Source organism: Diceros bicornis, chromosome 2 (assembly GCF_020826845.1).
Source record: "Diceros bicornis minor isolate mBicDic1 chromosome 2, mDicBic1.mat.cur, whole genome shotgun sequence".
Taxonomy (NCBI): Eukaryota; Metazoa; Chordata; class Mammalia; order Perissodactyla; family Rhinocerotidae; genus Diceros; species Diceros bicornis.
In genome coordinates this window covers 53338561-53441815 of record NC_080741.1, presented here as the reverse complement: position 1 = coordinate 53441815, position 103255 = coordinate 53338561, and the positions used below count along the sequence as shown (strand labels likewise).

Here is a 103255-nt window from a genome sequence, read left to right as displayed (position 1 = left end):
ATGGAAATTTGTAAGTCAAGGCAATGAGCAAGTTTCCTGTAACTCATGGGAATAATCTGATGAGATAGAACTGTCATATCTGAATGGAAGAGATAGTTGTCCCCCTTATTTCCTTTTGCTGTCAGTGGGATGTTGACAATGGCAAGGAGGGATGTTGGTGAGATCCCGGGTGGCAGTGACTTCTCGGTCCACTCAGCCCAAATACCTGCAAGGTGAAGGTCTGTGGCCCATCAGTTAGCCCTCAGACACACTGGTAGCCTCCTGCCTCAAGCTTTAACTTGTGCCCCTTCCTGGCAACAGAGTCATGGGTTAATGTCAACCTGTCATGCCTCTAAAGGGAAATATATCAAGGCACAAATCCAAGTTGTATCTTCGCCTAGCAGTGTAGGCATGTGGGCTGCAGCCCAGAGTCCCTGGTTGGATGCTGCTCTAGGAGCCTAGAGGGAGCAGCAGCCAGCTGGCAGCCCACTCTGCCCACCAGACTGCAATTCACTGGCCTTTTGCAGCCAGGCCAACATAGATGGTTTGGGAAACTTCCCATCGGCCAGAGCAGCCACCTTGTAGGGTGTGGGACTGGCTTTTAGAAGTTTCACACACTTCCAGCTTGGCATGGAGAGCCCTCTGTTTGACCCTGTGAAGCATTGACAGCTCTGGAGGGCTTTGCTCTTGGTGAGGGCCTTCTCATCTGACTGCTATCAGCACCTTAGGCTCCTTGGTGGGTGAGTGAGTTGGTTTAATTTGATTTCTCTTTTCATGGCGTTTATTAGAAGTCAGACCTATGTGAGCAAATCATGGCCTCCTTCTGTCCTCCCAGTGCGGGCGTTTCATCAGTGATGTTATGATTCCCAGAAACACATTTTTGAAATGAAAGGGAAGACGATGTATTTACATTGTAAAATGGTTTACAATAAAGTTTGACATCTTATTACAGTTTTTACAAAAGAAACCATTACTTTTGTGGTTCTTGGTTGTGTGTTCTCTGGAGTTGAAACAGCTTAGTGGGGTCAAGAAAATTTCCCCAGTAAGTTAGAAGGTTCTCCCCAGGAAACAGAGTGAGAAAGAACCTTACATCGCCTCATGGCAGGTGTAGGAGCCAGAATCTCTGGAAGAAAACCAGACATATTCTGCCATTTCCACTTCCCTGCTAAGGTGAGTAAAAGCTCCTCTCCCTCCTGCTGAGGAGCCAGTGGTGCTGGGGAGATGGAGCGTGAGGAGTGAACACACCACATCCTGTCCCTGAGGCCATGGGGCTGGAAGGCAGGTGCCTCCTCTAGCAGATCCAGCTGAGGGGGTCATGCCAAAGCACCCCGGAGCTGGCAGCAGGGCACTCACAGACCCAGCCTGCCCTCAGTGCCTCCTGACCCCTGTTTGGAGTCCTGGGTTTGTGCCCATGGCTGTCCAGAGGCATTCCTCATGTCAGCACTTGTCTCAGATGGAGTCTGGCAGTCCTCGCAGTGGCCTCCTGGGGCCAGGACCGGGCGGGAGGGATCGGGGTGGGGTTTGAGGGATGACAGCAGTGGAGTGGCATTCCGGGTAACCAAATGTCAGGGCCTGGTTGGGTTCCGTCTGCCTGGAGCCTTCAAGGACAAAAATAATCTCCATCACAAACTGACAAGGAGCTTTGCTACGTCTGATCCAGCGGGGCGGGCCCTGACATCCTACCCGCATCCACTCCCCGCACCCACGCTAGGCTGGGAGTCCTGTGTGTGGGGGTATGAGGAGCTCGCATAGGGGAACTAAGTGACCTTCAGGGGAACCCTTGGGCCTGTCCATCTCTCCACACCTCAGTCGCTGGAATGGGCTTCACTCTCACTCACCCTCTCTCAGCAACCTAAACGTCCTCAGACCAGGCACCCTCCGGCAGCCTCATCTCAGTCAAAGGCTCTGTGCAGTTTCCCGCCTTCAGCTCACCAGTGCCCTCACCACAAAGCCTAGTTTCCTCAGTTCCTTCCTGGGTGCTTTATCCCCTGCCTTCTTTGTCCCTTTGCTAAATTTGCTCTGGGAGCAGACAGAGGATGGGGGCATCAGCAAAAGCACAGATGGAGCGCCTCCCCAGGCTTCCCTCCCCTGGCCGCACGTTCTCCACCTGTGAGCCAGGGTAGCCGCTGTGCCCTGAGTCCACTGTGAGGGCCCCGTGAGCTCGCCTTGAGTGGATGCTCCTCAGCATCAGACACAGGGAGCTTCTGCCCCACTGCCGTGCAGGGGCGGAAAGTCTCTTTCCTCTGGAATCCAGAGGAGGGGTGAAAGAGAGAGAAAAACAAGCTCAGAGCGGTCCAACCTGGCTCAGGGCCCTCCTTTTCCTCAAGGACACTCTCTACACTGGGAAGGACTGTCGCAGATGGACAGCTCAGACTGCCACAAACACATTCCAGGACCTACATTCGTAAACGCACAAGTGGCTGCCAGTCCCAGCCCCTCCTGCCTGCAAACAGCAGCTGTTCCCGAGGATAAGGATCTTCCCAGCTGTCTGCTTTCACCAGGGCTGCAGCCCCCCAGGCAGCCATGCTCAGCGAGCCCCTACCATCTCCAAGAATAAACTCTGAAGCCAGTGGCTGTGTGGACCTGAATCATCGGGGAGCCTGTCAGAGGAGGGGGAGTGACTTCCCAGGACAGGCACGCGGACTATATAAGCTCTAGAGGGCTGGGCACTGCTCAGATCTCTTCCACCAGCTACTGCCAGCCAGAGAGGCGCCTTCAGAGCCGCTCTCCCACAGTACCCACCATGTCCCAGGTAGGAGGGCCCAGCACAGGCCGTGTTGGTACCAAGGTGGGTGGAGTGGAGAACTGGACACTGGCATCTCTGGCGGCTGTGTCTTGAGCTGAGCTCCAGGCATAAACACAGGAGCTCTGGGAGGCCAGGGCTCAGGGAGGATACCCCCAGGCCCCAGCTTACCCTGAGGAATCCCTGTTTAGCTTGGGTTTGGTGGTATTCCATGGTTAGGAGGAGTGGAGAAAATGCATGTGGTACTTTGAGATCTCTGCACATGTCTTTGTGTGTAAGGGAGCTGCTTATATGACTTGGTGTGTGGAGTTTCGTACATTTGTAGCCGTGCGTATGTGTTTACGTGTGAGGCTGGATGTATAGGTGTATAACTTTATGCCCGGGTATCTCCCCAGCAGGGTATGTCTCTGTGCAGGCGTGTAGTGTGTTGCACCAGGAGCCCAGCCCAGGCTCGGGGGCCAGAGAGTCCTAGCACCTGCCCCCAGTGCTTAGGAAGGAATAAGGCCTCAGACTCACAGGCACCTGGGGCTGAGAGGTAGGGTCTGGATGTCTCCAACACTGGAGGGACAGGCAGACCAGCCTGCTAAGAGGAGGGTTGTCCTTGCTGCCTGCTCCATGGGTGGGTGCTGACCTTGGACTTTGACTTCATGGGGACCTGATTTCTCTGCCCCACTCCCACCCCAAAACACACATGGTAAATACTGGAAATTTTGGGGGAGACAGGCAATCCCTAAGGGACCCCCTGCCACCCAGTGAGCAGGTCTTGGAATTCACCAGAGACCTTGGAATTCAGCCTCAAAGCCAATCCCTTTCCCGTTTGCCCATTGTGCCCAGGCCTGAATGTGGCCAGACAGACACACAGTGTGAGGCTACAGCAGCTGCAGGCCCAGAGCTCCCAGTCTGTGGCAGAAAGGCAGAGAGACTGGTGGGCAGGGGAGTGGAGTATAGTTGGGAAGGCTTCCTGGAAGAGGAGTGGGGCCTTGAATTGGCTTGAGTTCAGTGAGCAGGGAAGAGGGATCTCAGGGCCAAGGCACATAGGTGGGAAAGAGGTCTGAACCTCAAGGCCTCAGGGTGTAACATGAGGCTCTGGACTCTCCAAGGCTGGCGCTCAGGAAGCCCCCATCAAGAAGAAGCGCCCCCCTGTGAAGGAGGAGGACCTGAAGGGGGCCCGAGGGAACCTGGCCAAGAACCAGGAGATCAAGTCCAAGACTTACCAGGTTATGCGGGAGTGTGGTAAGTGTTCTAGGGGTGGTGGGGACAGGGGGCGAGGGGTGCAGATGTGTCAGTAGGAGGGGGGCAGGGTGGGAGGGTCCCATGGGTCCTCAGTTCTAAGAGTCCAGAGCTCCTAGGCTCATGGGGGTGCTCCGCACAAAAGGGGCCTTCCCTCCCTAGGAAGCCAGGCTGGGCTCCAGACCACGCCTCTCCCCACAGAGCAAGCAGGCTCGGCCGCCCCGTCGGTGTTCAGCCGCGCCCGGACTGGCACTGAGACCGTCTTTGAGAAGCCCAAAGCCGGGCCCGCCAAGAGTGTCTTTGGCTGAGAAGCGCACGCCACTCCCCTCGCCACCGCCAACACCTAGACGCAGGAGCCTTTCTCAAGAACTTTTTTTATGCCAGAACCCACCTTCTCACCTGCCACCTCTGGGACTGCCACCCCTTTCCTACAGCCCTGGCCCCTCAGCCCCAGGGATTCTGCACCAGCACCTGGGAAACACCAATAAAGAGGATGCCCACGTGGCCCCAACATTTGGAGGGTGTTGGTTGGTCGCTGGTCATGGCCGCTAAGAGTGTGTGTTGGGGGGGAGGTTAGGTGGGGCATGGGGCATGTTCTGTACCCTTCGCAGCTTTCGGGAGGGTCCCAGGAGATAATGCAGATGCTATTATGGCTACTGCCACATACTAGAAAGAGCCTTGGATGTGGAGACCTGGCACTGACCTTCTGTGAGACTTCAAACCTCTCCACGTTTGCTGAGGCTCAGTTTCCCCTTGTATATGACAAGGGAGTTGAGCTGGAGCCTATTGCATAAAACAGACCACAGTGACACTGCTCAGAGTGAAGCAAGTGGTGGCCTGGGGCTCACCCCGCCCCTGCCTTCCACAGAAGCCATCGAGAACCACAAGGCTCTGCGGGACCCAGAAACTTCAAAGCCCCTCTACCCCCCTGCACCCTTGTTTATACTGCCTCCTTGCCAGCTCTTGTCCCCTCAAAGACAGACAGACAGGTCGAGGCTCCTCTCTGGCCAGCAGCAGTCGGCTTCCTGAGCCATTTTCCCCTCTCCCAAACTCGGAGTGAGCCTCCCCAGCCCTGCCTGAGCCATGGGAACACTAGGTTCTTGGCTCATGTGCAATTCTTTCCTCTTCAGGCCTCAATGTCCACTGTGTGCATAGACTTGTCAGCTTCAGGGCACTACAGAGGCCTGTCTGGTTATGACAGGAAGACCGTGAACAGTCCAGGGTGGACTGGCAGGGCCTGCCTCAGGGCTGATGCCCCTCCTGTCCCCTGGGCAGGTGGAGCTGACTGCTCGGAGACTTGCCCACATTCCTGGCCACCCTGGGCTCCTTATATAGCTATTTCCAAGCTAGGCCTGTACTCTATGCCCCAAGGGAGCAGACCTTCTGTGGGGACAGGGCCTGGGCCTGCTCACTGGACTCCTTGGGGAGGCTCTTCCCCCACATTGCTGAAGGGGTGTGACTCTTCTCCCCACCCCCCGCTCTCCATGTAACCCAATCATAGCCAGAGCCAAAGAGTGAGCAATCTAGATGCACACAGAGATGAGGCTTCTGGCTGTAGTCGTGCTGTGGAACAGGCACATTTACTTGCAGCTGCAGACACAGCTCCAAAGTCTATGATGCCCTTCCCCTGGGACCCGATGCTACTGGCATTGACGGAGGCAGGGCTAATGGAGGAGACCCTTTCCCAGCCCTCTGCAAGCCGGTCACTGCCCCAGGGCCCCAAGTAGGCCCACAAGATGGCTACCCCATCTTCCATCCCCAGGGCTACTGTCACCGAGTGCTTCCCCAACCCAAGATTTGGCACCTGACCACACTTTCCTGAAGCATCTTTACCCCCTCTATGGCCACAGACTCAGGAGCTGGCCTTTCCCGAGCCACCAAGGACACAAGAACCAGCTGCGTCCGGATCCCCCAATATTTGTTCACTTTATTGCTATTTGTTGTAAAAGCAGCATTTCAACTTTATTAAAGGAAAATTGGAAAAAGTCAGTAATCCTACCCCAGGCCCTTGGGCTGCCCTCCCCTGGGTCCGGGCTCGTGACAACGGCACTGCCTTGACATGCTGATGGATCAGCCTCTGCCCTTTCTCATTCAGGCTGTGATTCACAGGCTGCTGTGGCACGACCGGCCTCCGCGTCGGCCACCTGAGTGGGCACGGCATGGCACAGAATCACCCCCTTCAGGAGCTCTGTGCTTTCTCTTCTGTTGCATGCTTTCCTCTCAATCAGTTCCCCACAGCGAGACCTCTGGGCCACAAGGTGTGGGCGTCTTTATGGCTCTTGGTTTGTCTCATTTTGGGAGCCTTGCTAGAGTTGAATCAAGAGCCCTGGCTAGGTTCATGTGGATCAGGAGAGAGAAGGGGCTCCTGGGCCCAGCCCCTCTCACCCCAGAAATAAGGTGTATCCATCCTGCATTGGCCCCAACAGATCTTACCCCACTCAGACCCCCAGGGGCTGCTCAGTGCCTTAAGGCCCCACTGCCCAGTCACACTGGCCTGGCCTCAGGCACCCTTCCTCCAGGAAGCTGCCCCAGCCCTCGTCTTCCCAGCCATCCCTCTGTTTCCCCCAGACTGGGCTTATGGAGAGTGGCCTGGGTCACTGTTGTGTCCCCCTGCTCTAGGGAGCTTGTTGGTGAACGACTGGTGTGAGGGGTGGTGGTGGCCTGGGAAGGTTCTGGACCTTTCAGAAGGGATGCCAATACCCAACTCCCACCTGAGCATGCCTTTCCTCAGTACATGTTCCTGTCCCCAGCCAAGGTCCACAGGACATTTGCAGTTTGCCTGTTTACTGAGGCCACTTCAGTTTTTGGCTTGTAGATCCCAGTTTCCCAGAACCTGCCCCCACAGGGGCGGGGCAGTGAGCAAGTTACTAATTCACTCCCCACTTCCTTGCAAGTTCAGAAGCAGCCTGCCACTCACTGGATCCAAAATGAAGACCCCTCTCCACACCTACAGCATCGTGCTGGTCCTGCTCTCGCTGCCGGCTGTCCTCCAGGCCACCACTGCCCGAAAGGTAGCAGGTGTCCATGGGGGCCTGTGTGTATGCACCTGAGTGTGAGTGGTGTGAGCTGGTGAACGAGTGGAGGAGACCCTCTGTGTGTGCAAGCATGTAAGTACAAGTGAGCACAGATCAGTGTGTGTTTAAAGAAATGGTGCTGACCATCCACCCGGTACCACCCTGAGGGTCTTATGGATATTCTCACACTTAATAGAAGGGGCGATCCTATTATTCCCATCTGGCAGGTGAGGAAATGCAGCTCAGCAAGTGGCCGCTCAAGGCTGGCAGTGGGTGGGTGGGTGAGAATGGACTTCACAAGCCCAGCGCCACCTCTCCCTGACCGAGTGACCCTGAGGAAGTTACTTATGCTTTCTCTCTCTCAGTTTCTGCATCTGTAAGACAAGGCAATAACAGAACCTATTTGAAGGTTTATTGTGAAGATGAAGCATAATACCTATCAAGTGCTTAGTATAGTCGTGCGTCGCTTAACGGTGGGACACGTTCTGAGAAATGTGTAATTAGGCAGTTTTGCCATGCGAACATCATCGAGTGTACTTACACAAACCTAGATGGTGTAGGCCACTACACACCTAGACTCCATTATGTCTTATGGAACCATCGTCATATATGCAGTCCATCGTTGACCGAAGTGTCGTTATGCGGCACATGACTGTACAGTGCCTGGCACAGAGCAGATGCTCACATGTGTGAACAAGCCACTGGGCCAGTCACGTGCCTCTATGCTAAACTGCCTGTGCTGCTGAACAGAGCTGGTATGTACGTGTGCCATGTGCGAGCAGGCAAGAGGTGTGTAAGGCTCTGCATGTGTCCTTCCTTGAGGACTGCAGTCCTTGGGGCGAAGAGCACATGCCTGGGGGAGAGCCCTGGGGGGAGGGAGGCAACTGGGGAGGGTCCACGGCTGCAGGGAAAGGGGGCCGAGGAAGATTCCCAGCTTTTAGTGATTGGACCGTTACGTTCAAATTCTCCCAGCTCCCAAAGGCCCCTTGTGGAAGACTGGCAGGAGCTGTTTTCCCTAATTTCTGTGGAGGCCAAGGTTGCCAGAAATCAAAGGACTTGTTCGCTGCCCTTTCACTGGGCGGAGCTAAGACTGCACACAAGCTTCCTGACCCTGCCAGGGCCCTCTGTGCTCACCTCTGCTCCAAGGATAAGTGACAGTCCCCTCCCAGACACACTAGGGCTTCTGCAGGGCACTATGGACCCCACATAGCAAGACTGTATGGTGGGGAATGAAGCACACAGCTGCCTTAAGAGGTGAGACAAAGGTTCGCATATGAAATGCCTCATGGGCTTTAGCCTGAGGCCCAGTCAATGGCTCAGTTAGGGTTGGGGGGCCAGGGATTGGTCTGGGACCTAGGTCAGGGCCCACTCTTGAAGAGTGTTGCCCCAAGCTAGGGTGGCATTAAGACAATCCCACCTCCTCCTCCTTCGCTGGTCCAGAATGACATCGACATCTATAGCTTCACTGTGGACTCCAAGGTCTCATCCCGATTTGCCCACACGGTCGTCACCAGCCGGGTAGTCAACAAGGCTGATACTGTGCAGGAGGCCACCTTCCAGATGGAGCTGCCCAAGAAAGCCTTCATCACCAACTTCTCTATGTAGGTGCCTTCCTGCCCTCCTTCTCATCCCCCCTCCCCAACCCAGAACCGTGACATCATCCGTCCTGTGCCCCATCAGGAAGAGAGGCCCTCTTCTTGATGTGAGGTATGCAAGGATGTATGCCTTAGGTGTGTATGCTCCACCTGTAGGCAATACAGGAACTACACGCGTTCTCAGAGACATTTCCATCTCTCCATCTTTCCCTATGTCCCTCCCTCCCTCCCTCCATCCCACCCTCCGTCCATCACTCCCTCCATCTGTCCATCCCTCCATCCATCAACCCATTATCCCTCAGTGCTGCCCAGGTGGCAGATGGAGAACAATGATGCCTTTGTGTCTTTGCTTTTGAGTAGGACAGACTTGGGACACTCTGAGGCCAGGCCCAGGCAGGAGGGAGTCACCAGAAGGCAGATTCCAGCTCAGAATACAGAAAACTTCCTAACCCCTGGCTGCCCCACAATGGAGTGATGCCTTGAGGAGGGGGACCTCCTTGTCACAGGAAGTTCTAAGCCACGCTAGTCCCCAAAAGGGATACTGCAGAGAGCGTTTCTACTCTGGATCAGAAGCCTCATTGGGAGGCCTCTGGGGTCTCTGCGGACTCTGAACTGGTGACCATCCTCCCCTTGTCCTCTGCTATCCTCCCCCACCCTTCCTGACTCAGTTTTGCAATGTTTACTAAATGCAAGAGAACTCTCTGTCTGTTCCTGGCCCGCAGGAGAGGCAGTGATTGAGGACACTCCAGACCAGAGGCAGGCTGATCCCAGAAACTCAGGGAGGGCAATAGGTGGAGCAGAGAGCGAGTGTCTCTCAGGCAGGGTCCCCAGTGTACCCTGGGACCTCTGAAAAACTGCAGTGGGGGCGAGGTCCCTGTGGTTGGCTCTTCCCTCTCTCCCTGCCACCCTCCCCCCACCACCAGCCTCTACTTTTCCTAACGCCGGAGCCAGGGCCTGTGCTGCCAACTTGCAGTATGAGCTTCACAGGCTGCACCCAGCCTCCCACATGGGTGCTAGGCCAGCAGGCTGCCAGGTTCTGGGCCCATCGCATCTGCTGGGAGCCCAAGACTGGCACCCCTCTCAGGGGTGCATAGAATAGGGAAGCAGGGGGCAGGGTGCCCTGCTCTCTGACCTGGCCAGGAGCTCCCAGTGGGCATCTGGGAGGAGGAGCCCTGCAGCCCATGCACCAGCGCCATCCCTAGCCCAGAGTTAAAGTATGACCAGGAAGGTCAGGAAGGTGGGGAGGAAGGACACTCGGTCCTGAGGTCTGGACCTCCCTACCCACCCCTCGACACTCCCACCCTTTCAGGCCACCCCCAGATCAGGCTCATGTTTGCCTGCCATGCCATACTCATCCCACAAGGAGGTTCTGGAGTAGTCATTTTCCTTCCAGACAAACAGCCTGGGAAGTTCTCTTTCAGTCCCAAAGAATGGCCACTAGGATTGTGTCCCACTCCTAGGAGTCCTGCCCACCAATTATCCAAAACCTGCTTCCCCAGAGGCCACCCTCCCTGCAGAGTGCCCTGCACTGTGTTGGTAGGAAGAGGAGGTAGCCACAGGGGGAGAGGGGTCAGAGCCTTTCAGCCCTATGTCTTCCACTGGCCTGGGAACCGGCACCTCCCTCCGCCTCAGTCTGCCTCGCATAGCTGGACACGGGGCTGGGCACAGGCAGGCCTCAGAAAGCTTTCGCTGGTGACTGGGCGGTTCCTCTGGGAACAGTCGGTGAAGGGAAGGGGCAACTGAAATGTGAGGCCAGACTGGAAGGGAGAAGAGGGGCTGAAACAGCTCAGCCCTGCCTCCTCTGCAACCTCCCTCCCCTGTCTGTTCAGTAAAATGTTTATTAACTAAAAAAATGTTTACTAACACTGTACATGCCTCAGGATAGCTGTAGGCTGGACATACCTTGCAGAGGCCCCCTGACCTCACCCTGGGTGCTGCACAGTCTTATACACAATAGGTGCATAATAAACTGAGGTGGGCTCAGGTAAGGATAGGAGTCACTCTGTCAAGAAGCACACCAAGTCCTAGAGAGGCTCACTGGAGGAGGTGAGATTGGAGCGGGCCACCCCCATCCAGCTCTCCACAACCCCCATCCTCCTGCCCCAGGATCATCAATGGTGTGACGTACCCAGGGAACATCAAGGAGAAGGCTACAGCCCAGGAACAGTACAGCGCAGCCGTGGCCAGGGGAGAGAGCGCCGGCCTTGTCAAGTGAGCCGGAGGGGTTGTTGGAGGACCTGGTGGGGGTCAGGCAGAGGCTGCCCCTGCCTTCAGCCCTTGAGCCCTGCTCCCCAGTCTGCAGTGGCCATACCCCACCTGGCCTGGAGGGGCAGACCCGATACCTTCCTCCCCCAGGGCCACTGGGAGAAAGATGGAGCAGTTCCAGGTATCTGTCAATGTGGCTCCCGCAGCCAAGGTCACCTTTGAGCTGGTGTATGAGGAGCTGCTCAAGCGGCAGCTGGGAGTGTATGAGCTGCTGCTGAAAGTTCGGCCCCAGCAGCTGGTCAAGCACCTGCAGGTACCTGCTGCTGCCTCCTCCCAGGAGGCCTCCTGGATGACCCCTGTTCTGCTGAGGGTGGCCCCACTTTCCCCTCTGCCTCCTGTGAGGCCTAGCCTCGGCTCCTGGCTGACCCAGTGACCCACTTCTTGCCTCCAGATGGACATTCACATTTTCGAGCCTCAGGGCATCAGGTTCCTGGAGACAGAGAGCACCTTCATGACCAACGAACTGGCAAATGCCCTCACCGTCTCGCAGAACATGACCAAGGTGGGCCTGCTGTGGTCGGTGGGGGAGGGTACCAAGGGGCCTGTCTTCAGGCCAGCCCTATAAGCCTGGATTTCCAGGAAGTGAGACAATTGGGCAGAATCTCTCAGCTGGCGGGACTTCTGAGGCCTCTGTGTCCCTGCTGTCATTTGGCAGATGGGGAGGGGAAGGCCTAGAGAGGGATGGTGGGTGCTAGTTTGAACCCTGAGACTGGAGGAGAAGGACTTGGAGAGGAGACTGATGTGAGGGTCCCAGAACCAGGTGGGAGGAGAAGATGGCTGGATCGCACACATCCTGAGCCCAACCTCCACTTGCGCAGCTCCGGGAGCAGGGGACTCACTCTCACACCCCCTCCCCTGTGTGGAGGCAGTCTATGCGACAGCTCAGCCTGAGAGAGAGGTCCCTGGAATTTGACCCAGGGCTACATCCTGGAATTCTCACTTCAGACCACGGGTGAGGGGTGTTGTTGGCATGGCCTGCCTGCTCCTTCCAACCTCAGCCCGGTGGTTTCTCCAGGCTCACATCCGGTTCAAGCCAACGCTCTCCCAGCAGCAGAAGTCTCCGGAGCAGCAAGACACAGTTCTGGACGGCACCTTCATCGTCCGCTATGATGTGAACCGGACCGTCTCTGGGGGCTCCATTCAGGTGTGTGGGCTCCAGGCAAGACCGGGGCAACCAGGAAATCCATCTACCCTCAAGAGCCTGAGCCTGAGTGTTCTAGAAGAAAAGGCAAAATAACTGCCCCTACTTATTAGTGTGCACCAGGGGCAGCATAGACAGAAAACAATTCCCTTTCGGAGGCAAAAAAGGTTTGCCTCTGCCGAAGAGCTGCCCTGCAGGGTTTTCCTTGTTACCTTCGCTGCCAGGAGGCTCACAGCTCAGTTTTATGCTCATATGCAGTAGCTTCTTTCACATAGTTTCTGGCATCATTGTGTTCCCCTTTACTCTTTTGATGGACCTTATTTTTGGAGTCTTCACTGTTTTGCTGAATCTCAGGTTTTTTATGTCTGAACATTTTAGCCTCAAATACTAAAACAAATAGGAGGTAAAGTGGGGTAGAGTCTTAGTGGGCCATGCGTGAGCAGGGAAGGCAAGAGAGGGGCTGGATTGAGCCCTAAAAGATGGCAAGAATTTGGGGAGGTTAGCAGTGGGACAGAGATGGAAGGGCCAGAATGGAGACAGCATAGGAACCCGAGGATTCAGGATTAGGAGGCTGGTTGGGGGCAGGCCAGGGCTGCAGTTCTCATCACCTGGGTTCGTCTCACTCTGGTCACAGATTGAGAATGGCTACTTTGTGCACTACTTTGCCCCCGAGGGCCTGCCCACAATACCCAAGAATGTGATCTTTGTCATTGACAAGAGTGGCTCCATGATGGGCAGGAAAATCCAGCAGGTGGGTCCCATGGGCTTGGACGGGACCCTGAAAGCTCCCAGACACCTCACACCATCAGCTCTGGTCCAGCAAGCAGAGCATCCCTTCTCCGTCTTCCTGGGTAGGGGGGTCCCAGAGGTCGTGGTTGGTCAGAGTATGGGGCAGGTGCTACCCCTAGAGCATTCACCATGACCCCACTCCAGATGCAAGCCCCGGGAGGGCCAGCCCGAGAACACGTGAGACCCCAAGGAGGCCCCACTAAGATACCCACCTTGTCTCCCTTCCTCCTCACCAGACCCAGGAAGCCCTAATTAAGATCCTGGACGACCTCAGCCCCAAAGACCAGTTCAACCTTGTCTGCTTCAGCGGGGAAACAACCCAGTGGAAGCCATCGCTGGTGCTGGCCTCGGCTGAGAACGTGAAGGAGGCCAAGAACTACGCTGCTGTCATCAAGGCCCAGGGAGGTGAGCGCCTGGGCAGCCCTGCAGGGTGGGGCTTCCGGGGCACCGAGCGCGGCCCAGGGCATCTGGCTGGGAGCCACCCTGAGAGTGTGCGCCCCACAGCGACCGACATCAACGCTGCGACACTGAGGGCTGTGCAGCTGCTGACGAGAGCCAACCAGCAGGAGCTGCTGCCCGCAGGGAGCGTCTCCCTCATCATCCTGCTCACCGACGGCGACCCCACTGTGGGTGAGGCACTGCCAGCAACTCCAGGGCACACTGCCCAAGGGGAGCCGCTGGGGCTCCACCCTGGCTTGCTGTGGGACCCAGGGAAGGGAGGGGGTCTCTGAGGCCCCTCTGGCTCTGAGATTCCAGAAATATCCATTGAGCAAATCACTGTTTTCTCATCTACTTCCCAAACCGCTGGGTCCAGGGGAGACCAACCCTGCGAGCATCCAGAAGAACGTGAAGGCAGCCATAGGCGGCCAGTACAGCCTCTTCTGCCTGGGCTTCGGCTTCGACGTCAGCTACGCCTTCTTGGAGAAGCTGGCACTGGACAACGGTGGCCTGGCTCGGCGCATCTATGAGGACTCAGACTCTGCCCTGCAGCTCCAGGTGCCTGCATACCCCTGGTGGACAGCCTGAGTGAAGGTCAGCACAGAGAGGTGGGTAGACCCCAGCCGGCCCTCGTGACACCCCCCACCCTACAGGACTTCTACCAGGAAGTGGCCAACCCACTGCTGATGAGGGTGGCCTTCGAGTACCCGAGCAATGCCGTGGAGGAGGTGACACAGGACAACTTCCGGCTGCTCTTCAAGGGCTCCGAGATGGTAGTGGCCGGGAAGCTCCGGGACCAGAGCCCTGATGTGCTCTCAGCCAAAGTCAGCGGGAAGGTGGTGAGTGTGGCCAGCCATCCTGGAGATGAAGGGCAGCTGGGGCAGGCAGTCAGAGGGGCTGGGTTCAAACCCTAGCCCTGACAGGCTCTAGCCGGTTGACCTTGAGCGAGTCGCAAAGTGCCCTCTGCCACTTGTGCATCCCCACTGCGTGGGCTCGTGGTGGAGATTCAATGAGATAACATCCTGATTCTCCTGAGCACCTGCGTGTGCTGTCTCGGGTAGGCACTCGGTGGTCAGGCTGGGCTGCTGCTGTTCCTGAGGGCACCAGGGGCTGGCACCCCTCCCATCCTCACACCAGCCCTCTGAGGTTCAGTCGGCAGGGAGGGTGGTTCCCATTTGACAGATGAGCAGTCTGAGGCCCGGGTAGAGCAGGCAGCTTGCCCTGGGCCCTGCTGCAGCTGGGTCAAGAGCTCAGCTCACCACGTGGTACCCTGCCCTTGCCCATCCTTCCCTGCCTCTGTGCCACGAGAGGCCCTCTCATTCCAGAAACAGAAACTGAGCACCTGCTCTACACCAGGAGAGGTCCTTCTCTAGGGAGGTTCTCACGGGAGAGACAGCATGGGTAAATCGTCACGTAAACAAGGAGCTACAGGCTGGGATGTCCCTGACAGGATAAACCCAGGGACTCAGGAGAACAGCACTGGGAGCCCCAACCTGGCCTGGGGATCAGGGAAGGCTTCCTGGAGGAGGCTCAGCTGAGACTTAGGGATGAGTAGGAGGTGGCAGAGGCCAGATGGTGGAGTGATGGAGGAATGTTCCAGGCTTGCATGGCTGGCGGACAGCACGTATGGGGAGAATGGCAGGGCAGCCAGGCAGGCAGGTATGGGGGGTCCAGGGCCTCGTCTCAGAAGAAGTAGCCAAGTGTCATGATGGGCAGTGCGTGCCTTGTGCCAGCCTGCCCCGCTTTAAACCCAGCTCTGCCACCTCCCAGAGGTGACACCTGAGGCAAGTCACTTAACCTCCCTGTACCTTAGTTTCCTCCTATGTGAAACTGAGAATAAATCACCTTATCAACCTGTAAGGCTGCTGTGGGGGTTAAGGTCTGGCTCTGTGTAAATGCACTGTACACAATAGATGCTGATCTTCTCCTGGAGGCCAAGGATTCCCAAAGGGCAGAACCCAACGTGACTCGGGGTAGTTCACAAATATCTCTTTGTTTTAGCAGTTATGTATTTATTTTAATGTTCTGAAAAATATAACTCGGACCCCAGACCTAAGATTTCACAGGTATTGCTTGGGACAAGGCCAAGTAAAGAATCTATTTAAAGTGCAATTAAGGAAAACCATCAGACAAATAGCTATACGTGTGGAGAGAGCAAAATGCATGCAGGTGGCCTGCACGTGACAAAGCCTCAGGTGGCCCGGCTCTGGGTGGGAGACAGAGGAGGGTGGTTCCAGCAGGGGTGGTGGGATTGGATCCACACTGAGCAGGTCTTTGGCTGCCCTGGGGAGCTATGGTGAGAGAGCTGGGGTTCCTCTCTCCCCAGACCCCATTTCCCAGGCTGCGGGCCAAGTCAGCCTGAGAGCAGAAGGCCCCTCCCTGGGGAAGGAAGTGGCAGTCCACCCAGAGCTTGGGCGCATGCCTAGCTGTCACCATCCCACAGTATTCAGTCCCAGCAAAGGGCACCAGCTTGGGCAAGAGACAGCTTGCTGGGGTGGACGGGGCTCCAAGCCCCATCAGGGCCATGACGCTTGAGTTTTCTTCCCAGCTCTGCCACTGACTGCTAGGGAAGGCTCTTCCCTCTCTGTCCCGAGTCTCCATCTTTGGGGTGAGGGTAGGCTGTGTCTGGGACCCTTTCTGCTCCACACTGTACTTGTGCATCCCTCCTGCTGCTGTTTCTACCCCGGCCTGGGGTTCAGAACCCATCTTCGTTCCTTCCTCCCTGAGGGTCGGTCTGCCTGGGGTCCCCGGCTCTGCGCCTGACCTGCTGCCCCTGGGATAGTTTCCTACCTTTTATCTCCTCCTCCTTCTCATCCTTGGAGGCTCTGTCACTGAGCCCCTCGCAGCCCTAAACTCCCTCCCCGCCCCCCACTCTACTCAAAGAAGGGCAGTCCTCGCAGCCAATGCATGAGACCTGCCCCAGCTCCAACCAGGTTTCTCGTGGAAGTGCTCCAAGCTCCAGGTCAGGTGCTGCTGTCAGACCCTCACTGCTCCTGCCCTGGCTGGGCCCCTCTTTCCAGCACTTGCAGAACATCACCTTCCAAATGGAATCCAGCGTGGCCCAGAAGGAGGAGGAGTTCCGGAGCCCCAAGTACATCTTCCACAGCTTCATAGAGAGACTCTGGGCGTACCTGACCATCCAGCAATTGCTGGAGCAAATGTGAGTGGCCCGTACCCTCGAGGGCCTGCTGGGGTGGCCACACGTGGCCTCAGCGCCTCCCCAAGCTCTTCACTGGTGGGGTGGGCACAGCTGGCATGGGGCCATCTCCTAGGCATGGAGAGAGGGGGTCGTGGTATTGTGTCTGAGATCCAGACTCTCCCAGTGGAAACCCCCTGGAAGGGTCTGGAATGGTGGGAGAATCTGACTAGGCATCCAGGGACCTGCTGAGCCTCTATGTCCTCAACCTGCAGAGTGTCTGCATCAGATGCTGAAAAGCAGGCCCTCGAGACCCAAGCTCTAAACCTGTCACTCAAGTACAGCTTTGTCACCCCCCTCACGTCCATGGTGGTCACCAAACCTGAAGGTCAAGAACAGTCTCAAGTTGCTGAGAAGCCCCTGGAAAATGGTGGGTGTGAGGTGGGATCCCAGCCTCCTTGGCAGCAGAGTTTTGACCCAGCATTCTCCCCAGCCCCTCCACATCCCAACCAAGAGTCCATCCCTGCCACCCACAGACTCCCAGGAGCCCCAGGAGACTCATCCCATTTCATTGATGAGGAAACTGAAGCCAGGTCTCCTGACCCCCGTGTTCACTACCCATATGTAGTGCTGGGGGTGGGAAGCAAGGTTAGATCTAAGCCCTTCCAATTTATCAGATACCCTGACAGTGTCTCTCTCTCTCTCTCTTTCTCTTTTTGTTTTATCCAGAAAACAGACACAGGAACGTCCACCCAGGTAAGGGCCTAATACCCTCAAAGGCTGGCCTGAGTGACAGTTGGCTGACACGGCCTAGGACACCAGCCCCACGAGTTCGCTGGCCAGGGCCTCTCCAGCTCAGCCCGGCTGCCAGGAGCGAGCATCGTCTGCCCAAGCACACTGGTGCATTTAGTCACCTGTTCATTCAGATAATGAATGAATTGGCTGCCACTCAGGCCCTGTCCTAGGCACTGGGGACACAGTCCCCATCCAGCTGGGGGCCCCAGAACGGTGCATCCAAGAAGCAAACCCAGGTGTCTCTGATTTCCAGGTCACACTGCCTTCAAAACTCATTCCGTGGGAGACAGAATGTCCAGAATAACAGGTAGCAAAGGAGGAGAGGGGAGGGGGAGGGGAGATTGACAGAACCTTGACCCTGGCCACAGTCTGGGCTCTGCCCTGGCTGAGGGGGAGTGACTTGCTTGGCTCACCTGGCTGGTGGCATGGCTGGGACTCAAGTTCAGATGTGACTGATTAGGAGGAAGTTATACAGACCCTGTCCTTACTGAAAGAAGAGGCTTGGGAGGACAAGGTAGTGTGAGGGTCACTGCCGGGTGGGGGGCCTGATGTCCCAATGGGGAGGAGCTCAAGGAGGCTCCATTATTCCAGCCTCGAATTTCTCCCAGCTGTGGTGGGAGAGGCTCCCAGGGTGGCAGTGTTGGGAGGGGAGCTGTCTGAGAGAAGACTGCATGTCTTCTCTCATGGAAAATCAACTTTTCCAAAGCCGGGACTTTCCAGAAGCTACCCAGCTTCCCACGGAGATTTGGACAACCCGGACCTCTTCATCCTCCTCATCGTTCTTTCCCACCCCACCATGGTATGCTGCTACCAGACGTGTTAGGTAAGCTGCTTTCTGACCCTCTAGAGCCTAGTTTCCCCAAAGTAATAATCAAAACTACCCGCAGAGTTGGATGAAATAAAGCACCAAGCACAGGGCTGGGCAGACCAGAGAGGGTTGCTGTGGGGCACGACATTAAGTGATGTGTCCTTCCTTTTCACTGAATTGGGTTCATTACCCTCTGGAGGCTGTCTCAGATGGAACCTTCTGGAAAGGGAAGGTTTCCTCCATTCCCAAAGCCCACAGTGGTCCCTTGAACTGTTTGCGATCTCTAAATCTGGACTCAGACACAGCCGCAGAGCCAGGCTGGACCCTGTCTCCTCAGCCTTTTCCCTAATACCATGCTCTTCAGTTTGAAAGTCTCTTTGCAAAGGCTCTTCTAGGTTGGGTGTATGTGTGGCAGGGGTTGTGGGGCTGGAGTCTGGTGGGTGGCAGGTGGCAGTGATGGCTGGAAGGCGAGCTGATTGCTCTGAATCCTGACTGCCTTCTCCCTTTCTGTTTCTGGCTGTTCCTGCACTAACTCTGGCTTCGGTGCCACCAGCACCCTCAGTTCCTGATCAAGTGTTTCATGGCGTGGATTTAAGAATCAAAGGTGCCCCCCCAGGCCAAAAGCCCTGCAGTAGACTCTGGCCCTATAGCAGGGAGACCCTGGGAGAGGATAGCCCCCGGAATCTCTATGAACCTGTCACATGGGTTTCTCAATGTTGAAGCGGACAGAGGGCCTTGGCCACATCCATGCACTGCTCCATCCCTCACCCCACCCCTCACACAGCCCCCTCGCCAGGAAGGGGCTGCCTAAACCCAGACTCTTTTTCTTTCAGAAACAACTACCACGACAGCCCAGTCCCCAGGTAAGTTGCCAGCCCTCCTTAGCCCCCCTCCCAGTTCTTACACCCTAGCCTGCTTCACCTGCCCCAGGAATCACCCCTGCTGTCCCAGCCCACATCCAGGCTCCTCCTGTCATCCTGCCGCTACCTGGGCAGAGCGTGGACCAGCTCTGCGTGGACATCAAGCGCTCTCAGGGGCTGATGAACCTGCTCTCAGACCCTGACCAAGGTGAGAGGTGCACACCCAGTCATCCACCCCTCTCACCCCCAGCTTACCACTCTGGAGACACAATGGGACACCTGCCCATGGAGACACGCGGGCAGACCTTGTGCTGTGCGGGCCTGTCCCAGGTCATGGCACGGTCACGCCCCCAAGCACTGACACTTGCACTCATGTATCCACTCCACAGACCTCCCACTGGGCAACATGTATGCAGGTTGGGGTGGCTTGGCACTCCAGGGTGACCAGATGTGGGCTTGCCCCCAAGCACTGCCACACTTCAGGGGTGGGGAGACAGACCTTGGCACAGATAAGCACAGTGGCCTGTAGTCAGTGCCCAGCGTGACATGGAGATGAGCCCAGAGGAGCTGTCTGAGGGTCAGGGAAGGCTACACAGGGTCATACAGGTGTGACTGGGCCTTGGCAGATGAGTGGAGATCCACTAGGCAGAGGAAGAGGTAGGCGGAAGCACAGAGCCCTGAAAGATGCTGGTGGGACTTCAGAGGGTGTGGAGGAGGTAGGTGTATTGGCCAGACCTGTCCTCCAATCCCCAGAAGGATCTTCCTGGTTGAGCTGAGGTGTCAGGTCAGACTTGGGGACGCACAGCACTCAGGGATGCTCACACACACACCCACAGAGCCACTCAGAGTCAATGAACATCTATGGCTCCCTCGTTCCTCCCAGATCCACACGGTCTCCCACTGCATCACACCAGGCCCGGAGTCTGTTTGCTCCCTGAGGATGGGGACCACCGATTTTCCATCTTACTCTTGACCTTGGCATCTAGATCAGGGCCAGACATACTACAGGGGCCTGATTAACGTTTACTGACTTCAGACAAGACCTCTCTTCTCAGAGGGCTCATCTGAAGATGGCCGTCACTGCAGATTCGGGGGCCCTTCCATATAAAACCAAGGGATGAGTGGAAAGATTGTGGGAACCAGGCCCCAGTGTGAGGGAATGCTGGGGAAGGGGGATTGAGGATGTGAATTGGTGAAGAATGCTTCTGGGGGAGGTAATCAGGGAGGAGCTGCTGCTCAGGCCGGTGCCCAGCTGAGGCCACAGCTTTGACGTCTCTGCTCCTGGCCCTTGCAGGGGTTGAGGTGACTGGCCAGTATGAGACAGAGAAGGCCCAGTTCTCATGGATCGAGGTGACCTTCAAGAACCCCCAGCTGCAGGTCCACGCATCCCCTGAGCATGTGGTAGTGACTCGGAACCGAAGAAACTCTGTGTACAAGTGGAAGGAAACGCTGTTCTCAGTGATGCCCGGGTAAGCCCCAGGCTGGGTACCAGCAGTAACCTCTCAGCCTGCATCAGCTGGTGACGGCGCTGACAGGTGACTTGAGGCCACGGGCCTGGGGGTGGAGTGGGTGTGCATGAGTCTTCTGCAGTGGGCTGCACCCACAGGAGGGACACAGATACAGAGAGCCCTGCACCATGGCCCTCCTGCTCTGGAGGGCACCAAGGGGACCCTGGGGACCTGGCTGCCCTCACACCTAATCCAGGTCACCACCCTATGCAGGAAACAGTGTGTTCTGGAGCTAGCTCTGCTGCTAATCCTGTGTGACCCTGGGCAGGCCGCTTAGCCCCTCTGAGCCTCAGTTTCCTCACTCATAGCTAGGGATAATCATCACAGCCCTGAATCAGAGGGCTGAGGGGCAGATCCAGTGAAAGAATGTGGTCGGAGAGCACTTTTCCCATTAGACAGTGTGGTGCCCGTTGGGCACATGGGAGGGCAGCGCTCTCTACTTGGTGAGGTAAGGATGACAATAATGAGAGCTGGAGAGCACTGTCTGCCATGGAAGGTTGGGAATGTTGCCCTCAGCATACTCTTGAAGCTCTGATAAGAGACAAGTCCATCTGGCATCAAATGCCGGGCAGCTGGTGGGTAATGGAGGTAGATGGCGACCTCTTCTGGGTGGGGCTGCCCCACCGTAGAGCCTTCCAGAGGCAGCTGTCCGGCTCTGGAAGTCACGAGGGGCCTGGGAGAGAGGCTGAGGACTCTGGCACTCCCTGAGCAGTGCCCTCTGAGCCCCCAGCCTGTGCCAAGCATGGAGAGCCTGTCTGTTCCGTCTCACTGAGCCCCTCAGCAGAGATGGGTCCACACAAGTGAGTGCATGCCTAGCAATCCGAGGACTTACCCAAAATCTCTCAGTGTCATAAAAGATCCTAAAGTTTCCTGTTATCTGATAAAGGCACGAAGATGCCTTGGATATACACACTAGAAGATGGAATCAAGTCTTCCTATTGACTGTAGTGATGCAAAGTCCACGTACTTTCATGAGCTACAGAAGATTTACATAAAGAAAAACAGACCACGTCTTTTACATCGAATCAAGGACAGTGTATGTTTAGGGCATTTAAAATAACCTCAGAGTAACAGCAGGGTCTTATTCAACATGCTTGGGGCCAGCCCGGTAGCGCAAGCGGTTAAGTGCGTGCGCTCCGCTGCGGTAGCCCGGGGTCCGCCAGTTCAGATCCCGGGCGCGCACCGACGCACCGCTTGGCAAGCCATGCTGTGGCGGTGTCCCATATAAAGTAGAGGAAGATGGGCACGGATGTTAGCCCAGGGCCAGTCTTCCTCAGCAAAAAAGAGGAGGATTGGCATTGGCTGTTAGCTCAGGGCTGGTCTTCCTCACACACACACACACACAAAAAAACATGCATGAAGGTGCCTAATATTCCTAAGAAAACCAAAAAGGTAAGAATTTCAGAGATTATTTTAAGTAAAAAAGGAGGGGATGGAATGAGAAGGGACTTGCCCTTCTTGGCTTTAAGACACACAATTCACCACTAATCATCAAAAGAATGTGGCACTGGCCTCAAAACAAAAGGGACCGAGTGAAGGTATCAGAGCCTCTCAATCTAGAAAATTCATTCCTGAGAAACCAAATCCAAGAAAACCAGAGGGAAAGGAACATTATTTCATCTTATAAATAATGCTGGGATCGCCAGACATCATCAAGTTACCATTGGTCCCAGTTTACCAACAAGGAAACCGAAGCCCGGAAGATTTAGGGACTCCCCACCCAGGACCTCACTAGGAGTTCCTGAGGACAAGAGGGCAGCCCCCGCCATTCCCACCACAGCTGCTGGGGTCCCATGCAGGCCTCCCTTCCTGCTCAGAATGCTGGGTCTCCCCACAGCCTCAAGATGACCATGGATAAGGCAGGGCTCCTGATGCTAAGCAGCCCAGACAAAGTGACCATCGGCCTGCTGTCCTGGGACGGCCCTGGGAAGGGGCTCCGGCTCCTTCTGCGAGACACTAACCGCTTCTCCAGCCATGTCGGTGGGACTCTTGGTACGCTGCCCATGGCCTGGGCTCAAGGCCTCCTCAGAAACCACCTCTGCCTGTGAATAGGCAGTGCCCCTCACCTCTGTGTGTCTCCCAGCCTCCCTCTGTCTTTATCCTTCGCTGACCTGCCCTTTGTACCCCAGGCCAGTTTTACCAGGACGTGCTCTGGGGGCCCCCAGCAGCGGCGGATGACAGCAAGCGCACACTGAGGGTTCAGGGGCATGACCTCTCTGCCACCAGGTGACTCGGCACAAGCAGGCCACTGAGCCTAGCCAGGGGTGGGGTCCGGGAGGCTGGGAGCTGGACAATGGGGGCCCCTACTCCTCTGTCCTTGATCAGGGACTAGGAAGAGTCAGGTTGATGCCTTAAGCATGGCTGACCCAGCTCTCAATGACCCCACAAAGGACCATCAACTCAGACTCACAGAAAATACACCAGCCCAGAGAGCCCTAGGGTGGGTTGGGGGCTGTAGGAAACTCCCCTTGAATTCTCAGAGCCCTGGACCCTGGAGACCACACACAACTAGGTCCCCTTGGGTGACCAGGCCTTGGCCTGTGCTGGAGGGAATTCGAAGAGGCCTGGAGACTCTCCACCCTCCATGTTCCTATCCCTAGTTGTCTGTCTCTCTTCCCACCACACCTGAGATTTGCTAACCACTTGTCTGTCTGTCTGTCTGTCTGTCTATTCATCCCAGAGAGCTCAAGCTGGATTACCAAAACGGGCTCCCAGGAACAGAGATTTCCTGCTGGTCTGTGGAGCTGTAGTTCTGATGGGAGGAGTTATGCCCACCCCCCATGCCACCCAACTGTGTGCAGATGGCTGTCACCGTATGACCACAGGGCCCCTCTAGGGCCTGGACCATGGTGGGAAGGGGTAGTTCCACTCATTACAAATAAAGAAAGATGTGTGAGGCCAGGGAGTGGGAGTCTTTGGTTCTATCTGGCCAAATCCCAGGGCCTCAGAATCGCTTCCTGGACACTTAGCCCCCTGTAACATTAGACTCTTCCACTGCCAGCCCCTCAAAGGCCTGTGCAGTAAGGCCCATGGAGAGCTTTCAGTGAGAGATTAAACCACTCCTTTAACATGTCGCTCCAGTCCCTAGCTAGGGATCTAGGGCAGGAGAACATTCGCTGGGAGCAGAGGTTCAGTCTGCTTTATGATCATTTGGTCCATGAAAACCAGTTTTGAGTCAAAAAAAAAAAAAAGAAAAAGAGTGAACTGGGTGGAAGTTCTTTATAGGCCAACTCCCCAACATTCTCAAGCTTTTGGGCCCTTTTGCAATGGGATTTGCATGACACATTTGATTTTCACACCTGTGCTCAGGAACAGGCCTGTCTGCTCATCGCCTTATAAAGAAGCCAGCACTGGAAGAAAAAGAAGACAGAGATGAGGCCTCTGTCCCAGGAGGGAAACAAGGGTCTGTTTGCAGGAGCCTCCAGTCTCATGGGGGTGATCCAGGTCCCTAACTCTAATACCTGAGCTGTTGAGGGTCTCGTCTTCTGCCCCTGCACTATGGTTAGGCACCGCAAAGATTCCACCCAATTCCTGCCCAGGCAAAGCATACTTTTAAAAAAATGTATAATTACTCCGCCTACTTCTAAAAAAAATGACACAACTCTTTGGCTTACAAATAAAAAGCATAAAGAAAATAAACCCAAAAACCATGAGTGTGAGAAGAAGAGAAAAGAGCCATGTGGGAGGAAAGTTAAGTCAGAGACACCAGGGTAGGAAGCTGCAGCAGCACAAAGCTTTGCTCTGAGCTTCCTGGCAGCCAAGGTAAAGCAGAAAATGAGCTCATTTGCTTGCTAAGAGGAGGCAAAGCAGATCATCAGGGAAAACATTCTTTTCCCAGCTCTTGAGCTATATGGGTTGTTTGCTGAGTGAGCCTTTCAAGAAGGGTCAGAGGGGAGGCTGGTGGGAGGGGTCTCCAGCAGCAGGTTTGCTAAATACATGGGAACACTCTCCTGCACTGCTGCCTCTCCATCAAGCCTGGTTGGCAGGTTGGGGGCGGTCTCAGGCCGAGCCACTTTGTGAAGGTTGCTCAGAGGAGCTCAGGCCATAGCTCTGCGAGACAAGGAAGCAGCCGCGGGGGCTCCATCAGACTGCTGTGGGGCTAGCCCTGATATACCGGGATGAGAGGGGATGCCCACTCCAGGCTCAAGCCTCTGGGACACCGCCATCTGGGCTGTGCTGTGGAAATTGTGCAACAGCAGAGGGGTCATGGGGGACATTCTGGCCCAGCCAGCACCTGCGGGGCAGGTGTTCTCTGTGAACAGTTGGAAGTAGGTCCATGCCCTTCACTGTTTTGTTCACCGAGTGCTTTCCAGCACCTACGTGGGCCAGGCCTGGGCCCAAGTGCTGCAGGTGTGTTGGGCATCGTGACAGACACAGTGCCTACTGTGACAGCTGCCACCCAGAAAATGACCAGGTGCCACAAAAAGCCCAGAGGGAGACATCTTGCCCAGCCTGGGGAATATCAGGGAAGGCTTCCTGGAAGTGGCATGGTTGGAGTTGAGTTTTGAAGAATAAATAGAAGTTAGCCCAGTGGAAAAGGAGGGCAAGAACACCAGCCTAGAGCTGGGACACTGAACCTAGCATAGAGTTCAGGGAAGGTGAAGGAAATCAGTGCTGTGGGGTGGAGTGGAAGGGGATGCTGGAGAGGTGGAGAAGCAGGATCAAGCCAGCACTGGCTGTATGCCCCTCGCCGTGGAGCACGGCTTCCATCCTGAGAACCAGGGGAGCCATCCGAGGCTGTAGGCAGAGACAGGCACAGCCAGGATGATGTGGGGAGAGGGCAGGGTCTGCCTAGTTTTTGCCTGCGTGGAGGGCCTCCCTGACTGTGTGTTGCGGGGAAAGGGGAGAATCTTGGCTCCTCCTGCCTTTCTCCCAACCCGCTGGGCTTGGCTGCTCACTGGAGCAGCAGGACAAAGACAGGCACCTCAGGAGGACCAGAAACCGTGACGACAATGCCTCTTCACATCCTCCGTCTGGCAGGATCTTTCTCCCCATTTTACAGACATGAAAACGGATGTCAAGATGACTGGTTTAAAGCTCCACAGCTCCTCAGCCAACCCGAGACTGAATGGGTGACAGAGCTTATCCACTTTGGGGTGTCCTGTCCCGGGCCTGGGCCCTTTTTGCCAGCCCAGCCTGGACCCCTGCCACATTTGCTCTGGGGCATCTCATGTGGCCCTCTCCCTAGAGCAGTAACAGCCACCAGTTCACCAGTAGCCTCTCGTAGCCAGCTGGGTGTCTCCCCTGATGGTGGACATTTCCTCCAGGACTGCCCTCCCCAATACCTTCTCCAGACCCCCAGGCCAGTGTGGGCCCTGGGAAACCCCAGCCTGGCTCAGGCAGAGGGGCCCCTGGAGTGGGAAGTAGGAGAATGTCCTCGTGACCCACGGCCAGATCCCATCCGCACCCCCACTGGCATTCGTGACCTTTCCCAATCTGACTCCAACCTCCTCCAGGCTTCTTGTGTCCCATGCTCTGCCATCAAGTAAAGGCACCCACCTCTTCCTTCAATGGGGTACCCTCTGCCCAACATGTCCTAGACCCTGAGGCAGAGAGAGCAGGACAGCCAAAGGATCCGGGGCAGGAGGGGTTATGTCTGTAGAACTGGAAGTGGTCTGTATATCTGGACCCCAGAAAGGCAGGGGAAGCACCTGGTGTATGGGGTGGATGAAGTTGGAGAGGCCATAGGAAGGACTTTTGTCTCTGTCCCAAGGGCAATGGGTAGGAGATGTCATTTATAGTGTTTAGGCAGGGGGTGATGATCAGTTTTGCTCTGCAAAATCTCTCTCTGGAAGCAGGGAGACCCAGGAAGGGGCAATTGCAGTTGTCCAGGTGAGAGAGGGTTGTCCAGGCTGAGAGCTCTCAGAACCCCTTCTCCAGGAACCTCTGGCTGACCCTTCACCCTACTCAGGACTTATTGTGGAGGTGGAGTGGGTGGTCACCATGAGATGTGACTGGAGGGGATACCAGGGATCCTCAGCCCAGCTGAAGGGAAATTTGGGGCACTCATGCAAATAGGAACTGGGTTACTCGGCTGTATGCCCCCAGATCCTGGCCCAGGATGTTGGGTTTATCTGCTGAATGGATGGATGGTTGGTAGATATATGGATATGGGATGGGTGGGTGGATGAGTGGGCAAATGGATGGCTAGATGACTGGAGGGATAGAGGGATGAGTGACATCCACAATTAGCTGCAGGCTGTGTCTGTCCTGGAACACTCGCTGCTTGTCTGTCATAGAAGGATCTTCAGGCTTGAAGGTCCTGATAGAAGTTCCTGAGCCATGACCCCTGATTTTTCTTATGACCCTCCTGCCCTCTGAAATGCACTCAGCCCTTCCTGACTTCTCAGAGCTTCTTTGCTCCAGAGTCAATTCTTCATTTTTCTCTTCCCCAACCATCATACATTTGATTCCTCAAAGTGCCACCCCAATCAACCCTGTCTTTCAGCTGCATCAGTGGAGAGGCCCAGGAAGTTGCCTTCCTAGCAGCCCGCCCCTCCTTTGCGCCAGCTCCCTGTTCCCTGCAGCAGGGGCTCATAGAGGCATGCAGAGGCTGGGCAGTCTGGTTTCCACATCAGGCTTTATTATTGCAGCCCTCCTTCAGGCCCCGCACTGTGCCCCTGTTCCAGATGCCAGGCGAGCTGGGCCAGCCGTCTCAGTAGGAGCTGATGTTTCTACTCAGAACAGGTCGGGGACAATGTAGTCGCTAGGGACACCGTCAATCAGCCCTTGCCCATTGTTGTGGACAAACCAGCAGGCAACCTTTGTGCCGCTGCTGACATCTTTCCTGTAGTCTTTCTGGGAGCCCCTGGGAGAAAGGAGAGAGAGGCCGTGATACACAGGTGGGCCAGATGGCTGCTACGCTCATGCACCTAAGGTTGAAAAAAGGTGTGAAGTTGCCAATTCTAGGAGTCTAGAACTCTTTGGTTGAGAATGAGGTTACATGATTACTCCTTCCAGGGGGCCAAATTTGGCCTTTTCCTGACTAGGAGGGGCTTGGAGGGGGCCAAGACCCCAGAGGGAAATGAGGGTACCGCACCGAAGACAAGAGCCTGCCAGGCTGATGTGCATGGGTGGAGAGGGCTCTTTCTTCCCCTCAGGTTACTGGGCAGGGTGTCAGAGGAGTTCCCTCACCTGGTGACTGTGAGCCGATGGTTCTTCACCACCATTGTGGCATCTGGCTTTGTGGGATCAGAGCCTGGGTGGACGTCAGACACTTTAAACTCAAAGGGGTGGAAGAATTGTCCTGGGAATAAAAACATTTGCACTGTCAGCCATTGCCATCGCCATGGGTAACATGGCCATTGGCCTTCTAGGGTTGATGCAAAGGCTGAGTGGTGTGTTGTGTGCTGGGTCTGGGGTGACTAGGATGGCCTTTCACATGGCTTTCCCCCTCCACCATGTTGCCTGAACAACCCGAAGCTTAAACATTCTGTACCCAGTAGTCCATGTGTCTGTGCTGACATCCGGTGACTGTCCACCACATAGAAGCCCAGAAAGTCCTGGTGGATGGGATGTTTCTTCCACACCTGGTGCAGGACGACCACAAAGGTAACCCCGTCTCCAAAGGAGACCACCATGTTCTTCTTCCTGTTGATCCTCACAGACAGCCTAGGAGAGAAGAGGAGGTCAGCAAGTGGGGCCCAGTGGCCATGACACCAGGCATCTGAATCAAGGGTATCTCGGCAGGGTTTCCCTGTACATGGCACCTCAGACCACACAGTCTCTGGAAACCATCTCAGGGGTGTTGGAGAGAAGATGCCTCATGCGTGTTGACTATGCCCTCCACTGAGTGGATCTCTGCTCCTCTGTAAGCAGGAGAGGGGTCTGTCCGGGGAGTCTGGAGGCTTGGGATTGAGCTCCAGCTCAGGCTTTGGCCTCCTGTGTGATCTTGGGCAGGTTCTGCCCCCTCTCTGAGCCTCTGCAAGAGGAACACTCCTGCCCTGCCCACTAGATCCTGGGTGATCTGAAGACATAGGAGAGGCTGAGGAGTTTGAGAACTAACAAATTCAGCCAGAGAAGATGCAAAGGGGGATTATTCTTATTATCAGATTGCCAGGTACACCTAAAGCTTCCATCTACAAAGCCCTTCCCTGCGTGCTCAGCCCTATGAACTGTCCAGCTACCAATTCTGGCTCTGACAGGGGCCCTATAGGGATTGGTTCGGGGCCACCATGGTCACCCTCCCCTGGGGCATGGACTGAACTCTGAGGCCACTGGTCTCCCGTACGATCCCTATGGATCTTCTGTCCTGGGATTTGTCCAAATCTCTCAGGCATCCTTTGACCTCAGACCACAGAGCCCCTCAGAGACCCAGTCATGGGGCCTTACCCATCCTGTGCGACTGTGACTGTGTCCAGCCAGCTGAAAGTGCTCTGTGCAGCCCCATTCCACAGGGTGATCTTGTCTGGCCTCACCTCAATCCGGAAGTCCATCTGAGCATTGGCGATGCCCAGTTTGCCAAAGTAAGTCTTTCTGGTCTTGGAGTCAGGGCTCTTGTCACCAATGACCTGCCCGTTAACTGTGAGCCCTGCCGGAGTGACAGGACAGCAAGAGATCAGCAAGAACTTCTGAATACAGGCTAGCCTTTAGGGACACGCCTTCCCCTTCAGCCAGACTTGCTGAGTGGTAACAGAGTGGAAGTCCCAGGGAGAGACCAGAACTTCAGAGCCAACCCTGCTCATTCCTAGACACTCTTGAGTCATTCTGGTGGCTGAGGCCCACATTATAGATCTGCCCTTTGCCTGGTCCAGGGAGTGTTGTTCAGAGAAAAAACTACTCCCCAGACACAGATTGGGTCCCGCCCCTAGGCCCAGGCCACCCTTAGCTCTAACCATCTCCCAACACCACTGGGTCCTGGGGAACTTGGTGAGACTGTAGCTCTGGACAGCCTCCTCCAGGATATAATCTGCGTATAAAGATGAGTACAGGATGGGCAGAGTGAGGAGCTGGTCCATGTGCCTACTCTGGGGGGCTCCAGGCCTTCCCAGGAAGAGCCCCCGGCCCCAGCTCCAGCCTGCAGCCACTACCTGTGACGGGGTCCTGGATGAGGCGCAGCACTGTGCCCGGGTCTCCATCGATGTTGAAGCAGATGGCATCGCCTTTCTCTGGGATTTGGATGAGGAAGTGGGGGTCCCCGTCCACTGAGGGCACATCAGAGAAGCAGCTGGCTCCTGGGACCTCTCACTGCTTTGGGGAACCTCCCCGCACCTCCTGACCCCTGTGGGGTTGACTCCTAGGCAGGCAGGAGGTGCTGGGCCCTGGGCCCTGAGCCTTGCCCCAGGAGGAGCCAGGGAACTCACCATGGTGGCAGGGTGTTTGAGGAGGCTGAGGCTGGTAGCGGGCTGTGGACGCAGAGAGAGAGTGCTGAGCTAAACAAAGCAGGCCTGGGGAGGCGCCAGGCCCCCCGCCCAGAGTTCAGTTCATGCCCCTCCCCTTTCTGCTCCCTAATGCTCTCAGCCTCCCTCATCTCCTCAGGATCCTGACCATGTGCCTGTCCCAGAGAGCTGATTCAGGAAAGACTCCAGAGGGGAATGGCGCAGGGCCACACTCTGGGCAGTGGGGAGGGGGCTGCGGCAGCCAGCATAGACTCACTCAGGTAGGCCATGGAGGGGATCACTGAAAAAAGAAGCCAAAGGGCAGTCATGAGCAGGCTCTAGAGGTTCCCTCTCTCCCAACCCCATGCCCTCTGCCTGTCTTGGGGCTACGGGTCCCCAATGGGGCACCGACACTGACAGATAGAGGGTGGGAATGTGACCCCTAAGTTTAGGCTTTGTAAGTGGGGCATGCCCACGGAACTCCCTTCTAGGTCTGGTGGTAATCGGGGTGTAATTTTAATGCCAGGGGCATGGCATTTTGATGTGGGTAAAATGCAAGCCATTAGATGGTCAGCTTCTATGTCACGAGTAATGCTCACAGCAGACACCATCTCCTATCCCTGAACTCCTGCCCCCTGCTGGGGTGGGGTGGGGCTCACAGCTACCTATTGTCCTTGGTAGTAAAACGCCCACCCACACGCATGCTTGTGCATGCGCATGCGCACACTGTGACTGTACACTTGCCGGGGCTGTTCTGAGGGCAAAGCAACGACCCTGTCCAAATGTGCCGCTTGGATTGAACAGCACGGATCGATGGAGGTGGGGCAGGCAGGTGGGGGCTGGGGAGGCCCCACCTGGTGGTGGGGAGCTTGTGGGGAATGAGGTTCCAATTTTACGTTGAGAGAGGCACAGAATGCCGTGAATCCGGCACGGGTGCTGGAACCAGGCTGCCTGGGCTGAAGTCCCAGCTTGGCCACCTGCTGACCGAGTCCTCAAGCAAATAGACTTAACCTCTCAGTGCCTCAGTTTCCGTACTATAACATGGGAACCATAAGGGGACTCCCTTAGAGGGTTGCTGTGGGATCAACAGAGTGTCAGTGCCTGATGCGAGAAATGGCTATTTTTTGCGGGTCACGGAATACTCTCATACTGATTGTCCCTCTAGGTCAGGGAAAGCCACCCCAATCAACTGACGAAGACTTGATGAGGCTCAGAGAGGGGCAGAGCCCAGCCCAAGGTTGCTCATGAGTTGGCAGCAGAGCTGAGACCTGAGCCCAGGTGTCAGAGGGCCTCTCCCTGGGCTGGGCATCCCCAGCGTGCTTGGCAAGACCTTCCTGGTTCTCTCTGTCTCCCTCCTGGGACACCCACCCAGCTGCTGGCTGAAGCTCACCTTCTGCATCCGTAGGCCCTGCGAAGGAGGAAGAGGAGAAATGTGTTAGAAGCCACAGACTCCCGGTGTTGGGGCCAATGTGACCAACTTGCTGCCTGTCCAACCAGCACCAGGGTGTGGGCCTCCCAGCAGCCAGCTGTGCTGGAACTAGTGTCCCCAGGAACCAGCTGCTCCTGGAGGCCAGAGGCCTGGCCTGGACCAGCTCTTTGTCTCCTGTGCCTCCCAATGCCAACCCCCACTCCCTGCACCCAGTTGCAAGGACACTCAGGACTCCCGTCCTGTCTGGTTGAGCAGGCCTGGTCCCAGCCTCCAGCTCTTAGGGCCTATTCTTCTCACAATCCCCAGGCACATGCTCCAGGCCTAACTTTTAGGCTGGAAGTACTACTTCTTGTCTTACTGAGCACTTCCATGCTGCAGCCTAAGTCCCTTACCTTAAAATGACCCTGGGTAGGGTGCCACTTTACTTACATCCCTTTAGAGACTCAGAGGCTCCTATTCACCCCCACAGCCCACTGTCCACGCTGATGGCTTCACTCCCTCCACAACACGCTCCTCAGCACTTGGCCAATTTTCCTTAGATGCCCCCTAGACCTGTCCCTCTTCAGCAGGTCTGGGTCTCCCCTGCCCGGCCCACTCCTCTTCAGGGCATCCAAGGCCTGGGGTCCTGCAGGAAGGCCTCCAAATTCCAGCCTCCCCTCTCCATGCCCACCTTCTCCAGGCTTGTCAGCGATGGCCGTCTGCTCCTCACTGTCCTCGGGCTTGGTCACCACCATGGAGGTCAGTGGAGTCACAAAGTGGTACTTGAGGGACAGGTCCAGGGCCTGGGCCGTGAGGTTCTTCTTCTCCTCGCCATGGGCGTTCTTGCTGTGGGGAGGGGCAGGGTGGGAGGGTCAGCCCAGAGAACAGCTCCCTGCCCGCCTTCCCCAGCTCTGACTCCCAGCACCAGGCCAGGAGCCCCGGAGGCAGCCCGGGACTCCCTTTCCTCATGGTGGTGCCCAGTGGTGCTCAGAAAAGACTGATTTACCAGCTCCCTGGGATGGATGGGCAGACCACGTTGCCTCTCTGGACCTCAGTTTCTCCACCTATAAACTATAAGGGGCTTGAAATGGCCACTACAGCAATCCCTCATGGTAGTGTCTGCTGAGTGCTCGGCACATGCCAGGCCCTTTGCCAGGGGCTTTTCAGGCTAATCCCACCTAAAAGAAGGCTGACATGGCCCTCTCAAAAGGGCTCAAGCTCTGCCCTCTAGGGGCTGAGGGCTGGGGTCTCAACCTTCAGTTGTGTTCAGCCTCACCATCACTGCAGGCCCGTGCTGGGTTTGGAGTATGGGGTGCTAAGGCCTGCCCCTGCCCTCGAGGTGCTTCCAGGCTGCAGCTTAAGCCCCGGATGCTGGGCTGGGCTCTGCCCCAGGAAAAGCATTCCGTGGGGCTGGGGCTAGGCCAAGAAGAGGGCAGGGCAGCTGGGAGTGCGCATTGGAGTGCACTTCCCGGCGTGTGGCCGAGTCTTCCTCCCCTTGGGCTCCCCCAGAGCATAGCCAGCACAGAGCCAGGCACAAGCAGGTGCTGGGGCAGTGCTGGGGCCCGGCCATGTGAGAGGTAGGCCAGGTCACCGTTTCTCCAGCAGCTGCTCAATGGTGAGGTAGGCCCAGAGCCGCTCGATGTAGTTCCCAAAAATGTATTCCCTCTCCCGCAGGGCTTTTTCCATCTCCTTCATGTCCACCTCCTCTGTGAAGGTCAGATCATTGACGGCCTGGGGCAGGGGTGGGAGGAGGAGAGAGGCTTGAGGGCTGGAGGCCTGGAGCCAGGTGGGCCCAGTTCTGGGGCCGCCACTGTTGGACCATCAGCCAGGAGGCCAGAGCCCCATTGGAGCCGATCCCCTATCCCCAGCACACATCCAGGCCTGGCACAGCTCACCCCGTGGCCCTTCACATCCGCCTTAAAGCTGTTCAAGTCCTTGTCCACCAGGCGCCCGGCCACCACGATCTCTGAGCCATCATAGAAGTGCTGGTAGGTGTTCTGGGTGAGGTCCAGGATGGTGTTCTCAGGGTACTCCACCTCCACACCCGTCAGCAGCGGGTTGGCCACCTCCTCATAGAAGCCCTGGAGTCCAGTGAGGGGACCTGGTCATCTCAGGCCACCAGGGCGAACATGGAGAGGATGGGGTGGGCAGGCTCCCACTGATGCCTCTGCAGGTGTTGAGTCCCCAGACTGGGCCGATCCTGGGGACTGATCTCCACTTCCACATGTCCCTGACTGTGCCCTTCAGTTGTGGGGGCCCTCCCTCCCCCTTCCGCCCGATGTAGAGACTGGGAAGAATAGGAAAGATAAGAGCAAAGCTCTTGGTACATAGAAAGTACTCAAGAAATGTTTGCTGGAATGAAAGTAAGAAGGAGGAGAGGAGAAGCCAACTAGAGAAGGTGATCTGAGGACCGAGGGACAGACAGGATGAAGGCATGGGGGGCCACTGCCGGGGTGGAAACACCGTCATCTCACCTGCGATGGGAGGAATGGGGCTGCCAGATTCAGAGAATGAAAATATAGGACATGCAGTTAAATTTGAATATCAGGTAAACAACAAATTAATTTTTAGTGAAAGTGTGTCTGTTAAGGCTTGAATTGTGTACCCCCAAAATACATAAGTTAAATTCCTTACCTCCAGGACCTCAAGATGTGACCTTTATTTGAGGTTAGGGTCTTACAGAGGTAATCAAGTTAAAATCTTTGGGTCTTTGGGGTGGCCCCCAATCCAATATGACTGGTGTCCTTATGAAAAGGAGAAATTAGGACCCAGAGACAGACACACACACAGGAAAGATGATGTGAAGAGACAGGGAGAAGGCTGTCTACAAGCCAAGCCAAGGATAGAGGCCTGGAACAGATCCTTCCCTCACAGCCCTCAGAAGGAACCAACCTTGCTAACTCCTTGATTGTGAACCTCTAGCTTCCAGAACTATGAGACAGTGAATTTCTGTTGTTTAAGCCACTCAGTTTGTGGTACTTTGTTACACAGCCCTAGCAAACTAATACAGTGTCCTAAGTAATATTTGGGTCATGCTTACATTAAAAAATTATCTCTTGTTTATCAGAAATTCATATTTAACTGGATGTCCTATATTTGATTTGGCAATCCTACAGAAGAGGCCCAAGTACAAAACTAGAACCGTTACTGAAGGGTAAGAGGTAACTAGAGGTTGATTTCAACCCAAGAGGAAGTTCTTTCTAATAACTGAAATTGTCACACGGTAGAACAACTTCCTGAGGAAGTAGTGAGCTCCTCATTCCCGGAGGTGTGCAAGACAAGGCATACCTGCAACTGCAAATTGGCATCGGAATCCTCATAAATGCGCCGGGCAAGCCCATGGTTCTCCAGAGCCATACTCTCCAGGAAGTTGTAATTCAGATTGTTGCCAAAGCCCAGGTTATATAAGGGGAACTTGCCCCTAATTGCATTCCGCACATTCTCTTGGATTTTTTTGGGTCTGCTTTCACCTGAAGGAGAAGGGGGTGTTCCCAATCCAGCCACAGCCCCGGCAACTGTCTGGACCAGCTCTGTCTGGAGACATCTGACTCCTGCACCTGAACAGCTGGTGTAGTTATGGCCATGAGCCCTTCTTGGGGCAGAGGGTGAGGAGCCCTGGCTGGGGGAGGTGGGGCCTTGCCCTTGAGGGGCTCACAGACCATGGGGGTCCCTGGGGAGAGCTGCCCAAGGTCTCACAGCGAGCCAGCTGCAGAGCCAGGACTCAGAGCCACACCCGCCTGCCTCACCAGCATTGGCATCTCCGTCAGTCAGCATGATGACGATGGAAGTGCTTCTCTCAGGGACTGCGTTCACCTCCCGGGCCGTGTTCAGCATGCTGATGCCCCTCAGCAGCCCGTCATTGATGTTGGTCACTGGCACACAGACAGACAGCACTGTGGGAGGGTCTCCTCAGGGAGCCAGGGTGGAGGAGATGGGGACAGCAGGCCCTGCTCATGTGCCCAAGGACTCTGCCCACCAGCACATGGTGGTACCCAGTAAATATTGACTTAATGAATCAGTGAGTGAAGAACGAATGATTATTCTTTCAAAAGGAGATAAAAAGATTGGTCTCTTGGGGCTGCCAGAAGGATAGAAGCTCACAGTAATTGTAATAGCAATTTGGAAAAAGTCAGACGGACCCCCAACCCCCTCACTGGGAGGACAGAGAGCAGTACAGATGTCACTTGTGATTTTCCCTAAGACGTGGCCAAGGAGAAGGGTTCTCTGTAGCCTTAGATTGCTGGGCCTTGTGGGGCACCAGGATCATGAGTTAGAAACAGAAAGGATGGGTTTCCCTAGACCACAGAGAAGACACCCCCATATCAAGCCTGAGGACCCCCCACTCCCACCTCTACCCCAGCTAGGGTCTGCAGGGCCTGGAGCAGCTGAGTCTTTGCCCCAAGGCAAGAGGGAAACAGCTGCTCAGGCAGAGAGAGGAGGAGTAGGAGGTGTCTGCTCTCCACTCTGTTCTTACTTCCTCCAGCGTTCATGTTCATCACGAACTCTCTGGCCTGCTGGATGCTCTCAGGAGTGGCTTGAACTAAATTGCCTTTCCAAGTGGTCACATCCCCACTGAACAGGATGAAATTCAGGTAGTCATCCTCTTTCATATCCTCCAGGATTTTGAGGAGGGCATCCTTTGTCTGGGAAATAAAAAGACAAGCAGATAGGAAGCTGGGAGAGGGAGAAGCAGACAGCCAGAAGTCTTCCAAGCATGGGTTGGCCATGGGGCCCGTGCCGCCTGCGACAAAAAGGGGCAGATGCTTTGTGCCTTTTTTAAATCCTGTTCCTGTTCCTCCTTTTTCACTGGAAATATCAGCTTTGTCCACTTAAAAAAAAGACCTCTCTCTCCCACCCCTCACTCCCACTTGCCCCAAGGAGAGTACCTGCTTTATTTTCTGACCGTGCATGGAACCGCTGACATCAATCACGAAGACGACATTCTTAGACACCACTGGAAGGCCTTGAGGTGCAAAGAAATGCACAAAGTAGCCATTGACTATCTGGAGAGGGGAGAGAGAGACTGAAGACCGGTGTCCGTTTAGCAACCTCATGTTGGCTACTCTTGCCAATAGAAGCCAGCCATTTACCAGCCCAAGAGAAAGACAGCCTTTCCCACTCTCCGAGGGTTGCCACACAAAGGCTCTGGACTGCCTGCCATCCCCAGGCCCTGCAGGAAACTTGACCTTGGGCTGAGGATTGAAGGTGCCAGTACAAGATGCAGCTGCAGCCCCTCTCCACACCAGTGCTCACTCCACCATGATGGGGAATCGCCCACCCATCAGTGGGTACCTGTACGTTGGCTGGAGACTCTCTGTTCACGTCATAGGTGATGGTGAAATCCCCTTTGAGGAGGGAGTCTGTACAGGTTGGGCATGAACGCTGTTGGTCCAAGCTGGGCTTGAAGGACACATGGCCCTGAGGGAGGGAGATGAAGGGCCTTGTTCAGCTTGGCAAGGGCCTTCCCACTGCAGACTTCAGCCCGAGTGTCTCCTGTAGAGCAGAGGTGCAGTCCTCACAGGGAGGAGCCTGTGGGTGGGCCCCTGGGCAGTCCTGCCACCATCTGGCATGCTCTGGCCTTTCTGAGCACTTCTCTCCCCCTCAGAGATCAGGGGCACCCTGGAGGGTAGGGGCCTTGTCTGATTCAGCCTTTTGCTCCCTCTGTTCCCTGGGCCCCATGAGTCCCTTAGCTCAGCCTACGCTGGAGTTCAGCTCCAAGAAGCCACTTAAGGAGGGGAGTTTTGCATCATGAATAGGAACTTCATGTTGGGTGGTATTGCATGTATTGGTGCCAAGAGGAGGGAGCGGGGAAGGGAGCAGAGCAGAGAAGGGGGATGGGCCAGGGCAGGGGCACTGCCCTGCAGAACCAGCAGCCCCCTAAGTGTGTGCTCCTAGGCTTCGCCCTGGAAGTGCCAAATGACTGAATTTTGCTGTTTATGTGGACATTTATTCGCTCACTGCCTACGACCAGCAAGGCCCCTGCAATAGCTGGGGGCCTAGGGGACCAGAACCAACCACCAGCACCAAGAATAAAATTCCCTTTTATCTTTCACCCCTCAATGTGGAGTCAGTAGATCTAAATGACTCTCTCTGCCTCAGTCTTCTTGTCTGTAACACAGGGACAGTAACCTGCCTTGCCCACTTCCCAAGATAGAATGGGACTGGGCTTTATAAATGGTTCCCTATTCCCCCTTGTGCAGTTGAGACTCCAGTTCCTCTGTCAGGTCACCGTCAGCAAGCAGCCCCCTGCCTCCAGTTTCCTCACTCCTGACCGTGGCCAGGGAGGAAGGTGATGGCTGCAGATTTATCCCCACACCCCTTCACGCATACACTCCCTTGCATCAGCCAAGCCCTGGGATTCAGACTTGTCCTGCTAGGGTCAATGTTCCTGCCCCTGCCCCCCAGGTCTCATCTCCACCACCTTTTTCCCTGAGAAGGACTTGGTGAGGGCGCTGCCCAGGAGGTCATTGGTTATGAACGAGGCTTCAGCGTCCAGCATGCTGATGCCCTGGGGCTCGAAGATGTCTGCCTCGATCTGAAACAGCCAAAGGTAGGGAGATGTCACTCAGTGACAGCGCAGAGGCCAGCCTCCAGAACAAGGCAGAGGGGAAGGAGATGGGGCAGTGATGATGCAGGGACAGCCTCTAGGACAACTCTGTGATGGCCAAGCCTGGGGTCTCCCACCAAGAGAATGACCACAAGGGCTTGTAGATGGGTACTCTGACCCCAAAGCTCTTCCATCGCCTGCTGTATGGTGCCCCAAATTCCACCACTAAAGCGTTTCCTTTGGCTTTCAGCTCTGATGTAGGTAAAATGCCCAGGTAACCAGTTCCAAGCACTACAGAGACACTTCGTGATGTTGCCTCCAGGAACCAGCACCCAACCTGGATCTGCCAGGTCTGGCCTAGCCTTCTCCCCTCGGGCCAGTTGCTGTGGCCAGAACCATTGTAATTCCCTCAAGCTTCCTTAACCAAGTGGTGGGGCTTGGACTTCTGCGTTCTTGACCTTGCTCTAGGCTCTGCCCCAGGGGCCCTTCCCTGCACCCCCAACCCCAGCAGTTTTGTCAGGGGATGCAGGAGCGGTTGATTACCTCAAAGTGCTTGATCAGTTGCTTGGGCTGGACCTTGAGGTACATCTCGTACTTGCCCTTGTGCCTCTTCAGCAGCTCCTCGTAGGTTAGCTCAAAGCTGACCTTGCTGCCTGCAGCCACGTTGACTGAGACTGTGAATTTCTCCAGTTTCCTCCCAGAAGCCCTGAATGGGGGTGTGAGACGATGATTGCCCCGCAAACGGCATGAGCCCGCCCTTCCTGGGCCTTCAGTTCCTGGGCCAACCCCTTGAGGGAGACCTCTACCCACTCTGAGCTTCAGTTGCCTCAACTTAAAAAAAATGGGATAATGTAAGAATTACGGGCACATTTTGCTATAACAATAATAATAATAGCTGCTGTTGTTATTGTTTGCATCTCTGAGGGCCCTTGCAGCCCCGACGTTCTCCCCAAGGTCTAGGAGTCCACACTTACTTGACCAAGCCGGCTGTCTTGCCCTGGGATACTGCCTTTTCATACTGCTTCTTGGCAACTTCCTTCTCCTTGACATTCCCAGGGTAGGTAACGCCGTCGATGGTCCTGCAGGGAAAGAGAGTTGGGGGGCTCACGCTGGGCCAGACTCCCCTCCTGAGCGCAGAGCCAGCAGCTGTGGTGACACCCACAAGGTGAAGTTGGTGATGAAGGCTGTCTTGGGCAGTTCCACGTCAAAGGAAACCTCCTTGGCGGTGTCTGCACGGTTGACGGCCCTCGTGGTAACAACATTGTGAGCAAAGCGGGAGGTCACCTTGCAGCTGATCTTGGTACTGTAGACCTCGATGCCGTCGACCACCTGCGGGAGAGGGGGCAGTGATCAGTGGTGGTGACCAGCCAGCCTGGGTCACCGGGAAACAAGGTCTTCAAACTGGCCACTCCCCTTCCAAGTTCCCTTTGCAGATTCCAAAGCCCCTGCCTGGTTAAGTGGCCCCTCCGTTGTCCCAGTCACCCAAGTTAGAAGCCTGGGTGGCGTCCCCCATCCCCACACTCAGTTGGCCACCGTTGTTCTGATGGTGGGCGCCTGGGCAGTCCTGCTGCTGTCTGGCATGCTCTGGCCTTTCTGAGCACTTCTCTCCCCTTCAGAGATTAGGGGCTCCCTGGAGGGCAGGAGCCTTGTCTGATTCAGCCTTTGTCTCCCCCTGTTCCCTTAGCTCAGCCTACCTCATTGCTCAGCGGCAAGAAGCCTCTTAGGGAAGGGAGTTTTGCACCATGAAAAGGAACTTCATATTGGGTGGTATTGAGTTATGTTGGTGCTAAGAGGAGGGAGAGGGGGCAAGGAGGAGTACAGGGAGAGGGGAGGGGGCTCTGCTCTGCCTCTTTAACCTTGTAATCTGTTTACATGCAGCTGTAGCCAGTGAGATCTTGTAAAAACCCAAATCTGACCCTGTCCCTTGCCTGCTTAAAGTGCTCCCATGCTCTCCATCACCCTCTTCCCCATGGCTCCAAGATCCTCCAGGCAGGTCCTGCCTCCTCTGCTCATCCATGCTCCCACCATGCCAGGTCTCTGCCCTGGCAACACCTGCCCTAGCTCTTCCCGCTCATCTTTCACCTCTGCTTCAAAAGAAATCACATTCACTGGGGCCAGCCCGGTGGCGTAGTGGTTAAGTTCGCGCGCTCCACTGCTGGCAGCCTGGATTTGGATCCCGGGCATGCACCGACGCACCGCTTGTCAGGCCATGCTGTGGTGGCATCCCATATAAAGTAGAGGAACATGGGCACGGATGCTAGCCCAGGGCCAGTCTTCCTCAGCAAAAAGAGGAGGATTGGCATGGATGTTAGCTCAGGGCTGATCTTCTTCACACACAAAAAAGAGAAATCACGTTCACATACCACCCCACCCCAGCTGCCTCCTGTGTCCTTTGGTAACTGCCTGATTCTGTCTCCCAAACAGGCACTTACATCCTGTGCTGAGGGAAGTGTGTGGGGAGGGCCTTTGTGCCCCTAACACCCTCTTTCCCATGGAGGTGGTGGACTGAAGGAGGCTCTAGGGAGACATCTCGGTTAAACATGGGTATAAAGATGCTTCATGAGGGTGTTGGGGCCACTTCCCAGTGTGTCCCCAGTCCTGGGCACGGGGCCTGGTACTGGCTAGTGCTCAGTGAGTGTGGAAGGAAGGACTTGTGGAAGGGCAGTCCTGCACTGCATCCAGAGAGGCCTGAGGGGGATGGTTCTGTGGCGCTCTTTCCTGGGCGTCTTGAGTCGCATGGGGGTCTGCCAGTGCAGGGGGCCGTGAGCTGTTTGCCAGCTTGAGGGACCTGTCATTATGGCCCACCCCTTCAGCTATTGGGCAACCGGCTCCATCCTGCCCTGCCCCACTCCTCCCTATCCCTGGTGAAAGTTCTCACCCCTTCCGGGAGGCTCCGTTTCTGCAAAAACAAAGATAAACGCAGGGTCAGGCCAAGGCCAAGGCCGCCATGGCCTGGGAGCAGGCTCTGGGCTGAGGCCAGGGTTCAGGGTGATTTCCCCACACACACACCTTGAGGGGCCTCGGGACACAGGACCCACCCAGAGTCACAGGTCAGAGTAGGAAGGGCTCTGAATAGATGGGGAAACTGAGGTCCAGAGAGGGCAGATCTCCAGGTTACCCAGGGGAGCAGGACAGGGAGAACAAAGCCCAGCACTCTCTGCCCACCCACATACCCCAACCCACTCTGCCTCTCCCCTGAGGCCTCCTCCCAGAACACCCCCCACTACTGCACCCCCCTCAACGCACAGCTCAGCCCCTCCAGCCTCTGCCCTGTCTCAGACACGGACCTTCACAGTCCCTTAGTGAGGTGAGCAGGTCATGGGGCATCACTCATTTGACAGGTGGGGGAAAGAGAGGCCCAGGGAGAATTAAGGGCCTTGCCCAGGGTTAGACGGCAGGTCTGGAGTCCAGTTCTTCCAACACCCAGCCCTCCTGCCTCCTCCTCAACCCACAGAGAGGACCGCCTAGCCTGGTGCCTCTGCCCATGTGACAGGCCCAGACAGTGAAGCGCCAGCTGACTTACTCCGAGCGGCCGGGAGGGGCTTCTCGGGAAGCCAGAGGCCGCCAAGCAGGAGAGCAGGGCCAAGATGAGGCAGGGCCACTGAGCAGGTGCCATTGCTGAGCACACAGGCCCAGCAGCGCTCCTTATATAAGTGAGCCTGGTGTTTTCCAAGTGGGGTCAGCGACCTGTAGCGGGGGACGGGAAGAGCGGAGGTGGCTGGCTCCTCCGGGAAGCTGGGGCATGGGTGGAGTAACAGCCCTGGATCTGCCTGTTCCAAGGGGGTTCAGTGGGTATTGTCCACAGGGTTAGGACTTCACCTCTGGTGGCTAGGGGACACGGAGGCCCCGGAGGAAGTGGAACCTGTGTTTTGGCAAATAGGCCCCAGGACTCCCTGGGTGGGGGCGATGGTGACAGGGTGTGGAGTCATGCTTAAAGCAAACAGCATCTTAGCATTGTTGCCTCTTACCTGCGCCACAGACATGGCCTCTGGTCTGGCCTCCTGGATCGCAGCCCCCCTTCCTTCTCCAGGCAGCCAGTGCACAAAACCAGACCCATCACCCTGAGGTTCAGAGCTCCATGGCTGAACCTCTTGCTCCTTACCCTTCAGTTCCCATGGCCCCAGGGAAAAGACAAACCCCAAGTCCTGGAGTCCAGCTGTCTCTGTGATCTGGCTCCAACTTGCTTTTCTGAACTTACTCTCTTTCCACTGGCATGCCCTCCCTTTCTCTGCACATCGCACCTCTCATCTCTGCCGGCCCCTGTGTCCCTCTCTAGAAGCCTTCCTCTTTTGTCCCCTCTTTTGACCACAGGGAGCCCTGATACAAACTCCAAGCTCCCTGAGGGCCTGCTGCATCATTACCTTTTGTTGAGGTTTGTGTATCTGGATCTGATCGCTCCCACTAGACTCCAAGCTCCTGGCGGGCCAGGCCATGTCACGTTCATGTTCCCAGGGCCTGACCAGGGACTCAGCTGCCCTCGGTCTCTTGGAGAGTCATTCCCCCAGAAGTCTCCAGTAAGGCTGGAGCTCTGGCCTCCGGGACAATGGGAGGTTCAGAGGCAGGGTCTGGTCCCCTCCTAGTGTTAGCTGGGACCTCCTGGGCCATACCAGGGTTCTGCCAGCCCCCAGACCTTCCAGGATAGCCACCAGCTGCCTGCCATACCCATGCTCTTCTGAGCAGAGTGACCCAGTGTCCCTCCCACTCAGCAATGACTTAATGGAGTTGATGAGGATGCCTGGGGATGGGGCAGCTAATTGGTGGGCTGTAGCATGGCCTTGCCTGAAAGCTCTGCACCTCACTGTGAGATGTACAGAGAGTGTTGACTGCTGGGAGCAGAGAAACAGCAAGAAGGCAGAAAGCAGAAGTTCTGAGGCAGCAGAAGCCACGAAGAGGGAATGGATTAGTGATTAGAAGTGGCAGGAGCCACAGAAACAATGACAGAGAGTTGCCAAGTCAGCAGAAGGATGGCGGACCAACAGCTGCAGCTGCTGAGATGGTGACTGCCTGTGCTTGAGGCCTGGCTGGGGGCGCCTGCTCCCCTCGGGCCTCCTGAGTCCTTACACCAACCACTGCTGGCGGTGGACACCAAGCTTAGGGCTGATTGAGGCCCAACCTAGCAGGTTCTGACACCTGGGAGCAGAGAGGAGACCCCTGTCAGAGCTGCGCCACCAAGCCCTGCAGTCTGGCCTCGAGTTTCCTGGCTCTCAGGACATCTTGTTTGTGGTCATTTTCAGTGCCTGTGGTCCCTGACCACTGGGCAGCTTGGGGCTGTGGCAGAACTACTGTCCTGCCAACTTTGCCCAATGGCTCCTCCTCGTGGCCCTGCAGCTGCCTACGGAGCTTCCCCCAGCCCCTTTCCTCTAGGCTAACACCTCATCCCCAGATACTTGGAGTTTTGTGGGAGAAACAACTTGAAATAGGAATTCTGAGGCTGCTCAAGAGGCCCCTGAGGGACAGCTGGGGACTTGGAGGGACCCAGAGTCATCATGCATAACTTAGAATGAGATGGAATCTAAGAGATCTTCAAGGTTCACCCCATTTCTGCTCTGTAGGAGGGGAAAATGAGGCCCCAATTGGGCAGGGCCTTGCTCAGGGTGACCAGCCAGCTGGCAGCCCATGGCTCCCCCTTGAGAAGCCAAGGATACTCCAGACCATGGGCTGGTTTCTGAAATTCCATTAGCCGCCACTTTCCATAGCCTGCTGCCGAGGCCTCTGTGTTCCCTGGGCCTAGGGCAGCCCTGGAGCTCAGCATTTGTGTTATTGATCTGGGCCCTCATGGGCATCATTTGGAGTGGGAACTGGACATATGCTAGCAGAGAAAAAGTAGAAACCCTCTGGAAAGGAGTAGGTGCAGGCCCATCGACCTCCACCCGAAGGGCCAGTGGCTCCTGAAAGTGTAGGTTCATCTCTCCCCATCCTGTGACATCGCATTTTAACTGGGCCCCAAGGGGAAGCCAAGGAAAGGAGCCCCGGAGGGATAATTCCAGGGGTCTGTGTGAGGAGCCAGTGGGCTGCTATTCCTGCCCCCTGAAATCACAGCTTCTGGGCAGTGGCTGTCTCTGCCTCTGTCAGAGGCTGCAAACCCCCAGCTGGGCAATCAAGCTGAGGGTGGAGGCACAGGAACTGCCCCCTGAGGCCCTGGCTCCTACGGGTGCAGCCTCCAGCTCCTAGTAGGACTTCTTCAGGACCCTAGGTCCATATATATTTCATATGCTTCTTTCATATGTTCATTTTAAGTGATAGTTTGGAATATCTAACCAAATCCCAACAGGCTTTAGCCAGCAGCTGCCCAGCCTGACTGGAGTATTTACATGGGAATGTTTAAAACATTAAATGGTTAAAATGGTTAAAAACACAGATACTGACACAGACAGCATGTGTTCAAATCCCAGCTCTGCTACTTATAAGATGAGGGATTTTGGACAAATTACCTAACCTCAGTTTCCTCAGCTGTAAATGGGCATGATAAAAGCATCCCCAGGCCTGTTGGAAGCAGATTTAGTTAACTCAATTAAGGCTGCTAGAACAGTGCCTGGCTGCAGGAAGTGCTGAGTCAGCTGTGGCTGTGGCTGGTCGTTCCCCTACATGCTGCCAGAGTGTCCTTTGATCCCTGGACCTGTGGGGGGAGCTATGTGCAGGGGACCTAGGGGCACTCAGAGGGCAAGGGGCCAGGCAACTGCAGAGAACAAGGTGGGATAGGGGCCGAGTTGGCGTGGGCTCCCTCCCATCCTCCAGGTCTGCTGTGACCCCTGAGCCCTTCTGAGGGGCAGCCTCTTGGGTTGCCTCCTTGCCATTCTCCCTCCCAAAAAGCAGCCAGCCTGGACTGGACATAGTGTCTCTTTAATGGAAGCGTGGGTGCTTTGACCCAGGGAACCAGCTTGGACAGGGAGATGTGGCCTGGGCAGAAAGTCAGGATGCTGTCCTCTTCCTCTGCCGTGGTCCCAAGGGAAGACAGGTGTGCTGGCAAGGGGGTTCAGAAGATGTCAGGGACGATATAGTCAGTGTGAACGCCGTCAATCAGCCCGGCCCCGTTGTTGTGGACGAACCAGCAGGTCACCTCCGCCCCATGCCGGGGGTCCTTGCTGTAGTCTTTTTGCAAGCCCCTGGGGAGAGACAGGTCAGCTGGGATCACCTTTTGGACCTAGCAGAGCTGCACCTCCCCAGGAAACCCACCCCACACACGTGACACCTGGAGGAAGGCCTGGACCAACAATGCAGAATGCCAAGGGCAGAGATGCTGGGAGAGCAGCCCACCTACCTGGTGACTGTCAGCTGGTGGTTCTTCACCACCATTGTGGCATCTGTCTTTGTGGGGTCGGAGCCTGGGTGGAGGTCGGACACTTTATAATCAAAGGGGTGGAAGAATTGTCCTGGAAAAGTACATTGGAGGCAGTGGTTACCGTCAGGGGGCCTTGCTGCTGCCTTGCACTCAGTAGGTGCTCACTGGAGGTTTAGAGAGTTGCTTGAACATTTTTTTCAAAGGCTTGACTATTTCTAATGAATTTTGGCATCAAAAGCCACCTTTAGTTCACCTGCTATAGAGGAGCACATACATTGCCAGTTGGTTGAACCTCCTGTCTTTTTTGGACTAATTCCAAAGGAACCTGGCTGGGGAGAGAGTTTTGAGGGGTAGGTGCCCATAGAGAGCAGGGCCCGCAGGAAGGCCACAAGAAGTAGCAGTGTGGCCAATGACTCCTCCTACCCAGGAGGTCTCTGGGAGCCCACAGGAACTTTCTGTTTGCTAATCGGACCTCTCCCCACTTGGTCCCAGGCTCACTTAAGCTTTAGTTTCACTGTGTGTTTGACTGCAGCCTTTTTGAGGGACAAGACCCTCACCAGGACAGTCCTTCTTTGGAGCTCTGAGCCTTGGAGGCTACGTTGGAGGTGAGCCTGTCCTGGTACCCAGCTGCAAAACTGACCCTTGGCGAATCCACTGACTTCAACACCCCACCCCAGAGCTCTGCCCGCCTGGCCGGCTGTACCCAGCAGCCCGTGCGTCCTCGTTGACATCTGGTGACTATCCAGCACGTAGAAGCCCAGGAAGTCCTGGTGACTCTCCTTCCACACTTGGTGCAGAACGACCTCAAATGTGCCCCCATCCTCCACGGATACTACCAGGTTCCTCTTCCTGTTAATGGTCACCACCACCCTGCAGGGCCAGGTGGCCATGAGGACAGGTGCAGCTGCACTGCACCTCTCTCCATTCAGCTGCCCTCGTCCTCTAGGACTCAGCTCTTATGACCCCCCTACCCTCACCCCCAGATGGTTGGATGTTACCTACTCCATGCTCCTCCCCACATGTTGCTATTGTGTATGGGGCCCTTGCAATGTGCTAGGCCCTCTGTCCAGCCCTCCATGCAAATTGCATCATTCAAGTCTCACTCTGATCCTGTGAGGACCGAGGCTCAGAGAGGTTAAGTAACTTGACCAAAGTCACACATCTGGTAAGTGGCAAAGCCAGACTTGGACTCTAGCCTGTCTAATATCAGAATCTGCGTTCTTTGACTCCCTTTCATCATCTGTGTCCTCCACACCAGACTCTGCCCACCTCTTCCTGTAGCCCAGCATTGAGCTCTGGTACTCGGCAGAATGAATGAATGAGTGAATGAATGAAGAAACAAACATGAGACAAGGCATACTAAGATAGGGAAGAGAAAGAGAAGAAAGAAAGAGAAGCCCAGAGAACTCTGGAGATCAGCAGAGGAAGAGACTAGGAGGGCTTCAGGGAAGAGGTGGCCTTCGTGCTGGGCCTAGAGGATGAGTCGGCTTTGTTTGGTGGAGATGGAGGTGGACTGTAGGGCGAGGGCGCCATGAGAACACAGGCATCCAGGCAGCAGGGCCCTAAGCACGTGTCCAGAAACCAAGGGAAATGAAAGGAGTGGTCCACAGGGTCTGACATGTCTGCACAGCCCACACAGAGGCCACAGGGACGTCACTCACTGACACGGCTCGGGGGATGAGGGCCTGGCAGGCTCAGGCAGTGGAGCTGGCTCTGGGGTGGGCCCTCACGGCACCTACCACCGCCTCCCCACCCAGGCCCCAGCCCCAGCCCGGTTACTCGTCCTGCCGCAGCAAAGCCTGGTCCCTCCAGGAGAACATGGGCCCGCCAGAGCCAGGGTTCAGCGTAATGTTCTGAGGAGTCACTTCCAGCTGAAAGCCCGTTGCAGGGTTTGCGATCCCCAGCCGCCCGAAGTATGTGATCTCATGCTGCCCAGGGCTCCCGGCCCTGTTGCCAATGAGCTGCCCATTCACTGAGAAGCCTGCAGAGGGGTGAGGAGCCATCCAGGTCTGGGAGGGGCCAGCTCTAGCTAGACCTCCACCAGCCTGCCTTTGCTCATGCTGTGCCTCCCTCCTGTGAGACCCCCCACACTTTACCCATGCCATGCCTCTTTGAGGATTTCACCTCCCGAGGGGCCTTCAGGACCGGTACAGGTCACACCCAGCATCACCCACCTCCCCTCCCGTCTTGCCTAACTATCTGGTACTTGGCCCTTGGTTCTGGGCCTTGAAGGAGGTCTTGCCTTGCCGAAGACAGGATTGGGCATGCACCTTCTCTGGGACCCCAACTAGCCCCACACAGGGGCAGGCCGCAGCAGGCACTGCAGACGAGTTTGCAGGGCCTCTTCACAGGGGCCTCCTCCGACCTGAGCAGCCAAAAAGCCCCCTCCCTGTCTTCCATCCCAACACAGCACGTCTCATGCTTTGAAACCGTCATCTAAGAATTTGTTCACTTTTGTCTCCCTTCCACAAGAGCAGGGACATCGTCTCGGGTCCCCTTGCACCCCCAGCCCTAGCAGGTGCTCAACAGACATTTGCAGATGGCACGACTGGACTGGGAGCTGGGGAGGAGTGGTCGAGAGAGGGAGAGGGAGTCAATCCTGTCACCTGAGCACTCCCGGGGGGCTGGACTCAGAGGGTCCCTCAGCCATGCTGAGGGGAAAGGTGGGGGAAGCACTGCTACATGATTTGCAGGACTCAGTACAAAATGAAAATGAGGGCCCCTTGTTCAAAAATTGTTAAAAATTTCAAGATGGCAACAGCAGAGCATTAAACTAAATATGGGGCCCTTCTAAGTGTAGGGTCGCCTGCATGGGTCATGCGCCCATGAAGCAGGCCCTGCATAGGGCCCAGGCAGGTGGATGGGACGAGAAGGAGGCAGGTTGAGCCAAGCCAGGTGACTGGTGCACAGCCTGTGAGGAGTGGATGCCACCATCACTGTCCTGTCCGTGGCTGAATGTCGAGGATCCCAGGCCCTGCTCTGTCTGGCAGAGGACATGATGTCACTCATACCTGTGTCGGGGTCCTGCACCAGGCTCAGGACCACACCAGGTTCCTCGTTGATATTGAAGCACAGGCTGTCCTCTTTCTGGGGCACGTGGATGATGAAGTGTGGGTCAGTGTCCACTGGGGGCACAGCATGGGGTCCGTTAGATTGGACATCGGGCAGATGGCGCCGGCTGAGGGCAAGGGTTTAACCAGGCAGCGGTGTCCCTCAGACCATCCCAAGGACTCACCGCCAGTCACTCGGCTTGGCAACTGCTGGACATCGGAGCTGGGGTGAGTTGGAGAAGGCTGCAAGGCGGACAGCACGAACGCTGACAGGCGAGGGGGAATGGCATTTAGAAGGAAGGTGGCTGGGGCTTTCCTGGAGCTGCTGGCTCCTTTTCCGAGGCCCCTCCCACTCAGGCAGGCTGGCCTGAGGCCACAGGAGCAGGAGTGGACACAGAGCCCTTGATGCCTCTCGGGATGTGGAAACAGAAGTTTGACCCAGCACAGTGGGCTGGCCTCCTCTGTCTCCTTCCATGGGTCCCTGGTGGGGCTGGTGGCATAAGGGTGGGGAAGGCCAGGCCCATGTCAGGGGAACCATTCTGAGGATTACCGGTAAGAAGCAGTGAGGAGAGGTGGAGCGGAGGAAGGAAGCCTGGGGCTGTCCTTTCCTCATCAGGCAAGTGGGGTGATAACCTAGGGGCTCTGCTCAGGACCAAACACACAGCCTGAAGGGACAGCAAGGTGGAGAGTAGAGAGGTAGAGATGTACATCGTCGGAATGGCTGCCACTTACTTTTTCTGTGTCCCTGCATCTCTGTAGAGGATGATGACAGAAAACGAAGTCACCCTCAGCACTCCTTGTGAAAGGCACACGCCTCATTCCCCAAGTGTACCCCAGGCCCAGAGGCCAATCAGGCCTGGGCAAGCCCTCCTCCTGGGGGTCCCAGCCCTCCCCCGGGACCTCAGCTCCTTGCAGACACACGCTCACATGGAAGACTCAGAAGGAGGCCAGCGGGGTGGCGGGCAGGGGTTGGTTCAGGGTGTGCAAGGGCTCCCCAAGCACACAGGAGGCAGCAACTAGTTGGGGGCCAAGTGGGGAAGGGCATCTCGGGGAAGGAAGAGACAATGAAGGAGTGGAGGCAGGAGAGATGTTGGATTGGGGAGCTATGCCTGGGGGCTGGAGCACTTGCCCCAGGAAGCCCCTCAAGAAAACTAATGTGATTTAACAACTCACCCAAGGGCAGAGAATCTGGAAGGGAGAGAAAGGGAAGAGAATTAAAGCCCAGGAGATTTTTGGCCCTCAGAAGCCTCCTCACTGCCCACAGCCTCCCCCTCTGCAGAGCCCATACCCTCCGGGGGCTTGTCAATGATGGGCTTCAAGCCGTCCTGGTCTTCCATGCCCCTGATGGTCATGGAGGTCAGCGGGGTCACGAACTGATAGGCCAGCGACATCTGCAGGGCCTTGGCCGACAGGTTGGCCTTCTCCTTCCCCTCTAACTTCATCCTGCAAGACAGATAGTGGCTCCAAGCCCCGCAGCTTGGACGACAATGGACTCGCACTCCCTCATCGTTTCACTCATTTGTTCACTCATTCACTCAGTCAACAAACACGTATTAGCACCTGCAGTGCCCTCATTCAGTGGCTGTCTTCAAAGACCTCATGATTTAAAGACCTCTCACAGAGAAAACCTGGAGATTTGGCAGGGTTAGGGGATGTGCCTCAGAAATACACAGTTCATTTAACAGTTGTGAGATTTTGGGCAAGCAGTCTAACCTCTCTGAGCCTCAGTTTGTTTGTTTGTTAAATGGGGATAAAGAGGAAATTCTCCTGCACACTGTGAGGATTAAATGGGTGTGTCTGGACACAGCAGCCCCACAGTAAAGGGCAGCTTCCCGCACAGCAGCTCAGTCGGGGCAAACAGTGAGCTGCCCTGTGCCCCTCGTGGGCCCTGCCTACACTATTGACTGACTGGTTGATATTAACTCGGTGAGCAAAGCAGAAGGACAGTAAATCTGACCCACTCGCAACCTCGAAGGCCCAGAACTGCCCCTTCTCTGTGCACCTCATGGGTCCAAAGGCCCCGGGGTGGGGGTGCTCTGGGGTGGACGGTGCCCACCCCGGCCAGCTGCAGTGGTCAAGTCATACCGCTTGGCCAGCAGCTCCTGGATGGTGAGGTAGGCCCAGAGGCGTTCGACATGGTTCTCCAGCATGTGGCCCCGCTCTTGGAGCAGTTTCGTCATCTCTCCCTCATCCACCAGGCAGGTTGTCTTGAATTCTCGGCCCTGCTGAGGATTGTGACGGGGAGAGAGGCCGTGCGCCAGGAGGAGCACAACTGCTGGCTGGTGCTCAAGGCTCCAAGCGGCCTCACCATTGTCTGGACTCTGCAGCTTCCTTCTTAGCACACCCCCCTTTCCTGAGCCTGCTCCCCTCATCCTCACTCATCCGTTCATTTCACAAAAGCTTGCTGAGCACCTTCTGTGAGCCAAGTTGGCCTAGCTGCTGGGGATCCCACGGATGGGAGGACCCAGGCCCTGACCTCATGGAATTACTCTCTCTGGGGGATGCCAACAAGCATCCAGCTGCTTCCACCATGTAGTTGTTTCCACCATGCCCCGCCCCTCCAAATGCTCACCACCTCTCCAAGGGGTGGCACCATTCAACTTGCCACAGCACACGAATGTGCCTTCTCTCCCCAGCTACAATAATGGGGGCACCACTTCCCAAGGGCATCCCATGCACCAAGCACTGCATAAACATGGATTATTTCATTTACTCCACACAACTCTCCAATGTAGTATTATCCCTTGTGGTACAGAAAAGGAAACTGAGGCCTAGAGAGCTGGACCCATTTGCTCAAGGTCACCCAGCTGGTCAGGGTGCAGCCAGGGTCCAGCTCACCTCTCCTCAAACAAAGCCTGAGATCTGAACCCTCAACCACACTGCAGGGCTCAAGTCCACGCCCTGTAGGGCAGGCTCTAGGTCTCACATGCCCATGACCCACCAGCGTGCATATGCACACATACACTGCACCATGGCACAAAGCTGGGTGCACATACGGTGTTCAGGAAATGGTTGTCAAGTGAGAAGGGAAAGGCTGGTCTCTTGCTCTCTCATGCCTTGGAGGAAATGACGTGAGGAGTAACAAGTGGTCCACTTTATGCCCATTGAACTACAACGAACCAAGGTCACATTGGCCCCATTCCAGCTTGTCCAGCCCCCTAGGATGCCTGTGTGGAGGAATGTTCAAGCCTAGGGGCAGGGGTGGCGGGTAGCACAGTGCACGGGTAGAGGCACTACTCTGGAGAAAGAAAGGCCCCCAGGGGTAGAGAGGGGTGGGGAACAGTGTGGGTTGGGAGCCCCTGGGCACTGCCTGGCTTCCCCACCCTCCGCAGCCCACTATTTACCCCACGGGCCTGTATGTCAGCCTTGAAGCTGCTCAGTTTACGGTCAGCAATGCGCCCAGCCACCACGATCTCCGAGCCTTCGTAGTACTGTTTATGGCGGTGCTGGGTCAGGGCTGAGACAGCGTTCTGGGGATATTGCAACTCCACATCCACCAGCAAGGGGGTGGCTACCTGGTCGTAGAAACCCTGTAGAGGCGGGGGCACAGCCTCAGAACTGATCTGGGCACCCAATGGGAAACCCACTCACAAAGGGGGGTGTCGTGATCCCCACTTTATAGAGGAATCACAGGCTCAGAGGGGTACAGTAACTGGCTTGAGGTCATGCAGCTAATTCGAACCCCATGCCAGGGTTTTATCGGCTCCTCTAGGCTGATGTGCCAATGGTTGCCAAGTCTGGATGCCCCATGGCATGGTATTGGTGGTGCATTGGGGGGTCAGGGGTGGAGGAGGGGACCTGCAGCTGCTGGGCAGCATCATGGTCCTCGTAGATTCTCTCGGCTCGTCCATTGTTCTCCATGGACATGACCTCCAGGAAGTTGAAGTCCACATCCCGGCCGAAGCCCAAGTTGTAGAGTGGGAACTTGCCCCCGATGGCATTGCGGACATTCTTGAGGATTTGAGACCGGTCCGTCACCCCTGCAGCCACACACCCAGGTAGTGACAGGGTACCGGCTCACAGGCACGTGGGGCACGAAAGGACATTGGGGCACACTCCCTGGGGGCCAAGCCTCCCGTCTCAGATCACCTCCAGTCTCGACTGGCACCTTGAGGCAGCACCTCCTGCTGGCTAAGCTGGGTGACTGCAACAACTGCTAACAGCTCCTCACAGACCTTGCCCTTCTACAGGGATCTGTCACAAGCAGATCTGATTCTGCCCTAAACCCTCCCACGATTCCTTGCCGTGGCCTGTGAGGCCCTAATGACTTTTCCACCCTTGTTTCACCTCTTCTGCAGATGCTTGCAGTTCCTGGGCAGGCTCTGTCAGCACACAAACCTTTTTTTGCTCAAGCTGCCCCTCTGCCAAGGATCCCTTCCTGCTTCTCCTCTCCTCCTTCCAGACTGAGCTCAGGGGTTACCTCCTCAGGAGGCCTTCTGAGACCCTGCCTGGGCCAGACACCCCTTGGCCGTGAGCCCACAGCCTCCTGGCATCCTGTTCTTTCAGGGCCCTCGACAGAGCATCTGCTCCTGACTCTGCCTTCCCCAGGAGACCCTTGGCTCCTTAAGGGCAGAGACATGTCTTGTTCTTTTGGTATCTCTTCTTGGTCCCTAGCCCTGTGCTTGGCACACAGGTCAGTGCTGAATACATAGTTCATTAAACTCAACCTAGGAATCCTGCCCGTCCTCCTAGGCCCAGTGCAACCCTGTGTCATGCAGCAACATCCCCAATTTCCCAACACAGGACAGAAGTAAGCCCTGGAGCTCCTGCAGAGTTTAGGGCCTGAACTCTGTGTTTAGACCAGTGCTTGACTTTGTCTTAAGCCCTTCTGCCCCTGACAGCATCCTCGGTGGCTGGGTTTCCAAGATCAGCTTGAATGCCTTTGGTAATGAAGAGATCACCACCTCCTAAGATGGTGTCAAGGTGCTTACCCTCTGTGGGCTCGCCGTCTGTCAACATGATGAGAATTGGGGCATGGTTGCTGACTTCCGGGAGGCTTCCCTGAGCTTTGTTCAAGATCTCAATTCCCTGGAGCAAACCTCCATTCAGGTTTGTAGCTGCAAAGGAGAGAAAGCAGACCAGTGTATGCCCTCATTCTCAGGGGCCAGAGGAAGGCCGAGGTGGCCTGAGACCCCTGCCCTTACAGCCAGCCAGGTTGAAGTGCCGCACGAAGTCCTGAGCTGCTTGCAGATTGGCTGCAGATGCCTGCACCAGTGAGCCCCTCCATGACTGCACTTCAGACCCAAAGAGGACCAGGTCGAAATAGTCCCCTGGCCGAATGTCCTCCAGGATTTTAAGGAGCGCCTCCTTGGTCTGTAAGGACAAGACAGTCAGTGCTGGGACACGACCCCAAGAATAGTGCCTCCTGTCAGCTCCAGACACCCATTTCAGAGATCCACAGTGGGGAGGTACATGGTGGATGATCAGGAGGGGATGCACAGAACAGCCGGGTGGTGCTAGGTGAGGAGCCTCCTGCCGGGCCCTGGGAGTGTATGAGGGGGATGGAGAAGGCAAAGGGACCCAGCACCAGGAGAAAAAATGACCGAGAGTTCGAGTGGGGCAGGATTAAGAAAGAGGACCCTAGGGGGCTGAGTTTCTAAATCTCTGCTTGTCCAGCCATGGTCTCACTGCCCCATGTTCAGGGCAGTTGGAGCACTGTGGATAGTGGGCTCTGCCCTGCTGCAAGATGCCTCCCCATGGACAGCTGTAATTATCCCCAGCACTTTCAGTGTCCAGGGTTCATCTTCCAAGCACCCTCCATCGATAAACCCCATGACCCTGTGGGCACTGTTACTAGTCCCACCGTTGCCTTTGAGGAGAAGTAAATGCATTTGCCCACAGGTGTGCAGTGAGAAAGTACAGCAGCTGACTCCAAGCCCCTAGCTGGGATTTCCTGTTAAATCACCCTGCCTCTGACCAGGAGCAGAAATCCCAAACCCAGACTCTGGGGGCAAAACCAGTGTGGGGTCAGTGATGGGGCTGAAGAAGCTTCTGCTGGGTGAACTATGTAAAGACACGGTTGACCTGCTTCACTTTCTGGCCTTGCATGGAGGAGCTGATGTCAATCACAAAAACCAGGCTCTTGTTCAGGTTTGTCAGGTTTTGGGGGGCAAAGAAGTGGGCAAAGTGGTTATTGGCGACCTGAAACACAAAGATCACAACACACGAGTGAGGCCTTTCTCACAAGCACCCCTGCCTGCCCTCTGAATCTTAGGCCAGAAGCTTCAGGCTTACCAGGAGTTCGCAGAGCGTGTCTCGATTAACATCGTAGGTCACCTTGAAGTCCCCATTCAGCAAGGATGTGGAGCATGTGGGGCAGGATTGCTGCTGGCCCACAGTGGGGTGGAAAAGCACATGACCCTGTAACCATTGAGGGTGGGAGGCATGACTGGTTTGTGCAGCCGCAAACAGGATGTTTGCAAAGACAACATAAGGGGTATGTGTGTGTGTGTACGTGTGTACATGTGTGTGTGTTGCATGGGCATAGAAATGAGTCTGGGAGTCTGGTGGGCCCGTCACCCAGCTGCTGAGAGTGCACACCCGTAGGTTGTAGGAGAGAAGACATGTTCTTTCTTATATGCTTCTGAATCATTGGGATTTTTTACAATAACTATCACCACTTTGGGTGCAAAATAAAAACAAAATAATAGCAGTATGAGAGCATGAGAGATGTCAGTCAACTCAAACCGTCTAATGAAAAAACAAGGCTACGAAACTGTGCTGGACAATAGAACCCACCTAGGTAGACAAAGGGCAGAGGCCGGAAGGAAGGGCCCAGAGACGGGGCTGAGGTCTGGTGTTGACTTGGTGTCGTGCTCAGGGAAATTGGGGATGGTTTTAACTCGATACTTTTCTGTACTTCTGTACTTTCCACATTTATTTAAAGAATTTTTTATTTTTACTTTTTGTTTGTTATAAAAGTAAGATATGCTCATTAAAAAAAAAAAACTTGAAAAGAATTGTTAGGAAGACAAAATCCATCCCCTTGGTTTGCTACTGAAAGCAAGCATGTTTGCTAGTACTCTGGGGTATCATATTTTTTTTAAAGGAAACCTCTAAAACCGTAAGAAATATGTCCTTTAAGTGAATTGTTATGGAGTCACTACCAAAGGGAGTGGGAGCTAAAGGGTTTGCTCCTGGGCTCCAGTTGAGGACGAGTTAGGAAGCAGGGCACTAGCTGGGCATCACCCACCCATATGCCACACTCCTCCAGGACCTGGGCTAGGAGCAAGCAGGGGGCTTCTGGGATTCCTGCAAATGGGTGACGAGTGACAAGTGGCAAGTAGCTGGGTAGGCCAAAGGCCTTTCCAAACTTAATTATGTTTCCAAGAACTCTGTAGCTTGGAATCCTAACCACAACAGCATCTGAGGTTTGCTCATGTGCCCTATATTTCCCTGAATGCTCTCCCCTGGGTGTGACACAGGGAAAGAGGAAACCGAGGCTCAAGCAAGCCAGCAACTCACCCTAGACCACACAACCGGTGTGGGCACCTTCCTCAGCCTCAGCATGCAGGCTTTTGCTAAGTTGCTCTGAGAACCAGGGGTGCTGAGTTCCCCTGGCACACCAACCACAAAACATCTGCCTCTCTCACCCCGAGGGCAGCCTGCAGCCCCTGCCTGGTTCCTAGGCAGAGCCTGGACATTCCATACGGGGATGGGCCAAGCTAAGAAGTCCTGGGAGGGCCTGCCACCACCCCAGCCATCCCATGCACCTTTTTCCCTGAGAAGGACTTCTTGACGAGTTGGGTCGCCAGTTCTTTGGGGAGGAAGGAGGCCTGGGCATCCAGCTTGCTGATCCCCTGGGGCTCAAAGATGTCCACGTCGATCTGCACCATTGAAACAACCCCTGCACCAAGGCTCCCATTCGGGCCATCATCAAGTCTCAGCCAAGAGCCAACATGTGTCCTGGCCACTTACTGTGTGCAGTGCCTGGCATGTCATAGGCACTCCAAAAATACTGGACCAGTGAAGGTGTGCATGCCTGTGCCTTTCAACTCGGCCACCACTGAAGTGCCAGTGACAATCACAGCCCCTCAGGCTGCCCAGGACTTTCTGGTTTACAATCTACCTGGACATTCAATATCTCTCGTGATCCTTGTGGCAGTCCTGGGACACGCAGGGATCCCCATTTAACAGATGAGCAAGCCGAGGTTCAGAGAGGAGGAAGAGGAGGTTCGAGGGTTCAGGGAGCTCCCAGCCCACAAAGAGCCCAGAGAAGCCCATCCCGAGGAGTCAGTGTGTGCTCAGGCCTGAGATGGCACACGGTGGGTGCCAAGCCAGTGCTTGGAGCCACCCCGAGAGAGAGGCAGGAGCCCTGCTCCTGAGACCGCTCCCCTGTGTGCGGTCACCTGCAATCTACCTCAAAATGATGCACCAGCTGCCTGGGCTTGACTTTGATGACAATGTCGTACTGCATAAGTTTTCGCTTCAGCACCTCCTCGTAGGTCAGCTGGAACGTGGCCTTGCTCCGGGGACCAACGGTGATGTGGATGGCGAATTGCTCCATTGTTCTCCCTGAGGCCCTGGACATGCCACCAGAGGCAACAACAAACAGACAAATGGTAAGAGACATGTAGGTCCTTGTCACCTAAAGCATGGCCCTCAGAATCAATTTCTCTTATTTTAGTGCTGCTCTCAGGTTTCCTTTACTCTCACCCTTGTCTTAGTTGGCTGGTCAAGGTCAGGGCCCAAGGACAGGGCCCCACTTCTCCTGGAGGCTGGTCTGGGAGATGGGCAAGTCAACACCAATCTTGTCCAGGGCATTTGGGTTTGCGCAGTTTGCTCACTTCCCATTAGCCCGGGGCTGCTTTCTACCCAAGGCCACCTTCCAGCCCTCAGATCTGTCCTGGCTGGGGAAGGCAGCCCCAGACACTGGGCCAGTGGGTTCCAGAACTCACCTGACAAGGCCGGCATTCTCTCCTGAGATAGCCGCTTTCCGGTACTGCTTCCACGCAGTCACTTTGTCCTTTATGTCCCCGACAAATGTGTGTCCATCTGCTGTGCTGTGGGGAGGAAGAAACCCTCAGGGGAGGTGCCTCTCCCTGACCACACAAGTCCTTCATATTGGAGCTGCTCCCAGCCCAAACCCTGAGAAGGCTCTGTCCAGGTGAGCACTCATGGGAGGGCTTCCCCTGCTGGCCTCCCACTCCCTACAGAGTTACTTAGGGGCCCCATGGCAGTGAGGTGGGCAGCCACGGGCATTAAATCCAGCAAGAAGCCTTGGGTGCCAGCCTTTGCTCCTTGGGCTCTAGGCTGAAAACATACTGTCAAAGGCCCCAGTTTGCTCCTCAGGATAGGAGCCCAGAACAGACCTAAAGAGCTTGTTCTTCCCCTCAGAGCTGGAGCAGGCCTGTGGCCCTTTGGGAGATGAGGAAGAGATGGTCTGCACTGTCTGACCCCTCTGAGTCATGGGCTTGGGCTGGGCCTGGTGAAGGGACAGCTCTGGGTGTGGGAGTCAGGCAGGGCACGCACATGGCAAAGTCACTGATGAAGGCCGTGTTGGGGATCTCCACATCGAAGGCCACTTCCTTGGCTTCGTCAGCGCTGTTGACCACTTGGCTGGTGATGACATAGTGGGCAAAGCGAGAGGTGACTTTGCAGTTGACTTTCAAACTCCGGATGATCACGCCGTTGACGGTCTAAAGTGAGATGTGAGGGAGGTGTGGCCTGGGATGGGGGCCTCTGAGCCTGACAGAGACCTCCATGTTGTACTGGGGCTCAGCACCCAGCTCTGACACAAGGTGCCTAAAGAACAGACCAGACCTCCTGGGAAGACCCATTCTGTCTTCTCAGCATGAGACTGTGCAGTGGGGTGTGAGGTGGGATGGGAAAGCCCCCATTTCCGGGAGATGGGAGTCCTTCCCAGGCACTAACAGAGGGGCACACTCCCAAGGGAGGGGGAAAACAAGGCAGTAATAATGGCCCCACCATAGACCCCTTTGCAGAGGCTCTCACTCACTGGGTCTACAGCCTGTCGCTTCTGTAAAACAAACTAGGTGCAAGTGTGAGTGTGAATGCTCAGGGGCCTACAGACTATTTGTTACAGGATGGGAGTGGGACACAGTCTGTGTCCTCTGCCCTTGGCCTCACCTCTCCAGTCAGAGGTGGTCATGGTAGGTGGGGGTGGCCCCAGCCCCTGGGGTAAGAGTCTTGTGTCTCTCCCAGGCCTGATCGAGGCCCAGCTGCCCGTTTCTGCCCCGAGGGTTTACCCACATACCTCGCTGCCTTTGGGCCTGCCTGTGGGTGAACCCTGAGCGGGCACAGCCTGCAGGGCCAGGAGGGGTGCCACGTACACGCACAGCAGCACCCGCAGGCCCATGGTGCCGTCCATGGTCTCCAGGCTCCCGCTGCCTTGTCACTTCACTCAGGCCATTAATCAATAAAGTGCTGGATAAACACGGATTAAACATTAGACAAGGTGAAGGCAAATACTACAGTTTGGAGGATCAAAAAATGGCAGTGAAAGCTTTCTCCTCGGGGGGATGCTCAGCTGTGTAAACTCCTGACCAGACTCAGACTGTGCCCCTCTGTATAGAACTGCACTCAGCCAACGTGAATTGTGAAGACCCTGACAGCTCATCTAATCCCGGGTCTGGCACAGGGCAACACCATTGATACGGTGACATGTGGCAAGAAGCCCCAGTTAAAAATGGATTTCTAAACTTCATTATGTGTCACTTTCAAAATTCTTTAAGTATCAACAAACTTTTCAGACAGTCACACTTTGGCCAGGGAGGCAGATCCTGTGACTTAGAAAGTGTCTGCCCACATCCATGATTCTGACGGTGCCAACTCTAGCAGTAGTTCTGCCAGAAGCATTCTGGGCAGCCCTGGTAACGTGTAATGTGTGACCTGTGCTTTAGGACAGTTGCTTCATCTCTCTGGACCTTGCTCAGATTTGGAAAGAAGAACAGAAATAAGCCTCATCATTCCTCCACTGGAGCAGGGCTGCCTGGCAGGTAAGAGGGAGACAAAGATGAATACCACATTGTCATAATGGAGTGCTGATTGTGTGCCACGCATTGCTCTAAGCCCTGCATTGTCTAATTTTATCCTTATGATGTTCCTGGGACATTCGTCCCATAGCAAATGACAGAACAGGCCTTCAAACTCAGGTCTTTCAGACTTCAAAGCCTAAGCGTATCACGTAATGACAGAAATGCCCTCTGTGTTATTAGGGAGAAAGGAGAAGCAGAGTTGAAGACCCCAGAGACCCCTCTTGTACCTGCAGTTTCTTAATTTTTATGCCCAAACCCTCCCTGACCCCCACAAGCCACAGCACACTGGGCAGACATGGACCCTGGTCAATCTAATCCATGGCCCTGGGTGGAATGTGCTGGCTGCCATGACCCCATAAGGTGAGGGGCTCAGAGGCCTCTTTGATCTCTGTTTGCTTGTCCTGGACTTGGTCTTACAGAGCAGATTCTGGGAAAAGGCTTATTGTCCCCAGGACAGAATGACCTTCTAGCCTGTTTTCTGGCCTTTGTGGAAGATGAGCTGGATCAACATGAAGCTGTAGATTTGAGGTTCTGTTGATTTCCTGCACCAGTACTGACCGAGCCCTGTGGTTGGTTGGGCACAGTGCCAGGCACTGGGACACCTCAATGATGAAACTCGAGTGCCTCACTGTGTTCAGTGAGCTGATGCCTTGAGAAAAGGAGTCAGACAAATCAAAGGAGGCCAGGGAATCCCAGGAGTGGTCAGAAGCTAATGAGGAGCATGAAGGAGCTGCAGAAATCTGGAAGGGGTGGAGCTCATCTCCCACAGGGCCTTGGAGAAGGCTCCTGGAGGAAGTGCCTGGGAAATAGAGCAGCACTTGGGAAGGGGAAGGTGGGACGGGGAGGGAGAGAAAAGCAGAGGGGTAAATGTGAAGCATGCTTTGGGAAGGTGCAGTGTCTGTGTAATGGGAGCAGGACCTGATGGAGTAGGTGGAAGGAGAGTGGGAAGTGGTTTTGGGACCAGTTGGCACAGAGGTCTGACAGTGGCCAGCCTTTTGGTTGGGAAACACTAAAGATATTTTGATCAGGGATGTGGCAAAATTGAGACTGGGATGTTGGAAGATGGCTAGCACCAAGCCTGGTCCATAGAAGGTGCTGGAAACACATTTGTGTGGTCTGGGGAGGAGAGAGGGTATGGGGAGAGCTAACAGTGACTAGTGCCTGGCCTACTTCTCAGCATCTTTTGTATCCTAATTCATTTATTGCTCACAACTAACGACAAGCGATGGATACTATCATTGTTCCCATGCTACAGATGAAGAAGATAGCTTCCTCCATCCTCTGTGGACGTGGGAGTTGGGGGGATGGGTGGACAGAAAGCAGATGAGGTTGCTGAGGATTGAGCCTGGGGGCTTGAGAGGGTGGCTGTGCTGCTGGGACAACGGGACAGCACATAGGCCCAGACCTGCTCTGAGCTCCATTCACACAGCCAATCGCCTGCTTGACTTTCTCAGGGCCCCTCCATCTGATATGTCCCAACTGGATTCATGAACTTTCTCTCTCCCTGCTGCACCCTATTACCAAGGCTGGTCTTCTTCCCATTGTTGTCCACCCCAATGAAGGCCACCACCATACATCCAGGCATCCGAGCCAGAAAGCAGGGTGGCATCTTGGATGCCTCCCTCCTCCAGACCCTCCACCTCCACCTCCAACCCTCTAAATATCCTTCTAATCCATTCACTTCTCTCCAAATTCCCAATCACCACTGAGTCTAAGCCACCCTTATCTCTCATCTAGATGGCCGCTTCCCCTACTTCCGCTCTGCTCCTACATTCTACTCTCCAGCATCAGCCAGAGTCATCATTTAAAAACGTCAATCTGCCCTAGGCCTTTCCCTGTCTAATACACTTCCAGATCCTGAGTGGATCCCCTCCATTTCACCAGCCCATGGCCCCTCTGGATCTCAGCTTCAACCTAGAGACTTGTTCCCAATTCGTGTAGGCTGGTGCTTTTTCATTCATTCATTCATCAACCCCCAATTCACCCATTCACACCTGCTGTGTGCCAGCCCCATGCCAACTGCTGGGTTTGGGGTGTTGCAGCAGACAGGCCTGACCCAATGCTCAGGGAGTTCACACTGAGTTGTGGAAGTGGAGTCAAAAAAGAAGTCCATTGGGCCTTAGCACACTGTGCTCCCTCTGCCTGAAAAAGTTTTCCTTCAAACTTCAGCCCAAGCAATGCTTGCTTGGGGCAACATCCCCTGGATGCCTAGGCTGGGCCTAGTGTCCTTTCTGCACAGCATTCACCTCACTTGGTAAGGAAAACTGGTTAGTACACTTCATTGATTAATGGCCATCTCCCTCCTTGACTGTAAGCCCTCCAGGTGCAGGACTTTGTCGTGTTCACTTTGTGCCTCCAGGGCAAGGCACTGGCCCTGCACCATGTGGGCCCACACTAAAGGTCTATAGAGTGAATGACAGATTTGAGAAAGAGCATGTTGGGGGAGGTAAAAAGCAGAGGGCAGCAAACAGAAACTTGGGAAACCTCAAACCTAAGGGGAGCATGAGAAGTCAAAGGAGAATAGGAGTGGACAGGGGGAGGAGAACCAGGAAAGCTCTAGAAACCAAGAAAGGAGAGGATTCCCCAGAGGGACAAAGGCTGCTGAGGGGATGAGAGATACATGAAGACTAAGAAAAGCATCTAGGAAATCTGAGTAATTTTCCAGTAAACTTTCTTGGGGGCAGGTGGGTCCAAGTGACTACAGCGGGGTTTAGCAGTGAGCAAACCCTAAGCCTTCTAGAATATTGTTTTGAGTTTCTTAACTTCCCACAGACTCAGTTTCCTTAACTGTAAAATGAGGATAATAGTACCAGCCTCACATGGTTGATTAAATGGACTGATTAAGGATTAAATGGACTCATGTTTTCATCTCTGGGAGCGGGTTGGGGAAGAGGCATGAATTCTGGGGTAATAGTATGCTCTATATTACGCATTCTAAATTGGGGCGATATTGCCCCCAACTGGGCAAAATTGGTTCTTGGATGTAGGCAAAAGAAATCTTAGATTTCAAAGGGACAGATTTCAGGTCCTTGAGAAAGACACTCCTGGTTGTAGGAGATACAACCCCTCAAAGGGACAGTGGAAAGATTTACAATTGTAAGCTTTTTTCAGTAAACGCTCCAGGAAAGGGAGGTGTTGGCTAGAACAAACAATAAATTCTTTTGGCAGCTTTGAGCTTGCACAGGGAGGCCTTTTAGGGAGGACGGGGGTCCTTCTAGGGACACTGCCTTAAGCTGTTAGAAGTTATGCCAGAGTTTGGCCAAGTCGCTTACTGCAGGAATTTGGATAGCGTTCTGATGAGAGTTCTCTGCACTTCTCAATAGGCAGGCTGAAGTGTTGAGGGGTGAGTGTACCGATATACCCAATTTACTTTGAAATGCATACAAAAGAAGATGGATTGCTGGATGCATAGATAGTTAGACGTGTGATAATGCAAACACAACAAATGTTACTTGCAGAGTCTAGAGTCTGTCCTCCACTCCACATCCATTAGAATGTGAGCTCCAGGAGGGCAGGGACTTTGTCGGCCAGGCACATGGTAGGCGGCCAATATTTTTAGAATGAATTAACAATACTTGCAAAGCGCTTAGAACAACTGCTCAATAAGTGGAAGCTTCCGTGACTTATTTTCGCCAGCAACCCGGAAGCTCCTGGCGGTGGAACTGAGGCAAAAGGCGCGCGCAGGGCCCGGCGGAGTCCCTGTGGCTCCCAGGGGCCTCGGCTCTATGGCCGGACCTCCGGGGAGGAGGGGACCGCTCTGGCCGCCTGGCGCCTGGGCTCTGTGGTAGAGCCTCCCGGGCCGCCGGAGCATGCGCGGGGCTGCGCCGGGCGGGATCGCTATGGCAGCGGCGTCGCGGTGAGTTCGGCCTCCGCGCTCGCGCCCGGCCCGGGCCGCCTCTGTAGCCACCGACACCGCAGCCTCTCGGGCATGAGCGGGGCCTTCCGCCGCGGCCCGCTGTCCTGCTCGCTCCCACCGCCGCATCCTGACTCTAGGCCCGCGCTAGGAACATGCCCCTGGCCGCCTACTGCTACCTGCGGGCTGTGGGCAGGGGCAGCTACGGGGAGGTGACGCTCGTGAGGCACCGGCGGGACGGCAGGCAGGTCGGCGGGGTTGGGGCACGGCAGGGGGCGAGGGGCAGGCAGGGGTTCGCCGAGGCCGCCGTCCCGAGGCTAGGCCCTTGATGGTCTGAAGGGGACTCACCTCGGATGGCACTTCCTCAGGGAAAGCGTCCCAGACCCCAAGATTAGGTCAGGCCTCCCTGTAATGTGCGCCCGAACTCCCTGCAGTTCTCCTTTGTAGTATATATTGGTGTTTTTAATCTACATACCTTCCCCCACTCTGAACAATCCCATGAGATCATGCATTCCCAGGACCTAAGGCGGCGCCTGGCAAATATCACTCCTTGAATGAAGGGCCCCATACGACCGACCTGAAGACGACTGGACTCTTAAAACTCAACTCATCACCTTTGCGCCAAACCTCCTCTCACGGTCCCCATTTCAGTGAGTAGCACCACCATCCAGCCAGTAGCCCAAGCTGTACACCTGGGAGTCATTCTTGACTCCCCTCTGCCCCCCTTATTCATCTGTCCCCTAAGCCAACAGGCCTCTCCTCCATGTCCACTGGTGCCACCCCAATCCAGGACATTATTATCTCTAGCCAAACTATGTCATGGCCTCCCCCTGGGCCTCACTGCCACATGACTTGCTCTTCTCCAGTCCATCACTTTCATTGCAGTCTCAGTGATCCTTCCAAAACTTACATCTAATATTGTCACTCCTTTGCTTAAAGTGCTTTGTCCTATTACCCTCAGGATAAGGAGCCAGTTTTTTAATGTGGTTTATAAATAGGGTGACCATATGATGTATTGTACAAACTAGAACAATTTTGAAACTGAAAGGAGGCACTATTAATAACTATACCAGGACAATGGGACTACCCCAGACAAGCAGAGAGGGGGAGAGGAGATGTATTAGGTGTTAGAGGATATTGATTTTTTTTTTTAAATGGGAATAATTTTGTATGTTGAGGATCAGTGATTTTTAACCTTCTTGGGCTATGGATCCCTTTGAGTATCTGATACAGTCCATGGACCCATTCTGTCTGCAAATCTGTATTCAACCCATATTTTATGCTCCTTTTTAGGGGGAACCTAGAGGTTAAGGAATCTCTACCTCAGTTTTTATGATTGATCAAATGGTATGTTAACATGGACTCATTTTTTAGCATTTAATGAAATTGTAAAATGCAGATGCAAAGTATAATTTTTGTGACCCCCACCCTGCTATAAGTCTAACCTGTAAAAAGTATCATTAGTGATAGCAAATCTTTTTCCCCAATTTTGTGCCTTGTGGATAACAAAATGAATAGGTTATCTGGCAGGTTTCAGAAGGTTGGTTTTGAGGACATTCAAGAGAAACCTTAAATACTTCTGAACTTATAAAACTGTATGTTTATTTGCATATTGTAAAAACATGTCTTTTCTTTGTAGTATGTCATCAAAAAACTGAACCTCCGAAATGCCTCCAGCCGAGAGCGGCGAGCTGCTGAACAGGAAGCTCAGCTCTTGTCTCAGCTGAAGCACCCCAATATAGTCACCTATAAGGAGTCATGGGAGGGAGGGGATGGTCTGCTGTACATCGTCATGGGCTTCTGCGAAGGAGGTGATCTGTACCGAAAGCTCAAGGAGCAGAAGGGACAGCTTCTGCCTGAGAGTCAGGTGGTGGAATGGTTTGTTCAAATTGCCATGGCTCTGCAGGTACTGTCCAGACTCATTGCATCCCGCTTGCTCCAAGGTGACAGGGGGTGGCAGGTAGATTTTAGGAAAATTCTTCCCCAAATGCTTACATGAAAAAAAATGTATTTCTTTGAGATCCTTGTGTGAAGTAGACCCAGTCCCTCATGCTGTAGCACTGGAATGTTTCTGAATGAGTGATGTCCATACTGAAGTAGACATGGATTTCATGTATAATTGTGGGGGAAGCCAGTTCTCTGTTCATTTAACATTTATAGCAAAATCAACTTTAAGAGCCCTGACAATAGATGTTAGCTCATGGCGGGTCTTCCTCAGTAAAAAGAGGAGGATTGGCATGGATGTTAGCTCAGGGCTGATCTTCCTCACAAAAAAAAAAAAAAAAGAGCCCTGAGTTGACAGGAGTCAAGAATGGTCATGTTTGTTATCAGCTGGTCAGCTGCGTCATACTGAAAGGTGATTGGGCTAATCAATATGCCTAAACTATGAGGATTTGAGCTTTATCCCTACTGTGGCAGAGTGAGTGGAAATGCGAAAGGTGTTTGTGTTTTAATATACACATATTCAAAAGTGAGACTATTTATGAAATACCATTCTGGAACTGGGCATTTTTGTCCAGAATTAATTGACCTTGTTTAAATTCTAAGATACTCTCTCTAAATAAAAATGATCTTGTTATATTTGAAAATATTATTAAGGTGAAGATTTCATGAGTCGGAGATGAATGTGCATCTGACCTTCTATAAGTTGTCTTTCTACCTTCAGTGGGAGTTTGTGAGCTTGTTTTTTAGCTGGATCCATATAGTGCTAAATGGTATAATGGTGAAGCACCAAGGAACAATTGTGAGGGATACTGAGCAAATTAATGCACGGAACTTAATTTTCTTACTTTGGAAAGTTGTAAATTAGACTTTTTATCTAGAGTATATAAAACAATAGTGTTTGATGTATGGGTAACTAAGGCTCTTTAACTTACGCAATTATTGATTGTGTATAAGAAGTCAGGAATAAATAAGTAGATTAGTATATTTATGTTTAATGAAGTTTTGTTTCTTTCCTCAGTATTTACATGAAAAACACATCCTTCACCGAGATCTGAAAACTCAAAATGTTTTCCTAACAAGAACAAACATCATCAAAGTGGGTGACCTAGGAATTGCCCGAGTTTTAGAGAACCACTGTGACATGGCTAGCACCCTCATTGGCACACCCTACTACATGAGCCCTGAATTGTTCTCAAACAAACCCTACAACTATAAGGTAAGATTGCGCTGTGTACACTAGCTTACCTTGTCTTTATGACAGTATTCATAATTTCAGAACCCATCAGAAGAGTAAGTCAGAAGAATTCTCTGTGAATCGGTTTAAGGAAAAATGTCTTTTTTTTTAAGAGGAAAAATGTAAATAAGGCATTCCGACGTTTAACCATTTGCTATAATAAGGCATTCCGATACTTAACTATTTACTGTTTTTGTTTTCTAGTCTGATGTTTGGGCTCTGGGATGCTGTGTTTATGAAATGGCCACCCTGAAGCATGCTTTCAATGCAAAAGACATGAATTCTTTAGTTTATCGGATTATTGAAGGAAAGGTAAAGAATATTCTGGAACTAGTTGTTTTTACTATTTGGAGCAAGGTTAATTTAATGCAGCTTTGTAAGTAGTTAACTGACAAAAGTGAGAAATCATTGATGTCAGATGGATAGTTAAGAATGGGGGGTCCCTTCTGTGGAAAGGTTGAACTAGAGGAGAAGGGATTGATCGTTTCTTAATATTAATTTATAAAGGTGGCTTAATGGCTCCAAAGAATTGGCTCTTTGAAAACCCACTACCTTGTAGCCAGTTACCCTGAGAGGCTATTGGTAGCTTCGCCTAAGCAGCTTGTGGTTAAATGAGCGGCATTTAAAGTGAGTCCACTCTGTTTGAACTTGTTTCTCCTTTGATAATCATCACAATTACTAGTAACCAGTTAAGAATTGCAGAAAGCATTATGTATAATATAGACGCCAGGGTGACCAACTTTATATGTTAGTTCCATGAGGTTAGTTGCCCTATGCACTGTTAGGCATTTACACACCATTGAGTTTTAAGGTTATAACCTACTGGTTTTAATATTATACCAAGACTCATTTAATTTGAAAAATACTGAAAAACACAAAAAAAGTAAAATTTTCCCATAATTCCACTACTTAAAGAATCAAACAAGAAAAGAGTGAAATTCCCCTATCCTATCCATTTCCATCCCCTGGAGATAACTATTGCTTATAATTTGGTGCATAGCCTTCCTGGCTTTTTCCTGTCTTTGTACAGACATAACTGTGGGCATATATATGCTATACACACAGATACTTTAAAAAAGTAACTGAAATGGAATCAGGCTGTACACATTGGTACACAACTTGCTTTTTCCCTTACTATACAAGGGACATCTTTCCAGGTTGGTACTTGTAAGTCTTTTATTTTTTATGAGGCTACCTAGTATTTTATTAGAAGGATGTACCATAATCTATTCCACAGGTCCTCCATGGATGGACATTTCAGTTGTTTATTACTGCAAGAACAATACTGCAGTGAATATACTGGTACATAAATCTTTAGGAACTCATGCTTTTACTTCTGAAGGAGAGAGCCCTCAAATGGGACTGCTGAGTTGAAGGATATACTTTTACCATCTTATAACTTGCTATTATAATCATGATACCAGTATGCTTGCTGTAGACTAGTACACTGGTTATTTTCTACTTACGTGGATAATGACTTTGTGTGTGTGTGTGTGTGTGTGTGTGTGTGTGTGAGTGTGTGAGGAAGATCAGCCCTGAGCTAACATCTGTCACCAATCCTCCTCTTTTTACTGAGGAAGACTGGCTCTGGGCTAACATCTGTGCCTATCTTCCTCTATTTCATATGGGACGCCACCACAGCATGGTTTGACAAGCAGTGTGTCAGTGTGCACCCGGGATCCGAACCGCGTGCCACCACAGCAGAGCTTGTGCATTTGACCACTATGCCACTGGCTGGCCCCGATAATGACTTTTAAATAAATGTTGAGAAACTTCTAACTTCTTTTACTTTGCTTTGCAAGACCATTAGTCATAATTATGGTATTATTTCTCTTTGTAGCTGCCTCCAATGCCGAAAGATTATAGCCCAGAGCTGGCAGAACTGATAAGAACAATGCTGAGCAAAAGGCCTGAAGAAAGACCATCTGTGAGGAGCATCCTGAGGCAGCCTTACATAAAGCGCCAAATCTCTTTGTTTTTGGAGGCCACAAAGGCGTAAGATACTTCCCTTGCAAATAACTAGGCTAAATAGATGGAATAAAAGAGGGTGGCTTCTATAAATTTCATGTGCAAAAATTTATGGTGAGGGAGACGGCCCCATGGCTTAGCGGTGAAGTGCACGCGCTCCACTACTGGTGGCCTGGGTTCGGATCCCCGGCACGCACTGACGCACTGCTTGTCCGGCCATGCTGAGGCGGCGTTCCACATACAGCAACTAGCAGGATGTGCAAATACGACTTGCAGTTGTCTACTGGGGCTTTGGGGAGAAAAAGGGAAAAAAAGGAGGAGGATTGGCAATAGATGTTAGCTCAGGGCCAGTCTTCCTCAGCAAAAAAAAGAGGAGGATTGGCATGGATGTTAGCTCAGGGCTGATCTTCCTCGCAAAAAAAAAAAAAAGAATTTATGGTGAGTTTTTTTTTAAACATGAACTAAAATTACATGATTATAACACGTTGAGATTTGCTTTATTGCTGAAATCAGAAATCTAGAGAACCATTTTAACAGTCCTCAGAGGGTTTCAAGACATATTGAATATGATTCTTTTAAAAGGACATATGTTTTAGAAACCATATTAAAATGAGAGATTATCTAAGAAACCTATTACATTATTTACTATGTAAGATAAGAATCACATCTGAGGGGCTGCCCCGTGACTTAGCGGTTAAGTGCGCGTGCTCCGCTACTGGCCGCCCGGGTTCGGATCCCAGGCGCGCACCGACGCACCGCTTGTCCGGCCATGCTGAGGCCGCATCCCACATACAGCAACTAGAAGGATGTGCAACTATGACATACAACTATCTCCTGGGGCTTTGGGCGGGGGGGGGGGGGAAGAGGAGGATTGGCAATAGATGTTAGCTCAGAGCCAGTCTTCCTCAGCAAAAAGAGAAGGATTAGCATGGATGTTAGCTCAGGGCTGATCTTCCTCACAAAAAAAAAAAAAGAAAAAAAAAATCACATCTGAAAAATAGTGCTCAAGGGGCCGGCCCGGTGGCGCAAGCAGTTAAGTGTGCGCGCTCCGCTGTGGCAGCCCGGGGTTCGCTGGTTCGGATCCTAGGCGCACACCGACGCACCGCTTGGCAAACCATGCTGTGGCGGGGTCCCATATAAAGTGGAGGAAGATGGGCAGGGATGTTAGCCCAGGGCCAGTCTTCCTCAGCAAAAAGAGGAGGATTGGTAGATGTTAGCTCAGGACCAGTCTTCCTCACAAAAAAAAACAAATAGTGCTCGAATTTCTGAGCACTTTCATAAGATTCCTTCTTCACTCATATAACTTCTCAAGAGAAAAATAATTTCTTTCTTTGATTTGCAGATCCTACCTTCACTAAAAAGCCGTTCCAGGATCTAAGACTTAGGGCTGGACAAGATCTTCACAGGCTTTGCCTTGTGACGTGTTAAATTTTGGAGGCAATGCTAGAGAGGCCCCAGGGGATAAAGAAGGGCCATCTTTTTGTTTACATGGTGTATAATTTTTATAATTTCCCACCAAACAGACCTTTGGCCTTCTGCAGTGCTGGTCTTCATGCTAGGTTTAGCCTAGTTGTAGAAATGTCACACTAAAACAGGTGGGGATATAATTCCTGTATATATTTATTCTGCCAGTCAAGGCTGAGTATAAAGCAGTTGTGGTGTTATTACAAACATGTGAAACTTGAAGATGAAAATTATCCTGGTACTTCTGTACGTGAGGAAATTTCTCCTAGATTTTTTATTTTGGAATAGTTTTGTATTTACGGAAAAGTTGCAGAGGTAGTACAGAGAGTTTCTTATACCCCCTCACCCAGTTTCTCCTATCATTAACGTCTTATATTACCATAGAATGTTTGTCAGAACTAAGAAACCAACATCAGTACATTATTGTTGACTAAATTCCAGACTTTATTTGGCTTTCACCAGTTTTTTCACTAATGTCCTTTTTCTGTTCCAGGATCCAGTCCAGAATACCATATTACATTTAGTCCTCATATCTCCTTAGTCAGCTTGGGTCTGTGATAATTTATCACTTTGTTTGTTTTTCATAACCTTGATTGTTTTTGAAGAGTACTCGATAAGTGTTTTGTACTCGTCTTGGTTTTTAGAAGACTGTTCTCTATAAATGGAACAGTTGTCTAAGAGAGTGTAATACATATACATATTTCCTATATACATAAAAACCTTTAATCTTCACTATGTTGATTATAACTTTTTCTTTGTTTCTTTCTCACAAAGAAAAACCTCCAAAAATAATATTAAAAATGGCGACTGTAAATCCAAGGCTGTTGCTACAGTGGTTTCCGGAAAGGCTGAATCAAATCATGAAGTAGTTCCCTCCCAACCACACTCTTCTGAGGGCTCCAAGACATATGTAACGGTATGTTTCTTTTTAAAGGGTATATGTTTTAGAAACTGTATTAAAATGATAGGTCATCTAAGCAAGTTAATTTGTCGTGACTAGGCTTTACTAGAGATTCTATTGTGTAAATAATGCTGTATTATAAAGAAAGAATACTGATGAAGGTGATTCATTTAGCCCACTTTATCTAGAGTGGGCTGTTAAACTGTTCATTAAGTTAGTGCTGTAATAACTTTAAGATTTTTTTTATTGAGATGAAATTGATATAACATAAAGTTAACTGTTTTAAAGTGAACAATTAAGTGCATGCAGTACATTTACAATGTTGTGTAACCATCACCTCTATCCAGTTCCAAAACATTTTTATCACCCCAAAAGGAAACCCCACACCCATTAAGTAGTCACTTTCCATTCCTTCCTCCATCTAGCCCCTGGAACCACTGATGTGTTTTCTATGGATTTTCCTGTTCTGGATATTTCATATAAATGGAATCATACAATATGTGACCATTTGTGTCTGGCTTCTTTCACTGAGCATAATGTTTTTGAGGTTTATCCATGTAACATGTATCAATACTTCCTTTATTTTTACGTCTGAATAATATTCCATTGTATATATATACTACAATGTGTTTATCCATTCATTCATGGTGGATATTGGGTTGTTTTCTGTTTTTGGCTATTGTTATGAACATTTGTATACAAATATTTGTTTGAACACTTGTTTTCGATACTTTTGGGTATATAGCTAGGAGTGGAATTGCTGGCTCATATGGTAATTCTATGTTCAGCTTTTTGAGGAACCACCACACTGTTTTCCATGGCAGTTGTACCATTTTACGTTTCTACCAGCAATCCATGAGAGTTCCAACTTCTCCACAACCTCGTCAGCTCTCGTTATTCTCTGTTTTTCTGATTCTGGACATCCTAGTGCATGTGAAGAGGTATCACACTGTAGTTTTGATTTACATTTCCCTAATGACTAATGACATAGAGCATCTTTTCACAAGCTTGTTGGTCATTTCTATGCCTTCTTTGGCGAAATGTTTAAGTCTTTTGCCCATTTTTAAATTTTTTGTTTGTTTTTTTGTTGTTGAGTTCTAAGAGTTCTTTCTATATTCTAGACCCTTAACAAATATGTGATTTACAAATATTTCCTTCCATTCTGTAGTTGTCTTTTCACTTTCTTAATAATGTCTTTTTATGCACAAAAGTTTTTAATTTTGACTCAGTCCAATTTATCTGTTTTTTCTTTTGTTGCTTGTGCTTTTGGTGTCGTGTCTAAAATCCCTTGCCGTATCCAAGGTCATGAAAATGTATGCCTATGTTTTCTTCTAGGAGTTTTATAGTTTTAGCTCTTATATTTAGGTTGTTGATCCATTTTTTCATTTTTTTTATTGTGGTAAAATATATATATAACAAAATTTACCATTTTCAACTTTCTTATTTGGTGAGGAAGATTGTCCCTGAGCTAACATCTGTTGCCAATCTTCCTCTTTTTTTTCGTTTTTTTGCTTGAGGAAGATTCTCCCTGAGCTAATATCTGTGCCAGTCTTCCTCTGTTTTATATGTGGGCCACCGCCACAGCATGGCTTGAGGAGTGGTGTGTAGGTCCACGCCTGGGATCTGAACCCACGAACCCCGGGGTGCCAAAGCAGAGCACGCTAACTTAACCATTATGCCACCAGGCTGCCCCCTTGCACCGTTTTTAATTGTACAATTTAGTGGCCTTAACTACGTTCACAATGTTGTACAACCATCACCACTATCTTCCAAAACTCTTTCATCATTCCAAACAGAAACTCTGTACCCATTAAGCAGTAACTCCCCATTCCTCCTACTCTCAGGCCCTGGTAACCTCTAATCTACTTTCTGTCTCTGTGAATATGCCTGTTCTAGGTATCTTATATAAGTGGAATCATACAACATTTGTCCTTTTGTATCTGGGTTATTTCACTTGGCATGTTTTCGCGGTTTATCCATGTTGTAGCATGTATCAGAACTGCATTCCTTTCTATGGCTTTATGATATTCCATTATGTATATATATGCACACTAAAATTTTGTTTATCCATTCATCTGCTAATGGACATTTGGGTTGTTTCCACCTTTTGGTTATTGTGAATAATTCTGATATAAACATTGGTGCACAAATATCTGTTTGAGTTCCTACTTTCACTCTGGGAGTGGAATTGCTGGGTCATATGGTAATTCTATGTTTAACTTTCTGAGGAACCTCTTATTCTGTTTTGAATTAATTTTTTTATATGGTTTGAGGAGTGCTGTAATAACTTGGAAGTATGTTTTCACTCAGGGTGAAGACAAATGTTTGTTCCAGGAGAAACTTGTAGTCATTGGCTCCTTGAAGACACCTGCAAGTCTGGAAGGCCACACTTGCAAACCAGACATGAGCAATACTTCAGAATCACTAGCCACAATCAGTAGGGTGAATATTGACATCTTACCTGCAGAAAGGAGGGACTCAATGAGCGACGGCTTAGTTCAAGAGAATCGACTAACACGTTTAGATGCCTCTAATGAGCTAGAAGGAAAATGCAATATTTCTCAAGTGAAGGAGAGGCTGCAGCGCAACACTAAGTCCAGCGCTCAACCAGGAAACCTGATTTCCACGTGGACATCTGACAGTGTCACTGGGGAAAGGAATGACCCAGTGAAGCCTCTGCAGCCCCTAAACAAAGACCAAAAGGCAAACGACCAGGTGAGTGATACACATGAGGTGTTGGTTTCAGGGAGAAGACTGGAAAGTGTGGTTACAAAGGTATGGGTTGTGTTGTTTGGTTGTGTTCTAGTTGTTTTAGGAAAATCAGTTAGTCTGTGTACCAGTTTAAACATAGCAGAAACCAAAGGTCAGGACCTGAGGGATTCTTAGATCCCTTCTGTGCCCTGGGATAGAGTACTTGATGGAAACATGCTATTTGTATGTCTTTCGTATTTCTACATCATTCTTCCTTAGTCCTCCAAGTAGATGGGTAGTTCCAACAATTAGATAATATCACATTCCTTCCTGCTTTTGAAAAGTTAGTTAGTTAGGATTTCTTAAGGAATAAAAAAAATATTTTATATGTTGGAACCAAAGGGGAAGAAAGAAAAGAAGAAAAGGAAAGGAACAAAAGGATTTGATACTGAGAAATTTCTGAGAAAATATGAAGGTTATCTTCTACTTGAACTTGGAAAGAAGCCTAAATTAGATGACGCATGGTAATAGCTGAGGATTAGAGAGAAAGCCCGAACATTTGATTAACTTTACATTTTTATATGTAAAATATTTAAAAAATATATTTAGTACGTGTATTGATTATATTTTTATAATCTATGCTATATATATTAAAATTTGGTGTTACATATATTTTATATTTAATGTAGTCTTTTATATAAATATATATGAAACCTTTGTACATTTATATTCAAATATTTTTAATAAAGTTTTGTTTTTATGGAAAAATGCAAGTATAATGCTCTTGTTATTTAAAGTCATTGGATTGAAACCAAAAGAGCCTTAAGTTTTCTCTGGACACTGGAATCCTTAGTACTTTATAGATAAAATTATGTGTGTCCTGCTTGTTCAGCTTTGCTGTCAAATTAAATTCAAGTTCACTTCTTTTATTTTTTCTGTTTATATTTTTAATTTTTAAAGTACTGATTCAGTGGTTATTAGTATATTCATAAAGTTGTATAATCATCACTAGTGTCTAATTCCAGAACATTTTCATCACCTCAAAAAGAAATCCCATACCCAATAATAGTCACTCTCCATTCCTCCTTCCCCCCAGCCCCTGGCAAACATTGTCTGTATGAATTTGCCTGTTCTGAGTATTTCATATAAATAGAATAATACAATATATGACCTTTTGTGTCTGGCTTCTTTTACTTAGTATAATGTTTTCAGAGTTTATCCACATTGTAGCATGTAGCAGTATTTCATTCTGTTGTATTGCCAAATAAATTCCACTACATGTATATACCATGTTTTATTTATCCGTTCATCAACTGATGAACATATGGGTTGTTTTCAGTTTTTGGCTACTATGGATAATGCTACTATGAATGTTCTTGTAAAAGTTTTTGTGTGGACGTATATTTTCAGTTCTCTTGGGTATATACCTGGGAGTAGAATTGCTGTGTCATATGGTAACTCTATGTTTAACTTTTTGAGGAACTGCAAAACTGCTTTCCAAAGCAACTACATCATTTTTTACTTCTTACCAGCAATATTTGAGGGTTGCAATTTCTCCACATCCTCACCAACACTTGTTATTTTCTGTTCTTTTGATTCTAGTTATTCTAGTGTGTGTAAAGTGGTATCTTATTATGGTTTTGATTTATATTTCCCTAATGACTAATGATGTTGAGCATCTTTTCATGTGCTTATTGGCCATTTGTGTATCTACTTTGTAGAAATATCTGTTCAGATCCTTTGCCCACTTTTAACTTGGTTTATTTTTTTATTGTTGAGTTGTAAGAGTTCTTTACTCTAGATGTCAGTCCCTTATCATATAAGATTTGAAAATATTGTCTCCCATTCTGTGGGTTGTCTTTTCACTTTTCACTTTCACTTTTCTTGATGGTGTCCTTCAGCACAAATGTTTTTAGTTTTGATGAAAACCAATTGTCTATTTTTTCTTTTGTTGTTTGTGCTTTTGGTGTCATAAAGATTTACTCCTATGATTTCTTCTCAGAGTTTATAGTTTTAGCTTTTACATTTAGGTCTGTGATCCATTTTGAGTTAATTTTTTTGTGTGCTGTGAAGAAGGGGTCCAACTTCATTCTTTCATATGCAAATGTTGATTGTCCTAGCACCACTCATTAAAAGATTATTCTTTCCCCATTGAATTATCTTGGCACTTTTGTTGAAAAGTCAGTAGACTATAAATGTAATGGTTTGTTTCTAGACTCTCAGTTCTGTTCCACTGATCTATATCTATCCTTATGTCAGTAACACACTGTCTTAATTACTGTATCTTTGTAGTAAGTTTTGAAATTGGGAAGTTTGGGTCTTACAGATTTAGTCTTATTTTTCAATATTGTTTTGGCTATTTTGGGTCCTTTGCATTTCTATATGAATTTTAAGATCAGCTTGTCAATTTATAATAAAAAGACTGGGATTTGATAGGGATTGCATTGATCATTTGCAGAATATTGGTATCTTTTTTTTTTGTGAGGAAGATCAGCCCTGAGCTAACATCCTGCTGAATCCTCCTGTTTTTTGCTGAGGAAGACCGGCTCGGAGCTAACATCTATTGCCAACCCTCCTCTTCCCCGCCCCCCCCCACAAAGCCCCAGTAGGTAGTTGTGTGCCATAGTTGCACATCCTTCTAGTTGCTGTATATGGGACGCGGCCTCAGCATGGCGGGACAAGCGGTGCGTTGGTGCGCACTGGGGATCCGAACCCGGGCCGCCAGTAGCAGAGCACGCGCACTTAACCGCTAAGCCACGGGGCCGGCCCAGAATATTGGTATCTTAATGTATAAGTCTTCCAACCCATGAACATGGGATGTCTTTCTATTTATTTAGTTCTTCTTTAATTTCTTATACTGATTTATTGTTTTTAGTGTATAAGCCTTGTACTTCTTTTGTTAAATTTATTTCTAAGTGTTTTATTCCTTTTGGTACTATTGTAAATGGAATTGTTTTCTTAATTTCATTTTCACAGTGTTCATTTCCTATGTAGAGAAATACAATTGATTTCTATAAATTGATGTTGTATCCTATAGCCTTGCTGAACTCGTGTATTAGTTCTAATAATTATTTTATAGTGGATTCTTTAGGATTTTCTGAATACAAGATCATGTCATCTGTGAATAGAGGTAGTTTTACTTCTTCCTTTCCAATTGGCATTTCTTTTTCTTGCCTAATTGCCCTGGCTAGAACCTATAGTACAATGTTGAATAGAAGGGGGGGGAGTGAATATCCTTGTCTTGGTCTTGATCAAATTCCTTTCTTATATCAGGCTTTTAGAGCAGATTTTTTGTTTATTTGATAGAATTTCGTGTCTAGCATTTCTTCTTTTTTTTGTTGTTATTGTTTTTGTTGTTGATAAAAGTAGAAGTTTTTTTCAGGACCAATTGGATTTCATGGAGACACTTTTTAAGTCATTTGTTCTGTCACTCTTATATGTGTATAAGCTTTATTTTGAACAGCCTATACTTTTTAACAGCAGAAAAGCATTTATTTCACTCTTCAGAATTGTATCAATCATTGTTTAGTATCTTGGTCTCCTTGTTCAGCCAGCTTATTATGTAATAATATTGTAAAATTTAATCATTTACTATATTTTATGTGTAATGTTAGGTGTACTCTTGAAAGAATAAATTTACACGTTATTTTTCCTATAGGAGTCATTATTTTGTGTTTGCCAGAGGATCTAAATGATAGATGATAATGTCTTAATGGTAATGACTCTTAGAAAGCAATTTTACCTTGTATTAATATCATATCATTTGTTTTTCTTTCTAAAATGCACCACATAAGTAGGCTCTTGATAAAAATGTGTTGACTGAATCATATTCAATTACCAGTGCCCTTCTACTTGAAAACCGGGATATTTTGAGAGTTAAAAATTGTTAAAAAAAAATAAATGGGGGGCCAGTCCAGTGGTGTAGTGGTTAAGTTTGCATGCTCTGCTTCAGCGGCCCAGGGCTTGTGGGTTCAGATCCTGGGTGTGGACCTACACACTGCTCATAAAGCCATGCTGTGGCGGCGACACACACACGAAATAGAGGAAGATTGGCACAGATGTTAGCTCAGAGCCAACCTTCCTCACCAAAATATAAATAAATAAATAAATGGAAGAATCTGTTTTATTTTAATGTTTGGTATGGATTAGTTTCTAAAACCAGCTATCCAAATAAAATACTAAGTTGTTGTTGGTAATCTTTATAACTTAAAAGGTAATTTATTTTATCATTACTGCTGCTAGTAATAGCTCCCATTTTTTGAGCATCTAATGTGTGCTAGACATAGTCCTAAGTACTTTAGTAGGCCATCTCCTCTAATCCTCCAGCAATCATATGATGTGTGTGAGTCATTTTACACATTTATAAAAAAGGAAACTGAGGTTCAGGGAGACTAAGTTTCTCAGATATGACTCCACCTGACTCCAAACTCAATGTTCTTTTTATGGTGCTTTTTAGAGTTTACTGATGTTTACTTGGGTAGTATGTGTATATTAAATTGGATTTCATTTAAAACATTTGTTAGTTTTCTGAATAGAAAACCTATTAAAAGCTATGAAAAGATGTTTTTTAAAAACTAAATTGAACAAGTAGTTTCAGGTTAGTAACAATCTGAGTAATTTAATTAAAATAATTATTTATTTTTATTTGGGAAAAGAAAAAAAGCCAGAATATGTGGATAACTGATGTCAGCATGTCGTCTTTGCCTGTCAACACTGCAAATAAGCATTCATTTTGAGAATGACAACTGCTCCTTCTCATTTTCATTTATATTTCTAAAAGTAGGTATGGAGGGTTTGGCCATTTGGAAGTTCAAAAGACTATTTTATTATTCTGGTTTTTTTGTTTGTTTCATTTTATTATTTTTAAGGATCGAGTTGCTAGTGAATGTATTATAGAAAAACAGGACAGAGTCTACTCAGGTTTACAGCCACACAACTCTGGGTCTGAACCTTCCCTGTCTCGACAGCGACGGCAGAAGAAACGAGAACAGACTGAGCACAGTGGGGAAAAGAGACAGGTTGGTGGAGATCTCTTTGGAATAAGTCATTGTGCTGCTGCTTGGGAAATAGACTTTATGAAGCTTGATTTCTGTTTAGAATGATTAACAGTTGCTAAAAAAGGCACATGAGAAATGCAAGGAACAGATGGAGAAGGGTGGCAATGGCAAGATGCTAAATATTAGTTTTTAAATGTTAGTGAGTTGGAAGCAGAGTAGGGGCTTTATCTTCCCCAGCAAAGATGGACAGATCATTTTGAGGGTTAAAGGAAAAGGCTAACAAGGGTAAATCTCTGATCCGTCCTGTGTTATATTGATGAACAGTTTCTCCCTCATCTTCTGCATAAAATCCTGTTGACACCTCTTTTTTTTTTTGCTGGGAAAGATTCTTCCTGAGCTAACATCTATTGCCAATCTTCCTCCCTAAAGCCCCAGTACATAGTTGTATATTCTAGTTGTAAGTCCTTCTAGTTCTTCTATGTGAGCTGCCACCACAGCATGGATACTGACAGATGAGTGGTGTGGTTCCACGCCCGGGGAACCAAACTCAGGCTGCCAAAGCGGAGCACCCCGAACTTTAACCCCTAGGCCATCAGGGCTGGCTTGACACCTCATTTTTTTTTAATTGAGATATTACCTCATTTCTTGAAATAACTTTCACAGGCACCCTCTCTGTAAGCTTCTTAGATGGTCATTCACTTTTGGCAGAAATTTTTCCAAAAAAATGCAGTGTTTTGAAGTTTTTGAGAGCAAATCACTGACAAATATATAGGACACTTACTGATGGGGGAACTTTGCAGGTGGTTCTATATGAAATTGATAATCTTCTCCCTCTTTTTTAATTATTTAAGTTCCAAGAGGTTCCTTCTCGACTTTTGCCTTCTCTTCCCACTGTTGGAAAAGTGGATGATACATTAACACAAAAGGATGCTGAAAACCAAAGTAGAGTGGTCACTGGATCTGCGAGCAGTTCGAGGAGCAGTGAGATGTCATCATCAAAGGTTTGTGGGGAGTAAATGTTGGATTTTTTTAAACCTTCTTTTAAAGCTTTTTTGGTTGTAAAATCCTGCATATATTGTGAAGTTTTGTATTAAAACATCTTAGCTCTGCTTTTTGCCAAACACTTTGCCAAGGGGATAGATTTATGATTCCCAGCAGAAGCTTTGATTGAAATGGACTGATTTTATAGTTCCAGAGATGGTCACTTCTGGTTAATTAAGGAGACCAAGTAGATTCTGAATGTAGGAAATGCAAAATTCCCCATTTGCCCTTCCAAAAATGAGTACTTCCCAGAAATGAGGGCTGTAATCAGTCCTAGCTAGTAGCTGTAACCCTGATGTGGACTGGTTTCAAATGAACGCTCCTTTAAAGGCCTGTGCAGGGCCTTTTCCTGTGGTGCTGGATGATGCGTCATGCATTGTAGAATGGTGAGTAGGGATAGAAGTAACTCTGACTTTCTTTGAAAGGATCGACCATTATCAGCAAGAGAGAGGAGGCGACTAAAGCAGTCACAGGAAGAGATACTCCCCTCAGGTAAAGTTGTTCCCTTTCCTTCATCTGTTGGAGGTTGTTGGTATGGCTCATGGACATAAGCATTGGTTCTAATTGTGAGGTTTTAAGAATTTTGAAGCATCAATAATCCATTTGGGAAACTGATTTGGAATAATTTTTGAAATTTCTCAGTCAAGCCTTTAAAAATATCAGCACAGGGGGCCGGCCCGGTTGCACAGTGGTTAAGTGCGTGCGCTCTGCTGCAGCGGCCCGGGGTTCGCAGGTTCTGATCACGGGAGCACACCAATGCACCGCTTGTCAGGCCATGCTGTGGCAACGTCCCATATAAAGTAGAGGAAGATGGGCACGATGCTAGCCCAGGGCCAGTCTTCCTCAGAAAAAGAGGAGGATTGGCATCGGATGTTAGCTCAGGGCTGATCTTCCTCGTGAAAAGAAAAAAATCTGGCATAGGCTGTTGGATCTGGAACTTGTATTATCAGAGGAAGAGGATATTAAAAAGAGAGCAAGAGGGCTTTGAGTGGCAGTAATTCCTGGGAGATTTTAGACAGGAAATCGAGTGAGTGTTTAATTTGTTTCCATGTTCAGAGTCTGCTGGTCAAACAAGTGCTGTCTTCTCAGGAATAGAGAGAGGAAGCTGGGAGAATGATGCTGCCCTGGGCTAAGGGCTGTGATTATTCCTATAAATATTATCTAAAGACAGTATTAGTAGTTTTCATTTGTTGAATGTATACTATGTCTCAAGCATTATGGTAAGCATTTTAAGGGCATTATCTCATTTCATATTTACGGTAACTGTCGAAAGCAGGCAGCATTATCCCCAGTTTGCAGCTGAGGAAACTGAGGCTCAGAGGGGTTAAGTAACTTACCCAAGGTCACAGAACTGGTAACCTTAGAGCTGGGATTTGAACTGAGGTGTCAGATACCTGAGTGATGATGAACACGTTGTCTGAGTTACTTCTAGGCCGGCCCTTGCTGGTATATCTTGCATACCCAGTGCAGAGCCTGCTTCTGTTGAGGCCAGCCCACCACAAACAACTGCTGGGGGTGGTTACTTTTTCAGGCCCTTCAGTGAGGAGAGCTTCTCTCAGTGCACTGTGGCCAGGGAAACTACAAGAGGAAGGCCAGCCCACACCTGGTCGATGGTTGTCTTCTGACTGCAGTGTTGCTCAGGTACATTACATGGTTCTAAGGAAAAAGGTAGACTTGTCTACATCTGGCAAGGCTAATAAAGTAAACCTCATATATGCCAGCTCCATTTATTTCTGGGACAGCGCTGGCTTAGGTTACACCTTTTCACTCTTGGTAAGGAACAGAACTGGTCAATAATAATTAAAAGGATTATGTTTGCTCCATTAAGGGAATGGATTTTTTTCAGGCACTCTTGTAAACAATTGGTAGCCTAGTTAAATACCTTTCTTAGGTAGTCTTTAAAACAAGACTTCCAAAGGGCTTCTACTAGGCAGCACTTTGCTTATTCTGCTGTTATCAGTATATCTACCTACCTGGTCAGATTTTAGTCTCATTTGCTGATCATTCCTCAGTTTCCTGTTTATGTCAAAGTGCCTTACCTTCTTACCTGGGGATGATGTAGGGCCACCATCTGGTGGCTAAATGGGTAATTACAAGGTTTCCAACCCATGTTTACTTTTCTGTGTAATAATACCCTGGGGATAATTATTCATTTTTCTGTATTCCAGTTTCTGACACTATTTCTAGGAACATATTATTATTTTAAAAAATAGAAACTTCCCACCCTTGAAAGTAATGAATATTTATTTTCTTTAACAATATTCTATGATTTAGTTTTTTCACTAATTAAGACATCTTCTCCATTTTCCAGAGTTGTAAGGTTTGTGTGTAACTATATCAAGTAGATACGCGTTGTGTCTAGGCATTGCATCGAAAACTGTTTCATGTGTTACATTCTAGTTGTGTTGTCATATGGAATTTTGTTTTTCCAAACATTAATAGGAAAGGAAACTCATCCATTGTCTCTCTGAGGATGAGTTAAGTTCTTCTACAAGTTCAACAGATAAATCAGATGGGGATTCCAGGGAAGGGTAAGTTCTTGTTTTTCTGTCACCCTTCTTAAACTATTTCTGTTTGAACTAATCCTAAATGTACATGTATAGTAGTATTCAAAACTGTAGTACTGTCAATGATACCATTATAAATGTTTTGGTATATGCTAGAGCTAAAAATATCTCTTCTAATAAATTCATCTGATTTTCATTCACAATTCTTACAGAATGTCTTCTTAGATCTGTGGGTATAGTTTTCATCAGATTTGGAAAAATTGGGGCCATTGTTTCCTCAAATATTTTTTCTGGACCCCCTCCTGCCCTCTTGAGGATTCTAATTACAGTCATTCGTTGCATAACAGCATTTCGGTCAATGATGGACTGCATATACACTGGTGGTCTCATAAGATTAGTACCATATAGCCTAGGTATGGAGTAGGCTATACCATCTAGGTTTGTGTAAGTACACTCTATGATGTTCACACAATGATGAAATCGCTTAATAATGAAATTTCTCAGAATGTCTCCCTATTGTTAAGCGATGCATGACTGTACATGTATATTAATTGTTTGAAGTTATCCCATAGCTCACTGATGGTGTTCATTTTTTTTAGACCTTTTTTCTCTGTTTCATTTTTCATAGATTCTATTGCTATATCTTTGAGTTCACTAATCTTTTTCTATAATGTTTAATCTGTTAATCCCATCCCATGTATTTAGCACATTGTCCTTTTCATTTCTGGGAGATCGCTTTGGGTCTTTTTTATATCTTCTTTGCCTCTCCTTAATATGTTAATGTTTTCCTGTACCTTGGACATATAGAATATATTTATAATAACTGCTTTAATGTCCTTATCTGCTAATTGTACCACTTGTGTCACTTCTGGGTCTGTTTCTATTAGCTGATTTTTTTCTCCACAAATGTGTGCTGTTTTCCTGCTTCTTTGCATGTCTGGTATTTTTGACTGGTTGCCAGACATTGTCAATTTTATCTCATTAGGGGCTGGTATTTTTATATTTCTTTAAATATTCTTAAGCTTTGCACTTGGAGATAGTTTGAGTTACTTAGAAACAGTTGGGCAGAATTTATACACAGAAATCTGGGGCTTCGTCTTTCTGGCTCTCTCCTTTCCAAGATTCCTCTCTCACTTTCTAGTGGCAGTGGTTTGTGTCTTGAACTCTGTCCTTTGGTTCTGCAGGCCAGAAAGATTATGGATTTTCTGTTGTACTTTAGCTGCGTATGGCCTGCCCTTGAGCTAAAAGGTGTTGACTCTCCTCCAGAATCTGCCTGTGAATTTTGTGCATTCTCCAATGCCTTCACATAGTTGATTTTTGTGGTTTGTCTAGAGTTTAGGTGGAAGGGTCCATCCGTATTCTTGGCCATTTGGAAGCAGAACTTCCTAAAGGTTGTTTTGCATCTAATTTTTTTCCCCCAGTAATTTTGTTGAGATCAAAATGGTTTTACAACATGGTATAATTTTGGGTGTCTATTATTGTTTATCAGTTTCTGGATAGACTTCTTCATGCTCACCCCACACCTAATTCTTTAATGAAAAATTCTTATGAAGCCAATTAAATAACAATGGGGTTTTTTTTTTCCAGGAAATGTCATACAAATGAAATGAGTGACTTGGTACAATTGATGACTCAGACCCTAAAACTGGACTCTAATGAGAGCTGTGAAGATCTCCCAGTACCAGATCCAGTGTCAGAATTTAAACTTCATCGGAAGTATCGGGACACACTGGTACTTCATGGGAAAGTTGCAGAAGAGGCAGAGGAATTCCATTTCAAAGAGCTACCTTCAGGTGATCAGTTTATTCTTTTACAGCAAGCTGGAGAGCAGATTTTTATTGGAGACGTGTCAAGCTAAGGAGGTAATGCTTTTAAATTTTTAAATTTTTTATTATTTCATTTGGATATCTCCATAAAAGGTATATGTTGTTTTATGTAACAGTTGTGTTCCTGAAAAGCTGCATGAAAATTGAGTTTTAAAAATAAATATAAATAAATACATTTGGAATTTTTCATGTGGATTTTCTTCAAATTATACAGTTGTGGTTTTTAGGTTTAGAAGATGGCAGTGAGACATGAAGCATAAGTTCGTATATACATTTTTAGTCATTAAAAATACATAAAGTCATTAAACCAAACTCTTGTCAAAATGAAAAGAATCCTACATGACAAAATTTTTTAAAAGCATTGCGTTCTTCTTGCTGCAGTGGTGAAAGTGTTTATTTTACCCTTTTTGTTATTGCTTTTTAGCTATCATGCCAGGTTCTGAAAAGATCAGAAGAATAGTTGAAGTCTTGAGAGCTGATGTGATCCAGGGCCTGGGGATTCAGCTTTTAGAGCAGGTATATGATCTTTTGGAAGAAGAGGATGAATTGGAGAGAGAGGTGAGTTTCCCATTAGCTGTGTCAGCTGCTTATGCTATGGAATTATTTTTTAACAGTCTTTTGAAATATAATTAACATACTATACATTTTACCCATTCAAAGTATACAATTAAAGGGTTTTTAGTATGTTCACAGAGTTGTACAACCTTCACCACGATCAAAGTTAGAACATTTAATTACTCCCAAAAGAAACCCTATACCCATTGGCCATCACTCTCCGTTATTCCCCCAAGCCTTTCACCCCTAAGCAACCACTAATATTTCTTCTCCATAGATTTGCCTAGTCTGGATATTTCATTTTAGTGGAATCATACAAAATATGTGATCTGTTGTTGATTAGCTTCTTTTGCTTAACATAATGTTTTCAAGATTCATTCTTGTTGTAGCATACATCACGTACTTCATTCCTTTATATGGCCAAATAATATTCTGTTGTATGACTATACCACATTTTGTTTATCTGTTCATTAACTGATGGACATTCAGATTGTTTCCACTTTTTGGCCATTATGAATAATGCTGCTATGAACATTAGTGTGCAAGTTTTTGTGTGGACATATATTTTCATTTTTCTTGGATGTGTACCTAGGAGTGGAAATTCCTGAATCATATGGAAAGTCTGTGTTTAACGTTTTGAAGAACTGCCAGACTGTTTTCCAAAGTGGCTTGTACCATTTTACCTTCCCACCAGTAATGTATGAGGGTTCTAATTTTTCCACATCCTTGCCAACACTTGTTATTGTCATCATTTTGATTGTAGCCATCCTAGTGGTTGGGAAGTGGTATCTCATTATGGTTTTGATTTGCTTTTCCCTAATGGGTAATGATGTTTAACATCTTTCATGTGCCTATTGGCCATTTGTATATCTTTTTTGAAGGCATGTCTATTCTGATCTTTTACACATCTTAAAATTGATATTTATCTTTTAATTATTGAATTGTAAGAGTTCTTTACATATTAGGGATATAATTCCTGTATCAGATACATGATTCGCAAAGATTTTTTTCCTATTCTGTGATTGTTTTTTCTGTTTCTTAATGGCATCGTTTGTAGCACAAAAGCTTTTAATTTTGTTGAAATCTAATTTATCTGTTTTGTTTTTTGTCACTTGTGCTTTTGGTGTCATGTCTAAGAAGGCTTTGCCTGACCTAAGGTCACAAAGATTTATTCCTATGTTTTCTTCTAAGAGTTTTATCATTTAAGCTGTTACAATTAAGTCTATAATCCATTTTGAGTTAATTTTTGTATTACGTAGGAAGGGCTCCAATTTCTTTCTTTTGCACAGGATATCCAGTTGTCCTAACACCATTTGTTGAAAAGACTATTTTTTTCCTATTGAAATTTCTCAGCACCCTTGTTGAAAATCAATTGACCATAATGTAAGGATTTATTTCTAGACTCTTAGTTATGTTCCATTGATTTATATGTCTATCCTTATGTCTCTACCACACTGTCTTTATTACCATAGCTTTGTACTAAGTTTGAAATTAGGAAGTGTGAGTCTTCGAACTTTGTTCTTCTTTTTCGAGATTGTTTTGGCTATTAATTGCATTTCCATGTGAATTTTAGAATCAACTCGTTAATTTCTGTAAAAATGGCAGGATTTTGATTAGGACGCTATAGAATTTTGCTTTGAAAAAATTTTAGTTTGACTTACCTGACTTTTCTGATTAAAATTACTGTTATTGATACCGAGCAGTCGGCTTGCTCTGCTCGCCACGATCTGAGCCAATTAATCACAACAAATTAGAGATCAAGAAAAGAAGTTTAGATTAGCCAGCAAATCAGAAGACAGGTGACTAATGTCTCAAAGACCCATCTTCAAAGATTACAGAATCTTGAGGCGGTTATATAGGGAAAATGGGCAGTGAGGAGGGGGTCCAGGGAGGTTGGGCTCCAGGCATGACGGGCTCCAGGCATTACGTTGTTCCATTCTTCTGTCAACTGTTGTGGATACCTTGTAGGTGTGTTTCCTGCCTGTGGTCTGCCTGTTCTGGAGAGAAACTCATAGAACAAAGTTTTTAATTTATCAAGCTATTGGGGAGTACATACATAAGTGGAGGCCATAAATCAGGAGAGCATGTGAACTTTTTGGAGTATGTGCAGCACAGCGAGTCGTCACCTGGAGGAGGGGCTGGGCCATTTAGTGTAACAAGATGGCCTCACTTATGCTCACTTACGTTATTATACTTAAATCTTTTTTCTTTTTGAGAGATTCATCACTTATGTTCCCAGATTTAAAAGTAAACATAAGGCGTACTTATATTTATATAACACAAATAATTCTATACTGATTTTTAAAAATTATTTATTGTTTTTCCCTATCTGAATACAAAGGTAATAATACATGGTCGTTGTAGAACATTGAGAACATACAGATTAAAAAAAAAATCAGTATAATCTTAGCACTCAGTGATTCTAGATTTTGTTATCTATCATTCCATAAATAGTAGTAGTAGTAATACTTAAAAAGTGCCACACAGTTTTCTAAGCATTTTGCATGTGTATCTGCAACAATCCACTGAAGTTGGTACTAGTATCTCCATTTTGTAGACGAGGACTCTAAAGCACACAGAGGTTAAATGAGTTGCCCAAAGTCACACTGCTAACAATTGGCTTTCAGTGTAGATGGTCTGATTCCAGAATCCATGCTCTTAACCATTGTTCTATACTGCCTTTCATTCTCTTATACATATGTCAGTAGTTTGCTGTGTACATACACGCATCCATCATATCACATTCACGTATGTATCATAGGCTTTTTCCTTTTTTTTTTTTGCGAAACAGGATTATGCCATATACAATTTTGTAGCCCATATTTTTCACTTAACAGCACAGCTGAGCTCAGAAGCGCTGCCAGCTACTCATAGTAACAATCACTCCTGATTGTTCCTGTGCTTTCAAGGCCACTGCTCTTTTCCTGCTCTCCCAGGGCTAATTCCTGATTGTGATGACCAGTCGCAGTTCACATCATGCAGATTATTCTCCAGTGAATCAGTTACATTATATCACATCTGCATTATGAAAACTTTCACAGTAGTAGAAGTGCCTAAACAAACATTTTTTGATTAGTTGCTCGTTTTGGATTTATGTTTCTAGTTTTTTGGTAATAATAACAACAACAATAAAGCCTTAAATTCCTGGAAATGCAGTTGCTTCTGTACCAATTTAATAAGAAATGATACCTAAGTGTTATTTTAATTTATTTATTTCAAAATAATTTCAGATTAACAGAAAAGTTACAAAAATAGTACAAGGAATTCCTGAATACTCCTTACCTATATTCCCGAATGTTACTATTCTTCCACTTTGGCTTTATCATTCCTTCTCTGTATATATATAATTATTTTTTTATTCATTTGTGAGAACGTTGCAGACGTGATGTCTCTTTCCCCTAAATTCTTCAGTGTATTTCCTAAAAACAAGAATATTTCCTTACATAACTACAATACAATTATCAGACTCAGAAAATTAACATTGATACAATACTATTATCTAACCTATAGACCTTATTTAAATTTGACTAATTGTCCCTCTAATAATATCCTGTATAGCAAAAGAATAAAAATTTTCTGTTCTAGGATTCAATTGATTCAACTTAATTAGGATTGAATCAATTCAATAAGGATTACATTTTTTTTTTTTCTGTGAGGAAGATCAGCCCTGGGCTAACATCCGTGCTAATCCTCCTCTTTTTGCTGAGGAAGGCTGGCCCTGAGCCAACATCTATTGCCAATCCTCCTCCTCTTTTTTTTTTCCCCGCCAAAGCCCCAGTAGATAGCCGCATGTCATAGGTGCACATCCCTCCAGTTGCTGCATATGGGACGCGGCCTCAGCATGGCCAGAGAAGCAGTGCGTCGGTGCACGCCCAGGATCCGAACCCGGGCCGCCAGCAGCGGAGCGCATGCACTCAACCGCCAAGCCACGGGGCCGGCCCTAGGATTACATTTTTTAACAGCTTTATTGAGATATAATTCATGTATCATGAAATTCACCCATTTAAAGTGTACACTTCAGTGCATTTTAGTATATTCACAAATATATGCAACTATCACCACAGTCAATTTTAAATATTTTTGTCTCCTTAAAAGGAACCTTGATACTTTTATCTATCAGCCCTCTATCCTCTCCTCCCTCCAGGCCTAAAGAACCACTAATCTATTATCTGTCTCTATACATTTGCCTATTCTGGACATTTCATTTAATGGAATGTACAAACTATGTGATCTTTTGTGACTAGTGTCTTTTACTTAGCATAATGTTTTCAAGGTTCATCTGTATAGTGACATGTATCAGTACTTCATTCCTTTTTATGGCCAAACAAGATTCCATTGTATGGATATACCACATTTTGTTTATCTATTCCTCAGTTGATGGACATTTGGGTTTCCACTTTTTGCCTATAATGAATAATGCTAGCATAAGCTTTTGTGTGTATTCAGTTCTCTTGGGTGCATAACCAGGAGTGGAATTGCTGGGTCATATGGTAATTCCGCATTTAAATGTTTGAGGAACTTGCAGACTGCTTTCCAAAGCAGCTGCACCATTTTACATTCCTACCAGTGGCACAAGAGGGTTTTGATTTCTCCAGATCCTTTTCAACACTTGTGATTATCTGACTTTTTGATTATAGCCATCCTATGGGTGTGAAGTAGTATTCATTGTGGTTTTGATTTGCATTTCCCTGATGACTAATGATGTTGAGCATCTTTTCATGTACTACTTTCCATTTTTATATTTTCTTTGGAGATATGTCTACTCAAGTTCTGTGTGCATTTTTTAATTGAGTTATCTTTTAATTACTGAGTTTCAGAAGTTCTATATATATTTCAGATACAAGTCTCTTATCAAATATATGATTTGCAAATATCTTCTCCCATTCTGTGAGTATGGGAGAATGTCTTTTTACTTTCTTGATAGTGTTCTTTGAAGCACAAAAATTTTTTAGTTTGATGAGGTCCAATTTATTTTTCTTTTGCTGCTTGTATTTTTGGTGTCTAAGAATCCATTGCCAAATCCAGGGTCATGCAGGTTTACCTCTATGTTTTCTTCTAAGAGGTTTATAGTTTTAGACCCTACATTTAGGTCTTTGATGAACTTTGAGTTAATTTTTGCATATAGTATGAAGTAAAGATCCAACTTCATTTTTATATATGTGGCTGTCCTTTTGTCTCACCACCATTTGTTGAAAAGACTATTCTAACACCTCGTCAAAAAAAAAGTTGACCATAGACCCATGGGTTTATTTTTGACACTTGATTCTATTCCATTAATCTGTTTCTATCTTATGCCAGTTCCATACTGTCTTTTTTTTATTTTTTTATTTTTTTTATTTATTTATTTTTCCCCCAAAGCCCCAGTAGATAGTTGTATGCCGTAGTTGCACATCCTTCTAGTTGCTGTACGTGGGATGCAGCCTCATGGCCGCGTGGCCGGAGAAGCGGTGCGTCGGTGCGCACCCGGGATCCGAACCCGGGCCGCCAGCAGCGGAGCGCGCGCACTTAACCGCTAAGCCACGGGGCTGGCCCCCAGTTCCATACTGTCTTGTTTACTGTTACTTAGTAGTTTTGAAAGGATAGGTGAGTCCTCCAACTTTGTTCTTCTTCTTCAAGATTCTTTTGGCTATTCTGAGTCCCTTGCAATTCTATGTGAATTTTAGAATTTGCTTGTCAATTTCTTCAAAGAAGCCATCTGGGATTCTTATAGGGATTTTGTTGAATCAGCAGATCAATTTGGGGAGTACTGCCATCCTAACAATATTAAGTCTTCTCATCCATGAAAATGAGATGATTTTCCATTCATTTAGATCTTAAATTTCTTACAACAATGTTTCGTAGTTTTCAGAGTGTAAGTTTTGCACATCTTTTGTTAAATTTATTCCTAAGTGTTTGATTCTTTTTGATGCCATTGTAATTGGAATTTTCTTATAGTCATTTGGGATTGTTCACTGCAAAAGTATGGAAATAAATTTGATTTTTTAAATATTGACCTTGTATCCTGCAACGTTGCCGAACTTGTTTATTGGGTTTAATAGCTTTTTGGTTTTTTTTTTAAAGATTTTATTTATTTATTTTTCCCCCAAAGCCCCAGTAGATAGTTGTATGTCGTAGTTGCACATCCTTCTAGTTGCTGTATGTGGGACGCGGCCTCAGCATGGCCGGAGAAGCGGTGTGTCGGTGCTCGCCCGGGATCCGAACCCGGGCCGCCAGCAGCGGAGCGCGCGCACTTAACCGCTAAGCCACGGGGCCGGCCCAATAGCTTTTTTTTTTTAGTGGACTCCTTGAAATTTTCTCTATATAAGACTGTGTCATCTGCAAATAGAGTTAGTTTTACTTTCCAGTCTGGATGCCTTGTACTTCTTTTTATTGCCTAATTGTTCTGGCTAGAATCTCCAGTACAGTGTCAAATAGAAGTTGTGAGAGTATACATCCTTGCCTTGTTTCTCATCTTAGAGGGAAAGCATCCAGTCTTTCACCATTAAGTATGATGTTAACTGTGGGTTTTTATAGATGCCCTTTATTAGGTTGAAGAATGTCACTTCTATTCCTGGTTGGTTGAGTGTTTTTAATCATGAAAAGGTGTTGAGTTTGTCAAATGTTTTCTCTCTATGTAGATGATCCTGTGGTTTTTGTTTTGTATTCTGTTAATACAGTGTTACATTAATTGATTTTTGGATATTAAACCATCCTTGCATTCCTGAGATAAATCCCACTTGGTTATGGTGTATACTTCTTCTTATATGTTGCTGAAGTTGTGTTTCTAGTATTTTGATGAAGATTTTTGTGTGTCTGTATTCATATGAAATATTGGTCTTTAGTTTTCTTTTCTTGTGATGGCTGTGTCTAGTTTTGTTATCGTGGTAATACTGGCTCATAGAGTGAATTGGGGAATGTTCTCTTATCTTCTTTTTTTTGGAAGAGTTCGTGAAGAATTGGTATTAATTCTTCTTTAAATGTTTGATAGAATTTACCAATGAAGGCATCTGGGCCAGGCTTTTCTTTTTTCTTTCTTTTTTTTTTTTTTGTGAGAAAGATCAGCCCTGAGCTAACATCCATGCCAATCCTCCTCTTTTTGCTGAGGAAGACCAGCCCTGAGCTAACATCTATTGCCAATCCTCCTCCTTTTTTTCCCCTTTTTCTCCCCAAAGCCCCAGTAGATAGTTGTATGTCATAGTTGCACATCCTTCTAGTTGCTGTATGTGGGACGCTGCCTCAGCATGGCCGGACAAGCGGTGCGTCAGTGTGCGCCCAGAATCCGAACCCAGGCCGCCAGTAGCGGAGCACGTGCACTTAACCGCTAAGCTATGGGGCCATGGGCCAGGCTTTTCTTTGTGGGTAATTTTTTGATAATGAATTCAGTGTGTTTACTTGTTATATTCAGATTGTCTGTTCTTCAATTTCTAAACTTTGTGTCTTTCTAGGAATTTGTCCATTTCATCTGTTTTCTATTTGACATACAATTATTAATATAAATCCTTTTCAATCTTTCTTATTTCTGTAAGGTTGGCTCTTTAGGAGTATGTTGTTTAATTTCCACATATTTTTGAGTTTCCCCAATTTATTTCTTTTATTGATTTCTGATCGCATTCCATTGTGGTTGGAGAACATATTTTTTATTATTTCTGTCCTTTTTTTTTTTTTTTTTTTTGTGAGGGAGGTCAGCCTTGAGCTAACATCCGTGCTAATTCTCCTCTTTTTTTTTTTTGCTGAGGAAGACCGGCTCTGAGCTAACATCTATTGCCAATCCTCCTCCTTTTTTTCCTTCTCCAAAGCCCCAGTAGATAGTTGTATGTCATAGTTGCACATCCTTCTAGTTGCTGTATGTGGGACGCGGCCTCAGCATGGCCAGAGAAGCGGTGCGTCAGTGCGCGCCCAGGATCTGAACCCGGGCCGCCAGTAGCGGAGTGCGCGCCCTTAACCCCTGAGCCACCGGGCCGGCTCTGTCCTTTTAAATTTATTGAGCTTTGTTTTATGGCCTAGCATATGGTCTAACCTGGAGAAATGTTCCATGTGTGCTTGAGAAGAATATATATTCAGTTGTCATTGAGTGGGGTATTTGATAGATGTCTGTTTTAGTTTGTTTAGAGTGTTGCCCAAATTTCCTATTTCCTTGTTGATCTCCTGCCAAATTGTTTTACCCATTACTCAAAGTGGGATATTGATGTCATTGATGTCTCCAACTATTATTGTTGAATTCTCTATTTCTCTCTCCATTTCTATCAGTTTTTGCTTCATGTATTTTGGTGCTCTGGTTAGGTCCATATATGTTTATAATGGTTATATCTTCCTGATGGATTGACCTTTTTCTCCTTATAAGATGTTCCTCTTTATCTCTAGTAACATTTCGTTTTGTTTTGTTTTAAAGTCTATTTTGTATGATATTACTATAGCCACTCCAGCTTTCCTATGGTTGCTGTTTGCATGCAATATCTTTTCCTTTTTACTTTCAATCTATTTGTATCTTTGAATTTATTGTGTGTTTCCTGTAGACACCATATACTTGGATCTTGTTTTCTTATCCATTTTAACACTCTGCTTTTGATTGGATTGTTTAATCTGTTCATGTTTAATATTATTATTGATACAGTTGGATTTACATCTGCCATTTTACTTTTTATTTTTTTTATGTCTCATGTCTTTCTATTCCTGTCTTCCTCCTTTACTGCTTACTTTTACACTGAGTATTTTCTAATGTCGCATTTTAATTTCTTTAATGATTTTTTTCACTATATATTTTTTAGTTCTTTCCTTAGTGGTGGCTCTAAGGCTTATCATATACATCTTAAATGATCAGAATCAGCTTCAGCTTTATGCTGACTTAATTCCAGTGAGACATAAAAATGTTACTCCTATTCCTTTTCCCCTTTATTTTGATGTTATTATACATATCACACCTATATATATTACAAACCCAACATTACCTTGTTATAATTATTACTTTATATAACTTTGTCTCTTGAAGTTGAGAGAAGAAAGAAAAGAAAGTATATATATTGTAGCTTTTGTTATAGTAACCTTCTTATTTATTATTTCTGGATCTTTTCATTTATTCCTGTGGATTCAAGTTACCATCTGAAGTCATTTCCTTAGCCTAATACAGCTTTTCTCCCATCCACCTCTTTTGTGCTGTTATTGGCAAATATATTACATTTCTATATGTTATAGGCTCAACAATATATTATACACGTTTTTTAAAATTGTAGTAAAATACGTATAACTTCAAATTTACCATTTTAACCATTTTTAAGTGTTTGGTTCAGTGGCATTAAGTACATTCACATTGTTGTGCAAACATCAACACCATCCATCTCCAGAACTTTATTTTGCAAAACTGAAACTCTGTACCCATTAAACAATAACTCCCCATTCACCCCGCTGTCAGTCCCTGGCAACTACCATTCTAGGGATAGGCAATGCATTGAATATGTAGCTTGCTTTGGGTAGTATGGACATTTAAACAATATTAATTCTTCCAAGCCATGAGCATGGAATAACTTTCCATTAATTTGTGTCTTCTTCAATTTCTTTCATTAATGTCTTATAGTTTTCAGTATACAGATCTTTCACCTCCTTGGTTCAATTTATTCCTAGGTATTTTATTCTTTTTGATGCAATTGTAAATGAGATTGTTTTCTTAATTTCTCTTTATTATGGTTTGTTATTAGTGTATAGAAATGCAACAGATCTTTGTATATTGATTTTGTATCCTGTATATTAAATCATTTATTAATTTTAACAGTTTTTTGGTGGAGTCTTTAGAGTTTTCTGTATATGATATGTCCTCTGAAAATAGTGACAGTTTTATTTCTTCTTTTCCAGTTTGGATGCCTTTTATTTCTTTTTCTTGCCTAATTACTCTCGCTTGGACTTCCAACACTATGTTGTTTACAAGTGGTGAGAATAGGCATCCTTGTCTTGTTCCTGATCTTAGAGGGAAAGCTTTCACCTTTTCACCATTGAGTATGATGTTAGCTGTGGGCTTGTCATATATGGCCTTTATTAAGTTGAGGTATGTTCCCTCTATACCCACTTTGTTGTGAGTTTTTTTTTTTTTATCATAAAGCTATTAAACCCAATAAACAAGTTCAGCAGCGTTGCAGGATACAAGGTCAATATTTAAAAAATCAAATTTATTTCCATACTTTTGCAGTGAACAATCCCAAATGACTATAAGAAAATTCCAATTACAATGGCATCAAAAAGAATCAAACACTTAGGAGTAAATTTAACGAAAGATCTGCAAAACTTATACTCTGAAAACTATAAAACATTGTTTTAAGAAATTTAAGATCTAAATGAACGGAAAATCATCTCATTTTCATGGATGAGAAGACTTAATATTGTTAAGATGGCAGTACTCCGCAAATTGATCTGCTGATTCAACAAAATCCCTATAAGAATCCCAGATGGCTTCTTTGTAGAAATTGACAAGCAAATTCTAAAATTCACATAGAATTGCAAGGGACCCAAAATAGCCAAAAGAATGTTGAAAAAGACTAACAAAGTTCTTATCATAAATGGATATTGAATATATCCTTTTAATCTATTGAGACTTAATTTGTGGCCTAACATATATAAGGCCTCTCCCAGAAAATGTCCCATGTGCACTTGGGAAGAATGTGTATCCTGTAGTTGCTGGGTAGAGTGTCCTGAATATATCTGTTAGATCTAGTTGGTTTTTGTATTGTTCAAGTCCTCTATTTCCTTATCTTCTATCTGGTTGTCCAATCCATTATTGAGAGTGTATTGAAGTCTCCAACTATTGTTGGAACTGTCTATTTCTTCCTTCAGTTCTACAATTTTTGCTTCATTATTTTGATGGTCTATTATTAGGTGAATAAATGTTTATAATTATTATATCCTCCTGCTGTATTGATCCTTTTATTAATATATAATGTCCTTATCTCTTGTAACTGTTTTTGATTTCTAGTCTATTTTGTCTGCTGTTAGTATAGCCACCCACGCTCTCCTTTGGTTACTATTTGCATGGAATATCCTTTTCAGTCCTTTCACTTTCAATCTATTTGTGTCATTGGATCTAAAGTCTCCTGTAGACAGCATATAATTTTGTTATCCATTCTGCTAATCTGTTTTTTGACTGGAGAGTTAATCCATTTACATTTAAAGTAATTACTGCTAAGGAGGGACTTCTATCATTTTACTATTTGTTTTCTATATGCCTTATAGATTTTTTTTATCCCTCATTTCCTGCATTACTGTCTTTTATATTTAGTTCATTTTTGTGTGTGTGTGAGGAAGATTAGCCCTGAGCTAACATCCGTTGCCAATCCTCCTCTTTTTGCTGAGGAAGATTGGCCCTGGGCTAATATCTGTGCCCATCTCCCTCTACTTTACATGGGACGCTGCCACAGCATGCCTTGACAAGTGGTGTGTTGGTCCGCACCTAGGATCCAAACCTGCGAACCCCAGGCCACTGAAGTGGAGTGCACGAACTTAACCACTATGCCACCGGGCCAGCCCCTATATTTAGTTCATTTTTTGTAGTGAAATATTTTAATTCCCTTCTCATTTCCTTTAGTGTATATTCTATAACTATTTGCTTTGTTGTTTCTGTGGGGATTACATTTAATATCCTAAAGTTTTAATACTTTAATCTGAATTTATACCACTTAACTTTAATAGCATACAAAAACTCTGCTGCTTTAAAGCTCTATCCCCACCTCTTTTGGTTATTGATGTCACAAAAATTGCATCTTTATATATTGTGTATCCAAAAGTGTAAACTAGTAATTGTGGTTTTATAATGCATTAGTCTCTTAAATTTTGTAGAAAACAAAATGTGAAGTTACAAACTAAGGTTACAATAGTACTAGCTTTTAGACTGATACTTTTTTTAGTGTAGTAGTCTTGTAAATAATGTAGAAAACAAAAAGTGGAATTACAAACCCTTGTTACAATAATACTAGCTTTGGTAATTGTCCATGTATTTACCTTTACTGAGATCTTTATTTCTTCATACAGCTTTGAGTTACTGTCTAGTATCCTTTCATTTCAACCTGCAGGACTCCTTTTAGTATTTCTTGCAGGGCAGGTCTAGTGGTAACAAATTTCTTCATCTTTTGTTTATCTGGGAATGTCTTAAGTTCTCCCTCACTTTGTTTTCCCCAGTTTTATTGAGATGTAATTGATATATAACATTGTGTTAGTTTAAGGTGTACAACATAATGATTTGATATATGTACATATTATGAAGTGATTACCACATGTTTAGTTAACATCTGTCACCTGTCATAGTTAATCTTTTTCTTGTGATGAGAACTTTTAAGACTGACTGTTAGAAACTTTCAAATGTACAGTACAGTATAGTTAACTATAGTCACCATGCTGTACATTACATCCTGAGAACTTATTTATCTTATAACTGGAAGTTTGTACTGTACATTACATCCTGAGAACTTATTTATCTTATAACTGCAAGTTTGTACCTTTTAACCACCTCTACCCCCCACCCCCACCCCCACCCCCACCCCCACCCCCACCCCAGGCAACCACCAATCTGTTTCTATGAGTTTGGTATTTTTTAGATTCCACATATATGTGAGATCATACAGTATTTGTCTTTCTCTTTCTGACTTACTTCACTTAGCATAATACTTTCAAGGTCCATCCATGTTGTCACAAATGGCAAGATTTCCTTCTTTTTTCTCTGTGATTTTTGGAGGACATTTCTGCCAGATATAGGATTCTTGGTTGACATTTTTCACTTTGAAAATATCCTCCCACTGCCTTCTGGCCTCCAACGTTCCTGATGAGAAATTTGCTAATAATCTTGTTTCGGATCCCTTGTATGTGATGAGCTGCTCCATTCTTACTGCTTTCAAGATTCTCTCTTTGTCTTTAGCTTTCCACAATTTGGTTATAATGTGTCTGGGTGTGAACTTGTTATGTTCCTCCTACTTGGAGTTTGTTATGCTTCTCAGATGTTTATATGTGTGTCTTTCATCAAACTTGGGAAGTTTTTGGCTATTATTTCTTCAAATAATCTGTCTCCCTCTTTCTCTCTTCTCCTTCTGGGACTTTCACAATGCATATATTATGCATTCATAATGATACATTTAAATTCCTTTAAATCTCCTGGAAGTTGCTTCAGCTGGGTTGCAACAATGGTTGCCTGCCTCTGTGTCTGCACCTCTGTGATGAGAAGCAGCAGTCAGCTATCAATACACAGATCCCCAGTACTTGGAGGACAGGGTTCTTATTGCCTACCCTGGCTTCCGCAAGCTGTGTGCAAGCTGTTCTAGGAGCATTGGCACAGCTGCTTACCACCAGGCTAGGGGTGGTGCTAAGACTTGAAATCGACTAAAATTAACCATCATTTACCATCCAAGCCTTCCCCTGTATGTTATAAGCCTTTAATAGACTGCAGAGTTTCAAAATAGTTACATCAGACCGATTTGGTCAGCTAGCCACCAATTTTGTTTTTGTTTATCTGGGTATGTCTTTATTTTGCCTTTATTTTTTAAGGATAGTGTTACTGGATATGGGATCCTTGTTGACACTTTTTTCTTTGAGCACTTTGAATGTGTTATCCCAGTGCCTTCCGGCCTCCATTTTGTATAAGTCAGCTATCGATGTTATTGGGGGTCCCTTGTAAGTGATGAGTCATTTTTCTCTTATTGCTTTCAAGATTTTCTCCTAGTCTTTGGCTTTCAGCACTTTTACTTTAGTGTGTCTGTGTGGATCTCTTTGAGCTGATCCTACTTGCAGTTCATTGAGATTCTCGGGTGTGTAAATTAATGTTTTTCAATAAATTTTGGAAGTTTTCAGTTATTATTTCTTTAAATATTTTTTTTATGCTCCTTTCTCTCTCTCCTATCCTTCTGGTACTCCCATTACACTTGTGTTGGTGTGCTTAAGGGTGTCCTACATTTCTCTGAGGCTCTATTCATTTTTCTTCATTCTCTTTTCTCTCTGTTCTTTGGATTGTATAATCTCTATTGATCTATCTCTGAGCTTGCTTATTCTTCTTTCTGCCAGTTCATATATAATGTTGAGCCTGTCTGGTGAATTTTTCATTTGTTATTGCACTTTCAACTCCAGAATTTCCATTTGGTTCTTTTTATAATTTCTTTCTCTTTATAAGTATTCTCTCTGTTTGATGTGATATCATCATTATACTTTCCTTTACTTCTTTAATCATGTTTTTCTTTAGTTCTATGGACATGTTTATAATGGCTACTTTTATGTCTTTGTCTGTTAAATCCAACATCTGGTTGCTCTCACAGGCAGTTTCTTTTGCCTCCTTTTTTCGCAGTGTGTGTCATACTATCCTGTTTCTTTGCATGTCTCATAACTTTTTATTGGAAACTGGACATTTTAGATAATATATTGTTAAAACTCTGAGTACTGGCTTCCTGGGGGATTGGTTGTTATTGTTATTTGCTTGTTTATTTGGTGATTGGCTGGATTATTTTAGTGGAGTCTGTTGTATCTCTTCCCCCTCTCCCCACAATATAAAGCCTCTGATGTTGCTCCTCAGTTCGTGTAGCCTTAGCTATGTCCACAGCAGCCTTGAAATGACGGTGGGTTTCGCAAAGCTGTATTTACTCTTTCTTTCTTTGACCTCACTCAGCCTTTAAGCTTTTTTTGTTCCCAGCTGATTGTTCTATTGTTTTCAGTGATGGTCTGGGGCATACATTGCTCCACAGACTGATCCAATCAAATTTGGGCTCCTTTGACGGGGTATTTCCCAAGTGTTTGAGATTTGTTCTGACACCAGGGAGGCTCCTCCCAGCTTCTTGTTTCTTTCCATCAAAGTAATCAGCCTACAGTTTAGCCTATATATCCAGTGAATCTACCAATCTCCTCCCACTTCCCTTTCACCACTACCTCCGGTTTTTGAGAGCACCCTTAGGCTTGAATTTCTTCACACTCTGTTCCAAATGAAGTCAGTTCATTTAGGAAGAGATTTGGTACTATTTTATGTCTTGCTTCTCCCCTCAGGCAAAATCTCTGAGCACAGCTCTGGAGCTGGGAATGGGGACAATAGCATGCTTGTCTCTGAGTGATACCCCCACTTTAGAAGCTTAGTGGGGGTGAAGGGCAGTAGCCTCTGGTCTTCTCGGCATGTTTCACCCAGCATGGAATCTTCACTTTATGGTCTGGGGCAAAGGTGACTGGGGTATTTTCAGTGGCCCTGCACCCAAGGTAGAGTCTCCATCCTACAAGTCCAAGCTGGGTGCAAGAAGGAAGCTCCTACCTCTTGGCTACATACTCCTGAAATTTATCGTATTTGAAAAATATGATGATAGGTATTGGGGGCAGGGTGAGATATGTTGATGTCCTGCCCCTCCAGGAAGATAGCCTTCTGAGTAGGGAACCAGGGGGGAAAGGGAGCCCTGTGTTCTTGACTTCATCAGTCTGGTATATAGAGTTTTTATCTTTCTGAGCTGGGCGTGGGGACGGAGGTAGTTGGTCTTAGTTCAATTACCACTGACTCTCACTGTTCTGAGTTTTAGTAGATTTTCTTGAAAAAAATGTGCCTTTATTTGCTGTATGACCTTAGGACCATTTCCAGAGACTTTAATTTTCTTTCTTTTTTGCTGAGGAAGATTCATCTGTGCTAACATCTGTTGCTAATCTTTCTCTTTTTTTGGCTTGAGGAAGATTAGCCCTGAGCTAACATCTATGCCAGTCTTCCTCTCCAGAGACTGTAAATGGTTGGCTTTTTAAATAATTTTCACTAGCTTCACTGAGGAGGGGTGTGCAGAACTCCTCACACTGACATGCTGGATGTGGAATCAACTAGGGTTACATTTAGTTGTTATGTCTCCTTTAATCTGGGATAGTTACTCAGTCTTTGTTTTTCATGACCTTGACATTTTTGAAGAGTATAGGCTATGTTTTATAAAATGTCCCTTGGTTTGGATTTATCTGATGTTTCCTCATGAATTGATGTAGATGATGCATTTTTGGCAGGAATACCACAAAAGTAATGTTGTGTCCTTCTCAGTGCATTTTATCAGGAGGTGCGGGACATCTGTTCAACACATTATTAGGTGTTATTTTAGTTTCAGGCATTTCTTTCAATAGATATACATTGAGTGTCACATAGTACATTTTTTTGATTACTAGTCAGGTTGAATTTTATGTATGTTAATTAGTCATTTGTATTATTTTGTAAATGCCTTTACTGATTTATCGGATTGACTTTGTTGTTTTATCAATTCTAATATTATTGTGTTTTATTGATTCTAACAGCTCTTATACAGTAGTGATATTAATTCTTTGGCATGTATATTGTACATATTTTTCATAGTTTATTGTTTGCTCTTTTAATTTCTTATGACTTTATTTATTGATATCTTGAGGTTTTAAATTTTTATGTAAACACAACTATTAGTATTTTCCCATATGGTTTTTACGTTTGGTATCATGCTTAGAAAAGCCCTTCTATGATTATAGAAATATTCTTTCTACTACAAACTGATTTTCTTTTTATGTTTCCCAAATAGGTACATTTGCGGGAGCACATGGGTGAAAAGTATACGACTTACAGTGTGAAAGCTCGCCAGTTGAAATTTTTTGAAGAAAATGTGAATTTTTGAGAATTTATTCTAGTCTGCTGCCAGAACTAAAGACCTGTTTTCAAAGGTTTTTGGCTTAAACAAAAACAAACCCATAACAATGGCTAGGCTAGAGGCCCTTCACCATCCTTACATCTCTTTGGGGTTTTTTTTACTGGAAAAATATTGGACAGAACAGAGTAATATGAAGCAAGCTTACAAAAGAAAGAAAAAAACCTTTAGCTATCTTACTCACTTTCTGAGGAAAAATCTGTTATAAGATATTTGGTTACTGTTTACTGAGCCTTTAACCACCAACTTTATATCTAGAACTTTATTTTTTTAAGGTACTAATTAGCTTGAATACAGGGCCATAAAATATTGGATTGCAAGTTTTATATTGTACTGTAGTGATAAAAGCAATAGGAAAAATAAACGACATATGCCCAGTGATACTTCTTGTTACTGTTAATGACCTTAGGTAGTAGTTGATAAATTATTTTTTTAAAAAGTCAATTCACTATTCTTGGAGTAGATTTAAAAAAATATGAAGTTCTGGGTCCGGCCCCGTGGCATAGTGGTTAGGTACGTGCGCTCCGCTGCTGGCGGCCCTGGGGTTTGGATCCCGTGCTCGCACCTACGCACCGCTTGTCAGGCCATGCTGTGGCGGCGTCCCACATAAAATGGTGGAAGATCGGCATGGATGTTAGCTCAGGGCCAGTCTTCCTCAGCAAAAAGAGGAGGATTGGCATGGATGTTAGCTCAGGGCTGATCTTCCTCACACACACACACAAAATATATATATATATATATATATGAGGTTCTATCTAGTATTTGAGCAAATGAATTCCTTTTTTTACATATTGATGGACTTTTAACATTTTATTTTCATTTAATATGAACCTCATTTAGGGTATACAGGAATTGAAACTAAGAGGTATTTTGGCTTTGTAAATCAGTATGTTTTTACATACTGTTTTTTTTAGATTTACTTTTCCATCAGTAAAAACATTTCTTAAACACTAATTCCTTTTCCAGTTAAGCAGTCTGTCAGTAAAGTCCAGATCCTTTCTGTTATGTTGGACCTCTTTGTCTCCTGAATCTTGTACATCAAGATATTGGTTGTCTTCCCATGTTTTAAATGTATGATTGTATATCACAAATTTTATTAGTTTTTTAATAAGGGGTAATGTCCATCTAGGAAATAGTTTTTATAAAATAAAAGTCTTGATTAGTAAATTTTTACTTCTGTATTCAAGAGACTCTAAAAAATTAATACTGCTTCAGAATGTTTTCAGTTTTTATAATTAAAAACGTATCTTACCTTCTTTGAAAATTACACACACACATAAAAGACTAATGAAATGTTCCCTTTTTAGTCACTTAACAGACCTTTATTTAGTTTTTACTGTGTGCCAGGTGTTATGCCAGGAGCTGGGGATATAGTGGTAAATAAAACAATACGCCCTGCCATTAACAGTGCTCATAGCCTGGTTTCTGAGACCTCTCATTTTTACTTTGAAGAGTTTGTTAGAACTCAACTGTAAAACCATCTAGTCCCAGTGCCTAATAGGGGGCAAATCTTTGGTAAACTGTAGGTCTTCCTGAGCTATTCACCATTTCTTGCATTAAGAAATCCACATCTTTCTGGAAAGTCATTGATTTTACTTAAGTTCCCTAACTTACTGGTATAAAGTTGTACATTTTCTTAGAATTAAAAAATCTCCCCCCCATACTTTTTTATTCCCATTGTATATTTTTATTTTGTTTTAACATTCAGTTTTCATTTATCCTACTATCATTTGGTAATTTTGTGGTTATTTTTTCTTGAGTGCATGATTATTTTTCATCTTATTTAATTATAAAACACATTTTTAAGACTGAATTTTCCTCTCAACATACCTTTGGCCACATGTCAGAGACTTGCATTTTTTTTTTCTTTTCCTTGCTGAGGAAGATTCGCCCTGAGCTAACATCCATTGCCAGTCTTCCTCTTTTTGTTTGAGGAAGATCTGCCCTGAGCTAACATCTGTGCCAGGCTTCCTCTATTTTGTATGCCGGTTGCCACCACAGCATGGCTGCCGATGAGTGGCGTAGGTCTGCGCCTGGGAACTGAACCTGGGCCGCTGAAGCGGAGCGTGCCGAACGTAACCACTAGGCCATGGGGCTGGCCCCAATGATATTCCTTTTGACATTAGTTTCTAAATAGTCAGTGATTCTGGTTTTGATTTTCTCTTTTAGAAGTACTTCTTTTTTTTTTTTTTTTTGTGAGGAAGATCAGCCCTGAGCTAACATCCATGCCAATCCTCCTGTTTTTGCTGAGGAAGACTGGCCCTGAGCTAACATCGTGCCTATCTTCCTCCACTTTATGTGGGACGCCGCCACAGCATGGCCTGACAAGCGGTGCATCGGTGCACGCACAGGATCCGAACCCAGGCCGCCAGCAGCGGAGCACGTGCTTAACCGCTACACCACGGGGCCAGCCCCCTAGAAGTATTTCTTAATTTCTGTATATTTAGAAAGCCAAGGAAGTTCTATCTCCTTGCTGTAGCTACATTGTAGTGTTGTTACTAAATATGACCAACACAACCTCTATTTCTTGGAATTGTTTTTTCCCTGTGGCTCAGTACATACTCCATTATTGGAATGGCCCTATTCTATAAAGGTTAATTCTGTTATGCACAGGCAGAATCACTTGTCTGTTAATTATTCAAACCTATATAAGACCTGATCAGGAGAATTTTGTGATGATGGAAATGTTCTATATCTGCATTAATACAGTAGCCACTAGTCATATATGGCTGTTGTGCCCTTGAGATGTGGCTAGTTTGAGGAACTTAATTTTT

The 103255-nt window shown here is 48.4% G+C and overlaps 5 protein-coding genes across 15 annotated transcripts; 3 read left to right on the top strand and 2 right to left on the bottom strand.

Moving 5' to 3' along the window:
- Window positions 1-2722: 2722 nt before the first annotated feature.
- MUSTN1 (musculoskeletal, embryonic nuclear protein 1) lies at window positions 2723-4323 on the top strand. The gene is made up of 3 exons (XM_058567747.1): window positions 2723-2759; window positions 3806-3955; window positions 4154-4323. The coding sequence occupies exons 1-3, from the start codon at window positions 2723-2725 to the stop codon at window positions 4258-4260; spliced, it is 294 nt and encodes a 97-aa protein (XP_058423730.1). The 3' UTR covers window positions 4261-4323.
- Window positions 4324-6857: 2534 nt separating this feature from the next.
- On the top strand, window positions 6858-23199 carry ITIH4 (inter-alpha-trypsin inhibitor heavy chain 4). The gene is made up of 23 exons (XM_058567731.1): window positions 6858-6963; window positions 8407-8567; window positions 10668-10772; window positions 10917-11079; window positions 11218-11328; window positions 11842-11970; window positions 12602-12718; window positions 12993-13161; window positions 13261-13386; window positions 13571-13752; window positions 13848-14033; window positions 16215-16354; window positions 16606-16760; window positions 17060-17086; window positions 17379-17432; window positions 17832-17948; window positions 18487-18638; window positions 18751-18796; window positions 18885-19001; window positions 20088-20262; window positions 22139-22293; window positions 22431-22527; window positions 22982-23199. The coding sequence occupies exons 1-23, from the start codon at window positions 6880-6882 to the stop codon at window positions 23049-23051; spliced, it is 2838 nt and encodes a 945-aa protein (XP_058423714.1). The 5' UTR covers window positions 6858-6879; the 3' UTR covers window positions 23052-23199.
- A 3673-nt stretch (window positions 23200-26872) lies between these two features.
- ITIH3 (inter-alpha-trypsin inhibitor heavy chain 3) lies at window positions 26873-41189 on the bottom strand. Of its 6 annotated transcripts, none has more exons than XM_058549738.1 (22): window positions 41097-41189; window positions 40452-40472; window positions 38736-38902; window positions 38548-38652; window positions 38117-38279; window positions 37448-37561; window positions 36319-36444; window positions 35913-36029; window positions 35501-35669; window positions 34773-34898; window positions 34315-34496; window positions 32922-33107; window positions 32618-32757; window positions 31718-31872; window positions 31202-31210; window positions 29896-29919; window positions 29604-29645; window positions 29331-29444; window positions 28633-28831; window positions 27740-27912; window positions 27436-27547; window positions 26873-27109 (listed from the first exon to the last, which is right to left on the bottom strand). In XM_058549738.1, the coding sequence occupies exons 1-22, from the start codon at window positions 41187-41189 to the stop codon at window positions 26980-26982; spliced, it is 2667 nt and encodes an 888-aa protein (XP_058405721.1). In that variant the 3' UTR covers window positions 26873-26979. The 6 variants fall into 6 exon arrangements, with proteins under 6 accessions (XP_058405721.1, XP_058405718.1, XP_058405730.1 ...); XM_058549735.1 differs by lacking the exon at window positions 31202-31210 and adding an exon at window positions 31009-31026; XM_058549747.1 differs by lacking the exons at window positions 29896-29919; window positions 31202-31210 and adding an exon at window positions 30227-30229.
- A 3208-nt stretch (window positions 41190-44397) lies between these two features.
- Window positions 44398-63382, bottom strand: ITIH1 (inter-alpha-trypsin inhibitor heavy chain 1). Of its 3 annotated transcripts, XM_058560921.1 has the most exons (22): window positions 63101-63382; window positions 58119-58288; window positions 57374-57540; window positions 56800-56904; window positions 56262-56424; window positions 55615-55728; window positions 54137-54262; window positions 53927-54043; window positions 53047-53215; window positions 52834-52959; window positions 51701-51882; window positions 51247-51432; window positions 49988-50127; window positions 49191-49345; window positions 49076-49090; window positions 48635-48655; window positions 48088-48168; window positions 47864-47977; window positions 46632-46833; window positions 45556-45722; window positions 44832-44943; window positions 44398-44676 (listed from the first exon to the last, which is right to left on the bottom strand). In XM_058560921.1, exons 2-22 carry the CDS (start codon window positions 58230-58232, stop codon window positions 44547-44549), a joined length of 2706 nt encoding a protein of 901 aa, XP_058416904.1. In that variant the 5' UTR covers window positions 58233-58288; window positions 63101-63382; the 3' UTR covers window positions 44398-44546. The 3 variants fall into 3 exon arrangements, with proteins under 3 accessions (XP_058416904.1, XP_058416920.1, XP_058416912.1); XM_058560937.1 differs by lacking the exons at window positions 45556-45722; window positions 46632-46833; XM_058560929.1 differs by lacking the exons at window positions 57374-57540; window positions 58119-58288; window positions 63101-63382 and adding an exon at window positions 57214-57365.
- On the top strand, window positions 62768-101662 carry NEK4 (NIMA related kinase 4). Of its 4 annotated transcripts, none has more exons than XM_058560956.1 (15): window positions 62768-63000; window positions 64392-64658; window positions 65715-65912; window positions 66135-66242; window positions 67771-67925; window positions 70137-70278; window positions 72574-72978; window positions 77922-77972; window positions 78803-78952; window positions 79418-79484; window positions 80524-80633; window positions 81435-81523; window positions 83087-83292; window positions 83750-83883; window positions 100359-101662. In XM_058560956.1, exons 1-15 carry the CDS (start codon window positions 62908-62910, stop codon window positions 100449-100451), a joined length of 2268 nt encoding a protein of 755 aa, XP_058416939.1. In that variant the 5' UTR covers window positions 62768-62907; the 3' UTR covers window positions 100452-101662. The 4 variants fall into 4 exon arrangements, with proteins under 4 accessions (XP_058416939.1, XP_058416931.1, XP_058416948.1 ...); XM_058560948.1 differs by having other exon boundaries at window positions 77823-77972; XM_058560974.1 differs by having other exon boundaries at window positions 62947-62996; window positions 77823-77972.
- Window positions 101663-103255: the final 1593 nt, after the last annotated feature.

Coding starts and splice junctions, on each gene's coding strand:
- ITIH4 (XM_058567731.1), top strand. CDS start 6,880: ATGAAGACCCCTCTCCACACCTACAGCATCGTGCTGGTCCTGCTCTCG. Junction 12,719..12,992: donor TGGGCAGGAAAATCCAGCAG/GTGGGTCCCATG, acceptor CCTCCTCACCAG/ACCCAGGAAGCCCTAATTAA. Junction 17,087..17,378: donor ACACAGGAACGTCCACCCAG/GTAAGGGCCTAA, acceptor TCTGATTTCCAG/GTCACACTGCCTTCAAAACT.
- MUSTN1 (XM_058567747.1), top strand. CDS start 2,723: ATGTCCCAGGTAGGAGGGCCCAGCACAGGCCGTGTTG. Junction 2,760..3,805: donor GCCCAGCACAGGCCGTGTTG/GTACCAAGGTGG, acceptor GTGTAACATGAG/GCTCTGGACTCTCCAAGGCT. Junction 3,956..4,153: donor CCAGGTTATGCGGGAGTGTG/GTAAGTGTTCTA, acceptor CTCTCCCCACAG/AGCAAGCAGGCTCGGCCGCC.
- ITIH1 (XM_058560921.1), bottom strand. CDS start 58,232: ATGGACGGCACCATGGGCCTGCGGGTGCTGCTGTGCGTGTACGTGGCA. Junction 51,433..51,700: donor ATGCTGCCCAGCAGCTGCAG/GTCCCCTCCTCC, acceptor CCGCCTCTACAG/GGTTTCTACGACCAGGTAGC. Junction 46,834..47,863: donor GGTGCAGGACCCCGACACAG/GTATGAGTGACA, acceptor ACCCCTCTGCAG/GCTTCTCAGTGAATGGGCAG.
- NEK4 (XM_058560948.1), top strand. CDS start 62,908: ATGCCCCTGGCCGCCTACTGCTACCTGCGGGCTGTGGGCAGGGGCAGC. Junction 70,279..72,573: donor GCTCCAAGACATATGTAACG/GTATGTTTCTTT, acceptor GTTTTCACTCAG/GGTGAAGACAAATGTTTGTT. Junction 78,953..79,417: donor GTGAGATGTCATCATCAAAG/GTTTGTGGGGAG, acceptor TTTCTTTGAAAG/GATCGACCATTATCAGCAAG.
- ITIH3 (XM_058549735.1), bottom strand. CDS start 41,189: ATGGCACCTGCTCAGTGGCCCTGCCTCATCTTGGCCCTGCTCTCCTGC. Junction 37,562..38,116: donor AACTGATCAAGCACTTTGAG/GTAATCAACCGC, acceptor TGGCTGTTTCAG/ATCGAGGCAGACATCTTCGA. Junction 27,110..27,435: donor CATCGGCTCACAGTCACCAG/GTGAGGGAACTC, acceptor CCTTTCTCCCAG/GGGCTCCCAGAAAGACTACA.